At 44.9% G+C, this 144,179-nt stretch overlaps 1 protein-coding gene across 2 annotated transcripts; it reads left to right on the top strand.

Annotated features, from left to right (window-relative positions):
* Nucleotides 1-73,874: 73,874 nt before the first annotated feature.
* Nucleotides 73,875-129,932, top strand: LOC148506202 (regulator of G protein signaling 8-like). 2 transcript variants are annotated; one of them, XM_088447141.1, is made up of 5 exons: nucleotides 73,875-74,002; nucleotides 104,902-105,009; nucleotides 111,642-111,706; nucleotides 118,635-118,801; nucleotides 129,466-129,932. In XM_088447141.1, the coding sequence occupies exons 1-5, from the start codon at nucleotides 73,875-73,877 to the stop codon at nucleotides 129,646-129,648; spliced, it is 651 nt and encodes a 216-aa protein (XP_088303267.1). In that variant the 3' UTR covers nucleotides 129,649-129,932. The 2 variants fall into 2 exon arrangements, with proteins under 2 accessions (XP_088303267.1, XP_088303266.1); XM_088447140.1 differs by having other exon boundaries at nucleotides 111,600-111,706.
* Nucleotides 129,933-144,179: the final 14,247 nt, after the last annotated feature.

Below are 144,179 nucleotides of genomic sequence, written 5' to 3'. Positions count from 1 at the left end.
GCCCGCCCCCAGGTCAAAATACCCAAATTTTAAAAAGGCCAAGGTAGCTTCGACGGTTTTTCCACTGTCCGATCAATTGACGGATCATATGGCAGGGGATTGACGGATCATATGGCAGGGGCCTGGCAGTTGCCCAGCAAGAGGTTCCAACCGCAGAAGCGGTTGGCTTCGAACTATCCGTTTCCGGAGGCTCATTGCAGGAAGTGGGAAACTCCTCCAGCGGTGGATTCCCACGTTACCCGCTTAATTAAAAGCGCTACGCTGCCTTTGCCGTCGATCTCCTCCCTGAAGGATCCCACGGACAGGAAGGTGGAGACTTGTTTGAAGTCTATCTACTCTCTCTCGGGGGCGGTGGCCCGTCCGTCCATGGCCATCTCTTGGGTGGCTAAGGCCATCGAGAGCTGGGCCAATGCTTTGGAGGATACCTTTCCGGATGATGCTCCGGAGATCCAGAGAGTGTTGATAGGTCAAATGAGGGATGCGGCTTCCTACATTGGGGAAGCATCGTTAGACGCAAGCCTGCTAACCTCTCGGGTGTCGGCTGCAGCTGTGCCGGTGCGTCGGTCCTTGTGGCTGAGGTCTTGGAGAGCTGACGCTGACTCTAAAAAGGGACTGGAGGCCTTACCTTTTAATGGGGAGTTGCTTTTTGGTCCAGACTTGGACAAAATTGTGGACACTCTGGCTAAGTCTAAATCAGCCTTCCTCCCTTCGGCTTCTGCTCCTACCAAGGTACGGAGCTCTGCTTTTCGGTCCTTTCGGGTTCAGGGCAAGGCAAAAGGTCAGTTCTTCCCGAGGCAGTCGACGACCAAGGCCGCTTCTAAGCCCAAGAAGCAGCCCTGGAGTGCCAGGCGCCCTTCTTCCAAGCAGGAAGATAAACTTTCTGCCTGATGGGACGGGCCTCCCTCTGGGGGACCCCAGAGTGGGAGGCCGACTTCTTCTGTTTGCCCAGCTGGCACAATACCACCACGAATGCCTGGGTTCGAGAAGTGGTCTCCCAGGGGTATGCCCTGTCTTTTCGGCACAGACCGCCCCACCAGTTTTTCTGCACGAGTCCTTCTCAGGATACGACCAAGTCTTTACAGATTCAGGAAGCTATAGAGTCCTTGCTGACAGCAGGGGTCATTGTTCCCGTTCCTCAATTACAATGAGGGACGGGGTTCTATTCTCTGTTTCTGGTGCGGAAACCCAATGGTTCTCATCGCCCTATCCTCAACTTGAAGTCTCTGAACAAATTCCTCAGAGTTCCCAAGTTCAGGATGGAAACGTTACGTTCCATCATTCTGGCGATGGAACCGGGGGATTACATGGTGTCCCTGGATATCCAGGACGCCTAACTCCATATTCCGATAGCACCTTTGCACCAGCGGTATCTGAGGTTCGCTATCCTTCAACACCATTACCAGTTCCGGGCGCTACCCTTTGGTCTCTCCACGGCACCGAGGGTGTTCACGAAGATTATGGCGGTCATGGCCGCACATCTTCGGAACCAGAATGTACGGCTACTACCGTATCTGGACGACCTCCTGTTGCTGGCGAGTTCCCCGGAGGTACTGCTTCATCATCTCCACTTGACGGTCGCTTGCCTGCAAGCGCAAGGGTGGCTGATAAATTGGAAAAAGTCCTCCCTGTTTCCATCTCAGCGGATGGTTCATTTGGGAGCCCTGCTGGATTCTCGTCAGCAAAGGATCTTCCTGACCCCGGAGAAGGTCTCCTCCCTGCAGCTGAGGATACACAGTTGCCTGAGCAGTTGCCGCCTGTCGGTCCATTCGGCTATGAGGGTTTTGGGCTCCATGGTGTCAACATTCGACATGGTGGAATTTGCCCAGTTCCATTCCCGGCCTCTGCAGGGGCTAATTCTATCGGAATGGAACGGGTTACCTCACCGGATCCGCTCTCAGTTGCTGGTGTTGTCCCCGGAGGTTCGGCAGTCTTTGGCTTGGTGGCTTCAGACAGCTCATCTGGTCGAGGGGCGCCCCTTTTGGATCCCGGACTCGGTCCTGCTCACGACGGATGCCAGTCTTCGGGGTTGGGGGGCAGTGACCGGCTCGTTGTCACTTCAGGGTCGTTGGTCTGCGGAAGAAGCTCTTCCCATCAACATTCTGGAACTGCGGGCGGTTTATCGGGCCCTGCAGTCGTCCGGTCCCGCTCTTTACGGACGGGCGGTTCAGGTGCAGTCCGACAACGCCACCACGGTGGCGTATATCAACCACCAAGGAGGAACTCGAAGTTGGGCAGCAATGTCGGAGGTGTCTCGCATCCTTGCTTGGGCGGAGTGTCACATTCCAGCGATCTCGGCAGTCTTCATTCCCGGAGTCCTCAATTGGGAGGCGGACTTCCTCAGCCGTCACGACGTGCATCCTGGGGAATGGTCGCTTCACCCAGAGGTGTTTCAGCTACTCGTGGACAGGTGGGGGCTGCCGGAGCTGGACTTGATGGCCTCCCGTCACAATCACAAGTTGCCCGTTTACGGGTCAAGGACAAGAGACGCAGGTGCCAGTCTGGTAGACGCGCTGTCGGTGAAATGGACGTTTCACCTGGCGTATCTGTTTCCTCCGATATCCTTACTTCCTCGGGTTCTGCGGAAATTCAAGCAGGACGGCGGCACGCTCGTGCTGGTTGCTCCGGCGTGGCCCAGACGTCCTTGGTACTCCGATCTGAGGTGTCTCTCTCATCGACGCTCCGTACCTTCTTCCTCAGCGTTGGGACCTGTTGTCTCAAGGGCCCTGCCTTTACCCGGATCTGGGTCGGCTGTCTTTGACGGCGTGGCTCTTAAGACAGCCGTCTTGAGGTCTAGGGGTTTCTCCAGTTCGGTCATTGGTACCATGCTTAGGGCACGCAAGCCTGCCTCCGAACGGATTTACCACAGGGTGTGGCGCACTTACTTTCAGTGGTGTGAATCCAGAAACTATGATCCTCAGGTGTTCCGGGTTTCCAGAATCTTGGAGTTCCTTCAATCAGGTTTGGACCTCGGCTTACGCCTGGCCTCTCTGAAGGTTCATGTGTCTGCTTTGTCCGTGTGGTTTCAGCAACGGATTGCTACACTACCGGATGTTCACACCTTTTTTCAGGGTGTTCTCAGGATACAGCCTCCCTTCGTGCCTCCTGTGGCTCCTTGGGACTTGGCGGTGGTGCTACGGGTCTTGCAGGGTCCTCCTTTTGAGCCTCTTGAGGTGGTGGACCTCAAGTGGCTGACGTTCAAGACCGTTTTTCTCCTAGCAATTGCTTCTGCCAGGAGGCTGTCAGAGTTGGGGGCGCTTTCCTGTCGCCCCCCTTTTCTGATTTTTCATCTGGACAGAGCGGTGCTCCGCACTCGTCCTGAGTTTTTGCCCAAAATGGTCTCAAAGTTCCACATTAATCAGGAACTTGTTGTGCCAGCTTTTCAGTCACCTGATCTTTCAGCTGGTGAGGCTTCCTTAGATGTAGTCCGGGCACTTAGAATCTATGTGGACCGGACTGCTCCGGTTAGGAAGTCGGATTCATTGTTTGTCCTCTTCGGTTTTCACAAGAGGGGTTGGCCTGCCAACAAGCAAACGTTAGCCCGTTGGCTTCGTTCTGTTATTTGTGAGGCTTATGCACAGGAGGGTTTACCTGTGCCAGCCTCTGTTAAGGCTCATTCCACTCGTTCTGTGGGTCCCTCTTGGGCTGCTAGACGTGGCGTCTCCGCTGTTCAGCTGTGTAAGGCGGCCACTTGGTCTTCAATTCAAACGTTTTTGAGGTTCTATGCGTTTGACACCTTCGCCTCTCAGGATGCATCCTTTGGGCGCCGGGTACTCCTTTCAGCACAGGAGCGTCCCCGCCCTTAGTTGAACTGCTTTGGGACATCCCCAAGGTCAACCCTGTGGACCCCCTATGGACCCTGAAGTAGAAAACAAGAGATATGGTAAGAACTTACCTTTGTTATCTCTGTTTCTACGAAGTCCATAGGGTCCACAGGGCGCCCGCCCTGACGCACCTGGCTTCAAATGGGCTGTGTGGCTGGTCACCGGTTTTCCGTCTCCCATTTCTGTGAGTATGGTTTCTTGTGTGTTCCCGTCTTCCTTATCTCTGTTTAGTCTCCTCCTCCGGCCTTAGCTGCTTACCAACTGAGGTGCCGGGGGCGGGGTATAGAGGAGGACGGACCCAAGTGCATCCTGGGAGCAGCAAAGCTTTAACTGCGTGGTGCCCATGGATCCAGATCCAGCTATACCCCCAAGGTCAACCCTGTGGACCCTATGGACTTCATAGAAACAGAGATAACAAAGGTAAGTTCTTACCATATCTCTTGTTTTACTTGGCAAAAGAGCTGAGCATAGTGGGACTATTAGTCATAACTCATTGTCTGCTCACTTAGGGCACTATTTTCACCTAATGGAGCATACACACAGTCAGATTTTTCTTCAGATCTGAACGATAATGATTAAAAAAATTGTTCAATCGTTCATATCTGAAGGAAAATCTGACATATCTGTCAGATGAACGATTTGAACGATGCACGTTCCCAATGGTCTGATAACGATATCTGACATCTGATGTGTTTGCAGTCAGACTTGAACAATTCCATTCATTTGAATGCAGTCAAAAATCGTTCAATCGTTCAAATCTTTGGTAAAATCGTTCAAATCATTCAACTGACAAATCTGACCGTGTGTATGCTCCATTACTCTGATCTGGGTTACACCTGGTAACTTTAAAAGTTAATGTAGATCACTCAATTGGGCACCCACTCACATAACTCAGCTTGTGTAAAGGGTAGGGATGTGCGCCAGACCATTTTTGCTGGATTTGGATTTGGCTCTGATTCGTCGTCCGGCTTTGGATTTGAATTTGGATTTTTTACAAAAATTGGCCAAAAAAGCTAAATTCACATAATTTGGGCTTTTTTGTTCCTAGAGTATTATTAACCTCAATAACATTCATTTCCAGTCATTTACAGTCAATTTAGACCACCTCACAGCTTAGAAAATAGTTTTCACCATTATTGGCCAAAGGCTGCAGTGAGCTTGCTGGTTACTAAGCGACAGAGCAGTGGCACAAACACCACAGTTTAAAGCATGTTTATGAAACATTGCCACACAGCAGTGGCAGAAATAAAAGGTAGTGCAAGATGGAATTGTCCTTGGGCCCTCCCACCCACTCAGTGGGGTATGGCCAGTAGAGTCACAGTACTTGTATAAAGTAAACAGAGGGCTAAGGTCCAAGGAGTTATGGTGCTTGTATACACAGAGGGATAAGCCCCAAGGGGTCACGGTGCTTTTAATTTATACACAGAGGGCTACTGCCCAAGGAGTCACAGTGCTTGTATACAGAGGGCTAAGGCCCAAGGAGTCACAGTGCTTTTATACACAGAGGGCTAAGGCCCAAAGAGTCATGGTGCTTTTATACACAGAGGGCTACTGCCCAAAAAGTCATGGTGTTTGTATACACAGAGTGCTAAGGCCCAATGAGTCACGATGCTTTTATACACAGAGGGCTAAGGCCCAAGGAGTCACGCAGTTGCGGAACTAGAGAATGGTGGACCCAGGTGCAAGAATATGCTTTGGGCCCCCCTATGCAGTGCCCCCAGTAGTGGTCCCCCTATGCAGTGCCCACAGTAGTAGTCCCCCCTATGCAGTGCCCCCAGTAGTAGTCCCCCCTATGTAGTGCACCCAGTAGTAGTCCCCCCTATGCATTGCCTCCAGTAGTAGTTTCCCTATGCATTGCCCCCAGTAGGAAGAGACCACACAGGATTGTAGTATGCTAATGCATGGGCAGATGATATGCTAATCGTACCGGGCAGCCAATTGCATGTTAGGACATCATGATATCCATGGCGGCTGGTCGGCTTTTTCTTCCCACCAGCCATAGGCCGACCCAGCTCAAGGGCCATAGGGAGTACACTGATGAGCTGACCAATTCCGATCGGGACCGCCCGATTCAAGGACCAGTCATGAGAGGAGGAGAGACTCACTGCAGTGCAACTACTCCAGTCGGCAGGAAGCATTCTTTTGCAGGCTGATGTCTATCAATTTGATTTTATATTTTTATAAGGGCACTGTCTGTGGGGGTAATGTGAGGTATTTCTGTGGAAGCATGTGGGGAGCTATTGTGGGGGCATAACTATGTGCACTACAGTATGGGGCCCATACAGGGTTTTCCTATGGGAACATGTGGGGCACTATTGGAGTGCCATAGCTACAGTATTTGGCACTACACATTGGGGCCCTTATGGTGTATTTCTGTGGGGAGCATTTGTGGGGGCATATATATGTGGCACTACAGTATGGGGTGCATACGGGGGCATGTAAGGCACTATTGGTGGGATATATCTATGAAGCACTAGACAATGGGGCCCTTATTATTGTTATTAACAGTTTCATATATAGCGCAGCAAATTCCGTTGTGCTTTACAATTGGAGACAACAGTAACTGAACAAAACTGGGTAATAACAGACAGACATAGAGGTAGCAAGGCCCTGCTCGCAATCTTACAATCCATGGGGAAATAGGCATTGATACATGCTACCTTAAGGTGCTACCTTTTGCATAATGGTCCAGCCAGATTGCAAAGGTTCTTAATGGACTGTATAATAAAGTCACACAGGTATGTTGGCTAAGGGACAGGAGGAAATAAAATTGAAGTAAGAAAATATGTGAGGTTATGTAAAATATGAAAAAAGTAAGAAAATATGTGAGATAGACTGTAAGAGGGAATGTAATTAGATAGGGAAGCTTATAAAAGTTGTTTGTGCTTGGATTTGTTTACTGGAACCGGATTTGATTCTTGGGCTGGAATGGAGTCTGAGGCTAATTATGCAACCTGGATGGTCTAAAGTAGTTCCTGCTTAAGAACGGTGGAATGTATTAAGAGTGCACTGTGTGTAACTGAGATCTGACTGTTGGCGACTGGAGGCACTGGTGGAACAGCCAGAGTCTTGGTTAGAACCAGAGTGGAGATACTTGATGCACTCAGGTGCAGGTAAACAAGATGAAGGAGAGCTTCAATAACTTTACCCAGGCTAGAACCAGATGGAAACTGGATCAAGGGGAACCCAGAGAAGCTTCAAACTGGACTGGGACCGGAATACACTGGACCAGACTGGAACCGGAAATCTGAGAACTGGAATGGAACCGGAATGCTGTAAAACCAGAAAGGAACTGTATTGCTGGAACACCGGAATGGGGCTGGATTGCCGGATCACTGGACTGGGTCCGGATTAGAACAGATGGAGGGCCTGATTCAGTAAAGGAACGCAGTTGCTTATACGCACGCAATGCATGTGCGCAATCTAACCCCTGTGAACGGGAAAGCAGAGAATATGCAGACCCATGGCAGAGTGATTGACAGGAAGTGCCGTTTGTGGGTGGTGTTGGAGGGTGGTCAGCCCAATACAGGCGTGCCAGTACATTTCAACGGCATTGCAGAGGCGTGCATAAATTAGCCACTGTGATACCATACATAGCCTGAGGCCTCATAGTATGCTCTGAAGTAAGCAATTTCTGAGTGTGCTCTGAAGTAAGCAATTTCTGAGTGAGGTCTGACCTGCCTTAACTGTGAATATGGGTCCGATGTTACTGATTGTTTCGCTATGTTGCCCAAGTATATGGATGTGAGTAAGGGGAAGTGGGCATCCTAATGTTAGGCTGCAAATGCAAACATGTACATATCCACGCTGATATTAGCAAATGCGTTGTGTGCATATAAGCGATCCGTAGTGAATCAGGCCCGGAGTCAAGTATCGGACTGGAACCGATGGAATTAGATAACGGACTGGAATCGATGGTGCTGGTTATCATATTGGAACCAGTGATACAGAATATTGGACTGGAACTGGTGGAATCAGGTATCAGCCTGGAACCAATGGTGCTGGTTTTTGGACTGGAACTGATGATATAGAATATTGGACTGGAATTGATGGAACCAGGTTTTGGACTGGAACTGATGCTACTTTTTATCGGATTGGAACCAATGATACAGGATATTGAGCTGGAACCAATGGTGCAGGATCACTGGGATGGAACCAGAGTGCAGGATCACCAGAGTGCAAGATCACCAGGATGGAATCAGAATGGAAGATCACCAGGATGGAATCGGATAACAGGTACCATTGGTGCAGCGAGGTGGAACTCTGCACAGGGGATCAATAGGATTAATCCGCTGTATCTCACCAATGGAGCATGCAGCTAGGCTGAGGACAACATTGCACTGGCAAATGCTTTGTGCAGGGAGAATCCTTATATACCCCTGAGAGTGCAGGGATTGGCTGCAGGCATCAGGTTACAGCAAACTGGTCTCCTGTTGGTTATTGGACAGTCACCTGATACAGACTGTCATGGCTACACCCAGCAGCTAGCACTGAATGGAATGCTGCAGGTGGAAGCTGAGGAGACTGCAGGAGGTGAGAAGAAGCTGCAGCTGGAGGGAAACTGTCACAGCATTGGATCATGGAGTGGGGAACCAAGTAAGTGACCTGGCAGCTGCAGTGTATAGCGAGATTTGTGACAGTACCCTCCCCCCTTTTAGAAGTGGCCTCAGGACGCTGCCTGGCCTTGTGACTGTACTTGGAATGGAAAATCTTCAACGAAGATAACTGGAAGGCGAACTCAAGATCTTCTACGAATTCTCTTCTCTCTAAAAGAGCATCTAGAACCAACCAAAGGAAGTGGAAACTCCTGTAAGGAGAAAAATTGGTCAGGAAACATGGGACCTCCAAGGAAGGGAGTAGCATGATCAGGATCATAATCAAAGTCCATGTCTAGCTGTCAAATTTAATCCTTCTTCTTTGGATTGGAACAATCCAGACAATTAATCCAATTCCATAATAGTGAGGTATCGATCCATCAGCGCACAAAATTGAGGTAGATGTCCATCAAAGTAAAGGAAAGGCTGGGTGTTGGTCAAAAATAGAATCGGATTGAGTTCAGAGATGCTTGAATTGGCTGGAACCAAAGGAGACAACTCTGAATTAGAATCAGAGGGCCTGATTCAAGTCAACATTGCACACATGTGCAATGCTGAATGCAGATTCCCGATTATCGGGAATCTGCACATGCGCAGGACCCATTCTGCGAGTGTGCAGAACGAGTCCTGCGTGATCACACACAGACCCTTGAATGCCTCTATGTAAAAAGCAGAAGTGCAGCGCTAAGGATGAAAAACACATTTAATACTAAAATAAAACATAAAATAATTCCAACAATTACACTGGATAATATATTAAACCATAAAATGAATGATTGAGCATAGGCACAAAAAGTATCAAAGATCGACATGCATGTCTCATAAGAGCTATGTTAAATGAATAAAACTAATTAGGCACAAGCTGTGGTGTACCAAATCAAGTGGAGGTGGTGTGGGGGCGAGGACAGCCGGTGTTCCCGGAAACCGGGGTTGTTGGCCCCATTTTCCTGGAGTGGCAAGGCCAGAAACAGTTTCCTGGCCTCGCAAACCAGCCAGCCTGAGTAAGCCTATAATCACTATGGTGATTCCAGTCTGTGACCTCGGTTGCAGTGCTGGGATCTCAAATGCAGCAGGGGGTGTCATACATGTCCTGCTGCATTTGCATATTAGCAAGAAGGGAATTGCAAACTGTGCAGCTTTGCAATTCTGACTGAAGCTGAATCACCTCCACAGTCACTTGAACTTACTGGAACCGGAGTAGACAACCGGATTGGAATCAGATTTACTTGAACCGGCTGGAACCGAAGAAGTTTTCAGATAGATGGATAGAACCGGATTGGGTCCAGAGGTACTTAAACCAGCTGGAACCAGAGGAGACAGAACTGGATTGGAATCAGAATTACTTGAACCAACTGGAACCCGGAAGGCTATATTCCCTGAGTGAGACTAAGCCATTGGGGTTGAGGCACTGGAGACTCCTTCTGGGGTTCAGGTACTAGAGACCCTTCCTGGTGCTGAGGCATTGGAGACCTGTTCTAGGGCTAAGGCACTGAAGACTCCTCCTGGGACTGAGAGAATGGAGACCGCTCCTGGGACTGACTCAAAGGAGACCCCCTCCTGTGGCTGAGGCAATGGAGATCTCTCCTGGGGCTGAGGCAATGGAGACCCCTCTTGGGGTTGGCAACCCAGACACCCCTCCTGGGGTTGGCAACCCAGACCAACCCCTCCTGGGGTTGGCAACTCAGACACCCCTCCTGGGGATACAGAATCAGACACCTATCTGAGAGATTTGAATATTCTTGCTTGGTTACCCAAATTAGAATAGGGTCTTCTTGTCACAGGACCTCAATAATGAAAATTAGTCTTTATCTGGGAAACCATCTTGGCACCCTTATCAAGAGAGAATGGAGACTGAAGAAGGCACCCAGGATGGCTTGGATGCATGAATGCTATGACACTGAGACTTACCACCATCTCTTGACATTCGAATGGTACAATATTTAATTAAGTCATCAGAATTTCCACAGTAAAGGCAGAGCTAGAACTCCTTGCACTGCAAGTGTTCAGCTTTGGACAGCTTGGATTGAGGGTAGCTCCGATCGATATCTTTCCTCTGCATGCAGGAAGAGACTATGGCTCAAAGGAGCCTAAATCAGAAAGCTCTTTAGACACTGGATATGTAGTGGCAGTCTTTACCCTGACTGAAGTTTTCCCCAAGGTATTATTGAGATTATACTGGTCAGAAGGCTTTGTTGCTGTACTAACATTTGATGAATCCTCAGTCGATCAAGATTCAATGTATTGGATGACTGAGGAGTCCGAGAACAGTTGAAAGAGGAGGTTGCCGTCTGAAATCTTCCAGAAGGAAGCTGACATAGATATGGGTTTGAAAAAATTTGTGGAGTCTGAGAAGCCAGAGGACTGTTACTAGGTTCAGGATGGGATGGCAGAAACTTCTTGTAAGCACTGGTTCAGCTGAGTTTGTGGTGTCCTCATACCCTCCAGACAACTTGCAAATTCCTGCAGGAAGTCTGTTGCCATTCCTGTTCCATTGGCCGGATCCATGGGCCAGTGCAAACTGTCAATCTTGTGCCTGGATTTGTTGTGGAACCGGATTTAGGTCTTAGGCTGGAATGGAGTCTGAGGCTATTGACACAAGCTGGATGAATCCGTTAATGTTTTCAGAAGAGGTGAGTGTTCAAGGGACACTTTTAGTTTTGGAGACTAGAGGAGGGTATTATTGTGCGTGGGAGGGCATTCCACAGAGTGGTTGCAGCCCATAAAAAGTTCTGTGATGTAATGTGTGTGGATGAAAGACGCAAATCTTGTGCAAAGCGGAGAGGTCAGGTAGGGAGATATTTTGAGATAAGAGTAGAGATGTATGTTGGTATAGTTTGCTTAATAGCCTTATGTGTTAGTAAAAGTATTTTATATTGAATATGGTAACCAATGAAACAGATCAGCAGACGATGAACATTTGGCGGGGAAGATCAGCCTTGCAGCTGAATTAAAAACTCTTATGGGGTATTTCTATGGGGCACTATTGTGGGGGCATTTTCATATGGTACTACAGTACTGGGCCCACATGGGGTAGTTCTGTGGAGAGGAGGGTGCATCCAGGGGTGATGTGCTCTCCATCCAGGGTTGTGCTGTGCTGTCTATCCAGGGGTGTGCTGTGCTGTCCATCCAGTGTGCTGTGTATCCAGGGATGTGCTGTCCATCCAGGGGTGTGCAGTCAATCCAGGAGTGTGTAGTGCTGTCTATCCAGGGGTGTGATGTCCATCCAGTGTGCTGTCCATCCAGGGGTGTGCTGTGCTGTCCATTCAGTGTGCTGTGTATCCAGGGATGTGCTGTCCATCCTGGGGTGTGCAGTCAATCCAGGGCTGTGCTGTCCATCCAGGGCTGTGCTGTCCATCCAGGAATGTGCAGTGCTGTCCATCCAGGGGTGTGATGTCTATCCAGGAGTGTGCTGTCCATCCAGTGGTGTGCTGTCCGTCAAGTGTGTTTTCCATCCAGAGGATGTAAAAAAACATTTAAAAAGTAATTTATTTTTGTGCTGTACCCCAGTGTATCCATATAAGCTCTGTGACGCTGCAGGCCGTACCCCAGTGTATCCATATAAGCACTGTGTGTTTGTGCTGTTGCTCTGACGATTACTTTTTTTGTTTCATATTGTATTTATTTAACTAACATCACAAATAGGTATACTTGCAAGAAACGCTTATGCTATTTTTCAACTTTGATTTGTAGATACCAACCTGGTGGACTTGGCTTTTTTTTTCAAGGGAACGTGGCCACGCCTCGCACGATTAGGCAATGCCCCCCTCTTTACCAGGGCCCAGCGGCACTCTCTACACCGCTGGTCAGATGCAGCTCAAGCACCAAATGGAGAGGCTATTTTGTGATGGTATCTGGAGGTGTTTTCCCTCCTCCCCTCCCAGCCTTCCCATACAAAATCCCAGAAGCACAATGATAAGAAATGTTTAGTACCAGACTTTTAAATCCCTCTGCCTGTTCCTGTTCAGAGCTTCTGTTTTCTGTGCTGCCACATTAATAGTTCATCCACCCATTCAAGAATCGAAATGGGCAGGTGCGACATCAGCATTACTCCCGTCGGTGGGAGGGGAAGGACAATTCTATCTTGCACCTCTTTTCTTTGCATTATGCGCTGTTTGGGGCATTGTGGACTGTCTTTTTGTATAGATGACAAACATTATTGTTATAGTTTATTAAACTGCCAACCTGTCTGCCACTGCAGTGCCATTCTCTTTCCTAGATGTGTCATGTTGGTAATTGAACTGCCACAGCCGCTGAAGTCTCCGACATGCGGTTGCTGAATGCCAAAAATGTCCAGAAAATTTAGTGGCCAGACAGCATCTCCTGCATGTCCCTTTCTTTTAAAAAGAAATGTGAAACAACCAAAGAACTCAACTGGGGCAAGGACTGATGTGAATGATTCAAATATTTTTTGTAAATGCTTCCCCTCCTCCCTCATAAATTTGCTTTGGAATCCAAAACTTAAATTTAACATTTGCAGGATATCCCCAGTAAACACACGGTTTCTGGAAGTACCTGCAAATATTAAATATCCCTCGAATCCATGTACAGGGGACTGCAGCAGATATCGTAGATTTTTGCTCGCAAAAGCAGACTTCATAGGCTTTGCATGAAATTCTGAAGTACGTAGAGCCCACGGTTATGTAGAATACAGAATCTTCATCACTGTAGAATAGGAACTTTGGGCTCCATTCAGACCCGCTCGCTAGATGCGTTCGCATGCACCCAGCATATGCAAATCTGGCAAAGGCAAGAGATCGCATGGCAAGGCATTGGCATGCCCACTATGTCTTAGCGTGTGATTGCTCTGTGTATGCAGACGCCCATCAGCCTGTCTTAAGACGCCCACTAATGCACGTCATCTCCAGGAAGTGTATGCAACCATCGGTAACATCAAGTACCATCAGATGCGATCGATCGCAGCACTTGTGGTTGACCATACCCTGTCGCAAGCACTGCGAGTGCTTCAGTGTGAAATACAACCAAGTGACGTGTACAATGACACTGCGTCTTAATTATGCATGCCTCTTAAATGGCGTTAAGACGCTCAGGCACACCTGCGATCACACCTCCACTCCCCTCGTTTCTATCGGCCAGCCCTTGTCACCACCCACAAGCGGCTTCTCCTGTCACTCAATCAGCCAGGCTGTCTATGCGCAGCAAGCGAACGCTTCCTGGAATGCTGGCTAGGGATTTATGACAGGCGTCAAGATGCCGACACCGGAATGCAGAAAGACCCGGGTCCCAACGAGGTAAGTACGGGCGCCCATCCTCTTAGCCGTTGGGGGGAGGGTTACGTTTAGGGCACTCCATGGGGACTTAGTGTTAGGTACCCCTTGGGGAGGGTTAGGCTAGGGGTGAGGGGGTTAGGCACCCACGGGGGGAGGTTAGGCTTAGGCACCCCCCCTGAGGTTAGGTTTAGGGTGCAGGGAGGGGGGATTAGGTTTAGGCACTAACGGGGGGGAGGTTAGGGTTAGGCACCCTTACAGGAGGGTTAGAGTTAGGGGAGAGAGGGGAAGGTTAGCTATACTTACCTCCACTGTCGGGATTTCCTCCCTTCAGCCAGCCTCTGTTGGGATCTGAACTGGCGGCTATACAGCCTCCGGCAATACAATCCCGTTCCCTTTATCCAATGTAGTGCAGTAGTGGCTAATAAATTATAGGGATGTGTGCCAACCCCCGTGTTTTGGATCTGTATCTCCTTCAAGGTTTTAGATCTGGATTTGGTTTTACCAAACACCCCTGGTGTGTTTTGGTTCTGGATCTGTATTTTTTCTAAAAAGTAAAAAAAACCTCAATAACATTTATTTCTAGTCCAGTAAATTTTTACCACCTCACAGCTCATAATATTGATTTCATCCAGTTTAGGCTAAAAGGTTGCATTGAGCTAGCTAGCTAGCTGACTAAGCAGTGGGCGGCACTAATATGTGGCAGTTCAGCTTCCAACATGGCACTGCAGTGGCACACAGGATGGCAGTTTAATAAACTATAAACTTAAAAATTTCAGGCAGCAATGCCCCAAACAGCACATAATGCAAAGAAAAGAGGTACAAGATGGAATTGTACAGGCTGAGAATTGCTTTTCTAGTGAAGTGGAATCTAGATAGGATTTAGCAGCAATGACACAGGACCTCAATTAGCAATCGAAAACCCACTGCGCTAATGACGGATATCAGACGCACATCTAATACCAGCATACATGTTATGGTGTCAGTGATCCGCTGTGCAACTGTGTGACTGCTGTCATACTTGCTTCCCCTTGCAAAGGATTGTTTAACAGTCAATTGTTTTTTAGAACTACTACTAGTAGTCTTCCTAGTCCCCTTCTGGGATGAAGATCCACTCCCAGCAGCAGCAGCAGCAGGCTTCGCACTCAAGGATTCTTCTGAGAAATCCAGGATAGGGGAGGACTGAGTTTGCCTTATCAAATTGGATGCCGGACTAGTTCTGATTGTGATTGATGATATTGTCGATGAAGGTGTTGGTGGTAAAGATTATTATTATTATTACATTTTATTTATAGGGTGCCACAAGTGGTCCGCAGTGCCGTACATACAGTAAAGGGTACACAGAACATTACATTACAATACAGTAACCAAAATTTAAACAGAACACAAGTAACAATTAGCAACACAATTCTCCATACACAGTACAGCTCTGAAGATGAAGGCTGTCATAGAAGTGCTAGAGAAGAAGGCTGTGAGACAATGGGGAGGAGGACCCTGCTCCTAGGAGCTTACAATCTAGGGGATAAAGATGCCAGATGCTTGGATCTAGCAGAGAGAAGGGAGCTAGCTGATGCTGAACTGTTAGTTGTTACTTTTTTAGCCAATGTTTCTGCATTGTGCAAACACTTTGGATGGATGCACTGTAGATGACGTAATAGGGAGGAGGTTCCGAGATGGTTAAGGTCCCTCCTCTACTTACTCTGGCATGACAATGGGTACAGATGGCTTGACAATTGTTGTCTGGATTTGGGGAGAAATGATTCCACACATAAGAAGTGGATTTTTTTTTTATGACAATGGGAATTTGCTTATCATGGGCAACAACTGTTTCCACTGGGGCCTGATTTACACAAACAGCATCCTCATCAACAACATCCTCATCATTAGCATCCTCATCATCAGCATCCTTATTAGCGTCAGCTACACAAATATCCTCCTCATCCTGGTACACTTCCACAGAAGCTTCCTAGATGTCAGCATGTTGACTTGTGCTGCTCATCCCCACATTTGCAGAGGATGCACAAGTGGTGGAAGGAGGCTCCAGTTTTGGAAAGGTCAGGCTCACACATGGCACCCGCCAACACACTTAGGGGTAAATTTACTAAGAATCGAGTTTGGTTGTGTTTGCAAACTCATGCGAGTTTAGCCTTTTTTTCAAACTCGCAAATTTACTAAGACCAAACAGGTGCAAGTTTGGAAGTGAGTTTTCTCTTCTCACTGTTCAAACTCATGCGAGTTTGCAAACTCATCTAAACTCACCATCAGCCAAACTAGGAAGTACTTTACATGGATGAAACTCGCAAATTTACTAAGATTCGAGTTTACAATCTCGGGTGAGTTTGTAGCAATCTCACTGTTAAATTGAAGTTTTAAACACTCACCTCCTGAGCTGAGAGTTTTGCAGAAACATACACAGATCAGTGTGATTTGTGTATGTTTCTGGCTGAATACCTAAGAAGGTGAGTATGTGTGTGTATGTATGTATGTAATAAAACTTTATTTTCACGGTGTGTGTCTTCTGTTTTTTTGCACATTTCATTACAGGTGAACTACAGGTCCCAGTGGCCCCTTAATGCCCCACATGCTGGTACTTGTGGTTCTCCAAGTACCAGCATGTGGGGGAGGCTTGCTGGGACCTGCAGTTCTACTGTAAAGACAATGTTGTTTTTTACATTTTTCACACTACACTATCAACCCACCACCCACCGCCCAGGGGTGGCGGGGATAGCCCTGGGCTATCAGCCTAGGCCAGGGGTGCCCTGGAGAGGGGGACACCTTTATTGGAGGGGTCCCCAACTCCCCAGGGATCCCTGGCCTGGGCTGACTAGCGGTCAGGGCTGATGCTGCGGCTGGGAGGCCCGGTGAAAGGGCTCCCCTGGCTGTGGCATCAGCCCCCCCGCTAGAAAGGGTCCAGTGCTGGTTTTAATTATAGGGGTACCCCTACGCAATTTTTTTCCCCCTATAATTAAAACCAGGACTGGCCCTGCAGCCTGGTGCTGGTACCTAATTTACGGTGGAACCCTACTCATTTTGTTCCCTGTAATTTTAGGTACCAGGACAGGCTGGCAAGTCGGGGGTTGGTTAGTGTTTTCGGAGGGGACCTCACACATTTTTTTTTTTTTAATTACTTAACCCCTTTTATACAGGTCTTAACACACAAGCAGCTTACACATATCTCACTGATATGTGCAGGCTGCATGGAAGAGAGAAAACACTGCAATCTCGGGTGAGTAATATCACCTAAACTCTCCTTCAACTCTCCTTAAACTCACATGAAAACTCACATCTAAACTCACAATTTTGAGGGAAGAAACTCACTTTGCTTCACCATCGGAAAACTCACTTTCAGTTAAAATCACTTCTTAGTAAATTTGTGTTTTAAAAGGGAAAACTCTCCCGAGTTTTGGTGAAGCAAAGTGAGTTTAAACACAACAAAACTCACCCAAACTCGATTCTTAGTAAATTTACCCCTTAGACTCTCCTCAGGGATTTGTGACATTTCTCAGCATAGAGTTGGTTACTGTGCCTTAACGATTTTCATTTTTTTGCAATGTCTACAGGGAGAAGGGCTTACATCATCATAAGAGGCAGAACCACCAGTCATCAACAAAGGCCAAGGCCTTAGCCTTTCCTCGCCACTTTGTGTGGTGAAAGGCATATTGCCAATTTTGTCTTTCTGCAGATAACTTTGCCTTTGATGTTTTTGTCTTTACCACTGTAAAATATTCATTCTTTTATTTTAGAAGCCTTGACTTAAGCCCTTTATGCCCTTGGGCATCGCCTTTAGTAGATGTAGACGGACTAGTATCATCATGACTGGTGGCACTGGCAACAACTCCAGCACTAGTATGTGGTTCCTGCTCTACTCTCAACTGATCATTCTCCATATCAACAAGCACAAATGAAGTGGGGTACAGCACACACGTCAATTGTACCAATTTTAAATATTACACTGTGGTATCAATGACCTACAGTGTCACAATATTTTTTATGAATAATACACTGCGCTACTACTTAGTTTCACAATATTTTTATGAATAACACACTATGCTACCACTTACAGTGTCACAATATTTTTTATGAATAAAGTGCTTTACCATTTACAGTGTCACCATTTTTTTTATCAATACACTGCGCTACCACTTAGTGTCAAATTGTTGAATATTACATAGCATTTGCTGTACACTTATAGTGTCACAATACGTGTATATTACACTGCGGTTTCACTTAGTGTCACAATTTGTTTATGAATATTACACTGCGTTTCCACGTACAGTGTCACAATATTTTTTATGATTAAGCTGCGCTACCACTTAGTGTCACAATATTTTTTTTATGAATAATACACTGTGCTACCACTTAGTGTCACAATATTTTTTATGAATACACTGCACTACCACTTAGCACAGTGTATTCATAAAAAATATTGTGACACTAAGTGTTAGTGCAGTGTATTCATAAAAAATATTGTGACACTAACACTTACAGTGTGACTGTCAGGACCTGGACTGTCAGGCCGCAACAGAAGTACCGGTCAGCTGATCTCCACCTATCAAGATTCTGGTGCACTTTCCTGCATGCCTGCTCTCCCTGCTGCTGTGAGCGGTGTCTGCCACGTGGAACAGTTTAACACTGCCACGGAGCCTAGCCAGTCCAGTCCCACTACCCAGTGGTTCTCACTCACCTGCTATAGCGCAGCTCCGCTGTATCCACGAGGGCTTCTCCTGTCCATGGGTGCAGCCATCTTGGTTTGATCATGTGATCTTGCAAGTACCAATCCTATTCACTTTTCGTGTCACAATTCGTGTATGAATATTACACCGCGTTTCCACGTACAGTGTCACAATATTTTTTATGATTACACTGCGCTACCACTTAATGTCACAATATTTTTTATGAATACACTGCGCTACGACTTATAGTGTCACAATACGTGTATGAATATTACTCTGCATTTCCACTTACTGTGTCAATACTTTTTATGAATACACTGCACTACCATTTACAGTATCACAATATATGTTGAATATTACACTGCGCTATGACTTATAGTGACACAATATGTGTATGAATATTACACTGTGGTTTGACTGGCAGCATAACTGTAAAAACAAATAATAATAATATAGTACTCTGGGGTACAGCACAAAAAATATATATATATCATTTTTTTATATTATATTAGCATTTTATTTTTTTACACTGGGCACCCGTGGATTGACAAAGCACCCCTGGATAGACACAGCAGCCCCTGCCCTGGATGGACACAGCAGTCCCTGGATGGACACTGCAGTCCCTACCCCTGGACAGACAGAGCACCCATGCATGGACAGAGCAGCCCCTGTCCTTGGATGGACACAGAAATCCCTGAATGGACACAGCAGCCCCTGCCCTGGATGGACAGAGCACTCCTGGATGGACACAACAGCCCCTGCACCTGGATGGACACAAACCCCTGAATAGACACAGCAGCCCCTGCCCTGGATGGACACAGCAGCCAATGTCCCTGGATGGACACAGTAGCCCCTGTCCCTGGATGGACACAGCAGCCCCTGTCCCTGGATGGACACAGCAGCCTCTGCCCTGGATGTACACAGCAGCCCCTGTCCCTGGATAAACACAGCAGCCCCTGGATGGACAAAGCAGCCCCTGGATGGACACAGCAGCCCCTGCCCCTGGATGGACACAGCAGCCCCTGCCCCTGGATGGACACATAAGCCCTTGCCCTGGTTGGACAGAGCAGCCCCTGGATGGACACAGCAACCCCAGGATGGACACAGCAGCTATTGCCCCTGGATGGACACAGCAGCCCCTGGATGGACACAGCAACCCCTGGATGGACACAGCAGCCATTGCCCCTGGATGGACACAGCAGCCGCTGCCCCTGGATGGATACAGCAACCCCAGGATGGATACAGCAGCCCCTGCCCTGGATGGACACAGCAACCCCTGGATGGACACAGCAGCCCTTGGATGGACACAGCAGCCATTGCCCCTTGATGGACACAGCAACCCCTGGATGGACACAGAAGCCATTGCCCCTGGGTGGACACAGCAACCCCTGGATGGACACAGCAGTCCCTGGATAGACACAGCACCCGTCTGCTTACTACACTCTCCACAGCTGGAGTGAAATGGCGCCGATGACCGCGTACCTTTATAGTATCCAAAACCTGCGAGAATCTGACAGTGGAAGGATGACGTTTTGCCTCGTTTTGGGAGCCGAGTCAGGTGGGAAAATGCGAGCTGGACTCGCATCCCAGCCCGGATCGCAAAGCTCCGGCAGGTTTGGTTCTCTGAGAACCAGACTCGTTCATCTCTAATAAATTATTTAATAAGTTACAACTGACACTCATTGATTTCATTTCGAGATCACCAGATGGCCTTGGGATATAAAAAAAAGAAACTCATTAAGGGTAAACCTAGATTGGCATGTTTTTTTTCTTTACCTTTTTTTGGAGGGGAGGGGGGGGTTATTTTTATATTAAAAAGATCATGAATAGGGCTATGTATTCCCATATTACATTTTTGGGGAAAATCAGTTCCCTGCAACTACAAAATAGTCACAAATTACACTTAATGCAATATTATATTATATTATATTATATTGGAAATCCCCTCCCCTCCCCCACCTTCATTAAAGGTGCCATCATTAAGTGCTGTGTGACCGGATCTGGACCTATTTGAAGTATGCAGCACTTATGCCGGGTACATACTAAACAATATGTTGTCCGGTCCGGCGTATCAGACGATATATTGTCCACATTGGTCAGTGTGTACCAGCTATGTCGCTGACAATGCGTGATCCCGCGTGTCATCAGTGACATCGCCCGGTTAAATATCATCAGCGGGAGCCATGCTGCTGAATGCTTTGTCGCTGCCGGCATTGGCAAGTGTGTATGCATTTGACGATGCCGGCACCCCGGTCAGGTCCCGCTGCATGAGACATTGCGCTGGGTACACATTGTTTAGTGTGTACCTAGCTTTACTGTATTCTCGTATCAAATTCCTATTTTCCGATAGATTGCAAGCTTGCTAGCATGGTCCTCCTAAATTTTTCTCTGGTCGGGATTCTGCTTTTTGGACTTGACATTGGTCACTTGTCTAATATGAAGTCCCTGGGTTGTGTCTAATTTGCTCAAACTAGCTTAGTCCCTGATCCTGTTTGGTATCCTGTTCCTCGCTGTTACCTAACCTCAGCCTATTGTGTAACCCAGCTACCTGCAGTGCTTGTGATTGTCTCTATTACTTCCTTGCTCTGTGTTAAATGTATTCAATATTGTTTTAACACTTGCAATTGTATACTAAGGGAGAGGGAAATAAGAGGAAAGAGTATGCAGACAAGGGAAACTGTACTGAGTACTGACAAGGGAAAATAAAAAAAAACAGATGTGTTAGAGGAAGAGGTGAGTCAGAATACCTGGTGCAGTCAACTCACTTGAGCCCTATTGTATAGATTAGAAAAGTGTGTGGACCCCAGTGTTTTGGTTCTAATTCATCATCAGGTTCTAATTCGGATTAGGTTTTCGATTCCTTAAAAATCGTTAAAAAACTAATTAATTTTGTAAAATAATTAATGTAATTTGGACCTGTTTACATGCAATCCAAAACTTGAGCTGGGTTTTTAAATGTGAGTGACTGCAGACCCGAGCAAGGACTGGTACGACTCGGAACCTAAAGTGATTCTGAACTGGGACTCAATTTGACTCGGAATCCCTAAATTCGGGTGTGTTCGTATTTCAGGAAAACTGAACCGCACATCTCTAGTATTATCTATTAGTAAAATAATATAATCATTTTATGGACGGTGGATAATTCTTAATACTAGTTGGAATTGCACTGTTTACCTGTTGCCAAGAAAGTAATATTTCACAGGTGTCTGTTATCATATTAGATAACGTCTAGACAACTTGTAGCTCTCCATGTGTTGTGTAACAACAAAATCCAGCCTGCTCTGCCCCCTGATAACTGGCACAGTATGATGGGACATAGTTCCACAACATCTAGAGAGACACAGTTTTGCCATACATCTTTCACCCAAAGTAAAGCTGGGTAAACACTGACAGATACAGTATATCCAGAGGCGGTATCGGGGTCAGTGACACCCGGTGCGGTAAATAGCCCCCCTGAAAATGAAGCAAGGCCTTTGCACAAGGGGGCATGGCCTCACAGAAAGGCGGTGTCTCTTTCAATCCAGGGGCGTGGCTTTGTGGGAAGCCCCTGTTTACACCACTCCGAGGGTGTGCCCAGCATTCCCAGAGATACTGGGCAGTCCTCTGAGATTGTGTCTGCCCTGCCGGTTCCTCCCCAGTGACAGGAGCAGACCCTCCAACAATACCGATTTGGCCGGTACAGTACCGTTTTTTTATGGTCTGTACCGGCAAACAGGGTCTGTACCGAATGTACCGGATGAGTAGTACAATCTCCTGACTTCTATAGCAGCGCTGCGGGGACATAGACTCCCGCAGCGCTGCTGAGTAACAGGCGGCTCCGTCGTCTGTATGCCGAATCAGCGCTCAGTCTCAGTGGTTTTTTGGGAGCTTCTCCAGTCAAAGTCTCGCGAGATGATGACGTCCCGCGAGACAAGGACAGAGAGCAGTGAGGTTGAGCTAGGGCTTCTGCATGCTCACATACCCGCCCCCTTTAGAATTTACCACGCCCCCTTTATTTATGGTCACGCCCCCTGTACCGTTTTCTATATTTGAAATGTTGGAGGGTATGCAGGAGTCGGGTGTTGCACAATAATGTCGCAGTGCAGCACCCTGCTCCCTGTCACTGTGGAGGAGATGGCATTATGGTGCCACCCTCTGGAAGGGTGACACACGGGAGCAGTCCGCAGTATTTCACCGTCTAAAGGCACACAGAGTGGGCGTCTCAGTACTTGCACATTCAGACGCACACTTGTACACCAAAAGTAGGACTACAATTAGCATAAAGTCGCAGACGAGACAACGGCAAAAGTGGTTAAAGCGGTCACAGCAGCATGTGATTAAGAACCCGCCACATTATGTTGGTCATTACATTTATTTGAAACTTTTGTTGTTTACATTTGAAATTTGAAAAATTATTTATTTTATATTAAACATTATAAAACATGGACATTTGTTTATGTTTCATACTAAACTGTTAACAAATGTTGTATAGTATAGTATAGTATACTATAGTATAGTATAGTATAGTATACAGGGCCAGTTCTAGACATTGTGGAGCTCAGGGCGAAAGTTCACAGTTGTGCCCCCCCCCCCAAAAAAAAAAACTTTTTGTAGATGAAGTTCCCCTGCACGCGCTTCCGGAAAGGGGGCGTGTCCTTGCGGAACACCCCCAATTCATCAAACTGTGGGCCGTGCCCAGCACTTATGAAGGTGCTGGGCTTCCCCCAAGCTCTTCCCTCGTGGCGAATAATTGCCATGTGCAGTAATGCGCCTTACACAGTAATGCCCTTTATAAATACATTATGCCACATGCAGTAATGCCCTTTATAAACAAATTATGCCACACGCAGTAATGCCCTGTATAACACATTATGCCACACGCAGTAATGCCCTGTATAACACATTATGCCACATGCAGTAATGCCCTGTATAGCACATTATGCCACACACAGTAATGACCTTTATAACACATTATGCCACACGCAGTAATGCCCTGTATAACACATTATGCCACATGCAGTAATGGCCTTTATAACACATTATGCCACACGCAGTAATGCCCTGTATAACACATGCCACATGCAGTAATGGCTTTTATAACATATTATGCCACATGCAGTAATGTCCTGTATAACACATTATGCCACATGCAGTAATGCCCTGTATAGCACATTATGCCACATGCAGTAATTCCCTTTATAATACAGTATCCCCAATTCAAATTACGCCACACATTAGTCCCTTATTCATGTTATGACACACAGTGGTGCCCCTTTTACACAATGCCCAAATTAGTGCCCCTTATACACAAGGCCCACAGTACTGAGTAGTAGTGCCCCTAATACAATGCCCACAGTAGTAGTGTCCCAGTAATAATGCCCCTATAGTAGTGCCCACAGTAGGAATGCCCCCTATAGTAGTGCCCAAAGTTGGAATGCCCCCATTAGTGCCCCCTTTAGTAGTGCCCCCAGTAGGAATGCCCCTTATAGACATGCCCCAGTAGTAATGTCCCCTTAAAGACATGCCCCCAGTAGTAATGCCCCCTTATAGAAATGCCCCCTTATATACATGCTCCCAGTAGTAATGCCCCCCTATAGACATGCCCCCAGTAGTAATGCCCCTTATAGACATGCCCCCAGTAGTAATGCCCCCTTATAGACATGCCCCCAGTAGTAATGCCCCTGTATAGAAATGCTCCCAGTAGTAATGCCCCCAGTAGTAATGCCCCTTATAGACATGCCCCCAGTAGTAATGCCCCCTGTAGTAATGCCCCTTATAGACATGCCACCAGTAGTAATGCCCCCAGTAGTAATGCCCCTTATAGCAATGCTCCCAGTAGTAATACCCCCTTATAGACATGCCCCCAGTAGTAATGCCCCCTTATAGACATGCCCCTAGTAGTAAATGCCCCAGTGCCTCCCTTCTGAAAAAAAAAAAATACAAACACAATACTTACCTTAGGCCCCGCTCCTGTGTCCGCTGCCGTCCGGTCCGACCACGGCTCCACCACGGATCTATGGGAGAGACGTCATGACATCCCTCCCATAGTGCTCTCTGCTGGAGCCGAAGCTCTGGAGTGAGCTTCGGCTGCCTTTGCAGGGAGGGAGCCGGGTGCCCAGGGGGGACTGGCGCTTTTTTTTTTTCATTATGGGATTTATTTATTTTTTTACCTTCTGGGGACTCAGTGGCGCCCTCTAGGGGCCAGCGCCCCGGGCGACTGCCCTGTTAGCCCACCCCCTAGAACCGCCACTGATAGTATACAGTTCCCATAACCATATTTCTTATTTAGGATTTTCTGCAATGACAAACTTTGTTCTAATTATTATTAGAGATGTGCGCTGACCCCCTTGTTTTGGATTTAGATCTGGATTCATCTTTGTGTTTTGGCTCGGTTTTCCAAAACCACTCTCTAGTTTTTTGGTTTTGTATCTGGCTTTTTTTTTTTTAAATTGATAAAAAGTTTTTAAAACCAGCTAAAATCACATAATTTTTCCATTCCAGGACCCGAACTCGGATCTGTCCGGATCTACTCAGGAGATCAGAACTCTGACTCGGATCTCCGGATACACGAAATTCAGGTGGATTTGGATTTCTGGAGAACCGAACCACATGTCTCTAATTATTATTCATCCAACACTTTGACTTAATTAGTAGCTTCTGCACATATGCAAACACTATATTTTAATATAATAAAATTTTATTTCTCCATCTATTTACGATATTTGCTATGCATTGCAGTGCATTATTTTGAATGTATCCCATTCAATTACAGTATATAATATCTTAATGTTTTAATATATCCAGAATTATCGTAGCTTCTAATGGAGACGCTGGGTCTATCACAGTATCATAGATACAGTGTTATAGTATAACTTGACATGGCTGGTAATAACATTTCTCGGGATTGCTTGTTTGTCTCTATAACTGGATAACTCCATGGCGTCATCTCACAGCTCATAGTCGTTTGTGTTGTTTGTAAAAGTCAAAAGTCTAACATCAAGCTCTATAAATAGACGGCAAGCTTACATTTGTTGATATCAAGACAAGTAGCCCTGGGCTCTGTGGTTAGATCTAGATTTATTTGGTTTTCCTATTTAGACTGTCCAAGCATTAGGATGTCACATGGTTTGTGGGTCAGGTCTTTCTGCAAAGTCAGTAAGATCCTCTTGTGTTATTTCAGAAACACAACCCTGTTTTTGTATATTAGTTTAAGCTCCCCCCACTTCAGTATCTACACAATGGCATCTTTTATTGTCACTTACAAAGCTGACAGCAATTAATTGTCCCATGACTTTCAGTAAGGCATATATTTATTTGTAGGTGTTATGATTTTTTTGACGGTGTTAAATTATTAGAATGAGATTCATCCGTAGCCAAATTTTTGCTTTTCACATCTCACTTTGATAAAATGATAGTGGGGAAAGTGTATACGCTTACTTTATATTGCAGTGGTTCCCAAACTGGGTGACGGAGCGAAGGGTGCATAGTTGTATATTATGATGTCACAATCACTTACTGTATCTAATAGCCGGAGAGGACAATAAGAGACCAAGGAGTCTAGTTACTAAGCAGTGTTAGGAGACAGAGTGAAAAGTGATAAGGTGCCAGCCAATCAGCTCTTAACTGCCATTTTTCAAACACAGCCTGTGAGATGGCAGTTAGGAGCTGATTGGCTGGCACCTTATCACTTTTCACTCTGTCTCCTAACACTGCTTAGTAATAGACCCCCAAGCTCTTTAGGTTGCTAGTACTTGTTGATATGATTTGGGACAATGCTGCAATTTTCTCTGAAATTATGGGGGGGGGGAATGTAGAGAAGAAATGGATAAATTGCCCATAGCAGCCAGCAATCATCTTCTACCTATCATTTGATAGAATGTACTTAATAAATACTAGCTAGAAGCTGATTGGTCGCTATGGGCAGATTTCTCTAGCAAAAATACAGTATGCTTACCAAAGCTGGGTACACACTTACCCAACATTGCGCCAACCGGCTGCCGCACTGACCGAGCGGCCGATTTGGTAAGCCATACACACTTACAAACTGGCCACTCTATGGACCTCATTCAGAGTCGGTCGTTGCGGCCGCACGGTCGTACGCCACCGATGTTCACTAAACTGCGCATACGTAAAGTTCGCAATGCGCGTGCGCAAACTAGCGGCTACGATCAGAAATTTCTCTCTCCATGAACACAGCCAGGTCAGTAGTTTGAGTGACAGAATGAGGCGTTTGTGGGTGGTAACAGGGGAAGGTGCTTGAAAACGGGGGAGTGGAGATCCGAACGCAGGCGTGCCTAATTATGCGAACGGCGTTTTATGGGAGTGCATAATTAACAAAGTAGTGTTATGGCACACGTGACATGGGTGGTTTGTACACTGAACTGATCGTAGTGCTTAAGAGAGGGTATGGTCAACCTTAAGCTCTACGACCAGTTCCGATGGTTACCGATGGTCTCGAGTAATCCTTATATGGCCGGAGATGACGTGTAATGCGTATGAGAAGGGGGCGTATTTTTTGTCTTACGGCCGCATCCTCCCCTTGGTCGGCCGCTAACGATCCGATCTTAAGGACGCAACTTGCGAGTGCATCATTTGCATATCCGGCCCCTTTTCCCTTACGACCGTGCGGCTGCAACGACCGACTCTGAACGAGGTCCTATATGTCTGGCCAGACATCACAACGGGACGGGCATTTAAATTTTTCTGCCCAGATTTGATGCCAGTGTTGGTGGTCCCTGCAGCCAGTGTACGGGCAGATGGCGGGTCACCCGTGCACACATGCAGATGCACCGATGTATCTGCATGATATATCTGCATCGGCTGTGCTGCAGGGCCGATCTAATACAGTATGTCTGTGAATGTCGTCATTTGCAGATATATCTGGTGTACACACCCACTGATCCGCTACCATTATATCGTTTCTCGTTTAGTGTGTACTAGGGGTGAGCGGGTTCGGATTTCTGAAATCCGAACCCCCCCGAGCCCCCCCAATCCGAGTCCGATCCGAGTCAGGCTCGACTTTTCCCGCCTGACTCGGATCTGAAATCGAGGCAAAACGTCATCATCCCGCCTTCCGAGTCTCGCGGGTTTTGGATCCTATATAAGGTACCCGCGTCGGCGCCATTTTCTCACTCGGCTGTGGACAGTGAAGAGGGAGGGTGGGAGTTAGGGCTGGCTGGGCTGTGTAGTGTAGTGTAGTGCTACTGTTGTCCACTACTTCAAAGTCCATAGGGGCTGGCTGTGTTGTGCTGTGCTGCTGTTGTTAATAGGGGCTGTGTCCACTACTTCAAAGTCCATAGGGGCTGGCTGGACTGTGTTGTGCAGTCAGTTCTCCATAGGGGCTGTGTCCACTCCAAAGTCCTGTGCAGTGTCCCAGTCCTAAAGGGGTGCTGTAGTGTTGTCCAGGGGGTGCTCTGTCCATCAGTGGTGCTCCCCCCAAGTGCTAAAAAAATAATATATTTTCTGTGTTTGTGAATTGTGTGCGCAGTAGCCGCACGTGCATCATCAAAGTAGTGCCAAGCGTGCGCCTGTGTCATAAGTAAAGGGCCGGCTGGCTTGACCGTTAAAGGGTGCTGTAACCCCCAAAGTACACTCCAGTCCAAACCAAAAAAAAAATTAATTTCTGTGTTTGTGAATTGTGTGCGCAGTAGCCGCACGTGCATCAACAAAGTAGTGCCAAGCGTGCACCTGTGTCATAAGTAAAGGGCCGGCTGGCTTGACCGTTAAAGGGTGCTGTAACCCCCAAAGTACACTCCAGTCCAAACCAAAAAAATATATATTTTCTGTGTTTGTGAATTGTGTGCGCAGTAGCCGCACGTGCATCAACAAAGTAAAGCCAAGCGTGCGCCTGTGTCATAAGTAAAGGGCCGGCTGGCTTGACCGTTAAAGGGTGCTGTAACCCCCAAAGTACACTCCAGTCCAAACCAAAAAAAAATGTATTTTCTGTGTCTGTGAATTGTGTGCGCAGTAGCCGCACGTGCATCAACAAAGTAGTGCCAAGCGTGCGCCTGTGTCATAAGTAAAGGGCCGGCTGGCTTAACCGTTAAAGGGTGCTGTAACCCCCAAAGTACACTCCAGTCCAAACCAAAAAAAAAATTATTTTCTGTGTTTGTGAATTGTGTGCGCAGTAGCCGCACGTGCATCAACAAAGTAGTGCCAAGCGTGCGCCTGTGTCATAAGTAAAGGGCCAGCTGGCTTGACCGTTAAAGGGTGCTGTAACCCCCAAAGTACACTCCAGTCCAAACCAAAAAAAAAATTATTTTCTGTGTTTGTGAATTGTGTGCGCAGTAGCCGCACGTGCATCAACAAAGTAGTGCCAAGCGTGCACCTGTGTCATAAGTAAAGGGCCGGCTGGCTTGACCGTTAAAGGGTGCTGTAACCCCAAAGTACACTCCAGTCCAAACCAAAAAAATATATATTTTCTGTGTTTGTGAATTGTGTGCGCAGTAGCCGCACGTGCATCAACAAAGTAGTGCCAAGCGTGCGTCTGTGTCATAAGTAAAGGGCCGGCTGGCTTGACCGTTAAAGGGTGCTGTAACCCCCAAAGTACACTCCAGTCCAAACCAAAAAAAAAATTATTTTCTGTGTTTGTGAATTGTGTGCGCAGTAGCCGCACGTGCATCAACAAAGTAGTGCCAAGCGTGCACCTGTGTCATAAGTAAAGGGCCGGCTGGCTTGACCGTTAAAGGGTGCTGTAACCCCCAAAGTACACTCCAGTCCAAACCAAAAAAATATATATTTTCTGTGTTTGTGAATTGTGTGCGCAGTAGCCGCACGTGCATCAACAAAGTAGTGCCAAGCGTGCGCCTGTGTCATAAGTAAAGGGCCGGCTGGCTTGACCGTTAAAGGGTGCTGTAACCCCCAAAGTACACTCCAGTCCAAACCAAAAAAATATATATTTTCTGTGTTTGTGAATTGTGTGCGCAGTAGCCGCACGTGCATCAACAAAGTAGTGCCAAGCGTGCGCCTGTGTCATAAGTAAAGGGCCGGCTGGCTTGACCGTTAAAGGGTGCTGTAACCCCCAAAGTACACTCCAGTCCAAACCAAAAAAATATATATTTTCTGTGTTTGTGAATTGTGTGCGCAGTAGCCGCACGTGCATCAACAATGTAGTGCCAAGCGTGCGCCTGTGTCATAAGTAAAGGGCCGGCTGGCTTGACCGTTAAAGGGTGCTGTAACCCCCAAAGTACACTCCAGTCCAAACCAAAAAAAAAATTAATTTCTGTGTTTGTGAATTGTGTGCGCAGTAGCCGCACGTGCATCAACAATGGAGCAGCGCCAAGCGTGCGCCTGTGTCCCATAAGTAAAGAGCCGGCTGGCTCATTTCTTAAAGGCTGGTGTAACCCACAAAGTGCACTACTCTCCAGCAAAAATAAAAAAATATTTTCTGTGTTTAGCCGCACGTATATATCAAATCGATATAACATAAATGGAGGACCAAACTTTCTCCGATAAAAATAAATTAGAGAAAGATCAAGAACCACTTCCTCCTAGTGCTGAAGCTGCTGCCACTAGTCATGACATAGACGATAACATGCCATCAACGTCGTCTGCCAAGGCCGATGCCCAATGTCATAATAGAGGGCACATATAATCCCAAATGACAAAGTTCAGGAAAATGACCTTGAAAAAAACATTTAAATCAGCTGAAGAGAAACGTAAACTTGCCAATATGCCATTTACGACACGGAGTGGCAAGGAACGGCTAAGGTCGATCCCTAGTATGTTCATGACTAGTGGTTCAGCTTCACATGACGATGGAAGCCCTCCTCCCACTAAAAAAATCAAAAGAGTTAAGCTGGCAAAAGCACAGCGAAGAACTGTGCTTTCTAAGAAGATATCACAAATCCCCAAGGAGAGTCCAAGTGTGGTGGTGGTTGCGATGCCTGACCTTCCGAGCACTGGACGGGAAGAGGTGGCTCTTTCCACCATTTGCACGCCCCCTGCAAGTGCTGAAAGGAGCACCCACAGTCCACTTGCTGATATGCAAATTGAAGATGTCACTGTTGAAGTACAACAGGATGAGGATACTGGTGTAGCTGGCGCTGAGGAGGAAGTTGGCGAGGAGGATTCTGATGGTGATGTGGTTTGTTTAAATCAGGCTCCGGGGGAGACAGTTGTTGTCCGTGGGATGAAAAAGCCCATCACGGTCATGCCTGGGCAGAAGACCAAACATTCCACCTCTTTGGTCTGGCAATATTTCTATCCAAATCCGGACAACAACTGTCTTGCCATATGTACCATATGTAAAGGTGAAATAAGTAGGGGTAGGGACGTCAACCACCTAGGAACATCCTCCCTTATACGGCACCTGCAGCGCGTTCATAAAAAGTTACTGTCAAGTTCAGAAACTTTGGCTAAGACCGTAAGCAGTCCAGGGACACCTAAATCCCGATGTCCTGTTGTATCCAAGCGCCTGCAAACCACACCGTCAACTCCCTCCTCGTCAATTTCCTCCTTAGTCAGGATCGGAAGTGGTCCTGCGGGCCATGTCACTGGCATGACTGACTCTCCTATCCGGGATTCCTCCGGATGATCCTGCATTGCTACGCCTACTGCTGCTGCTGCTGCTGTTGCTGCTGCTGGGAGTCGTTCATCATCCCAGAGAGGAAGTAGGAACACCACTACTTTTACTAAACAATTGACCCTCCAACAGTCCTTAGCGAGGAGGATGAAGTACGACAGCAGTCATCCTGAAGCAAAACGTATAACTGAGGCCTTGACTGCTATGTTGGTGTTAGATGTGCGTCCGGTATCCGCCATTAGTGCAGTGGGATTTAGACAATTGATGGAGGTAGTGTGTCCCCGGTTCCAAATCCTGTCTAGATTCCACTTCACTAGGCAGGCTATACCGAGACTGTACAGAAACGTCAGAAAAAGTGTCCTCAGTGTCCTGAAAAATGCCGTTGTACACAATGTCCACTTAACCACGGACATGTGGATAAGTGGAACAGGGCAGACTAAGGACTATATGACTGTGACAGCCCACTGGGTAGATGTATCACCTTACACAGCAACAGCAGCAGCGTCACCAGTAGCAGCATCTCAGAAACGCCAGCTCATTCCAAGGCAGGCTACACTGTGTATCACCGGTTTCAGTAAGAGGCACATCGCCGACAACCTCTTAGAGAAACTGAGGGAAATCATCGCCCAGTGGCTTACCCCACTTAGACTCTCCTGGGGATTTGTGATATCTGACAACGCCACCAATATTGTGCGGGCATTACATCTGGGCAAATTCCAGCACGTCCCATGTTTTGCTCACACAATAAACTTGGTGGTGCAGAATTTTCTGAAAAGCGACAGGGGCGTGCAGGAGACGCTTTGGGTGGCCCGAAAAATTTCTGGCCACTTTCGCCATTCAGCGACTGCGTGCCGAAGACTGGAGCGCCAGCAAACACTCTTGAACCTGCCCGCCATCACCTGAAGCAAGAGGTTGTGACGCGGTGGAACTCAACCCTCTATATGCTTCAGAGGATGGAGGAGCAGCAAAAGGCCATACAAGCCTATACATCCACCTATGACATAGGCAAAGGAGGGGGTATGCACCTGACTCAAGCGCAGTTTAGAATGATTTCCGTGTTGTGCAAGGTTCTCCAGCCCTTCGAACTTGTCACACGTGAAGTCAGTTCAGACACTGCCAGCTTGAGTCAGGTCATTCCCCTCATCAGGCTTTTGCAGAAGCAGCTGGAGAAAGTGAAGGAGGAGCTAAGATGGAGCGATTCCGCTCGGCATGTGGGACTTGTGGATGAAGCCCTTCATTCACTTTGCCAGGATTCCAGGGTGGTCAATCTGTTGAAATCAGACCACTAAATTTTGGCCACCGTGCTAGATCCTAGGTTTAAAGCCTATGTGGTGTCTCTCTTTCCGGCCGACACAAGCCTGCAGAGGTGCAAAGACCTGCTGGTGAACACACTGTCAGCTGAAGCGGAACGTGACACGTCAACAGCTCCTTCTTCATTTTCTCCCGCAACTGGGGCTGCCAGGAAAAAACTTAGGTATCCTAAGCAACCCGCTGGCGGTGATGCAGGGCAGGCAGGACCAAGTTTGGACATCTGGTCCGGACTGAAGGACCTGGCAACAATTTCTGACATGTCTACTGTCACTGCATATGATACTGTCACCATTGACAGAATGGTGGAGGATTACATCGGTGACAGCATCCAAGTAGGCATGTCAGACAGTCCATACCTGTACTGGCAGGAAAAAGAGGCAATTTGGAGGCCCCTGTACAAACTGGCTCTATTTTACCTGAGTTGCCCCCCCTCCAGTGTGTACTCCGAAAGAGTGTTTAGTGCAGCCGGGAACCTTGTCAGCGAAAGGCGTAGGAGGTTGCTTCCACAGAATGAGGAGAAGATGATGTTCATCAAAATGAATTATCAGCTCTTCCAGGGAGACCAGCCTCCAGAACGTACAGAGGGACCTGTGGTGGTGGATTCAAGTGGGGACGAGTTAATACTTTGTGAGGATGAGGATGTACACACTGAAGAGGGTGAGGAATCGGTGGATGAGGAGGATGAGGATGACATCTTGCCTCCGTAGAGCCAGTTTGTGCAGGGACACATTAATTGCCAGCTTGTTTTGTGGGGGCCCAAACGAACCAATCATTTCAGCCACAGTTGTGTGGCAAACCCTGGCGCTGAAATGATTGGTTTGTTAAAGTGTGCATGTCCTGTTTATACAACATAAGGGTGGGTGGGAGAGCCCAAGGACAATTCCATCTTGCACCTCTTTTTTTTCTTTGCATTATGTACAGTTTGGGGCCTAGTTTTTCAAACTGCCATCCTGTCTGCCACTGCAGTATCACGCCTAGATGGGTCACGTGTTTGTGCCAGCCACTCGTGTCGCTTAGCATAGTCATCCAGCTACCTCGGTGCAACCTTTTGGACATAAAAACACTATTGTGAGGTGTGAGGTGTTCAGAATAGACTGGAAATGAGTGGAAATTAAGGTTATTGAGGTTAATAATAGCATAGGAGCAGAAAAACCTACAAATTCTGTGATTTTAGCTGTTTTTATGCTTTTTTTCAAAAAAATACAGATCCAAAACACAAAACCCAGAACCCAAAACACAGAAGGGTGGTTTTGGCAAAACCAATCCAGATCCAAAACACGAAGAAAGATCCAGATCCAAAACCAAAACACAAAACACGAAAAGTGGCCGGTGCACACCCCTAGTGTGTACCCAGCATTACATTCATCCTTAAGGAAACACTGATCCTGTGCTAGGCTACAATAATAAAGAGTCAATAAAATGATGCTTATCATTAATTTTGTTTTCTAGCTGAAAAAAGTTTTGACCAGATGCTGACTGGACACAAAAATAAATAAAATTATATAGCATGGGGAATTATTGATTCCAAACAAGCACTTTAGCTGAGTGATCTGACCTCAGGAAAATACAATAATACAGCACCAGTCACTAAAATTAACTGTAGCCATGAAGTGTTATGTAACTTAATAGTTGAGAATGAATTATTTGCGTATTGAGTTATATAAATTGCACAGATGACACAACACTTGCCCGGGGGAATAGGAAGTACATATTACAAAAGCAGTGACAAGGGGTTGGGTCGTACTTCATTGTAGAACCTATTGATGAGCTAAAGTTATTTTGCATTTTGCACATAAGAGAGAATACAGCATGTTTCCTGTGTGTGTAAAGGTGTAGCCAAATAATGTTTCTTCCTGTCAGCCAGGAAAAAGTGAGTGTGTACAGTATGTGTGTGTGTTTCTCCAGGAAATTAAGATGAACAAATTTCCCGGCACCATTTGAATGATATGGGAGCTGTTTCATTTTGTGCTCACTACAAGGATTTTTAATTACAAGTGAAAAAATATGTGTACTGTATAAATGTTGCATAGATGGGTCTTCTGGGTTGAGGAAGATGATACTCAGGTGTAGGAGTAGGAATAAAGAACAGGGCTGTTGAGACATCTCTAAAAAATAGTGGTTGCTTAGATCAACCTAATGGTCTTTCAAAGGTGCATGAAAGAGAGGGGTTTAATCTAGGCTAGCAAAAAAAGAATAAAATGTCCCCCAGCACACCGCAATACACCAGCAATACGATTTGAATGCTCCATGATAATAGAAATTCAGAGATCTTTGTTGCATACATTTGCAAAGATATGTTTTTAAATACCAGCCTGCAACAAGGCGTCTCTGTACCGATGTTCCTAATGCTATATGATAATAGCACCCGCTTTGGGTCATCTACTGGGCCTGGGTGACACTGAAGCCTAGAGATGTGGTCATGTCCCCTTGAGAAAAAACCCTGCACCCCTCAGAAGCCTGCCCAGATTCTCACCGGGCCCGTCCAACAGGCCAAGATAGGCAGGTATTTGGTACCTGAACACCCCAGTTTTGGCGTCTTTCGTTTTACAGGGAGCCCTTGGATATTTTACAGCTTTTTAAAAAAAAAAAAAACATTATGGAGCCTATAGATAAAGCCCTAGCTCCAGCGAGAATGTCACATCAGGTTACACATGTGAAAGGGTCATTTAAACATGGAAGCTATTTATTAAAATCATAACATATGAGAATTTGCTGATTCCGCCAACATTAACATAGTTAGCACCGGGTACTGCCATCCCCATAGATCTCTATACGGACAGTGATCTACGCAATTACTTAAGCTTGTTCCCAGAGAAATAACATGAAGTGAGCTTTACCATCTGTGCATGCGCGGACATTTGGTCGCACAAGTTCATTAGTTTACTCTAGGAGATAAAGGAGGAAATGTACTAAGCCTTGGAGAGTGAAAGCTCTTTTCTTACACACTATAGGCTGCACTTGAAAAAATGACAATTAGGAGCTAATTGGTTGGTACTTTTTCTCCCTCCACTTTATTACTCTCCTAGACATACTTATAGACTTTTTCTAGATGCTTTCCGGGAGCAGCCTGGAGAGCTGCTGCTGCAGGCCGGGGAAGGATTTTGGTGTAATTAGGCCCCACCCCTTTCCTGCCATTTGTTGGTCCATGAGGAGGGGCGTGGCTAAATTACACAAATTGCGCATATTAGCTCTGCCCTCTCAGCGCGGACCTGCAAATTCCCCATTAAATCTCCTCATCCTGCCCGCTTCACTAGGAAGTATGCAGGATATCTGCCTATTGTGACTTCCAGAAGTTTAGGCAAGTATGCTCCAAGTACATTTGCCCCAAAGTATTTTGCTGTATTAAGATAGAGATGAAAGACTTTGCATTGGCAAAGTGCTTTGCTGGGACAGGCTCTTTTTGGATGCACTGTCTTGGCAAGCTAAATTACAATTAAAATACTAAATACTGTAGCTCTGAGACAACGGAGCTAATCATGCAATAAGTACAGATGTGCGCCGACCCCCGTATTTTGGTTTTAGTTTTGGATCTGTATCTCCCCTGGTTTTGGATCTGGATCTTTTTCCTTGGTGTTTTGTTTTTAGGTTTTGGCTTTGGTTTTGGATCTGTAATTTTTCCAAAACATTATATAAACAGCTAAAACCACATAATTTGGGCCTATTTTTGTTCCTACAGTATTATTAACCTTGTCCTTAATAACAATCATTTTCAGGCATTTCCATGCATTTTTAACTACCTCACAGCTCACAATATTGATTTCACTATTTTTCACCAATATAGGCCAAAGGCTGCAGCGAGCTGGCTGGCTAAAGTAAGCAACAGAGCAGCAGCACAAACGCATGGCATCTATAGGACATCTATGAAAAAGTACCGCACAGCAGTGGCAGACAGGATGGCAGTTTAATAAACTATAATAATGTCAGTCGGCAATGCCCCAAATTGTGCAAAATGTAAAGAAAAGAGGTGCAAGATGGAATTGTCCCTCCCACCCACTCTTATGTGGGATATTAAAAAGGACATACACAGTTTAACAAACCAAGCACTTTAGCAACTAGGACTGACACTTTCGTGGCTGAACACCATGGTTTGTTTGGGCCCCCACAAAACATTTTTTGGAAGGACTACCTTCAATTAGTGGTGGAAGATTGCATGTGCTGGTCCAAACTGCTGGTAGCTAATACTGGACTGTTTGTTATTAATTTACAAACAGATGGTTAACGTCCCTTCCTCTGCTAACTTTGGCTTTACAAATGGAACAGATGCCTTAACAACTGTTGTCAGGATTTAGATTAAAATAATTCCACATCCAAGACGTGGCTTTTCTGGCTTTCTTTTTATCATGAACAAGAACTGCTGCCACTGGTGGCTGATTTACGCAAACCACATCCTCATCATTAACATTCTCATAAGCGTCAGATAGGACACAAATTTCCCCCTCACCCTCCTTTTGCACTTCCTCCACACTATCATCCTCCTTTTTTATTATTTCACCATCTAATACTAGCACAGCCATCATGGCGTCAGTGATCCACTGTGAAACTGGGTGACAGTTGTTATACTTACTTCCTCTATCAAAGGACTGTTTAATAGTTAATTGTTTTTTTAAATTACTACTAGTAGTAGTCTTCTTGGTCCCTTTCTGGGATGAAGATCCACCCCCAGCAGCAGTAACAGGCGTAGCACTCAAGGATCCTTCTGAGGAATCACGGATAGGAGAGGAGTCAGTCATGCTTATGAAAATTGGATGCAGCAGGACTACTTGCAATCACGAATGAGGATGTTGAAGATGGAGATTGCAGATAGAAGGGAGCAGCTAGGTGATACTGGACTGAAGTTCTTGATTTTTTGTCCCAAAAGTTTTAGAATTTGAAATACCCTTTCCAATGTGGTGAATGCGCTGCAAGTGACGTAACAGGGAGGAGGTTCCAAGATGGTTAAGGTCCTTACTTCAACTCACTGTTACTTGGCAATGGTTACAAATGGCTTGGCAAAGGTTGCCCAGAGTAGGGAGGAAATAATTCCACACAATGGAAGTGGATTTTTTGGTCCTTTGCCCAGGCATGGCAACAATGGGATTTTTCCCACCATGGGCAACAACTGTTGCCTGATTTACAGTTTTTACACAAACATCTTCGGCATCAACATCCTCATCATTATCAACATCCTCATCATCCTTGTTGTTATCACCAACTACATAACTATCCTCCTCATCCTCCTTGTGCAATTCCACAGAAGCATTCTCGATTTCTACGTCAGCATATATGACTTGTGCTGCTCATCCCCACATTTGCAGAGGGCACACAAATGGTGGAAGGAGGATCCTCTTCAAGTACAGTATTAGAAAGGTCATGCTCACACATGGCAACCGCGGACACACTTGGACACTCCTGGGGGTTGGTGATTTTTCCGAGCACACAGTTGGTTCCAGTTTCCTAACAATATTTTTTTTTGTACCTCTCCTACAAGCAGAGGGGCTTAAATCATCACTAGAACCACCAGTCATAAATAATAAAGACCAAGGCCTTATCCTTTCCGTGCTTTGTGTAGTGAATGGCATATTGCCAATTTTTTGTTTCTGTAAAACTGACTTAGCTTTAGATTTTTCTTTTCTTTAACCGAGTAAAAGTAGATTTTTTAGCCTGGCTTTTTGGCCTGACTTAAGCTCTGGTACATCGGCCTTCATAGATGACTTTGACTGCCTTGCATCGTCATCATGACTGCGGCCGGCAGCTACAAGACTGGTATGTGGCTAATACGCAATTACGCACACACAAAAAAATAGTTTTTATTTTCTTACTGGTGGTGTGGCTAACATGCACACAAAAAATTGTTTTTATTTTCACACTGGTGGTGTGGCAGGCTAACACGCACACACCCCCTGGACAACACAGCAGAACAGCCAGCCAGCCTCTATGGACAGGACAACAGCCAGCCAGGCCCTATGGACTACAGCTAGTCAGCACCTATGGACAGGACAACAGCCAGCAACAGCCGACCAGCCATCCCCTATGTATAACAGCCAGCCAACCCCTATGGACAGGACAACCTCAAAACAGCCAGCCCCTATGGACTACAGCCAGCCCCTGTGGACAACAGTCAGTCAACCCCTATGGACTACAACCAGCCAGCCCCTATGGACAGGACAACAGCCAGCATTAGCCAGCCAGCCATCCCCTATGGATAACAGCCAGCATGCCCCTATGGACAGGACAACCTCAATTATGCAGCACAGCTCCCAGCATAGCCTAGTAGTAGTTACAACAAGTCACAATGCACAACAGCAGCCACACAGCTCCCAGCTCCCGCCCTCTTCACTCTCCACAGCCAGAAAGAAAAATGGTGGCGATCGCGGGACCTTTGAAGAATCCAAAACCCGCGAGAATCCGACAGCGGGATGATGACGTTTTGCCTCATTTTCGGATCCGAATCAGGAAAACCCGTGCCAACGCAGATCTGACTCGGATCCCCTAAGTTCGGGTGGGTTCGGATCTCTGAGATCCGAACCCGCTCATCTCTAGCAATAAGTATCATTATTTATCAGATTAAAACCAAAAGTAAATAATAAACAGGCCCCTATTTCTTACCATAGCTTTTTGCCTAATATAGAAATTAAGACATAAGAGTAGCATAATCTAAGTATTACCAGAACAATGAGGAATATAACTTCCTATTCAGTGGTTACTGGCAAGTATTTAAAAATGTGTTTTATTAATGCACAAGGAGTATTATTGTCATAATGAACCCCCCCGGGAAGGACAGAGCAGCCAAGCGGATAGGAATCTGCACTTGTCACTATGAATTCATTTATCTTACATTAGAAAAAGACCCACAGAATGAATTTTGGCTTTATCTATGTTAATAGAGAGTATGGCTAACCCTTTAGGTGATAAAGGCTCAGTCGGAACAGGATTTCAAGTTTTTAATTATACGGCATTTAAAGTGGGTCTGTCATCCCAACACAAAACAGTGGGGTCATTATAATATGTAATAGGATTTTGTTTGTAGATTAATGTGAAAGCCGTAGAAAGGGATAGTAGAAGTGTCCTTTTCTGACCTCACTCCAGAGCACAGTGCCAGGGCTTATAGTTCTGTCTCCACTAATAGAATGCTCTTTTTTCCATCTTATATGCATACTAGAGCTACATGCACATGTTATCACTCAAGGCAGGAGACAAATTCAAATAACAAGAAAACAGACACACATGGTGAATAGCTAGCAGATTCGGTATCCAGTCACATGATCGTAATTTACCATGTCGACATTGATAATGTCGACATTATAAAGTCGACATGGTTCAACTTGTTGACAGGAACCAAGTCAACTTCTTTGGGATGTCGACATTTTCACAATGTCGACATCTGAAATGTCACCATGTGAAATGTCGACATTCTCAGAATGCCGATGGTTAGGGTTAGACACTGCCGGGAGGGTTAGGTTTAGGCTGTGGGAAAATATTAGGGATAGGCTGCAGGATAGGTTAAGGTTATTCACTGGGGGAGGGAGAGGGATTAGGTTTAGGAAGGAATAGGACAGTTATACTTACCGGAACACCAACACATCAGATCACTGACCGCCAGGACTCAGAAGAAGACACTGGGCCACTAGGGATATTAAGTTGACATTCTATCATGTCAATATGTAATCCATGTAGACATGATGAATGCTGGCATGGTCACTGTCAACATGCTAAGCATGTTAACAAGATGAATGTCGACATTTCAAACATGTCGACTATCTCATGTCGACCTAATGCAGGTCAACATGAGGATTGTCGGCCTAACATACCACACCCATGAGATTAAAGTATATCCGGAACAGATTTTGCTGACTGGCACAGATTAAAGAATTTGTCACTTTAGAAATTTTCTTCTTTATTTTATGTACATTAAACAGGGGAAAACAGACAAAAATAAAAAATACACTTTTCATTCCTATTCCCAAAGTTACTTTTACTTATTGCTTAGATTTGCTCTAAGTACATAGACAATGAGCCTGTTATGTAACTGTCTAGTTCTGTCAAATAAAGTTTTACTGTGTTTAAGGTCTAAAACTATCATATGTATAAAAAGTAGGGGTGAGCGGGTTCGGATTTCTGAAATCCGAACCCCCCCGAGCCCCCCCGATCCGAGGCAGTTCCGAGTCAGGCTCGACTTTTCCCGCCTGACTCGGATCTGAAATCGAGGCAAAACGTCATCATCCCGCCTTCCGAGTCTCGCGGGTTTTGGATCCTATATAAGGTACCCGCGTCGGCGCCATTTTCTCACTCGGCTGTGGACAGTGAAGAGGGAGGGTGGGAGTTAGGGCTGGCTGGGCTGTGTAGTGTAGTGCAGAGTAGTGTTGTGCTGTGCTGCGCTGTGCTGCTGTTGTCCACTACTTCAAAGTCCATAGGGGCTGGCTGTGTTGTGCTCTGCTGCTGTTGTTAATAGGGGCTGTGTCCACTACTTCAAAGTCCATAGGGGCTGGCTGGACTGTGTTGTGCAGTCAGTTCTCCATAGGGGCTGTGTCCACTCCAAAGTCCTGTGCAGTGTCCCAGTCCTAAAGGGGTGCTGTAGTGTTGTCCAGGGGGTGCTCTGTCCATCTGGGGTGCTCCCCCCAAGTGCTAAAAAAATTATATTTTTTGTGTGTTTGTGAATTGTGTGCGCAGTAGCCGCACGTGCATCAACAAAGTAGTGCCAAGCGTGCGCCTGTGTCATAAGTAAAGGGCCGGCTGGCTTGACCGTTAAAGGGTGCTGTAACCCCCAAAGTACACTCCAGTCCAAACCAAAAAAAAAATTATTTTCTGTGTTTGTGAATTGTGTGCGCAGTAGCCGCACGTGCATCAACAAAGTAGTGCCAAGCGTGCGCCTGTGTCATAAGTAAAGGGCCGGCTGGCTTGACCGTTAAAGGGTGCTGTAACCCCCAAAGTACACTCCAATCCAAACCAAAAAAAAAAATATTTTCTGTGTTTGTGAATTGTGTGCGCAGTAGCCGCACATGCATCAACAAAGTAGTGCCAAGCGTGCGCCTGTGTCATAAGTAAAGGGCCGGCTGGCTTGACCGTTAAAGGGTGCTGTAACCCCCAAAGTACACTCCAGTCCAAACCAAAAAAAATAATATTTTCTGTGTTTGTGAATTGTGTGCGCAGTAGCCGCACGTGCATCAACAAAGTAGTGCCAAGCGTGCGCCTGTGTCATAAGTAAAGGGCCGGATGGCTTGACCGTTAAAGGGTGCTGTAACCCCCAAAGTACACTCCAGTCCAAACCAAAAAAAAAATTATTTTCTGTGTTTGTGAATTGTGTGCGCAGTAGCCGCACGTGCATCAACAAAGTAGTGCCAATCGTGCGCCTGTGTCATAAGTAAAGGGCCGGCTGGCTTGACCGTTAAAGGGTGCTGTAACCCACAAAGTACACTCCAAACCAAAAAAATTATTTTCTGTGTTTGTGAATTGTGTGCGCAGTAGCCGCACGTGCATCAACAAAGTAGTGCCAAGCGTGCACCTGTGTCATAAGTAAAGGGCCGGCTGGCTTGACCGTTAAAGGGTGCTGTAACCCCAAAAGTACACTCCAGTCCAAACCAAAAAAAAAATTATTTTCTGTGTTTGTGAATTGTGTGCGCAGTAGCCGCACGTGCATCAACAAAGTAGTGCCAAGCGTGCGCCTGTGTCATAAGTAAAGGGCCGGCTGGCTTGACCATTAGAGGGTGCTGTAACCCCCAAAGTACACTCCAGTCCAAACCAAAAAAAAAATTATTTTCTGTGTTTGTGAATTGTGTGCGCAGTAGCCGCACGTGCATCAACAAAGTAGTGCCAAGCGTGCGCCTGTGTCATAAGTAAAGGGCCGGCTGGCTTGACCGTTAAAGGGTGCTGTAACCCCCAAAGTACACTCCAGTCCAAACCAAAAAAAAAATTATTTTCTGTGTTTGTGAATTGTGTGCGCAGTAGCCGCACGTGCATCAACAAAGTAGTGCCAAGCGTGCGCCTGTGTCATAAGTAAAGGGCCGGCTGGCTTGACCGTTAAAGGGTGCTGTAACCCCCAAAGTACACTCCAATCCAAACCAAAAAAAAAAATATTTTCTGTGTTTGTGAATTGTGTGCGCAGTAGCCGCACATGCATCAACAAAGTAGTGCCAAGCGTGCGCCTGTGTCATAAGTAAAGGGCCGGCTGGCTTGACCGTTAAAGGGTGCTGTAACCCCCAAAGTACACTCCAGTCCAAACCAAAAAAAATAATATTTTCTGTGTTTGTGAATTGTGTGCGCAGTAGCCGCACGTGCATCAACAAAGTAGTGCCAAGCGTGCGCCTGTGTCATAAGTAAAGGGCCGGATGGCTTGACCGTTAAAGGGTGCTGTAACCCCCAAAGTACACTCCAGTCCAAACCAAAAAAAAAATTATTTTCTGTGTTTGTGAATTGTGTGCGCAGTAGCCGCACGTGCATCAACAAAGTAGTGCCAATCGTGCGCCTGTGTCATAAGTAAAGGGCCGGCTGGCTTGACCGTTAAAGGGTGCTGTAACCCACAAAGTACACTCCAAACCAAAAAAATTATTTTCTGTGTTTGTGAATTGTGTGCGCAGTAGCCGCACGTGCATCAACAAAGTAGTGCCAAGCGTGCACCTGTGTCATAAGTAAAGGGCCGGCTGGCTTGACCGTTAAAGGGTGCTGTAACCTCAAAAGTACACTCCAGTCCAAACCAAAAAAAAAATTATTTTCTGTGTTTGTGAATTGTGTGCGCAGTAGCCGCACGTGCATCAACAAAGTAGTGCCAAGCGTGCGCCTGTGTCATAAGTAAAGGGCCGGCTGGCTTGACCATTAAAGGGTGCTGTAACCCCCAAAGTACACTCCAGTCCAAACCAAAAAAAAAATTATTTTCTGTGTTTGTGAATTGTGTGCGCAGTAGCCGCACGTGCATCAACAAAGTAGTGCCAAGCGTGCGCCTGTGTCATAAGTAAAGGGCCGGCTGGCTTGACCGTTAAAGGGTGCTGTAACCCCCAAAGTACACTCCAGTCCAAACCAAAAAAAAAATTATTTTCTGTGTTTGTGAATTGTGTGCGCAGTAGCCGCACGTGCATCAACAAAGTAGTGCCAAGCGTGCGCCTGTGTCATAAGTAAAGGGCCGGCTGGCTTGACCGTTAAAGGGTGCTGTAACCCCCAAAGTACACTCCAGTCCAAACCAAAAAAAAAATTATTTTCTGTGTTTGTGAATTGTGTGCGCAGTAGCCGCACGTGCATCAACAAAGGAGCAGCGCCAAGCGTGCGCCTGTGTTCCATAAGTAAAGAGCCGGCTGGCTCATTTCTTAAAGGCTGGTGTAACTCACAAAGTGCACTACTCTCCAGCAAAAATAATAAAATATTTTCTGTGTTTAGCCGCACGTATATATCAAATCGATATAACATAAATGGAGGACCAAACTTTCTCCGATAAAAATAAAATAGAGAAAGATCAAGAACCACTTCCTCCTAGTGCTGAAACTGCTGCCACTAGTCATGACATAGACGATAACATGCCAGCAACGTCGTCTGCCAAGGCCGATGCCCAATGTCATAATAGAGGGCACATACAATCCCAAATGACAAAGTTCAGGAAAATGACCTTGAAAAAAACATTTAAATCAGCTGAAGAGAAACGTAAACTTGCCAATATGCCATTTACGACACGGAGTGGCAAGGAACGGCTAAGGTCGATCGCTAGTATGTTCATGACTAGTGGTTCAGCTTCACATGACGATGGAAGCCCTCCTCCCACTAAAAAAATCAAAAGAGTTAAGCTGGCAAATGCACAGCGAAGAACTGTGCTTTCTAAGAAGATATCACAAATCCCCAAGGAGAGTCCAAGTGTGGTGGTGGTTGCGATGCCTGACCTTCCCAGCACTGGACTGGAAGAGGTGGCTCTTTCCACCATTTGCACACCCCCTGCAAGTGCTGAAAGGAGCACCCACAGTCCACTTGCTGATATGCAAATTGAAGATGTCACTGTTGAAGTACAACAGGATGAGGATACTGGTGTAGCTGGCGCTGAGGAGGAAGTTGGCGAGGAGGATTCTGATGGTGATGTGGTTTGTTTAAATCAGGCTCCGGGGGAGACAGTTGTTGTCCGTGGGATGAAAAAGCCCATCACGATCATGCCTGGGCAGAAGACCAAACATTCCACCTCTTTGGTCTGGCAATATTTCTATCCAAATCCGGACAACAACTGTCTTGCCATATGTACCATATGTAAAGGTGGAATAAGTAGGGGTAGGGACGTTAACCACCTAGGAACATCCTCCCTTATACGGCACCTGCAGCGCGTTCATAATAAGTTACTGTCAAGTTCAGAAACTTTGGCTAAGACCGTAAGCAGTCCAGGGACACCTAAATCCCGTTGTCCTGTTGTATCCAAGCGCCTGCAAACCACACCGTCATCTCCCTCCTCGTCAATTTCCTCCTTAGTCAGGATCGGAAGTAGTCCTGCAGGCCATGTCAATGGCATGACTGACTCTCCTATCGGGGATTCCTCCAGAGGATCCTGCATTGCTACGCTTCCTGCTGCCGCTGCTGCTGTTGCTGCTGCTGGGAGTTGTTCATCATCCCAGAGAGGAAGTAGGAACACCACTACTTTTACTAAACAATTGACCCTCCAACAGTCCTTAGCGAGGAGGATGAAGTACGACAGCAGTCATCCTGAAGCAAAACGTATAACTGAGGCCTTGACTGCTATGTTGGTGTTAGACGTGCGTCCGGTATCCGCCATTAGTGCAGTGGGATTTAGACAATTGATGGAGGTAGTGTGTCCCCGGTTCCAAATCCCATCTAGATTCCACTTCACTAGGCAGGCGATACCGAAACTGTTCAGAAACGTCAGAAAAAGTGTCCTCAGTGTCCTGAAAAATGCTATTGTACCCAATGTCCACTTAACCACGGACATGTGGACAAGTGGAACAGGGCAGACTAAGGACTATATGACTGTGACAGCCCACTGGGTAGATGTATCACCTTACGCAGCAACAGCAGCAGCGTCACCAGTCGCAGCATCTCAGAAACGCCAGCTTGTTCCAAGGCAGGCTACGCTGTGTATCACCGGTTTCAGTAAGAGGCACAACGCCGACAACCTCTTAGAGAACCTGAGGGAAATCATCGCCCAGTGGCTTACCCCACTTAGACTCTCCTGGGGATTTGTGATATCTGACAACGCCACCAATATTGTGCGGGCATTACATCTGGGCAAATTCCAGCACGTCCCATGTTTTGCTCACACAATAAACTTGGTGGTGCAGAATTTTCTGAAAAGCGACAGGGGCGTGCAGGAGACGCTTTGGGTGGCCCGAAAAATTTCTGGCCACTTTCGCCATTCAGCGACTGCGTGCCAAAGACTGGAGCACCAGCAAACACTCTTGAACCTGCCCCGCCATCACCTGAAGCAAGAGGTTGTGACGCGGTGGAACTCAACCCTCTATATGCTTCAGAGGATGGAGGAGCAGCAAAAGGCCATTCAAGCCTATACATCCACCTATGACATAGGCAAAGGAGGGGGTATGCACCTGACTCAAGCGCAGTGGAGAATGATTTCCGTGTTGTGCAAGGTTCTCCAGCCCTTCGAACTTGCCACACGTGAAGTCAGTTCAGACACTGCCAGCTTGAGTCAGGTCATTCCCCTCATCAGGCTTTTGCAGAAGCAGCTGGAGAAAGTGAAGGAGGAGCTAAGACGGAGCGATTCCGCTTGGCATGTGGGACTTGTGGATGAAGCCCTTCATTCGCTTTGCCAGGATTCCAGGGTGGTCAATCTGTTGAAATCAGACCTCTATATTTTGGCCACCGTGCTCAATCCTAGGTTTAAAGCCTATATGGTGTCTCTCTTTCCGGCCGACACAAGACTGCAGAGGTGCAAAGACCTGCTGGTGAACACACTGTCAGCTGAAGCGGAACGTGACACGTCAACAGCTCCTTCTTCATTTTCTCCCGCAACTGGGGCTGCCAGGAAAAAACTTAGGTATCCTAAGCAACCCGCTGGCGGTGATGCAGGGCAGGCAGGACCAAGTTTGGACATCTGGTCCGGACTGAAGGACCTGGCAACAATTTCTGACATGTCTACTGTCACTGCATATGATACTGTCACCATTGACAGAATGGTGGAGGATTACATCGGTGACAGCATCCAAGTAGGCATGTCAGACAGTCCATACCTGTACTGGCAGGAAAAAGAGGCAATTTGGAGGCCCCTGTACAAACTGGCTCTATTTTACCTGAGTTGCCTCCCCTCCAGTGTGTACTCCGAAAGAGTGTTTAGTGCAGCCGGGAACCTTGTCAGCGAAAGGCGTAGGAGGTTGCTTCCACAGAATGTGGAGAAGATGATGTTCATCAAAATGAATTATCAGCTCTTCCAGGGAGACCAGCCTCCAGAACGTACAGAGGGACCTGTGGTGGTGGATTCAAGTGGGGACGAGTTAATACTTTGTGAGGATGAGGATGTACACACTGAAGAGGGTGAGGAATCGGTGGATGAGGAGGATGAGGATGACATCTTGCCTCCGTAGAGCCAGTTTGTGCAGGGACACATTAATTGCCAGCTTGTTTTGTGGGGGCCCAAACGAACCAATCATTTCAGCCACAGTTGTGTGGCAGACCCTGGCGCTGAAATGATTGGTTTGTTAAAGTGTGCATGTCCTGTTTATACAACATAAGGGTGGGTGGGAGGGCCCAAGGACAATTCCATCTTGCACCTCTTTTTTTTCTTTGCATTATGTACAGTTTGGGGCCTAGTTTTTCAAACTGCCATCCTGCAGTATCACGCCTAGATTGGTCACGTGTTTGTGCCGGCCACTCGTGTCGCTTAGCATAGTCATCCAGCTACCTCGGTGCAACCTTTTTGACATAAAAACACTATTGTGAGGTGTGAGGTGTTCAGAATAGACTGGAAATGAGTGGAAATTAAGGTTATTGAAGTTAATAATAGCATAGGAGCAGAAAAACCTACAAATTCTGTGATTTTAGCTGTTTTTACGCTTTTTTAAAAAAAAATACAGATCCAAAACACAAAACCCAGAACCCAAAACACGGAAGGGTGGTTTTGGCAAAACCAATCCAGATCCAAAACACGAAGAAAGATCCAGATCAAAAACCAAAACACAAAACACGAAAAGTGGCCGGTGCACACCCCTAATAAAAAGTAGAATACATATATTCTATCCATTATCATTTGTTTTCTACCGAATATGAAGTTTATAGATGTCATATTGAGAATGAGGCACCTCTAACACATTTATAGTCACTTTTAGTTATAGGGTCAACAAGTTGATCTTTTTGAAAAATGTGCATGTGTTTTTTGTTTTGTTTTATTTTTTCTAGCGGCATATTTATCAATATTATTTGTACTAAAATAATGGGAAAACGGCAGTTTTCATAATAAACTACTCCAAGGCCTTAAATCATACTTGACAACCTTTTGGCTGCCAGGTCGGCACAGTAGGGGGTGGGGCTCAGCGGAGGTGGGCTGGACTAGGGACAAAGGATGTTGGGGCTTGGCTGAGGAGAAGAGGTCTGTGGGCTTGATGACGCGATCACGTCATTGTAGCCACACCCCCTGCATTGTGGAGGAAGGGGGTAGAGCCACGATGATGCGATTCAATGAGAATTGCTGCCTGTCCCACCCACTTCACTGAGGGAGTGGGGGACCGCAGTCGGGTGGCCCTAGTCCCAGGAGATTTGTCCACCTTTCCGGGTGGCTGGGAGCACCACACGATTTTCGGAAGCCTCACAGCCATTCCAGGAGGGTACGCAAGCATGCCTTAAATTTGCATTCTTTTAGTAGGCAGATTGCATTCCACGGTATATGTTGAAGGGGAACCTGCGCTTACTCCTTTTTGGTGTGCTTTGCTAGCTGCGGACACGAAGAGATGATCCAGATGTCTTAATAGAATAATCGATAAATGGAAAGATTGTGTCTGCGCTTAGTTAGGTAGTGTTTCCAATGGTAAGGAAGTATGGCAATTGGTAGGGCTAATATTTAGGCTGTGTTTGATTGATTTGAAAGTGTACAACAAGTGATTTGTTGTACATAAGATATCCAGTACATATCTGATTTATATTCAACCAACTAATCTGTATTGTTCACAGTACTAAAGACATTTTGGCACTTCCTATATCTTTCCATATTTTTAGTTTTCATATTTTTTCCAGTTTTTTTGTCATTTTTATTACTGTGTAATAAACATCACTTTTGATTCTCACATATATGACCTATGTATATTTATCCTACTACTAATTAAGAGATTCTTGTAACCTCCTAACACCTGTAGATAGTGACTTTCAAATCAATCAAACACAGCCTAAATATTAGCCCTACTAAATGCGATACTTCCTTATGCTGGGCATACACTATGCAATTATCTGTCAGATATCTGTTCAATCTGGCTGGTTGGAATTAAAACCTGGTATGTATGGGAGCAAATAACAATAGAAATTTGCTCCCAAACACTAGAAAACGGACAAGATTTTCCTTCCTACCAGACAGATTGGACAGATATCTGACAGATAATTGTAGAGTGTATGCCCAGCATTACCATTAGAAACACTACCTAGCTTAGTGCAGACACAATCTTTCCATTTATAGATTGCATTCCATACTTGTAATGGGAAATGCCATCTGCTTCAGATTTACTTAAAACAATTGTGAAAATAGATGGCTTTATGCGGCACTCGACGCATGCGCAGAAAGACATCTGGGCCATACTATTGCAAAGTACAGCTCTTACGGTGAGAACTGTCATTTTATTCATGCACACCGGCGTTACCTGCACTGTTATCTGCACTGGCATGCATCCGATGATTGGCGGAATGCAGTGCATGCAAAATGTGATGCGTCATGCACCCCGCCTTTTGTGTGATGTTTCCATCCGCATCTCCCCTTCCACTTTGGCGACACATATCTGGTGGCAGCCTTGAAACAATAGATTTACTGACTCCAACAGAGTCATCCATGTAGCAGTCACTTATGCATTCATTCCGTCTACAGCCTGCATTTAAAACCACATAAAATGACTTTGCCCCAATACACTTGCTCACCGCTATACTGTATGTTTCTGCATTTTTATCAGTTTCTTTTGCTCACTAGTTGGTATTATTCAGCCCAGCAGAACATGTCACTGCCTTGACAATGCAGCACAGAAAGACCCTTGTGTGTATACTACATCATTTTAGGAAATATATTATTTTTCCAATGTTACAAAATCTGTCTCTCATGACACAAATAGGAGGTGTATAGGTTTCCTAACACTTTTGATTTAAGGAAGAAAATGAATTGTAGAAACTGTAATCACTTGACATTTCCTTCTTTGTTCTCAGACACAGTTTGTGTGGAAACACAGCACTTTAGAGCTGATGCCTGTCTATTTTGGCACAGCTTACGTTGGCTGCTGGTGTTAGTCTATTGTTATTTGATGACGCAGAACCAGCAATCGAATGTTAGAAGCTGGAAGTAGAAGAGTGAATGAAAGGACAGGGGGAGAGGAATGCTGAGGCACACGGCCAGTTGAGGAAGTAAATGGAGACAGAGGACAAGGGAAAATATACAGTAGTCTTCATTTAATATCATTGCAAACTAATTTGTGGTTGCTAGGGAATATGTGTATGCTAGTCATTAAATGGAGATTTTTTTAGGTTGCGTAAGAGAACATCTCTATATAGTGAATAAGAGAAATCAAGAGCCATAGGGCTCTATTTACTACAATCCGCATATTGAATGCAGATTGTAGTGTGATATTACCGAGTGAATTCGCATTGCGAATTCAGGCAATATCACAGGGATTTACTACAAATCCCTTGCAGGGACAGAGCTTGCGATAAAGCTCTGTCCCTGCGAATCCCCTTCGGAGCCTTATCACGGTATTTTCGCAAAAAATACCGTGATTAAGTGCCCGTGCATGTGCAGACCGATCGCCGCTGCTACCCCCTCTGGCGCTAAGCCCCGCCCCCATTGCTAAGCCCCGCCCCTGCAATCACGGCCCCCCCGCGACCCCCCCTCCCTTAATAGCACTTACCTGCATGCTCCGGGCCTCCGGTGATGTTCTCCATTCCTCCGGTCAGGTGATCTCCCATACTGCACTGGGGCCCGATCACCTGATGACCGGGCAGCAGTGCACTATGGGAGACCAGCTAACCAGAGGGGAGTCATCACCAGTCCCTGGAGTCAGGTAAGTCAATTTTTTTTTTTACTATTTTTTTTTTCTTTTTTTTACAGTAATCAGCTTGCGGTCTGTTTAGACCACACAGCTGAATACAGGGACCGACTCCCGGCTCTGCTCTCCCCGTTAGAGCAGGCCAGGAGTCCGGTAACTGGGGGAGACCCTGGATAACGCCACCTCCAGGTGGCGTTATTATCACAGGGCTTCTGCCGATATTTTTTCACATTTTATTTTTAGTAACTTTGGTCAGATCACATTTCCCATTACAGTTATGGGAAATGCGATTTGCTTTACTAAAAATAAGTGATACTTAGGAGTTGGAGTAGAATTTTACGAATTCTACTCCAATTGCCCTGTAATAACTATAGGTGATACTAAAATAATGTGAAAAGGGTGTGAAAACACCCTTTTTCACTTTATTTTAGTAAAAATAATGTTGATAAATAGAGCCCATAGACCCTCTAATAACAGACTCTTCATAAACACCCTTCCACTATTTCTGAAAGGTCTATGATTCTTATATTGGCTATCAGGTGTACAGGTGCATTAATATGTGTATACTGTACCTCCCAACATTGGATGGTAAGCTGAAAGGAACTGGGGGAGTGGCCACATCACAGAGTCCCCTTTCTGTCACCCCTTCTATGGCGCTCACACCAAGGGCTGCCACCAGAAATCGTGGGGCTCAGGACTGACAAAATAGGCAGCCACCCCCCCCCCGGTTTTTGCAACTCAGGCCCTGCAGCATCTCCCCCGCCAACACCCCTTCCATTCCCTACAGACATTTACCATCTACTGTGTCTTCTGGCTGCTCCTCTTCACGCTGCTGCCAGATCCTCTGTCAGTGGTGTGGCGCACATGAAGTAATAACGTCACGCGTGCCTTGCCTCAATAAAATTAATGAGAACTTTATTGTACTAGGCAGCTGTAATCCTTCCACATTTCTCTCTCTCAGTGATCCCCATCATTTCCCTCTCTCTCAGCGATCCACCCACATTCCCCCCTGTCTCAGTGACACCCCCATACATTCCCACCTCTCTCTCAGTGATCCCCTTCCTCCCTGTCTCAGTGACACCCCCATACATTCCCCCCTCTCTCTCTTAGCGATCCTCCCACATTTCATTCTGTCCGTCAGTGCCCCCCCACACAGACACACATTTACTTCTGTATCTCAGTAATACCCCCCATTCTGTACGCCAGTGGTGTCCCCTGCCTCCCCTACCCATTTACCTCTTTTAGTGCGCTGCTGTGGGGCCCTCACTGCCGCCTGTCCGCCTGGGGAGGAGTCCGACTGTTCGAGTTGCGGAGCGCGATGCTGGAGACAAGAGTGTCCTGCTCAGGCATATGCTGGGCTGATCTGGCTGCTCTGAGCGCTCTGCCAGGTGGCTGATCATATACTCAATGCAATTTACAGTAGGCACGATATTAGCAGGCGGTGTAAGCACAGTCTTTTTACAAAAAATACCCTGAGAAGTGCTGGGGGGAGAATCGTAGGAACAGAGCTTTCTCGCAAGTTATGTTTCTGCATATAGTATATTTCATACATCCTTGCGATGTATTCAAATATCACATTGCGATGTAGGGCGAATATATCACATCCCATCCACATCTGAGATGCAGATTGTAATAAACCTTAGAGGTCTACTGATTAAGATAAAAATATCCTGTGTTAAAATTAAGGATTGAACTCGCTGTGAGTTCAATCCAAGTATTGGAGGCATTCATCATGTCTCTGGGGCCTATTCATCATCACTTAGGGGCCTATTCATTAAACCTAAAAATTCTCTAGAGATAATTAGGTTTAGAACTCGCATGGAGTTCTACCTAATTATAGGTGGAATTCATCATTCCACCTCTCCATAAGTATCTATTCCGAAAAGCTGTCATTTTTGCGATGACAGCTTTTCGGGAAATAGATACTTTTCCCTGCCTACACTACCTTATCGCATCTGGAAACAGTGCTACGCATGCGCTGTTACATCTGTAAAACCAGCGCATGCGCAGCACTGCCTACAGATGCGTTAAGTTTGTGTACTCCCCCTGACCCACCCACCCCCCTCCGCTCATCTCCCCCCCCCCCGACTTACCTGTCCGCGCAGCAGCCTCCGGCTCCGTCCTGCTGGTCTGTCATGTGGTTTCCCAGCAGACCACATGACAGATTAGAAAAAAAAAAAACTTTTTTTTTTTTTCTAAACTTTTTTGTGCTCTGCTGGGGAGTACACATGTCCGACCACCCTCCAGAGCCTGAGGACGGAGCAGAGCGCCGGAGGGACTCGTCGAGGGACCTCCACATGCGGATACAGGTAAGTCGATTCTGCTATTCGCCGCCTCACAGTGGCGAATAGTTACTGCATCAAATTCCGAAAATTCATAGTTTTCGGAATTTGATGAATACCACAATTTCCACATCCCCATACTAATGTATGGGGAGTGTGGAAATTAACGCAGGGGAACTTAGCAAGGAGATATCCGTGATATCTCCTGTGCTAAGTCTGTTCATGAATACCAAAATAACGTTATTTAAGGAAAATGTCCTTAAAAACTTTATTTTAGTGTTGATGAATAGGCCCCTTCATTTTAACAAAAGCAGCTGAAATGCACATTTTCGAAACGATACTAATGATTCTATTTGGATGTATTTATGTCTGTTTTGTTTTTTAAATATAAAAGCTTCATAATGGGAGTTAGGTGCTATGAGGGAGATTATTAGGGGTACATTTACTAAAGGTCGATTTTAATTTAAAACCGATCAAATTTGATTAAAATCAATGTTGGGTTTCTGGGGCTTAATCACACATTTACTAACAAACAATTTTTGATTTAGTTTTTTAAGTATTAGAAAATGTGTGAATTAGCTTCAGAAACGCAACATCGATGTTAATTGATTTTGATTGATTTTAAATAGATGAAAATCGATTAAAATCGACCTTTCGTAAATAAACCCTCTAGACCAGGAATGGCCAACCTGTGGCTCTCCAGCTGTTGTGAAAGTCCCAGCATGCCATGCCACAGTTTATTCAATCCCTAATGGCAAAACAGGCAGGGCATGCTGGGACTTGTAGTTTCACAACAGCTGGAGAGCCACAGGTTGGCCAGGCCTGCTCTAGACTCTTCAGGGAGTCAGGGAGATTGCTACTAGTTCAGGGAGTCACCCTGATAATGAGGGAGAGTTGGCAAGTATGCTAGTATAGACTGAAAAGATCCTGCTGTGTCCTCTTACCTTAACGCAGCTCCCTCGCGGCTCCCCAAGCTGACCTCCTTTGAGCCAAGAGCAAGGGAGAGGGCCCAGCAGCAGCGGCAGGGGACTGACCCTGCAGGGCTGCATTGTCTGAGCGGGGGCCACAGACTCCCGCGCCGGCTGCAGCTCTGCGACAGCGGGGGGCGGGCAGTTGGATTCAGGGGACAGAATATAGAAACATGAAGCCAAACTGTGAGACGTTGCTTTTATAGCTTCAAGAGCAAAGAGCCCAGGCAGCAGGAGAAAAGTCCCCTTATTCTTAAAAGCTGTGGGCCTGATTCAGAGCCAGACGCTCTGACAAGAGCGTTCGCTCTGAATCAGGGCCGTCCTACCTATTATTGGAGCGGCCTCCTGGCCGCTCACATAGCTGTGGGTGACCACCCACAGCTTACGCGAGCGGCCAAGAAGATGGTCGCGATGGTCAAGACCATCGCGACCATCGGGCTTGCGATGAGACCCTGCGGTAGGGGCTTGCGGCAGAGCCAAATGGGGCCGGCCCCAGATGGTAGGTGTTCCCATGGGAACGCCTCCGTCTGGGCAGCAACGCCCCCGGCACGCCCACCAAAGGGGGCGTGCTGTCACTAAACATCGGCAGCACGCCCCCTTTGGTGCGACACCCATAGCGACGGCTTGGCCATCACTATTCGGGTCTCGCGCATGCGCACGACGGAGCTCTCTCTGTCGTGCGCATGCGCACTGGGGCACCATCGACCCGCTTGCGAGCGCTCAGCGCCCGCGAGCGGGTCTGAATCAGGCCCTGTGTCCACAAAAAGAGCAGCTTTTCAGAAGTGATAATTAAGTATAAGAGCGAGTTCAAACCATAATTATCACATGTTATAATTATATTTGATGAATAGGCCTCTGCGACTCTTCTATTTATATTGGTGACCCCTATAAATAAAGGCAAACTTGTATTTTAGGTTTAATGTTTGAATGGCTTATTTTTAAAATAAGGTTTGTCTGTATTAGCACTGATAAAGAACTTTAGACCGGATCGCAATTGCTAAAATATGCTAATGCTTTTCAAAGCACAGCCGAGCATGGGGACGCCCACTGCTGCCTTCTCATATGCGTTTGATGACCTACAACAGCATAAACATCGGTAACATCAACACACAACAGGCAGTCACGCAGCATGTAAGTCAGCTCTGACCAGCCGCAAACACTGCAGCTCTCCTGACATGCAGAAAGCTCCCATACTCCAAAGGTGATGGCAATGGCTAATTTATGCAAACCCATGAAACGGCGTTCAAACGGTCAGACACGCCTGGGTTTTTCTAACCACCCCCCCAATACCAATCCCAAGCGCTGACTATCTGTCACTCAATTTGAGAGTGGTTCCTGTGTACGAGAATTAGCGCAATTCAATCGCTGCACGTGCGCAGTGTGGTACACAAACAATCACTCGTTTACAAAAATCTCTGATTCGGGCCTTTGTCAATAATGTCAGCAGAAGAACAGTGCATCAACCGGCACCAAAGCAAAGTTTGGGTAGTGACCTATTGATGATGCAGTAGTCTCCTGGGACCTCCACACAGTTTTGAAAGCCAAATGCGTGAAATGGACATACATGTCATAATGCATCTAAATAAATCATCACTAAAATGAATCTAAAGCACACAATAGTTTTCATGCATTTTTATCTATTTTCCAGAACATTTGTTTACGCGCCCTTAAAAGAGTATATAGCATTACTTTAGTTTCTATGGTTACATTCTTGAACTCTATCAAGTTTAATACATATGCATCTTAATTATATTTTTTTTCTCTGGGCAAAATATCAATCTGGAATGCAAAATAGATGTTATTAATAGATAATGCTGATATGCTTTTATACATATTCTTTTAATGATGTAGATGTATCAAACCTTGGAGAGAGATAATGTGGAGAGTGATAAAGTGGCAACCAATTGGCTCCTAACTGTCATTTTACAAGCTGTGTTTGAAAAATGACGGGAGTTGATTGGTTGGTACTTTATCTCTCTCTACTTTATCTCTCTAGTACAGTATACTTGATAAGTAATGGAACGGAATGATCTTGAAAAGTTACAGGAATAAAATAGGCATGATATATTGTAGAACCGAGCCTGCACATCCCTTTATTCCATTTCTAATGTGTTGGAATATAATAATTACCATACCACTAATCCATTATATTCAGAAATATTGTTTTATTAACAATTCTAAAAATGATTTTTAACCTCTATGTGCCTGACCCCCACTGCCTCCCTGTAACCCACTACCTCATTGTCACTCACTGCCTCTCCCTTTCACCTCCTGCCTCACCCTGTCACCCTCTGCTCTCCCTGTCACTCACTGCCTCTCCCTGTCACCTCCTGCCTCTCCCTGTCACTCACTGCCTCTCCCTATCACCTCCTGCCTCTCCCTGTCACTCACTGCCTCTCCCTATCACCTCCTGCCTCTCCCTGTCACCTCCTGCCTCTCCCTGTCACTCACTGCCTCTCCCTATCACCTCCTGCCTCTCCCTGTCACCCTCTGCTCTCCCTGTCACTCACTGCTTGCCTGCTCTCACAAACTTTGGGGACTTTATTTAGCTCTCAGTAAAAGAATCATCTAGTATCTCATCATGTTCTGTAGCGAGGTGGGTGGAGCCTTATTGAAGCGATTTGCTGTGAATTAGGTCAACATGGCCCCACCTCACGCTGCAACAGGGGCAGAACTATGGGAGACAATGGAGGCGCCTGCCGCCGGGCTCCAGCTCTGAAGGGGGCACCTCCTCCATTGTCCACAACATTCACCCCACTTAGGGCTGTAACTATGTACTCGGAGTGTATCCTCACAGCTGCCCAATACATGGCACCCCTTCCCGGCACCTGAGAAGCCACCATACACTAGTGGAGAGGTCCATGTCAGACCATCTGCTGCTGCCTTCGTCTATCTATAGCCTGTCTGCATGCAAATTGCTACAGTAGTGTCAGCGGCTGTGACAGGGGGGGCACCAAATTATAACTTGCCCCCGGGCGTCTGGGATGAACTTACGCCACTGCGCTGCAAACTGCTACAAGTTGTGTCATTTTGCCCCTAGGACCACCTGCTGTAGTATCTCTTAGAGGGGAGCCCCATATAGTCATCGGCTATGTCCCACCCTTTGATTCACGCTTAAAATCTCTTCCTGCAAAACAATATTTTTCTGCATGGGAAAGCACAAAAATGTGCTTATACAGAGTAAATAAGGAATACCTATCCACCCAGCTTCTCGCATGAGAAATCTAATCATTTTACTCCCCATTGGCACATCCATATTGGCCCAAAAATACGGTTGCTTCTCTTTATGAAGCACCACATGGCAGCACAAAGTCATTGGTGCTGCAGGTCTGTAAAATGTAACTATTGTAAATGTAGTCCCAGAACTCCAGCTGCACATATAGCATGCCTTCAACATCACAAAGGCTCTGCCAGAAAAATAGTTTAAGGTGACTTCCTGCTAGAACGCCTAAGGTGTATTGGATACCTTAACTAAAACTTTATTACCTGGCATCAATGTTGCATAGGTGTTCTGAAGTGAACAAACATGTAGCCTAGCCATTATTACAAACGTAGTTACTGTGGGGTGGCACCAGAGCCGTAATTAGACTTTTTAGTGCCCTGTGCCAGAAAGAGCATTGGCGCCCCCCTCATTTTTCAAAGGGACATAATGCACCCAAAAATGGGCCATGGCTTCATGGGGATGGGCCAGGGAAGAGATAGGAGAGGCCAGGAGATGCTGGGGATGAAATAAGAGGAAGCTACAAGCAAGAATGATAATAAACAGAAATTTGACAGGCCCAAACAGTGCCCTCTGACCTGTGGTGCCCTGCGCGATGGCACCAGCCACACCACTACCCTATCTACGGCCCTGGGTGGCTCTGCCCAATATCACATTTGCTTGTATAGTAATATACATATTTAAAGGTTCAAAACAAACACAAACTCCAATAACACAGAAATCCTTCACCTCTATAGCAATGCATTACTGCTATAGTAAGACATTTAAAGGAAATTTATCCTGCGCTCCCAATAGGTTTTAAGCGGCTTTCTATTAACTAGGTCAGTAAAAACTGCCTAATTTTAGAATGAAATATATTATATATATATATATATATATATATATATATAAACGCTTGTAGTTAAAAAGCTAGGGCGTGTAATCATGCGTTGAATCTAAATAGTGTCAGTGTGCGAACCAGCAATGTTTAAAAGACAGACAATACACTCAATACATAAAACACATACAAAAAATGTTTATAGCGCTTTTTGTGAATAAGTTGAATGGTTTAAAATGTTCCCTGTGACTGGAATTGCGATAGGTATAAGGTATGGAAAACCTTTCCCGGTTTGCGGTTTTCCTCCGTATGCAGTTAAATGCTTTTAAGCCGCTGGTGTTGGATCAGTCAGCTGTGTACAGTCTCCGTCTCCCGCTGAATTTCTATCTGAATCAAACCCTCTGTCAATTGACTGAAGGCTGGGGTACAGCGAGGCATAGAACTTTACTAGCACTACTTTGGTGATGATTTGAAGGGTTACTCTAAGAACCTTCTGGAATGAAGCATCTGTGCAGCAGTGGATTGTCTGTTCAGTGGATTATCAGTGGTGGAATGGTTAGTGTCCAATGTTTCCATACAAATTTAGGACCTCCAATAATGTTTTCTCAACATCATGCATTTTTATCTTATGGAACTCATGACACCCCAGAACTTTGGGGCTCAGTGGAAAATCAGTTTGAGCAATACTTCTATACAGTAGTTAGTCATTTTGTTTTCCTTTGTCTCCCATATGTTTTATTTCACATGTTTTTAAGTTGCTTTGATTTGTGTTTGAGTTGGGAATATGTGTGTACAGGCATGATAATGTAGCAAAGTTTCTGTACACAGTAGCAGATGCCCTGAGACTACAAACAGCCCAGGTACTTAGCCTGTGGAGTGGTTTATTGAAGGTAAAGCAGTCACAGCCGCATTCACTGTTATACACACTGGTAGATGGAGCGGAGCTTCTCTGTAGCAGGGTGTCATACAGCTCACCAGCCATTGAGTGTATACAGCTAGTGGATAGTGGTGCAGGCTCACTGGTAAGCGTTTTGGTGGCAGGTATTATAAGGTCTCTCTGGAACAACTGTCTCCCACTCTGGCACTCTAATACACTGACAAGATAGCGCTGCACATGCACAGTACTGGTTGGTGGCCATCTTGGAACAGGGAATGAAGTCTCCCAGTAACAATAAGTCTGCGCAAGAGCGAACTCCACCTTCAACAGCTTGAGGTCCTTAATTTATTCAGTCTTCATCTCTTGTTCTTCCAGGATGATATAGATTTGAAGTGCAGAGGGATAGGAAAACGTGTAGCCAATCAGATCATTAGATCGTTCACAGCAGCAGAAAGTATTTCAGGAGGTGACTATGTTGATTTTGTCTGAGGCAGTGACCTGTGTGATTATATTAGTGATGAGAGGGGCACTATCAATAATTAGGTATTCAATGGAGGCAAGCTCCAAGCCACAGGCTGTTAAGGGCATTGTTACCCAATGGAACAGCGATGTGAGTCTCTTATTAGGCAGGTGCAATAAAATTATGGTGTCAAACACAAGTCACCACTGTATCCACCTAAAGGATTGTTACAAACCAACAAAATGGCCGCCACCATGTTAGTATAGGTCTATTCCAACCAACAAGATGGCCGTCACCATATTCAAATGGCAGCTACTGTACCATCCCCCGCTTATGTTGCCAAGTTCCACATACACGCGGCTAGGTTAAAAAACTAGCCGCCGATGCATGTGAGACATCCCCTTCAACTAAACACTCTTGGAGCTAGCGCTAATAACGAGCTAGCGCCGACGTCACATGGGACGTCATAAAAAAAAAGGCCACCATACACTGCACATGCGCAGAGGCCGTTTTTTTGGTGCAATTTGTGCTAATCACCTCCCCCTATCTAGAGAATAAATAGAAGGCACTCCTTAGACCCAATACCACTCCTGAAGAAATCCTTACCGGACGAAACACGTTGAGGCCACCTGACCCAGGCTCTCTAGACATTGGACACTTATACCTAAGAGGACTGGGTACCTTTTTAAAAGATAAGCATTTTTCATTCCTTTTTATTGTTTGTATGTTTTCCTACAATTGTCTCCCTTTGTTAATGTATCCAAATAAAACCCGTGTTAATATATACTGACGGGGAATAATTTCTGTATCTATTCCAAAGCCTGTGCGCACTGCATACTGCTCCAAGGTAAACGGAGGAGTAAGGGATATTATGAGATATTTTGGATATACATACTACACGCTTGATATAAAACAATAAATGGTACGCAGCTAATTGTAGTCCTGTCTTGCTACTCCTATAAAAACAAACTACACTATATCATCTTTTCTTTCCCGGGAACGAGCCCCCCCTAAGGTATTCCAGTAGATGACATCTTATACATCCCATCCTGTACGAACCCCATACCATTGGAAATCAGATAAGCTTTAAAGATCTTTTTTTTTGGTACACACACTAAGTTTTGAGCACCAATCATCACTATAACTTACTTAGGCCCTCATTCAGAGCCACTCGCAAACAGCAGTACGCTCGTTGCGTTCCGATGTTGAATAACCGCGCATGCATCGGTGTAACACTGCGCATGTGCGTACGGCAGATTGCAAGCTTTTTTGGTCTCGTTCGTCAAATAGCGTACAGGAAGTGACATGTCAAATGTGATTGACAGAACAGGGCGTTTTTGGGTGTTGACGGGGGTGGAGATGGAAAAACGCAGGCGTGGCGAGGCATTTTTGGGGCGTACATACATTAGCAGATGCGAGCGTAAAATGTGTTCGGACCGACTCATACGTCACTGGATGATCCTCTTTCCCTTCAAAATGCTCGCACAGCTTAGGGTCTGGATTACTCGACCACATTGGCGATGGCCTTCTCCTCCGTCCCGGGACTCCACGATGTTGTTGCGATTAATCGCGGGAGGTCTGAAAAGCAATTAGTGTTGTATTGAAAACCGGCTTGGTATGTGTTTTGAAATCAGTTTTTTGGGATAGCACAAAACCGTACGCAGGTGGAAATCAGAGCTGCTAATGTCAGGATGACACAATCAATTTGCGTACATTTGTGGGGGTTTATTTTGGCCTCAATTTGGTGGTTAGGGCCTATTGTAACAATAATGTCATCATGTTTTAATTTTCTCACCATTTTATTTTTGCCTCTTGAATTTGCCTCATTATATGAATTTTTAAACGTTCCTTAAAGAGCCCTTTTTTTAAAAAAAAAATTTATATTTTTTTTGGCAAGTTTTTGCCTTTTGGGCCAGGATTAAATGTAACCCATTTGTACAATAATTTCACAATACAATGTCAGATTTTTGGTGTCAATTTATTGGTCAAACCAAAAATAAATTAATAAAAAATTTGGGGACATCTTTTTTTGGCAAAGATCAGTCCCAAAATCAAAATTGGCGATGCGGATGTTGGCCCTGGTATTTTCCGCCAGGGCCTGACCAATGGTCACGTTGGCCGCAGCATTTTGCTCCAGGGCCTCAGCCACCTGTAGCAGACTGGCGTCCATCCTCTGCAGAATCTCCGTATGGAAATCCGATTTGAAATTGAGTTCTGTGAGGAGGGACACTGCCTGCGAGGGGGATTGCCCTGGACTGGCTTCTGCAGGGTCCTCAGCCGGATGTACTGGTTCCTCCCCTGCCGAGCCAGCAGAAATTCGGCGGCCAAGGCTCCCCTCTGGAGCAGACTCATCCGCCTGTGTCTCTGTTAGGAAAAAAGAGAAAAGACTCACATTAGAATCTACATATTGGCACAATAACATTTCAGAGTTGGTGACATCAAAAGATTTACCTGGGACAACATGAGGAGCCGCAAAGTCTGGCATGTCCGTATCCATGTTGGACACGCCAAACACCTCCACAGGCTGCACACACCCCTGTGCCAGCTCTTCTAAATCCATCAACTCCAATGACACAGGGGTGGGACCCCCACCTGTCCCCCTTGCATGCCTAGCCCTGTCCGCGAGTTTTTGCTTTAGGCGATATTTGAAGTCGCCCCATCTGTGGGAAAAAATGGAAGCCATTATCCTTTTGTTTAAAATGGTGTTTGTTTTTAGGGGGGGCAAGTGTTTACTTACCGCCGTTTGACATCCCGGGCTAGACGGACATAATCACCCACCCTATTGACAGCAACGGCTACCTCTTCCCACATTCTCCCCTTCTGGCTTAGACTCATATTCCTGTCTGCCTGTGGCAGGATGTCCACACACTTCTGTATCAAAACCTCCATCTCCTTTCTTGTGAAATGTGGCTGCCTTTTTTTTTGGCAGCTTTGGCCGGAATACTGGGCCCAGCAGCCTCTTCCATGTCATCCTCCTCACCTATTTGTGTAAATATTCAGATTTCACAAATTCACAACTTGCCCAATCTTATGTTTCAAATTAATCATTGATACAAAATGCATGAAAGACTTACCGCCTGACTCTTGGGCATTGTTTCCCTGGTCTGTCGCCATGTCTGAGGTCCAAACAAGAAATACACCAGAATTTTAATGTGTTTTCGTGACGTATTTATACATGCGTCCTTATTTTGCGGCCGCATCATTGATTGTGCGTTCCTATGATCCCTCCTTAATTTGTGCGGGAAACGAAACACTATTTATGGCTTGGTGTGTCTCGAGTCGAGGTGGCGTTTTTGGATTGTTGGAGGTTACCTTGGTTGGAGTTTCTTGTTTGCGGATAAAGGAGTTGGCGTTTGGAGTTTATTTTGTTTGCTAGATTTGCGTTTTTATTTTCCGTTCTCTTTTTTATTTTTTGTTTTTTTGGCCTCGTTTCTTGATTTGGTAAGTTTTGTGAAGTCTAACTTTTGTTCAATTGTTGTCTCATTGTGTTTCTTCTTGTTTTTAATTTTTGGATCCATAATTTCATATATTTTAGCTTTTTATTAATTTCGGACCCAAAGACCTTTTGATTTGGACTCTTATATATTTGCTCTTGGTAAGTCCATTTTTTATCTTGTATTTGTGAACTAATTAGCGCATTTTTCTCAGTTTGTATAGTGACTTGTATTTGTGAACTAATTAGCGCATTTTTACTACTTACTATTGTGACTTGTATTTGCGAACTAATTAGCGAATTTTTACTACTTACTATTGTGACTTGTATTTGCGAACTAATTAGCGCATTTTTACTACTTACTATTGTGACTTGTATTTGCGAACTAATTAGCGCATTTTTCTCAGTTTGTTTATTAACTTGTATTTGCGAACTAATTTGCGCATTTTTAAATTCTTATTAATCCTGTAAAATTTTTTGTGGTTGCCCTTTCGCTTTTTTGGCAAACATTTCAACCCATTTTGATGTACTGTGTGCAATGTCGTTTTGCTCTTTTGCCAAATGTGTGTTTCGCATATTTTAAGTTTTGTCTAGCACAAAATTTAGAAACATAAATGCACAGAGTGAAATTTGTCAAATTATTTTTGTGATTAATTTCAGTTTGGACGTATCATGACAATACCCCGGCATGTAAGCAGCAATGGATGGTATCATCAAGCTAAGTTGTTTTTAATTTTCTTTTGGGGTGGGTCCAAAGCCTTACATTCCAATCTTGCCATTTCAGGTTGATCTTGGGCGGATTGTTCTGGCCATGCTCTCGGAAGCCGACCAACCTCAATCTCGTCCCAGGCGTAGGCATCGTAGGCGTGCAAGGCCCCAGATATTTCGAACACGTGTCACCCTTTTTGGAATGCCCGATGATGAGGTTTTAAGACGCTACCATCTTCCTCCCAAAATCATCATAGACACTCTCTCATTAATAGAGAGTGATCTTGAGCGGCAAATTGACAGTCCAACAGCAATACCACCACTGACGCAAATTATGGTGGTGTTACATTTCTGTGCCTCAGGATCGTTTCAAACAATGGTGGGAATAGTGGCGGGCATCTCACAATCCTCCTTTTCCCGGATCCAGAGGGCAGTGATGGAGGCACTTTTCAAGCACCTCCATCATTTTATTCAAATGCCTTTGGATATGGGTGCCCTTAGTGTGGCCAAGGCCAATTTTTACCAAATAGCTGGTTTCCCACACATCATAGGGGTTGTGGATGGTACTCACATACCACTTCAGCCTCCAGCACGGCTGGAGGCCATATTTCGAAACAGGAAACACTATCACTCCCTGAATGTAATGGTGGTATGTGATGCCTCCCTCCAGATCCTGTCCCTGAATGCAAAATTACCAGGAAGTGCACATGACTCCTTCGTCATCCGGCAATCAGGGATATGGCACAAATTAACCAACCTACAAGCTGGTGATGCGTGGCTTCTGGGTAAGTGTAGACCTTTAGTACATAACAATGTTAAGCTTGATACACAGTGATCCTGATGTTGTCTATTCTTTTTCACAGGAGACAGTGGATACCCTTGCATGCCCTGGCTGCTCACTCCTTATTTGGCTCCCACACCAGGTCCACAAAGTGAGTTTAATACCGCACTTACAGCCACCAGGCAAGTGGTGGAGCGCTGTATCGGCCTTTTAAAAGGCAGATTCAGATGCCTCCACCGCTCTGGTGGCGAGCTCATGTATTTGCCGGATATGGTTTCGAAAATTGTGGTCCTGTGTGGGATCTTTCACAACATCGCCATAAGGAGTGGTGTTCCAATGCAGCCAGAGGATGCCTTACCTGAGGATGGCCCCCCCGAGGTTGGTCGGAGGTCAGTATGTGGGGGGGCCATACGCGATGATGTGGTGGCCCGATATTTTAGGTAATTATTGACCAAACAACAGTGTGTATACCCAATGTGTTACGGTTTTTTAACGTTCATCTTTTTTTATATTAATTCTTGCACCATCTTCTGTTTGTTTGCATAATCTTTGGCACTCCCACGATGACTACTTCCTGCTACCCTTCAAAAACCTTTATGTTGAAACTTCGGGAATATATTCTGACACCAATATTGCAACGCCATATTTTTGAAATCATGTGGGCATGGACCTTCGTCAACCAGTTCTTGATTTGATGTGTGTTTGTTTAGTGTTTTTGGTATGTGGTGTTTTTCTGATTATCACTGTGTGTTTTGTTTGTGAGTGACCACTTTGTATTTTGATTTCTGTTGTGAATAAATATTTGGAGAGTGTAATTTGTTTCCTTTTTGGGCACGTTATAAGCAAGTGTAAACAAACTCCCAAACGTTAATTTTACCTAAGGGGTAACCCAGTAATGAAGCAAGTGGAGCTAAAATGTAATATGTTTTCGTGGTACTAACCAACACAACAAGGAATCGTGTACAATCAGTTGCCTTCGTAAGATTGTCCGAAGCAGTTTGGCCACCAAATAGGAACCTGAAAAATGGTGTAAACTATCATGTTGACCACCACAAAAAAGGAAAATGACATTGGTACTGGGAGGTGTTTCTTGTGCCTGTTTGCATTCAAAATACAACACACAATCTGTAGTGAGATTCTGTGGCAAACCTTGCTTCAAGAGTCTACTTATATCAGTGTAAAGAATCTTGAATTTACTCCAAACGCATGAGACAGAGCTTGATTTAAAACTGATTTATTAAGAAACAATTTGAAAAAAAATAAAAAAAAAAACTAATTCCTAAGGAGGACCAACAGATGGTCAAGGCCCTGCATAAGCCCGGTGACCTGCTCCCGCATACGGCCCACACAATTCACTAGCTCTTCCCGACGCCTCTGTTCCTCTGTGGGTGACAAAAGTTTGGGGATTAATAAATCGATAATGAAGCAACATTCTAAAAAAACACAAAACAAGCAAACCAAAACTTACAAGCTTGTGGGCCAAAAAAACATTACACGGATAAAACCCAGCACCCCAAAATGTCTAAGGGCAAAAATACAAGGGCCCTAAAAAAAGGCACACAGGTGTGATATGTGTATGGTGACATCAGCAGGAACAGGTAAAGACAACCCCCAAAAATACCCTAAGGCGACAAAAAGTAAAAAAAAATGGGGACGACACATGATTACATACAAACAGTTTGTGGTGTCCAAAATAAACTTTAAAAACATACCGTTCTCCAAAACCACAGAGCCAGAAGCCACTCCCTGGACCACCTCGGAGGTGGCTACATTCCCCAACCCTAGGGGCAAGGTGTTTTCGGAATCCTGGGAGGGGGTATTTGGAGGAGGGACAGATGGAGGAGAGGGGGAATTGGGCTGGAGGGGAAGTAGGCCTGAAATTTTGGCCACAGGGTCTGGGGAGGAGGGGGTAATAGAGGAATTGGGGGTTGGAGAGAGGGGCCGGGACCGGCGTCTTGTGTGGCGATGCCGCCGTAGTGTTTGCTGTGCCCCTAAAAAATGACAAAAAAATTGTGGTTAGTTTCAACAGGAATCCAAAAAAAAAAAAAAAAATGACTCAATAGGACAGACATGAAAACATGCACATGCAGATATGACTACAATGACTCAATAGGACAGACATGAAAACATGCACATGCAGATATGACTACAATGACTCAATAGGACAGACATGAAAACATGCACATGCAGATATGACTACAATGACTCAATAGGACAGGCATGAAAACATGCACATGCAGATATGACTTCAATGACTCAATAGGACAGACATGAAAACATGCACATGCAGATATGACTACAATGACTCAATAGGACAGACATGAAAACATGCACACGCAGTTAGGGCCCACAAGATAAACTTGAAAACCACAGTCCAGAACACTTACTTTCCGCAATCTGCATGCGAAAGCATGCCAGCAAGCGGGGCGTCCGCCGGTGCAGGTCCGACCACCTGCGCTCCAGCTGGCCAATATGTCGGCGTGAGCCGAAGGAGCGCAGGCGTCGACGTACCTCCGCATATGCGGAACGCTTGCGCCTATTGGAGATGGGTGGAGGCTGACTGGTGATCCTCCTGTCCATCACCTCCGTCAGCACCAGCAGTTCGCGCCTGGTGAATGCGGCGGATCTCATGATGGCAATGGTGTTTTTTTGACAAAATATTTTTAATAAAGCACCACAAAAAATTTTGATTGGCTAATGTATTTGGGAAATTAACAGGACAAATTCTATTGGTTAGTGTATGAGTCATGTGTTCGACATGGCCACAAATCTCTTGAGAGTTATGATAGGCTTGATGCAGTGACATGCGTAAGCAAATTTAAATAAAGAAATGAACCACAGAAAAATTGTGGGGAGACAAACAAATAGAACAATTGTTTAATTGGGGCTAACATGTCTTTTGAACAATAAAAGCAAAGGTTTCAGCCGTACGTATTCTGCGAGCAAATACAAACACGGACAAGATTAAAGTTTATTGCATTGTGTTGAAAAAAAAAAAAAAATTAAGCTAATTGATACATTGATTGCCATGATACGATTGAGGGAGGTAGGCCGAAAAAACGAGCAGGTAATCGGAATCTGACAGTCCCACTTCCGGTTTGTACTTGTGCGTGCGTTCCCTTCAAGCCATTTCGGGGATGTACGCTCGCTATTTGGCACGCTCGTTAGTTAGAGGTGGGGTCGCCTGAGTTTGGGGCGGATTTTTAGCTGCGTACGAAAATACGAGCGAGTGCTTGAATTTAAATATTTTTTTTTTACGTACGCCGAACGTGCGTACGCCCACTTGCGAGTGGGTCTGAATCGGGCCTTACTACACTATCAGGCGCAACTGCTGGCCAAACAGAACATTAAGAAGACTGCTGCCGCCTTATAACCAAGGATCAGTGATTTCAAAGAATCTTGACTTTATCACATTTGTATTAGACTCCTTCATACTTAATCCTATCTGAGGGAATTATTGTATCTGTGCGCTGTCCCTACACACACTTTCACACAAGTCTATATAAACTTTCAGCATCCGTATACACGGTAATACCGATTGGTGCGTCTTTAGACGCCAACATCTGTCGCACCATCGACACTTGCACCAGCCCTATGGCAACTGCAGTTTCTCCGTCCATGTATGGCCTCCTATGTGAGTGGTCAGGCATCTGTGTACGCAACCATTTTCACCGACGCGCCGTTACACTCCCATCGTATCTCAGTGCATGCGCTAAGGCTTCTTCCCGTCACTGCCCAGGGACTCCCACTATTTTTTCAATACACTTCTTCCATATACTTGCCTACTCTCCTGGAAGGGGTGGAGGCTCCCGATTTTCTGGGTAGTCCCCCTCTCCCCTGGGAGAGTGGTCTGAGCTCCCAAATCCTGCCCACTTCCTAATGAAATGAGCAGGATGAGGAGATGATACCAGGAATCACCGGTCTGTAAGAAGGGGAAGGGACTATATGAAGAGATTGCATCATTTTTGCTCAGCCTCCTCCCCACACACCTGCAATCCGCTTAATTTTGCGTGGTCAGCCACGTCCCCTCTCCTGGCTTCTCCCAGAGAGGAGACTTTCAAAGTAGGCAAGTATCCTTCTTCCTGCCTGCGTCTGAAATGTCAACTGCGACTCTGCATGGACACAATCAGGAAGCTTGCGCAGTCCAACATCGGCAGTGTGTACACCTCTTAATCAGGCCCCAGATGAGAACTGTGTATGTCTGACACTTTTTTGTGTCTCCTTAACAAAGAAAATTTTGTCTGCCCTCCCTTGGCATTCCCCTTTCACTTTACTATGTCAATATGGCATTTATTATGAATGCTGGGTTTTTCCAGCTATAAAAAAATAGCACTTAAAGCATCTATTTAACATAACCCTAGATATGATTCAGTGTACAGGTGTTCTTTAGCTAAGACTCTATGGCAGGGATGGGGAACCTCAGGCCCGGGGGCCGTATAAGGCCCGCTGAATCATTTGGTCTGGCCCTCTGAGCTTTTTTTCTGCTAGCCTCATCTGCCTAGCGGGGTGCTTACAATGGCACCCTGCAGCCAGAATCTATGCAGCAGTGCTGCCTGGAACACTCTTAGGACGCTTCAGACGGTCACACCTCTGCCCTTACAGCTCCCCGGAGCATCCTCAGGATGCTCCAGGCATTGCTAAAATCACCGGCGATTGTGACCCCGCCCTATGTGACGTTACACAGAGGGGGAGTGGCCTGCTCTGGGCCCGTGAATGTTATATATATCAAAATGGCCCTTGGCAGAAAAAAAGTTCCCCGGCCCTGCTGGGATGCAGTTTATAGACCGGCGGACTAAATGCCGCTGGTCTAGATGCCGTCAGGAGAAGCCCGACGGGGGACTTAAGATAGGCGGCAAAATACTGATGCTTAAATTAATCCCGATGCCAGAATGCAGAAGGATGCCAGTCCGAACTAGGTAATTCCGGGGAGTCCTTAGCGTTAGCCATGGGGGGGGTTTGGTTTAGGAAGAATAGCAGGGTTAGGGTTAGGTTTTGGGGTGGAGATTAGGCTTAGGCACCCCTAGTGGGGAGGGTTAGGCACCCCCCCGGGGTAGTTTAGGCTCAGGCACCCCCCCCGGGAGGGTTATGTTTAGGGTGCGGTAAGGGGGGGTTAGGTTTAGGCACCCCCGGGGGGACTTACGGTTAGGCACCACCCTGGGAGTTTTAGGGTTAAGCACCCCTAAGGGAGGGTTAGGTGGGGAGAGGGGAGGGTTAGGGCACTTACCAGCTGGCGTTGGGATCTCCTCCTATTGGGCTTCTCCTGTCGGGATTTGAACCGGTGGCTGTGTTCATACCGATCCCCTCTCTACAACAGGGTCAAAGGAATGAACTCCTGGCCTAAATTGACATATAGTACAAGTGCCACCATGTTGAATAATGTGAATCACAGTTGATCACAGTAAATATATTAAACAACATTTAGATTATTAATGAGCCTTGTCCTTTTACGTTCCTGTGCTGGGAGATGTGTGCAGTGACGTCGTTTTTATTTCCATTTCACCTAGTTATACACATACAAATTATTTTATTAGCACAACATAAGGACGCCCACCTTACCTTACGCACATCCATAATACTTAGCAAGACTGCGAAACCATCAGTAACATAAAGTACAATCGGAGCCTCACACACACTTGCACAAGCTGTGACCTTACTCAGGAATTGCTAACCTCATAACACGCACTGAGTACTCGAGCTGCGTATGGCAACGCAGTGGATAATTTATGAACGCCCCTGCAACAGCATTCAAACCATACTTACCGACATTTTGGCAGCCTCCTCTGAGAGGGGGCTGCCAGTTCAATGCAACAGGGAGGGTGGGGGTGGTTTCAGTAGGCGGAGCCCTGCCCCCCACTTTATAATGCCATACGCTCCAACTATACCGTTTTAGCCAGTAGAGCACCATTTTTCAATGGTCTGTACTGGTAAACAGGGGCTGTACCATTTTGTACCAGGTGGGTACAATCTCCCATTTTCTTTAGCAGCGCTGCTGGGACATAGGACTCCCGAAGCGCTGCTGAGTGACAGGTGGCTCCGTCCTCCGTGGTTCTCTGCAGTCTACACTGATGCTGACATAATGACATCATCACGCCAGCGCCAGTGTACAGAAGGGCAAGGCAGTGTACCAAACAGTACCCATGGACATGCCCCTTTTACCTATGACCATGCCCCATTTATCTATTGCCACGTCCCCGTGCCAGGTTTTAACTGAGAAATGTCGGAAGGTATGTAATGCTGATATTACCGGCATTATAAAGCAGGGGCTGTGGCTATGATGATGTGATTCAGCGCAAATCACGTCATTGCACCCCTGGCCCTCCCACTATCGCAGGGGAGTGGCAGGGGCCAGCTGCCATTCCAGGGGGCTTGCCTACACTTGCGGGGTGCCGGAGCTGCACCCGATTTTTGGGAGGCTCCCGGCAGTCCCGGTAGAGTAGGCAATTTCGTTAATTCGGACAGATCTAATCGCAGTTCTAATCTATTGAGGAGATCCAGATAAATCTGAGTTGCGGTTCTGATATTCCAGCGGTTCAGAATTTGGATTTTAAATCTGAATTTCGGGGTTTGGTTTGCAAAAAATACATGATTTTTGCTGTTTTTAAACTTTTAATCATTTGGCTTTAAAAAAAATCTAGATCCAAAATCAAAACACACTGATTCATTCTGATCCAAAACCAAAACACGGGGGTCAACGCACATCTCTACAGGATTTTATATACAGATGTGTCCACATACACTTATACTCAAATTGCGCCAAAAAATCCTGCTCGGCACGTCATGGACTTCATGACATAGCCACCACAAAGCATCCCACCGGAGTCTTTGTCACAAAATATGCCTCTTACTTGCATCACTGATGCGACAAAAGTGCAATGCAGGTACACCATAAATACCGATGCTGAAATTTCATGTAGCTTCTATGTGTGACTCAGGGGTCTAAGTTCTGAGCCTTGGAAAGAGATAAAGTGGACGGAGCTAAAGTGCTAACCAATCAGCTCCTAACTGCCACTTTACAGGCTGTGTGTGAAAAATGACTGGTTGGTACTTTGGGCGGGATGTACTAAGCATCGCACACGCGATGCAGTACATCCCGCCTCTTATCGGGTACATACCGCGGTTGATTACCGTGGTATGTACCTAGAATATCGCAAAAAAAGACAGCTCTCCCGATAAGAAATGTCCTTTGTGATGCCCCTGGATAGAGGGACTTCCAGGTTTATTACCCATGCTCAGAAGGCCGCAGGCCGTGGGGGGAGATGGGAGGGATCCGATTGGATCCCTATCAGTGAGAGGGTCCCTGAAAGAAGGCTTCTATTGGGTAATGCCACCTGAAGATGGCATTACCTACAGGGACGAAGCTTTGTACATATGGGAGTTTTACCGCACTTTCCCCTTTAGTACATCCCACCCTTTATCGCCATCCACTTTATCTCTCTCCAAGGCTTAGTACCAGGGGCCTCTTTACAGAGGAGGGGGCCCATGTGCATTCCTCATCCAGGGCCCCCTCCTCTCTTCCCAACGACCAGCAGTTGACTAACGCGGCTGGCCAGCCACCGGAGCATTAGTAGACTCTGGCCACTAGAGTGTGCCCGGAGTCTCCTGCGCATGCGCAAAACGCCAGAAAATTGGCCCTGTCTCTAATTTTAGTAAAAAGGCAAAGCAGAGTTCAGAAATGTGTGACACATGCCATGCCTTTCACCACGTATTGTTATGCCTAATCTGCAACTTTATACCAATTTCTTTGTGATTAAAGTATTAATCTAGTGTGCCTGATACACTGTAAGTCAGGGCGGTCTTAACAGCCCTGGGCAAAGCAATGCACTGGGGCCCCTACCCACCCATTGTGCCCCCAGTAGTAAGCCCCTTATATAATGCCCCCAGTAGTAGTCCCCCCAATGCAGTTTCCCCAGTAGTGGTACCCCCTATGCAGTTCCCCTTATATAGTGCCCCCAGTAGTAGACCCCCATGCAGTGTCCCCAATAATGGTACCCCTTATGCAGTGCCCTTTAAATAGTGGCCCCAGTTGTAGTCCCCCCTATGCAGTACCCCCAGTATTGCCCTTTATATAGAGCCCCCAGTAGTGGTCCCCCTTGTAGTGCCCCCAGTAGTCCCCCCTTGTATTGCCACCAGTAGTAGCCCCCCTTGTATTGCCCCCAGTAGTAGTCCCCCCTTGTAGTGCCCCCAGTAGTAGTCCCCCCTTGTATTGCCCCCAGTAGTAGTCCTCCCAGTAATAGTCCCCCAGTAATAGTCCCTCCCTTGTAGTGCCCCCAGTAGTAGTCCCCCCCTTGTATTTCCCCCAGTAGTAGTCCTCCCAGTAATAGTCCCCCCAGTAATAGTCCATCCCTTGTAGTGCCCCCAGTAGTAGTCCCCTCCCCTTGTATTGCCCCCAGTAGTAGTCCCCCCCTTGTAGTGCCCCCAGTAGTGGTCCACCCCCCCAGTAGACACACACATAATAAAAATAAAAAATAATCACTTACCTGAATCCTGATTGCCGCCATCCGCTCCTCTGTCCGTCCTCTGGGGCCGGCCCACTCTGCATTATGGGAGAGATGTCATGGCGTCTCTCCCATTACCCACTGCGGGAGCCAGAAGCTCGGCTAAGGCAGTGGGCGCAGCAGCCGATGAGAGTCTGTCTGACTCTCATTGGCTGCTAAAACAAACACACTGCTGCCGGCGCCGGCGGCTGTGTGCTTGTCACTGTGTAGTGCTGACCGAACTCCGTCCGGTCAGCGCTACACACGCGGTGCAGCTGTGTCACAGAGACACAGACTGCCAGCGGCTGCGTACCAGGGGAAGGCGGGAGTCGCTCGTCACCTGGGGCTGGGTGATCGCAGACTAGTGCTTTAAAAAAAAAACATTTACTAACTGGCAGCAGGGGCCTGGAGGGCCCCTTAAAGCTTTGGGCCCTTGGGCAACTACCCTTAAAGCCCAATGGAAGAGATGGCCCTGCTGTAAGTGACTTTGTATGTGGCTATGATGTGACTAAGACACAAAAATCAGGAAAAAGTACAGGGATTGCTACCAGTAGCAGAACGGCTAAATCACGCCAAGCATCTTGCGCCATATGGTGAATGAGGACATATCTGTATGACTGCAAAGATCTTGTGCCACAGATTGGTGATCCAGGACTAAATCAAATTATTTATGATCAGTGTGATAGGCAAAACTAGTGCTGGTGGCTGCCAAACATACAATATGTGGACAAACAGAACCACTACCCTGTCCACCACCACATAACTGAGCCTAAGGGTGACAGGTAAGGACCATTTACTTCATTTAATAATCTTTTCCAAGTTTCTCAATAAGAAACTTTTGGCCTAGGTGATATATTCCTATATTCCTATAAAACCACCAAGCTGCACATTTTCAGATTATCAAATCTTTATTCATGCGTTATGCAGTCAAAATATCGACATTTAACATGACGACATTCTGTATACATCGATATTCAGAACATGCTTACATTCTGGTGTCGACATTCTGAATGTTAGACATAATATGCCACACCCATTCGTGCAGCCCATGCACCAATTCAGTAGCCCTTTTCTGTTTGCTCTTTTTTGTTATCAGCCATTTTTGGAGATAGGAATTCCAGAACTGCACATAGCACTTAAGGTGAAGTCTAATCAGTGACCTACAAAGCGGCAACTAACCCCCATCTTCCTGCTATCTCTGCATCTATACTGATATGCTTCCAGGAAGAGGCATGAAATAGTTAATAATAACTGATCCGTGGATCTGATCCCTGAGCTCCATCATTCACTGCAGAGGTTGGGACTGGGAGAACACGGTTAATAAGGGTATGGAAGGCGGAGAGGTTATGCCTGGAACAGACATCATGTGACTATTAATGTTTTGGTACCCATGCAGGCAGAACAGTTCCCAGCATCAGTCAATACAAGGGATGGCAGGGGTATGTTAGTATATCCAGGCAGCTATCAACAAATGTGTTACATTGCCTGACCAGACACCCTGCAGGGGGATTAGAAGGGCTGGGATTGAGCTGTCACACAAACAAGGGCAGGAGGCTTGGTGGGGGGATTATTTGTTATGCAGGGGTTTATCCCCTCTGGATAATGCATCAAAGCACCAAGCTCCGTTCTCTCAGCATGAGCTGTCCAGCACGTTCAAGCGATGAAATGGATGCTGCGTTGGGGGGTCATGGAACAGAAAAGCCGCCACGGCCATGTGGGTCTAATATGGGGTAAGGAACACGATTTTCAAGTGCCCCCGCTCACTTCTTTTGTCTTGTGTCGTTCCAACCCTCATGTTGTTACTGTTGTTCACATTGCAATATATCTCCCCCTCACATCCTTCATAAAATCCCTAACCCCCCTAATCTGTGTAAAATAAATGAAGAGGCAGCAATGAACGGAAATTATAGTGTATGCATGATTGCAAATGATGGGGACATTGATGATACATCAGTGCTAGTTAATGATATGCGGGGAGAGCGCGTTAATGAAGGGACCGAGCTTAATGGGCTCCAATGTTTCGTTATTTTAAATATCCTGCAGAGAAGGAGAAATTCCTCAGCTCACAATCTGCATAAGATGTAAATAATTTCCTTACTGCATTAAAATGAAGCCATCCATTATTTTGTTCTTTTTTCTTCCCGAGAACTGAAAGTCAGACCCCATGTAATATAAATTGCTCTCCCTTTGGAAGAAGTGAAGGATGAGCTATGTACACAATAACATCCATGAGACCTGTCTCATGCAGACAGAAGCAGACAGCGAATGCAGAACAATGCTGGGAAGATCCTCTTCTCAAACAATGCTTATATCAAAGGATGCTCCGCAGTATTCACACCATGAGTCATGATGACATTATAATAGACTGCAGTTGTCTACATCAGAGAGGAACAGAAAGTGAGACTTTGAGGAAAGCAGCCATTTGTGTTAGTAAGCATGATAACAGCTAGTCATCGGAGACTGGAATTATTTTACAAAGTCATCAACGTGATCTTTGATCCAGACACTGATTATGCAAAATAGGCAAAGCCTGTCTCTTGTGTATAGTTACAGCAGAATCCGTAAAGCTGAAGGAATTGATTAGTGCAGCATGGATTGTTTTACACAGTATAGATCATTTACAATTCTCCCACCAGGATTACGTTAATAGTTTAACGTTTGTGTTGAGAAACTAATGCAGTTTGTTCAGTGCATTGCTGCCTAGACGAGATGTTAATAATATAAAGTGTTGATCGGATTATTATTCCATCTGCAGGATACTCATAAGAAATGTATTGTGAATCCAGTCATGTTTCACGTTCATCCCTGCACCATGAATTCTTTATAATTGACCTGTATCAAACAGGTAATCTGGTTATCTACTGCTATACATTGTTCTCTATCTTTCCATGGGATCTATCAATCCTTCGAAACAATGTAGAAGTTTATGAAGATGACGAACCCAATATACAATTTACAGCCATTTTGTGCTATTTATTGCATGAATTACAATGCAATATTATCAGGATACAATGAGGTTTAATTGGAAAGTTTAACACTGATGATAATTTGCCAATTTTATGATTTAGTTTGGACGTGTCCAAATAGATCTGAACCCAGGACAGTTATGCTTTCAGGGATAAGCACAAATCCAAGGAGAGTGCACCAAGGCATCTATTTTAATTGATATGTTTGACGCAAAAGGTGCAACAACGATCCCGATCATTGAAAGAGTTAATAGTAAGAGATTATTAGATTTGAGGAAATAAGCTGTGAAATCACAAATCTCCTTCTGGCACCAGAACCCTTATCTGTGGCCATCTGTGCAGAGAGCAAGCAAGGATAGGGGGAGCCAGCAGCGTTAGCTGGGATATTTAGCTTAATGAAAGCCTAGTATGGCCTACAGAACTCTCCTAATGTCATTCCTACATTACGGCGGTATAAAGAGGTTCTCAACAATACTTTCATATTGATTTTTTTGGAAAAAAAAAATGAAGTGTACTTGGATTGGTTATAGGAGATAAACCGGATACAGATCAGTTCTTTCATGTCAATCATTTGTTAAAGTACAACCCCCTCAAGACAAATGTACAGTATGTATACTAAAGTGTGCATTAGGGAACGAAAAAACAAATGGAGCAAGCATAGTTTATACAGTAAATTGTTTGCTTAGTTATATGAATCATGACTGGTTCATTTTATATTAGAAATGTCATATTTTGTTTTCTAATCACATCTTTTATTACTTATAATGCATCACTCTGCTGAAAATGCAATTTCATAAAAACAATAGCCTTTTTCTCAGGAGCTTTGCTGTGAAGAATTCCTTATATAACTACTGAACATAAAAAAACGAAGAATGTAAAGTGTGATGTTGGTTTGCGCATACAGTATGTATATAGGGGGCCGCTGTAATGAAACTATACCGGAGTTTAGTGTTGTACTGCATGAAGTCTGTTGGTGCATTGCAACAAAAAGCTGTCACTTAGGATGCTCAAGATTGGATCATATACTGAATGGGGCTCTAAGAAATAAGCTTTTTTCCGGAATGATACACTCAATGGGGGAAATTAATATCAGTGCGATGTTGAATAGCCGCAGGAGGGAGCTCCTGAAGCTATTCAATACACCGCGCTGTTTGGATGGGCAAAAGGTTTCTTCTTGCACACCCCTGGGGATGCGAGGAGGAAGCCAACAAAAGTGCTGGGCGCGCAGCTGTTTTACTGCTTAGCGCGACGCTAACAGCCACGGGCCCGGCACTTTAGTCAGAGAATGCCTTAACACCCTTGTTAAGTCGCAAGAACCAGCATTCTCCGAGATAACAGAGCACTGAAGTGAATAGCTCCAGGAGCTCCCTCCCGGCACTATTCGAATTGCATTGATTGCATTCCCCCCAATGTATGTAAATAAAGTATAATATATTTATTCTATAATCCTGTGTCTTCTGGGGGAAATCATATTATTTTTGGTAATAGCATTTTGACCTCCAAATCAATGATAAGGGGCATTAGATCAAGGAAGTAGGATAGTTTCCTAGTCCAGTAAAGCTCCCAGTTGGCTGGAACTGAGAGGTAGCCAGCTGGTACTGTAGGTCTCCAGCTGTGTAGTTACTACAACTTCTCCACCAACATTCAATAAGTAAGGAAGACTGGAGTTAAAGGTCTTTCATAACATCTCCGTAGTTGTTAAAAATGCACAAATGACAAGGTGGCTCCTGGTTAAAGAATGAAAGCACGATAAAGAGCCGTTCCAGTGCCGGCTATATATAAAGAGGAGTTTTCAGCATCCTCAATGTGGCTCAATATTTTGAGTATGAGTATACACATATGCCGATCATTTGTATTCGTACATTGCAGTTTCTAAGGTAGTCCCATAAAATTTGCCAACTTACAGTATTTAGCCACACCTCTCATTAATATTTATTTACATTTTATTCTAACATAGAATATGCTGCTTGGTTGACATTCCATAGTGTTTTATATAACTTCTTACAGTTAGGGAATATCAGGGACATCTTTATTGTAGATCATAAAAATAAAACATAATTGCTCACCGTGTGAATATGTTTGTGGACTGTGCATCCATTGCAACTACAGATAGTGGTTACTTTGGTGGAAGCACAATATAAAGTTATTTGATGGCAGACTGGGTGCTGCCCATGTGCTGCCAGTATGAACCGTATGCTCCACAGAATGAAGGCCACCAATGCCTGGAACTGTACAGGAGGGTTGCAGCCCATTCTTCCACGAGATCATTTAACTCATGACTGGTTGGTAGTGAGGGATATCACTGTCTCAGATATCATTCCAATATATCCCATAAACATATGCACACCCTCCAACATGACCCATTCCATTAGGTACAAAATGCTCTGCTCCTGGACTTCCCTCTTAATTTATGATTGCAAACACCTGTGTTGAAACACCTGTCTCATCAATTACCTAGTTCAACACAGGTGTCTGCAATCATATATTAGGTGGGAAGTCCAGGAGCAGAGTGTTTTGTACCTAATGGAACAGGTCATGTTGGAGGGTAGGCATATGTTCCAACAGTGTCACTGTCCAAAGGTTGTGTGACGTCTGCATTACTATTGTGCTATGGCCTGACTAGCTCATTTGAAGCATGAGGCCATCCTCAACCTCCCTTTCCTAAAAGTTCCCTTGCATTACCAATGTATCAGTGGGAGTAGTGTACACCACCACGACTGGGACACACCTCTCAGCAGTCATGACAAAAGTCATAACTGTCAAGACGAAGGGGCAGGACACTAAAATCACCCCTAAATATTGACAGTTGGTAGCGTAAATACAGATCTGGTGACTGAATAGGCCATGACTTATGAATATAACATCAGTGCCATGCTCATCAAACTATTAGGTAACATCACAACCTCTGTTGCTCGGTCAAGAAAGAAATGCTGCAGCACCAGGAGAATATAATGACTCAGTACCATTAAGCAGCAATTAGCATTGCCCTGGTGTGCCTTGCCTGTCTTACCTCCTCTGACACTGTCTGCAGCAGTTATCTCTTTCAGGGGACTCTCCATCATCTACACTCCCAAACCCAGAGATAGAAAGGCTGGTGCAGGAGGCATCTAAATTTCACCACTCAGCACCTTGCAAGTCATACCCATGTTACTCTCCCTCTGCTTCACTTCCTTTAAAGTTCCACCAGAAACGTGCTGGCAATTGCTGCTGACAGTGATTTAGATCAGAGAACACAGTGCTACAGGAGTATGGAGCTCTGCTGAAAACAATGGTATCTGACAGTTACTGGTTACAAAGGGTACATTCTCTGATGTTACACAGTGATGTGTAGCTACTGTTTTTCTCTTGTAAAAACTCACAATGCCAGGAGGAAATGTTAATATTACTATCATATGTACAAAAAAAAGTGGCATCACCCCAGTTTTTATTTGCTCACTACTAGCCCTATACTCGTGTATTCCCACCATAAGGAATCTATCCATGGTCCCTGAGATATAACTTTAAATGAAAAAAAAACCCAAAGCTAAGACTAAAATGTTTATCTTTGTCAATGGGGTCAGAACTTCCAAAGTACTAATATCTGATATCCCAATACCTGGGATAAATCAGCGGTCAATAAACAGCTAAAATAACATATATACACACACACATATATATATATATATATATATATATTATATATATATATATATAATATATATATATATATATATATATATATACGATATGCTGCCAAAACAAAGCCCTATCTGTTCTAAAAGTAATAATAAACAAATTCCATAGTGAGGTAGATACACACAAACTTATATGAATAAAGTGGGGGCTGATATCACTTTGTTACGGAACCCGCAGAGGCTTTTCGTGCACTTATAATAATAGAAGGATCCCTTCTTGCACCACATTTTTTGCATATTCTGCACTTGCTATTTATTTATGTTTAATAAATTATAAGACTTCAAAGTGATTGGTAGAGATGTACAGGAAACTGGGGAAAGATTTCCTATCACATTAAATAGAAATGTGCACAGCTGGACGTAGTGGTAATATCCGGCGACACCTTGCAAGTGGGTCCCTTCTCCTCTGCTGCGCCATCTCCCCAGTGACAGCTTTGGGAAGATGGCGCTTGTGCACTAGAGAGCAAAGACTCTGTCACAGTGGCAGAGTCTTTGCCTTCACTGTGCGGTGCCATCTTTCCGATAATTACAGTGGGATGATGGCACAGCACGCTGGAAGTGGGACTCCCTTGCCAAAGCCAGGTAAGTATACTCTCGGGAGGGGGGGCATCCCCCCCTCTCAGCGCCCCTGGTAGTCATTCATTAGATTTCCATTGGATTTATAAAGCAGATGTGGGGGTGGTTGTATTCTATGACATTTTATTCTAAAAAAATTGACTTTTGCATTTATTAAGGACACTATGAAGACACTATTCTCTCTAGTGTATATGACACTTCATTACACTACATTGGGTAAGAGTAGGTTAATGTGACTTTCCCATTTATAACTAACACTATTAAGCTGCAGTAGTATACTATAGCTGGGAGTTAGTAAACACATTTGTAAGCCTGTCCTGTGTAGAAACAGCGCTCTCTTTTGAGTTGGATGTATCTTGAGACACACATAAAGCCATCAGGCATCAATGAATACAGTATCGTTCCTGGAAATGATATTGTGGAATGTGGGATTTGCCTCCCATGGATACACGGCACTGAATCATTGCAAATCCACTGGTGAGGCATAATCTATAATTGCTTCTCTTTCCTGTAGTACAATCTTGGTGTTTGAGCAGTTTGTGCTATTCATCTCTAGTACAGTGGTTGCTTCAATAAATGCTCTAATGAATAAATTAATTAGAACCAGTTTGATTGGTTGAATACTGCTTCACTTCATTCAATGTGGCAGGAGTGTTTTCACGTTACTTTTTGTTTGTTTGTTTCCTTATATCTAGAGATGAGCTCCGGGAACCGGACCCACCCTAATGGAGGCAAAACCTTGCGATCCCACTGTCGGATCTCAAGGTTTTGCCTCGAGCAGCCATTTTAGAAAGTCCCATTAAATGCAATGGGCTTAACGCTTATTGGCTGAGCCAATTATTATTATTATTATTATTATCTCTTATTTACATGGCGCCACAAGTGTTCCAATCAGCATTAAGCCCAGCTGCCGGCACCCCGTGCTGCCAACACCCCCGCTCAGTGGCGTAACTAGGGTATTTGGAGCCCAGGGCAAATCTGAAAAGGGAGCCGCCCCCCCCAACATCCCGAGATGTGCGCGCGCGGAAAAAATGGGCGTGGTCACTTAAAAATGGGGCGTGGCAACATGACACACCCCTTTATTTTCACGCTGAACATTCCTATCCATATGCACCTTAACCCCAGTAGTACCCCTTATACAGTACCCCCAGTATGCAGTTGTGGTCCCTCTTATGCAGGCCCATAGTAGTACCCCTTATACAGTATCCCCAGTAGTTGTCCCCCTTATACAGCCCCCAATTAGTTCCCCTTACTCAGTACCCCCAGTAGTGGCCCCCCCAAATGCAGTGCCCCACGTAGTGTCCCCCCTTATGCAGTGCCCCCAGTAGCAGTCCCCACAATGCAGTGTGCCCAGTAGCGGTATCCCCTTATGCAGTGCCCTTTATATGGTGCCCCCAGTAGTAGTCCCCCCCCTATGAAGTACCCTTTATTTAGTGCCCCCAGCAGTAGTCCCCCCCATGCAGTTTTCCCAGTAGTTGCCCCCTTATGCAGGCACCCTGTAGTGATCCCCCCTATCCAGTGCCCCCTGTAGTGGCCCTTCCTATTATTGCCCCCAGTAGTGGTCCCCCGAGTGCAGTGCCTCTAGTAGTAGGCCCCTTTTATAATGCAACCAGTGATAGTTCCCCCCCAAGTAGTAGTCCCCAGTAGAGTAGGTCCTCCCAATGGCGCCCCCAGTAGTAGCCACCCCTCCCCCAGTAGAGGTCCCCCCAGTAGTAGCCACCCCTCCCCCAGTAGAGGTCCCCCCAGTAGTAGCCACCCCTCCCCCAGTAGAGGTCCCCCCAGTAGTAGCCACCCCCCTCCCCCGTTGTGCAGATAGGTTAAAAAAAAAAAAAAATATATATATATATATATATATATAAAAATATACTTACCTGAATCTCTGCTCCTGGTCCTACTCGCGACGCCACTCCCGCCCGGGCTGGCGCGCTCAGCATTATGGGACAGACGTCATGACGTCAGTCCCATTACCCACTGCAGGAGCTGGACGGTAGTCCGGCTCTTGCAGTGGGTGCTGCAGCAGTCAATGAGGGTCTATCTGACTCTCATTGGCTGCTGTTTAGCACACGCATCGCCGCCAGCGCTGGCGGCGATGCGTGTGTTATGCACAGCCTGAGCCCGCCTCCTGGCGCTATTGGGCAAGTGCTCAGGGGGAGGGAACGGGCTCAGCCATGCAGCACAGGACCGGCGCTGGAAGCCTAGCGCCGGTCCTGTGTAAATGTGTAGCGCTGACCGCACTCATTGCGGTCGGCGCCACACTGGCTAACTAGGGCGGGCGGGCCAGCACCGTGGCCGGCGGCACCCCCCTGCGCCGCCAGCCCAACGGCGTCCAGGGCACGCACCCCGCTCGCCCTGCCCTAGTTACGCCACTGCCCCCACTACCGACACTGCTGGCACCCCACACTGAGGACACTGTCAGCACCCCTGCACTGTTGTCCAACATACTGAGGACCCCGTCAGCAACACCACACTGCCGACACTCCCACACCACCGGCACCCCCGCACTCTTGACACATGTGCACTGAGGACACTGCTGGCACCCCCGCTCTGCCGAAACCGCCAGCACCCTGCACTGAGGACACTGACAGCACCCCTGCACTGCTGCCCCACATACTGAGGACGCCGTCAGCAACCCCACACTGCAGACACTGCCACACCGAGAACACCCCCGCATTGCCGACACTGTCAGCACCTCTGCACTGAGAACACCATTGGCACCCCTGCACTGCCGACACTGCCGGCACTCCCACACTGAGGACACTACTGGCACCCCGGCACTACCGACACTGCCGGCACATGTGCACTGAGGACACTGACAGCATCAACACACTGCTGCCCCACGTACTGAGGATGCCGTCAGCAACCTCACACTGCCGACACTGCCACCATTCCCACACCGAGGGCACCCCTGCATTGCCAACACTGTCAGCACCCCTGCACTGAGGACACCGTTGGCACCCCTGCTCTGCCGACACCGCCACACTACCAACACCGCCGGCACCCCCGCATTGAGGACACCACTGGCACTCTCGCATTGAGGACACCGCCAGCACCCCGGACTGCCAACACTGCTGTCACAGTAAGTGCACTGTTGGTGTATCCAACCCACACTGTATAACACGCTGTATCCGACACGCACTGTATTCAACCCACACTGTATCCAACCTGCACTATATGAGACCCGCACTGTATCCGACCTGCACTATAAGCTGCACTGTATCTGAACCGCACTGTAACCGACGCACACTGTATCCTGCACTGTATTCAACCAACACTGTATCCTGCACTATATCAGACCTGCACTGTATCCCACACTGTATCCAACCTGCACTGTAACCGACTCACACTGTATCCAATGCACATTGTATCCAACACTATATCTGACCTGCACTGCATCCAACACACTATCTATCCTGCACTATATTGGACCCACACTGTATTCAACCCACACTGTATCCGACCTGCACTGTAAACTGCACTGTATCCGACCCGCACTGTAACCGACTCACTCTGTACCGACTCATTCAGAGTCGGTCTTTGCGGCCGCACGGTCGTACGCCACCAATGTTCGCTAAACTGTGCATGCGTAAAATTCGCAATGCGCATGCACAAACTAGCTATTAGGATCAGAAATTGCTCTCTCCTTCAACTTGGCCAGGTCATTAGTTTGAGTGACAGGATGAGGCGTTTGTGGGTGGTAACACGGGACGGTGTTTGTGAACGGGGGAGTGGAGATCCGAACGCAGGCGTGCCTGACTATGCAAACGGCGTTTTATGGGAGTGCATAATTAACTAAGTAGTGTCATGGCACATGTGACAAGGGTGGTTTTTACACTGACTTGATTGTAGTGCTTAAGAGAGGGTATGGTCAACCTTAAGGTCTACGAGCAGCTCCGATGGTTCCCGATGGTCTCGATTAATCCTTATATGCCTGGAGATGACGTGTAATGTGAACGAGAAGGGGGCATTTTTTTAGTCTTACGGCCGCATCCTCCCCTCGCTCGTCCCGCTAACGATCCCATCTTAACGACGCAACTTGCGAGCGATTCATTTGCATATCCGGCCCCTTTTACCTTTTACCGACTCTGAGTGTGGTCCTGTATCCGGCCTACACAGTATCCAACCCGCACTGTATCATGCACTATATCAGACCCATACTATATCCCACACTGTATCTGACCTGCACTATATCCAATCCACACTGTGGCCCGCACTGTGGGCCTGATTCAGAGCCACCCACAGCTATTGCAAGCGGCCAGGATGATGGTCGCGATGGTCAAGACCATCGCGGCTTGCAACGAGACCCTTGTGGTAGGGTCTAGTGGCCGCAAGCCCCAGAGAGCTTCCGGCTCTAATAGAGCCGGAAGCTCTCCCACTGACATCACTGGTGGGGTCACCCACAAATGGCAGGCGTTCGCTTGGGAACGCCTCCGTTTGTGAAGCCACCCCCCCGCCACACCTACAAAACGGGGCAAGCTGTCGATCAACATCCACAGCCGCCCCTTTTGTAGTGAGCCATGGAGCGAGAGAATTTGGTTACTGTATTGCACTGTAACCAACTCACACTGTATCCGACCCGCACTGTATCCGACCCACACTGTACCCTGCACTGTATCCGACCTGCACTGTTTCTGACTAGCAGGTACGGAGCACTGTTTTTAATGGTTGGGGAGATTTTGGGGAACTGATCATAAAAAGGCTGTTTAATCGGGGCTTTACGTGGGCCGGTCATCAGTGGCTCAGCACCCCCAGGAGGAAAATACAGATTGGGCACTGAGAATAGTCATGTGCTGGGGGCATGTGCACTTGTGTAGGGGGCATTAATTTCTGCTGTTGCTATTTACACATTGTTTAGGGGTTTTTTGTTTGCTGCTTGTTAACTACGACTAATTGTTTTGAGCAAGGATATTCTACGTACGATTTTTAGTAAATTTCTGTGTTGTATTGTTTTATATTGAACGTACTTGTGAGTTGGTTTGGCCTATGTTGGTGAACAATATTGTGTGAGGTAGTCAAAATTGACTGGAAATTAGTGGAAATTAATGTTATTGAGGTTAATAATACTGTAGGAACAAATAAAGCCCAAATTATGTGATTTTAGCATTTTTTATCAAATTTTTAAAAGAAATACAGGTCCAAATCCAATACACGCAAGGGCAGTTTTGACAAAACCAAATCCAGATCAAAATCACGAAGGAGATACAGATCCAAAACCAAAACACGGGGGTCAGCGCACATCCTTACTTATATCTGATCCCATTCTATATTCATTACCTCACATTTGCATCCCATTTTGACATATATGGACCTGATGAAGAGTTGGAATGAATCAGATGCACATTGCTTATAAAAAGCCTGCACTGAATGTATATATTCACCAATGTCCAGGGTTGTACATACCTGGCAACGCAGCTTCCCCTATGTGTATGTATACATATGGTAGGCTCAGCTATTGAGCAGGCCCTATATTTTATTATTATACAGTGTTCTACGAAAAACACCAGTTCACTGACCCTCATATTTGTGTAACTGAGAAATTGTGTCTTTATTGTGTTCTTCTATTCCAAGTGGACTACTGGAAGGTTTGCAATATACAGTATATTTACTGTGTATAATATAAAAATCTAAATTAAACAGATTGTTTAGAAATATGATCACCCCATTATTATTATTATTATTATAATATTATTATTATTATTATTACAGTATTATTATTATTATAGTATTATTATTTTTATTATTATTATATTAATATTAATGTTTATATGGCGGCACTAGGATTTTGCAGAACCTTACAAAGTACATAAGCAGAAAGAACAAACAAAGCAATAAAACAAATGTAAAAAACTCTGGGCCTGATTCAGAAGTGGACGCAGACGCAGCGCCAGCAGTGTCTTTTACCATTGTCATGTCTGCGTCTTTATGCTAATGCCGCCTCCGATTTGTAAAAATCTGAGACACCCACTTTTCCGTGTTTAGACACCCCATCAGTCGCACCATAGAAAACTTTGCCAGCCCTATGGCAAGTAAAGTTTCTCCGTCTGAGTATGGCCTCTTACTGTGCGTTGTTGAACACATCCGTGACATGACCGCATCGGCTTTGCCACCCTCTGTTACCTCCCAGGAATGCCCACTAAATCTTACAGACACTGCTTCTAATTCTATGCTGCATCTCTGTGCGCAGACAATGGGGACACAGGCTCTGCACGACTAAGGCGCATGCGCTGACTTAAAATATTAGCCATTTGCATATACCATCGACACTGCACTCACCTCTGAATCAGGCCCTTAAGATGCCTACACACTAGGCGATGTGGTCACGATGCGATATCGTGTCCGATTTCCCCTTGAACTCTCCCCAGCAGCTCCCCGGCAGTCGTGGGCATGATTTGGTGTTAAAAACTGTCCGAATTAACCCACGATCTATCGTGCATTCTAACTATTTCCAGTGCATCGTGACTGAGATTGCCAGATCTTGCCTGCAACAGGCAAGATCTGAAGATGCGATGTACGACCAGTGGGTACGCACATCGGCAGCGTGATCATGAGTGAACACTCACGATTAGGACATATTTTACACGATCTCTCCTTCCGATGTTTCGGAATCGGGCGGATCATGTAAAATATTGCCTAGTGTGCAGGCACCTTTAGAGTAAAAAACATTGCAGAACATGTGTTGCATCTTGTATACACATTGCTGCATATATATATTTACAGTCATAATACCCACAAAAGTACAGCTGGTTGGTGAACTCAAAGGTTTGGTGCCTTTGCTGGCAGTGGGGAGGAGATGATAGAATAAGTGAGGGCCCTGATCGTAAGAGCTTGCAATCTAAAGGGGAGATGCAGACAGACGATAATAATATTCTGGGCCTCACTAGTTCATGTCTATGATAAGATCATTTCTACAAAGGTGTTTTGAGTATAATTCATAGAACCGTGCATAGCGTGTGTACTAACCTAATGGAAGTGTCAGACTAGCTATTTCTCCATAACGATCACAGCTGAAAATATTTGCAAATATGTTGCGATAGACATACATGAGTATGTCACACCAGTGATTTTACTCTAGCCAGCTGCTGGCAGTCATTGCTAACAGTAATTGGAAGCAGAGATTAAAATAACATTGGAAACTGCAACTCTATTGGAATCAATGGTATATGGGAAATGCCTGGCAAAATAGTCCTCATTTCAGAGTTTTACGGTATTGCACAGCCTCAGGGAAATGCAGGGGCTAATTCTCCTGCTTCCCTCCTCTGGCTCCCGCGAACTCGTTGCCCAAAAAAACTTTGAAACCACCTAATTATTTCCCATTCACTGTCACTATGGGATACAGCGGTTCGAAAATTCAACCTTTCTTCATCTCCCACCCCGATCATCCCACTGTTTAACTCTTCAGAGTTCCCCCCTGGCATGATACCTTCAGCTTTTCTCCCTTGGTTAACAGGCTATATGTAAACGATTTGACCCATGACACCTCCTTTCCCTCATTTGCTGATATCCAGTCTAAATTATGTATCCCCTCCAAAAAATGTTTCCAATATCTACAACTTCGGAATTTTCATAGTATAGTTAAACATCGCCTGGTTTAGTCGTTGTGTCTGCGTCAGTCTTCCACTGCTGGTCTGATATCGACTCTATATTCAGAGCTTTCTTCAGCTTAATGTCTACACGCGACACACATGAGTTGGCCTGGGAAATGGACCTGGGTGAATCCCTTGACCCTTATGATTGGGAGGAGATTAGAGAGAGGGCCGCATTTAACTCAATCTGCGTTAGAGTAAAGGAGAATGTTTACAAAATCCTTTATAGATGGTATCTGGTCCCCTCTCGATTGAAAAAGATGTTCCCCCGATACATCTGATGCTGGCATGGCTGTTTGTTAGAAGGCACTTTCTTCCACTTTTGGTGGAGTTGTCCGAAACTTACTGGTTTCTGGTCAGACATTAGGAATTTGATCACTTCGATTATTCAACTCCCGATCCCCCTGGATCCTAAATTTTTCTATTTAACCTTATCAATCCTGGTTGCCACTTATCACCAAAACAAATTAATTAGACATATTCTCTCAGCGGCCTCCTGTCAACTGGCAGCTTACTGGAAGCAGTTATCGCCCCCTTCCCTTCAATCAATAGGGTCTGGACGGTCCAGCGTATGGAATTTACGACCAGTGGGCCTGATTCAGACCCGCTCGCGAGTGCACAGCGCTCGCAAGCGGGTCGATGGTCCCCCACTGCGCATGCGCACGCTGGAGCCGACTCCAGCGTGTGCATGCATGAGACCCGGCCAGCGACGGGCGCTCCGTCGCTACGGGTCTCGCACCAAAGTGGGGCAGCTGTTGATTGTGATTGACAGCTTACCCCATTTTGGAGGCGGGCAGGGGGTATGGCTGGCCAAAAGGAGGCGTTCCCGAAGGAACGCCTGCCGTTTGGGTTGGCCCCACTGACATCACGAGTGATGTCAGTGGGTGAGCTTCCGGCTCAATTAGAGCCAAAAGCTCACTGGGGCTTGCGGGAACGAGAACATACCACAAGGGTCTCGTCGCAAGCCCCAATGGTCGCGATGGTCGTGACCATTGCGACCATCACCTGGCCACTCGCTAAAGCTGTGGGTGGTCACCCACAGCTTAGCGAGTGGCCAGGAGGCCGTCTTTAAAAAAAAAACAGGGACGCCCTGATTCAGAGCGAGCCCTCTCAAAGAGCGTCCGGCTCTTAATCAGGCCCAGTATCCTTAATCATTCTTCGAAGTCTTTTGACAAGGTTTGGGGCACTTGGATGTCCTTTTTCAATGCCTATTCCCCATTCGCCTAATTTCCCTCATTCTTTCCCCCGCTCTATTATTTCTCTTTGACAGTACTAGCCACGCTGTCCCTTTTCCTTTTTTCACTTATAAACTGTTCTCTAAATTTTGTACTGTTTTCTTTCTCCTTAAAATTGTATCCCAGTTTAATTTATACTATCCAATACTTTTATTGTGTATTTTTTCTATTGCTATTTTCAGAGATTCTGTATGCCTTTCTGTATGAATATTTTGCTGTGTTTTGTGTGGATCTATAATAAACATACCTTAAAAAAAAAAAAAAAAAAACAACAACATGAAAATAGAAAAATATACTTAAAAATGGCTCAGTCCTCCCCCAGGACCCTCCAAAATTAGATAAACCATTGATACTAACACTTGGGGAGATGTATTATAGCTCTTCCTGCTTTGCCTCTTTAACAAGACAAAGCAAGAAGCAGCAGTGGCGGAACTCCCGGAGACAATGGAGTCATTTGCCGCCAGGCGCCAGCCCTGAAGGGGGCACCTGGCTCCATTGTCACCCGGAGCTGCATGGAAAAGAAGTGCCGCTCCACCTCCAGTGGCGTATCTACGGAGGGTGCAGTCGCACCCCCTGCACCCTCCATTTGCCGGGAACCCGCTGAGTGTGTTACCAGCGGGCGCCCCATAGTTCTGAGGAGCGGGCGTCGGGGACGGATGGCAGCAGGCACTGGAGCGGAGTTTAAGGTAAGTATTTTTTTTTTGTATGTGTGTGTGCGTGCACGCGGGGGGCACTACAAGGGGCTTACTACTGGGGGCTTATTACAGGGTGCTTACTACTGGGGGCATTACAGGGGGCTTACTACTGGGGGCATTACAGGGGCTTATTACAGGTGGCTTACTACTGGGGGCATTACAGGGTGCTTATTACTGGGGAACTACAGTGGGCTTATTACAGGGTGCATTATAGTGGGCTTACTACTGGGGGCATTACAATGGGCTTACTACTGGGGGCACTACAGGGAGCTTATTACAGGGGGCTTATTACAGGGGGCACTACAGGGGGCTTACTACTGGAGGCACCACAGGAGGCTTACTACAGGGGCCTTACTACTGCGGGCACTACAGGGGGCCTTACTACTGGGGGCATCATATGGGGGCACTACAGCAGCATTACTACTGGGGGCATCATATGGGGGCACTACAGGGGGCATTACAGGCAGAGCCGACCCTAGGCATAGGCATTCTAACCAAATGCCTAGGGCATCTGGAATGCCATGGGGCATTCCATGGTTCTGCGTCCACCCCCATGCGCTGCTGCCGCGATCAATCCAGCACCATAGAGGTCAGCCTGGCTGGTCAGGTAACTGTGATATCACTGACAGCCAGGTCGGAGGAGACAAGGAAGATGCGACGGGATCTACAGGACGCGATGTGAGGTCTCCCCAACCAATCACCAGCGGGCAGAGTCTCCTTGTCCAATCTCTGCTCGAGCCCTCCCAACCCCTCTCCTCCCGTCTCCTATCCCTCGGCGGCCGCTGCTTGAATATTACCGCGGGGCAGTCTATCTCTGGTGATTGAGTGAGAGCAGCCATTGCTTCTGCGCTGCTTCTCTCCATTGAGCCAGCTCTGTGAGGGGATCTCAGCTCAGCCTGTGTGACCCGTGGCTGCCTTTCTTTATGATGATCGCCACTCCGGCACCACACTCCCCATGGATGGCTGTTCCTCAGTATGTACACACTTTTTTATTGTTTACAGGGAATATGACTTCCTGCGTTCTAAGAAAATTCTATACTGTATAAACTTGTTTCCAAATGAACTAAGAAAAAGACTAGGACTCTCCAAACAAGTCTGACATAAAATCTGTTTAATATGACAGTTCAGCAGTGATCACAGAATAAGACAGCTCTGTGAGGGGATCTCTGTCTGTGTGACCTGCAGCTGCTTGTAATGAGCCATGCAGTGTCTGGCGACGCTTATCCCAGCCTCCTCTATGCTTTGGGGGCGACCACAGGCTATTAGTGTAGCAGGTAAGGGCAGTGACTCTAAATGGATATATGTCTGCCCTCTGCAGATCCTCATACTGCTATTTCTGGTTGTGTAGCTGGTCGTATCACTGGCGGAGGCACCTCACACTACAGCACTGCTGTAACCCAGAGGGATATGGACTCGTTACGTGCTTTACATCCCTCAGCCAGGGGCTTCCCTCATCACTAGCCCCGTACTGTGTCATCCCAAGACCCGCCTCCAGCTCCTGTCCCTACACCGACTGCGCATTACATGCCCCTCCTCTGCTATCTACCCTTACCCCCTCCATACCCCCAGTTCTGCCTGCCCCTAACCCCCTTCCTACCCCTAGCACTGCTTGCCCTTACCGCCTCTGCCCCCAACTCGACCCCAACTTATCCCTGCCTCTACCTCCAACTGTTCCTCAACTGCTGCTTGCCCTAAGCCATCTTTACCCCAAATACTACCTACCCCAAGCACTGCCCAAGCTGCCACCTGCTACCTGCCCTTATCCCTCATAATTTGTAGTGGGACCCAGAAAACAAGTGAGGGGTGCTTGGGACCCACAATTGTTTTTGCTCAGCGTGATCACTGTGTGTGTGTGTATGTATTATATATATATATATATATACATCTGCATTTATCTCTGCTTGCTAAGGGGCACCTGCCAAAATCTTGCCTAGGGCACCACATTGGCTAGGGCCGGCTCTGATTACAGAGGCCTTACTACTGGGGGCACTACAGGGGGCATTACAGGAGCCTTACTACTGGGGGCATCATATGGGGGCACTACAGCAGCATTACTACTGGGGGCATCATATGGGGGCATTACAGGGGTCTTACTATTGGGGGTACTACAGGGGCCTTACTACTGGGGGCACTACAGTGGGCTTACTACAGGGGGCATCATATGAGGGCACTACAGCAGCATTACTACTAGGGTTAGGCACTAGGGGGCAGATTAGGGTTAGGCACCCCTAAGGGAGGGTTAAGGTTGGGGGGGGAAGAGGGTTATTTATACATACCATAATTACCTGTCAGAACATTCACTGCTGCCGGTCTTCTGGCGTCGGGATTTGAACCACTGGACTTCATTCATACCATCCCGGTAGCTGCGATTACATTTATTTTTATTATTATTATGCTGCTCATTATGGCTGTCTCATCTCCGTAGCCGAGGCCATTAAATCTGAATCGGAAGATGCAGAAACTGGACTCGGCACTTGCACAAAATCGGGACGACATGCCTCTATTTTGGGAAATGGTCCCCCGTTATCACTCCCTCCCTATCCCCAAATGCATACTTGCCTACCCTCCCGATTCGTCCGGGATCCTCCTGAAAATTGGGTGCTGCTCCCCCCCCCTTCCCAGAAAGGCAGGCAATCCTCCCGGCCCCTGGCGACCCGTTTGTATAAAGCCTGGCAGCAGGAGGGGGCGGGTGACGCGATTTGCACTGAATTGCGTCATCGGTACTCCGCCCCCTACTTCACAATGCCATTAATCTCGGCATTGTGAATAGGGGGCGGGGCCATGATGAAGCGATCATGCTGTCACGTCCATGCCCCTGCCCCAATGACACATCATTTGCCAGCGCCCCCTTATTGCCACGACACGCCCCCTGTGTGGAAGCCCAAGAGCTCCCTCCCAGAAGGAGGGAGCTAAATGTCGGCAACCTTGCCCAAATGTAAATTATGTTGTAACTTGGGGGACACAGCGAGCGATCTCGGAGTACAAGATCTGCACATGCACATTACAGATTCTGCACGTGCTCTGATAAAAACCCATCAGAGATGTACGCAAAATATTGGGCTTGTGTACATCTCTGAATCAGCCCCTATAGCCACAGCCATCATCATAAGTATCGGCACATGCACCAGTCCCATACTAGGTGCAAGAGATCTGTCAGTAACGGACTTCCCTTCTCCGTACGCACAAATTGGTTGGCGACAATGCGATTGCATGGAACTGTAGCTAAACAATTCCAACCCCGAAAAGCCCGTTTCACGCAAAGAGAGTTCCGGCAAAGATCCATCCAACTAGGATCGCACGGAGATACTCAAAGATGCGTAAATTTGCTTCTGCGTATGCTCTGTGTACTAAATCTCGCTATCTGCGTGTGAGAAATGAGATGGGTCAGAAACAGCCCAAGTATGTCTATAGTCTGTTCAGTTCTAGCACTCCAGTTCCCTTTTTGCATTAACCATCTTGAAGCAATGAGTATCCTTCCTGGAAATGCTATAGTGGAATGTGCGATTTGCCTCCCATGGATACACAGCACTGAATCATTGCAAATCCACTGGTGAGGCATAATCTATAATTGCTTATCTTTCCTGTAGTACAATATTGGTGTTTGTGCTATTCATCAGCAGTAAATAGTGATTGCTTCAGTCTGTGATCTCTGGGTGTTTGTACTTTCCGTGATTTGGTTTTATACCCGTATGACCTGCCATGGAGCCGTCCGTGAGCTCAGGCAATATTAAGAAGAATGCTGACTACCAATTCCTTGAACCATCTGCATCACTTAGGCATGAACTGATAGGCCAAGAAAATGGCTACATCCAATTTCTACAGATGACAGCCTTCCAATTAACCTTTTTTTATATCTTATGTCCACTATATTTATTTACTCTTTTGACACATATTTGTCCTTTGGATATACAGTATAGTATAGTGGGGTAAGGAAAACTGCACAGGGCTAGATTAATAATGGGACGGATGGAGCTACAACTCCAGGCCTTCACATAAGAATAGGCCCATCATCACAGCATGATGATGGTCAGCCACCAGCTGGAAACACAGTGAGTAATAAATAATGCATTTTTTATACTTTTACATGTTAGGGAGACATCTCTCTGGATCCACCTACTCTCCACTTGTTCTGTCAGTCGAAAAAGTAATACGTTTCTTTGGATACGTTACTTTGGATACTTTGGATTTCAGTATCAGCTCAATGTGATTTTTACATACATTTATCTATCCTCTCGTGGTCGCTTACCATCGGAGTTGTACAGCCTTACTGAATGTCTTTTTGTAGTTTTATCCCGGATATCCTCTTGCCATCTAATGGTGCGTACACACTGGGCGATTAAAGTGGATGACTGAACGATAACGATATCGTTATCGTTCAGTCGTCCACTTTATCGTCCATTTTTAACACAAAAATGATGAACGATAACGACGACGCGCATTCCCGCGGGTCGTTCGTCATCATCGTTCATCGGGTTAACATGCAGGCCAACCTGACGATGTCGTCAGGTTGCTGCATTTTGGGGAATGGGGGAGAGAGCCCGGCGCTGAACGATATCGTTAATGATATCGTTCATGAAACGACATTGAGCACACCCTGCCGGGGACACACTAGACGATATCGCTCAGGGAGCATATCGTCTAGTGTGTACGCACCATTAGAGTTTGAGTTGGATGTGAATTTTCTTATTACAAAACAAGCATTTGCAGATTGAACACATGTCAAAAAAGTTTGCGTATATGCCCGAATGCAGATATCTTACACTTGTGGATCCATACGATTGTAGAGGCGGCATGTTGAAGGGAAGGGGAGAGCCATAGGATAAGTAGGGATGCAGTCACAATGTTGACATTCTCATAGATTCATGTCATATTGAACCTGCCTCCTCCGCATAGACCTGTGAACTGTGGCATTAAGCCACGAGGGAGTGGGGCTCCAATCGCTGGTTGTCACGACCAGGGTTTTGCGGCATGGAGGTTGCGGTCCTTGCCTGTGGGGGTGCTGTGGCGTGGTCCTTCCAGTGAGGGAGTTGGCGCGTGGAGACCGGCATTGGGTGTGTGGGGGTCTGCCAGCGTTGGACCATCCTCGCAAGGGTAAGTCTAGCAGTGTTTCAACATCACAGGTACATGGGAGCGGTCATCTTGCCTCAGGTCATGTGACATAGTGGGCCTATCCTGATGCATCAGGTGATCTCTCCAGCCACTCACGCTCTGCTGCTGGGTACTTAAGGGCAGGGCCGGATTATAGGGAGGGCAAAGGGGGCGATCGTCCCGGGGCCCCCACACATAAGGGGCCCCCACACACTGCCCAGAGTCGCCGCTGCTATTAACAGCATTTAGCGGTCTCCGGCGCCGGCGCCACTATTGTCCTTGTCGGCAGCTGTTCCCTAACAGCAGCCGCCGAGGAGCTTCCTACAGTTAGTCTCGCAAGATTTGACGTCATCATCTCGCGAGACTCTGACTGTAGGAAGCTCCTCGGCGGCCGCAGTCAGTGACAGTCAGAGGGAGCCGAGGTGCCGCTCCAACATAAAGAAGAGTTGAGTCATGGTTTCCTCTTGGTGCACCTCAGCGGTGCAGAGCGCTGACAGGCAGGTACTGTAGCCCTTAGTGTGTATATATACACACACATGTATATGTATATAGCTATATATGCTGTGTGTATATATACACCACCCCCCAGCCCGCCTTCCAAACGGGGCGAGCTGTCAATCAACATCGACAGCTCGCCCCCTTTGGATTGAGACCCGCTACGACCGGCGCTGTCGGTCGTAGCGGGTCTCACGCATGCGCACGACGGCGCCGTCGCCGTCGTGCGCATGCTCTGTGGGGGGCCATCGACCCGGTCCGAGCGCATCGGCGCTAACGACCGGGTCTGAATGACCCCCTATGTGTGTGTGTACATACACAGTATATATAGCCATATATACTGTATGTGTGCGTGCTTTTATATACATATATATATATATAATGTATATAGTGTGCTTACACACACACACACAGTATATGTATATATGTGTGTATATACACACTAACACCTATATAATGAGTATATATGAGTGTGTGTGTGCATAGTTATATATACAGATATACTGTGTGTGTGTGTGTGTATATATATATAAATATATATATATATATATAGCGGTTACATCGAGGCCTCCACAAGTTTGTTGCCCAGGGGCCCCCACCGACCTTAATCCGGCCCTGCTTAAGGGGGTTTAGAGCTCCCTGCAACATCTTTCACAGCGTCTGCTATGAGAGAGTTCTTGCGCCTGTGCTTGCCGTAGCTCCTTGTTGGTTCCTGGCTCCCTGCAGACCTGCACCACTCTACCCTGCCTTGCTCCCTGCTATGGATCAAGTCCTGCTCCTTCTACCTACCCACTCCTCCCTGAACCTGAAGTTCCCAAACTTACCCATTCCTTCCTGAACCTGTAGTTCCCAATTACCTACTCCAGCCTGCACCTGAGTTTTCAGCTGAAACCCTCATCAGCCATCATCTCAGCATTACCTGATTTCCCTTTCAGCTATTATCACAGTGTTCCCGGGTTTCCCTACCCTGCTATTACCACTGACATACTGGACTTTTTCTTCAGCTCCACATTTACCTCAGTTAATCAAGACTTTATTTTAGTTCTGTCACTGACCTGGATATTTGTTTACGTACATACACCTCAGTCTCCTTCAGTTATACATATTAACTGTCATTATTGGTCTTAGTTATATTATTGTTCATGTCTACCAACAGTCACATTAAACAAACAAACAGTCACATTAAACCTTTCAGTTTAAATCTGTTCCAGTGTCTGCTCCTGTTTCCACCCCGGGTTCACAACAAACACAGGGCCTGATTCAGAGCCGAACACTCTGACCAGAGCGCTCGCTCTGAATCAGTGCCCTCCTCCCTGAAAATGGAGCGGCCTCCTGGCCGCTCGCATAGCTGTGGGTGACCACCCACAGCATATGCGAGCGGCCAAAAAGATGGTCGCGATGGTCAAGACGATCGCGACCATCGGGCTTGCGACGAGACCCTGCGGTAGGGTCTCGCTGCCGCAAGCCCAGGAGTGATTTTGGCTCTATCAGAGCCAAAATCACTCCCACTGACATCATTACTGATGTCAGTGGGGCCGGCTTCAGACGGTAGGCGTTCCCATGGGAACGCCTCCGTCTGGCAGCCACGCCCCCGGCACGCCCACCAAAGGGGGCATGCTGTCACTCACCATAGACAGCACGCCCCCTTTGGTGCGAGACCCCGAGCGACGTATTCCTTGTCGCTCGCTGGGTCTCGCGCATGCACACGACGGAGCACAACATCGACCCGCTTGCGAGCGTCCTTTGCTCGCGAGCGGGTCTGAATGACCCCCACAGACCCTAACGCTGGTCATAGGCCCATTGCTTGTGCAGACACATAGACAAAGCTGTCTATGTCTCAGAAAACAATTGGTCAGTTAGGAGGGGTTTCTGGGTACTCAGAAACCCCCCTTGTATGCACCACTGAGAACTGTTCTTTGTTCCCCACATGAAAACTGTATGGAAAATTGAATTTTTTAAATGTACTAATCATAAAATCTTTTCCATGTCATCCGTCTGGGGGACAATGCGTTGTTGGGTTAGAGGGCAAAGTATAGGGATAGGGCATTAAACTGTTAACTAGAACTAACTCCAATACCCTATAACCCCTCCTGCTTACCGTATATCTCAATTTTTTGTAATCCATGTGGAGTTAGGCACTTTTTAGATTTGAGCTCCTTTTTTATTTTCTATATCCTATGTGTACTTTCTGCAGTCCCTGTCACAGGGCCCAGACTGCCTTGGAGCTGGATTTTTACCTTGTTATAGGCCTTTCCCCCTGCTCCCCTCCAGCCTAGGGCCATGTGTCAGTAATCACTGCACCACTGGAGGGCGCTGGACATCTCCAGGAATGGGGATGGGGGCAGCTTCAGGTAAAGCTATCACAGCCTGCCAGCACAATAGTCATAACAGCGCCACCTCTGCACAGACCCTGTACCTGGGTTATTAGATTCCCTTCAGCAACGCATGGCAGCGGGTCATGTGATTGGACATTCTTTAATATTTTGGCATTGCTACACTAATTTAGGAGAGCAGCCACTGCGGCACCTCTACTCCCAAGGCTGCCTTGCAGCTGGCTCCTCCCCCATTTCTCCTAGGTGGGCTTCATGCAGAGGCACAGATGCCGGGGGGCCATTAAAAGGAGGGCTACACAGTTTATTCAGCAGCAGTGTACAGCTGGGATGGACTGGTGAAGCGAATCTGTCACTGTACACTGTACAGCCAGGTAGCATTGTACCCATTATTGTAGCTCTAACCTTTCATCAAATCACGCCCATTTGGCGCACCACACATAAGTGACTGCCGTGTCATACATCTGACCACACAGCTTTGTACTAAATGTTCATGTTATTCACATCATCAAAAGGCAAAAGACCAAAGTATGATACTAAGTCACCTCATGCATCTCGCCACACAGCACTGTACTCATTGTGTGACTTTATACCAACTCGATTGTAACAAAAATACAAACACTGAGCATCCAGTAAGTACTGTATACTTATAGTTATAAGTGACTTTGGAAGCAGCTGTCATCTGACACTGACACTAAGGGCCTGATTCAGACCCACTCGCGAGCGGCTGTCCGCTCGCAAGTGGGTCGATGTTATGGACTGAGCATGCGCACGACGGAGGGAGCTCCGTCGTGCGCATGCCCCAGACGCGACGAGCGAAGGAAAGTCCTTCGCTCGTTGTGTCCGATCAAAGGGGGCGTGCTGTCAATGTTGATTGACAGCACGCCCCCTTTGGTGGGCGTGCCGGGGGCGTGCCTCCCTGACGGGGGCGTTCCCACGGGAACGCCTCCCGTCAGAAGCCGGCCCACTGACATCACTAGTGATGTCAGTGGGAGTGATTTTGGCTCTGATAGAGCCAAAATCACTCCGGAGCTTGCGGTTGAAAACCTCAACCGCAGGCTCCGGCTCGCAATTTCGATGGTCGCGATGGTCTCGACCATCGCGGCCATCACAATGCACGCTCGTATGGCCTGTGGGTGGTGACCCACAGCTATACGAGCGTCCAGGGGGACGCTCCATGAAAATGGAGCCCGGCCCTCATTCAGAGCGTGCGCTCTGCTCAGAGCGTACGGCTCTGAATGAGGGCCTAAGTTAAGATAAAAGTATGAAAGTCTGAGAGTCTCTACCCGTGGTGATTAGTCCATGTGGGAGAATAAGGACTCATCTGTATTTACCTACTATACTGACCCCCTAATCAACATTGCTCTTCATATACAATAGTCCAGCTAAGCACTTATTCCCATTACAATCTGATTGAACCAATATGCAATGTTGCTCTTATCCTTGTGTATAAAACTTCTGTTTTAGTTTAGATTGTAAGTTTGTGATCAGGCTCTCTTACCTCTTTATCAATCTTTTAAGCTGGGTACACACTAAGATGTTGGATCGGTCAGCAGACTGATACATCGTCTGAACAGTCACTTGGTAAGCTACAAACACTTACCAATCGGCCGCTCGATGTGTCTGGTCTGACATCACAACTGGGTGGGCATTTAAATTTGCCCACCCGTTGTGCCGGTATCATCGGTCCTTGCAACAAGTATACGGGCAGTCGTCAGTTTGCCATTACACACATGCAGATGTATCGGCATCGGTTGTGTTGCAGGGCCAACCTGATGTGTCTGTGAACTACATAATTCACAGACAAATCAGGTGTACACACCCGCTGATGCAATTGTGATACATTGTTTGTCGATCGAACAAACAATATATCGCTAAGTCTGTTCCCCGCATAAGTGTCCAGTCTTGTTTCGTTATAGTGATCATTCCCAATAGATCAATAATGTGCAAAAAATGGAACTAGTAATGGTGCACGTTAGAAAAGCAGCCTAAGTGATTCCAAATGGTACCCTAAACCAATAATCAAAAATACAAGTCTGGAGCATTCAAGGCACTACTAATACCCAAAATGTAGAACAGTCACACAAACTTCCCTTCGACAAATCAATGCAAAGTTCCAGCTTTATCGAGGAGTCTGTGATAACCACATTAGGGGAAGGAATATACAGAATCTTATAACTCAAAATTCTCTTCAGTGAGGTTGATGAGGTGAAAGTTACCTCCACCATGGTACCAAGAAAAGAGAATAAAAATGTATAGTGCAGAGACTCCAAGGTAACAATGGTTTATTACAACAAATACACACATGAATAATAAAATGGTAGCGACATTAACCGTACCATGGCTGCTCCTGAAAAGGAGCAAGAAAGTAATTGGGATGCTCCGTATCCTCCCTTCCACACTCAGGAGACAATCACAGGTGCAGTCACAGGCAAGGATTGCCCAAAAGGTGCTCGTCCAGTTTACAAGTAAAGCGCATAAAAGCCACTAACGCATTTCTAGTCACAAATGACTCTTCCTCAGGGGTGTGTTCCCAATAGAAGACTGCATCATAAATAAAATAAATGATTATGATTGCACTACAAGAATAATAAATACTCTAACTGAACTGTCAAAAAGTGAATTTGGGGCAGATGTGCTCAGCTCTGGAAAGTGATAATTTGGAGAGTGATAAACTACCAGCCAATCAGCTCCGAACTGTCATTTTTCAAACATAGCCCGTAACATGACATCACATGAAATTCACCACTGTCTTTAGTCTCAGACTACTAAGACTACATGCACTTTGCTGCTTGTTAGCTTAATGTAGGGCCTGATTCGGATTTGTATGCAAACCCGATGATTTACTACAAATCCGATGGTGGGGCCCCAGCAGATGTGAGGAGGGGGCGTGTTGCCTCCATTTTGTGGGAGTGCTGAGGCCAGGGTCTGCGTCTTCCTTCATCAACGAGGCAGCAGCAATGCAAAATCTGTCCACATCAGAATAGGGCCCACAGTTCGCTGTACCCATAAAGATCTGTGGGGATGGCGTGGTAAGCCAGGCTTACTGCAGTTTTCACACAAATTTTTGGATTATCACCGCTTGATAAATAGACCCCCTAACTTTCTGTGGAGATGTTGATACAAACTCTGAACAAGCACCAGCAATATCAGCATTTGTTGGAAAAGAAATGTCCATGTTTGCTTGCTGGTATCATTATCCCCAAGGCTGACCACCTCCCTCATTGCAGCAGTATAGTGTGCAGTGATTCTGCATCCCACTCAATACTGTTTAGCTTGGTGTAATAATGATATTATTACGGCTAATGCATTGCCTGAAACCTGTGATGATGACAGTGGTGAATCAGCCTTAACATTGGTTGTTCGCGCGATGACTAGTCACAGCTGAGTTAATTAATAACTATAGCAGAGGTTCCCCTACATGGCCCTCAAGGCTCCCCAACAGCTTAGGTTTAAAGGTGCATACACACACAACGATTTTTTGAACGATTATCGATAACGATATAGTTTATCTTTTAATCGTTGAAAAAATCATTCACTTTCTGAGTTAAAACGATGAACAATTATCGTTCATGCGTGTTCACGTTTGTAGTTCAGTCAGACTGACCAACTGAACGATTTTCATTAAGGGAATATGCAAAAATCGTATGTAGTTAAAAAAAAATCGTTCATTACACTTTAAAAAATCTGACAGATAATTTGACAGAAAATCGTTCAGAAAATCGTTGGTAACAAAATCGTTGTGTGTGTGTATGCAGCTTTAAAGAGCGTACACACGGTCAGATTTGTCAGACTTGTCAGATTTGTCAGATGAACGACTGAACAATTAAACGATTTGAAAGATTTGAACGATTTTACCAAAGTTTTGAACGATTTGAACGATTGAACGATTTTTGACTGCATTAAAATGAATGGAATCGTCCAAGTCTGACTGCAAACCCATCAGATGTCAGATATCGTTATCTGACAAACGGGAACGCGCATCGTTGATCGTCCGTCGTTCAGGCATGTCAGATATGAACGATTTTCCTTCAGATATGAACGACTGAACGATTTTTAAATCGTTATCGTTCATATCTGAAGGAAAAATCTGATCGTGTGTATGCACCATTAGAGATATCCATGGTTGAGCACAGGTGGTTAAATCAAATTGAGTTATTAATTACGTCAAGCATGGAAATCTTTAATACATGGATTGTTAGGGTGCCTTGAGGACCGCGTTTGGGAACCTCCGAACTATAGGAGTTATTAGGGATAGGGAGAATGTGAACACCAGAGAAAGAGTTACAGCTTTAAGTAAATGCTTTGAAGCAATATTTGCAAAAAAGAAAACAAAAATGATCATTTGGAACAAACGGAGGCTGGCACTTTCAAAAAAAAGAAAGGGAAGAGGGGAGGAGGGTTATAGAGGAACCCTTTTCCAGTAAATTTTACGAAGTGTAGCCCATAAGCTACAGCAGCACAGTGTCATCTTCATATAACATAAGCTGTGGGGACCAAACTCTGAGGGTTGTAACTGCTGTCTGAAATGGTCGTCGGATGAAAGTCACCAGTGCAACCCGTAATTTAGGATCACTAGTATATAGCAGTGGAAGTTACCTGCTAATTGGGTGGAAATATCCCGTCTTTAGCTGAAGGGGAGTCCAGAACAAGCTGTGGTAAGTGATGGTATACACGGGTGGCTGGCTTCTGCGCTCAACCCGACCTGCGGGGAGCCAGGTGTAAAGTTGTAGATCCTGTGTAATCTGAAAATGGGGGATAGAGGGCCTGATTCAGAGCCGCTCGTAAGCGGCCGCTCGATCGCTCCGAGCGATGTGTGCCCAACTGCGCATGCGTACGGATCGTTATGCGCATGCGCGAATCAGTCAGTGCGGTCGAAATTCATGTGCTCACAAAATAGCGAATGCCTGATAATTTGAGTGACAGAAAGAGGCGTATGTGGGTGGTAACGGGGGAAGGTGCTTGAAAACGGGGAGTGGAGATCCGATCGCAGGCGTGCTTAAACAGGCGTTTTATGGGTGTGCATAATTAAAACAGCAGCGTCATTGACCACGTCACTGGGTTATTTTATAGCCAGAACTGCTCGCAAAATTGTGGTAGCAAAAACCAACCACAAGAATAGCGAGCAGCTCATACCCTGGTCGATGTAGTCGATTAATCTAATAAATAGCGGACATGACGTAGGATGCGAGCGGCCAGGGGGCGTAGTTTCCCAAAAAACGACCGCAAGTTTTGTTCGCTCGTTCAGACCTAGAGGCGTGAACAGACCGCAAAGAGCGAACGGTTCATTTGAATAGCCACCCCTGTTTTCTGGACGAGCGAGCGCTAATTGCGTCCGGCTCTGAATCAGGCCCAGATTCCCCAACAGTGTGCTCTCGTGGAAGCTAAGTGGCTGAATGAATGCCGAAGATAGCCGCGGTTGGTGGAGAGAAAGCCGGCCCGATCCCTGTATAGTAAGTGCAGCTGCTTTCAAGTTTCAAGTGATTCCCAAGGAGAGAATAAATAAGAACTTGCACCTACGTGTTTCTACGTCTTTTTCAAGCAGACTTTTAAATATTACTTTTTATTATCCTTCGGACTACAACTTATCTGGTGTATTTCATGTACAATACAGCTGTTAGTAAATATTGCTATATAGTAAATATTGCTACATTGTAATACTTTTGCTTTATAATAAACATTTTACATTATGTCACTGATTTGAGCACTTTTACTTGTCTCCTTCAGACTCTGTAGTTGCCACTTTGCATCCAAGTGCAGATACTAGCACGCACACAATCCCCCACATTAGTTGATTGCAGAGCCATAACTAGACTTTTTGGTGCCCTCTGCCAGAGTGAGTATTAGTGCCCCCCAACCCCATTTTTTAAATAGGGACAAAAGATAGCGCACCTGAAAAAGGGGCATGGCCTCATGAGGAAGGGCCAGGGAAGAGATAGGGGAGGCCAGGAGACAGTGGCGTAACTAGGGTATTTGGAGCCCAGGGCAAATTTGAAAATGGAGCCCCCCCTATGTGCGCGCGCCAAAGACGCGCACGGTGAAAAATGGTCGTGGACACTGAAAAATGGGGTGTGTCAACATGACACAAACCCCTTTCTTGTCACTGGGAACATTTCTTTCCATTTGCACCTTAATGCAGTGCCCCTTATACAGTCCCCCCCCCCTATGCAGTGCCCCTAGTAGTGGTCCCCCTTATGCAGGCCCCGATTAGTTCCCCTTATACAGGCCCCCAGTAGTGTTCCCCCATATGCAATGCCCCTTACACAGTGCCCCCTGTAGTGGTCCCCCTTATGCAGCCCCCCATTAGTTCCCCTTATACAGTGCCCCCAGTAGTGATCCCCCATGTACAGTGCCCCTTATACAGTGCCCCCAGTAGTTGTCCCCCTTATGCAGTGCCCCCTGTAGTGGTTCTCCCTTTTCAGTGCCCCCTGTAGGGGACCCCCCTGTGCTGTGCCCCAGTAGTGAGCCCCTTATATAGTGCCCCCAGTAGTGCCCCAGTAGTAGTCCCTCCTATACAGTGCCCTTTATATAGTTCCCCCAGTAGGAGTCCCCCTTGATGCAGTGCCCCTTGTAGTAGTCCCCAGTTGTGGTCCCCCACAATGCAGTTTCCAACATAGTATACCCCCCCCAGTGGTAGTCCCCAGTAGTGGTCCCCCATGATGCAGTGCCCACAGTAGTATCCCCCCCCCCCAGTGGTAGTCCCCAGTAGTGGTCCCCCATGATGCAGTGCCCACAGTAGTATCCCCCCCAGTGGTAGTCCCCAGTAGTGGTCCCCCACGATGCAGTGCCCACAGTAGTATCCCCCCCAGTAGTGGTCCCCTTCCTGAGGCAGTGCCCCAGTAGTATCCCCCCCTCCCAGTAGTTGTCCCCAGTAGTGGTCCCCCCCCCGAAGCAGTGCCCCCTGTAGTATCCCCCACCCAGTAGTAGTCCCCAGTATTGGTCCCCCCCCACCTGAAGCAGTGCCCACAGTAGTATCCCCCCCAGTAGTGCCCCCAGTAGTAGTCCCCTTCTTTGTAATTGAGCGGGCCCCCCTCGAAATACACACTAAAATGAAACAATAGAAAAATACTTACCTGTATCCACGCTCCTGCTCCCGCCGCCGTCCGCACGTCCATCCTCCCGGGTCTGGCCGCTCTGCATTATGGGAGAGGCGTCATGACATCATGACATTTCTCCCATTACCACTGCAGGAGCCGGACGGAAGCCCAGCTCTTGCAGTGGGCGCGCAGCAGCCAATGAGAGTCTATCTGACACTCATTGGCTGCTGATTCACACACACATCGCTGCCGCTCGGCAGTGATGTGTGTGCAGCAGCAGCAGCCAATGAGAGTCTGTCTGACTCTCATTGGCTGTTGATTAACACACACATCACTGCCAGTGCTGGCGGTGATGTGTGTGTTATGCACAGTCTGAGCCCGCCTGCCACCCTCCTCCTGGCGCTATTGGGCAAGCGCTCAGGGGGAGGGAAGGGGCTCAGCTGTGCAACACAGGACCGGGGCTGGGAAGCCTAGCGCCGGTTCTGTGTAAATGTGTAGCGCTGACCACACTCACTGCAGTCGGCGCTACACTGGCTAACTAGGGCAGGCCGGTACCGTGGCCAGCGGCGCCCCCCGCGCTGCCGGTCCCACGGCGCCCAGGGCACGCACCCCGCTCACCCTGCCCTAGTTACGCCACTGCCAGGAGATGCTGGGGATGAGAGAAGAGAAGCTACCAGTGAGAATTATAATAAACAGGAAAATTGACAGGCCCCCTGCCCTGTGGTGCCCTGTGCCATGGCACTGGTCGCACTACACTAGTTACGGCTCTGGTTGATTGGACACTTGCATTAGCAAAAAGTCATAAAGTGCCTCCCACAGCTGCTCGCAACTACAGACACTTTGCGTGTGACTCACAATCAGTCCCACTGTATGTAATAGAGGTACTGTCAATCAGTGACTTATAATTGTATGACTGTGTGTCCTCACTTTTTTATTGTCTATGCAATTTTCAGCAGAAGCCGAGGAATACGGAATCACCTGAGCTGCCTCTCGCAGAAATCAGACTCCCTGAGCGATTTCTCAACTTTACAATATGATGCCAAGCACAGCCAGGCACTGAAGTGAGTAGCCTCTGGTTTTACTTTGTCTGCTAAGATCTAGGATACATTGCAGCTGCTTGTTGAGTTTGTATTTATATTAGAGTCCTGTGAATAGGACAATTGCTTGCACCACAAATACAGTTGCTCTAGTGATGTTAACTTTAAGGAGGCGTGGCCACGTCTGCTGCCATTAGGCCACTCCCCAAAATAACCGAGCCCGGCAAGCCTCACAACGGGCCTGGTTAGTGCAATAGTCAGTTTGCATGATGGGCTGATGTGTGCATGTAGGGTTAGGATTATATACATAATATTATATGCTATTGTCCTTTTACTGGTGCTGTGTACAATGTTTTGAAAAAGGCAAATATCCATATTTATTGTCTTTGTTACGTCTTATCATTGGACTACCCCAGGAAAGATAGTTTTTTTTTCCACTCATGCCTGTTCAAAGAGTGTAGTACTGATGATGATTTCTAAACTGCGTGCAGGAGTAACTATAGCCATAGCAATTCATGCAACTGTTATGGTCCTAGGTGCATAGGAGGCCCCTAGACTCAAACATATGATACTTACTACACAAGGCTGAGGGGGCAGCACATTGCTACCCACCCAGTTGATACCTTTATTTGGCTTGTAAGGTGCCTGGAACAGTCAGTGTGCCATTGTCCTAGTAGTCTAGTATTCAGTGTTCATTGTTCCATGAACCCAAGTGTCAGTGTATCATTGGTCTGGGATGCCAAGTGTCAGCATTGTTCTAGGATCCCAAATGTTAGTGTGCCATTGTTCTGGCATCGCAAGTTTCAGTATGCCATTGTTCAGGGAGCCCAAGTGTAAGTGTGCTAATGGGAATTCAAGTGTCTCTGTGCATTGTTCTATGAACCCAAGTGTCAGTGTATCTTTGGTCTGGGGTGCCAAGTGTCAGCATTGTTCTGGGATCCCAAATGTTAGCGTGCCATTGTTCTGGCATCGCAAGTTTCAGTATGCCATTGTTCAGGGAGCCCAAGTGTAGGTGTGCTAATGGGAATTCAAGTGTCTGTATGCATTGTTCTATGAACCCAAGTTTCAGTGTATCTTTGGTCTGGGGTGCCAAGTATCAGCATTGTTCGGCATACTATTGTGTTGAGGGCCAAAAAGGTAATTCCCAATAAAATGTATTCAATGAGGTATATTTACTAGAGGATTTTGGTCAATTTTGGATTTTTGGTGTAATTGTAGGTCATTTTCAGTCGATTTTGCAAATCGGGGATTTACTAAAGGCAAAATCGACTCCAAAACCGAATCACATCTAAAATCAACCATCAACCAAACATCCAGCCATAGATCCCTACAAATCTCCTCATTTACTAACAGTCGGATTGGAAAGTGAACAAAAATCGACTACTAACCGACTGAAAATAAATAGACTATTAAAAAACAAGCGATCTTAGGTTCTAAACACCATTCTATTGGTACTGTAGGAACTTAATTATGATGCCTATAAAATACAAAGTATACTTAAGTTAAATTAAACACACACACTCAACAGGCAAACACACAGAAACACTGACAAAGACCAAAAAACAAAAAATAGACTAAACATAAAATAAGACAAACTTTAAAATGACAATAACAATACAGAAATTGACAGGACAAAATTCTCAGCAATCACTTTTCAAGCATCTATATCAAATCCCCACTCTCCTGCTAAAAACTCCTCTCTTCTCTCTCTCCACAAAACTCCCTTTCAATTTGCTTGGATGTGTGCTATCCTTTTTATAATGAGTTTCTGTGACTTACAGTTCATATTGTATGTTTTGCCCAATAGGAGTACATAAGGAAATGTTTGTCGATTTTGTAGGTGATTTTGAAGTGCACATTACAAATCGACCATTTTATACTCTTGAAAATCGACCCACATTGCACTTGATTTTGAAATTGATTTAAAAACTGAATTTTAGTATATGAGAAATTTGGCCATTGATTCATTCAGGCGATGTTGAGTCAAAATTGACTCAAAAAAGACCATTAGTAAATATACCCCATACTGTTAATCAAGATACCACAAAAACAGATTCTATGGCCCCACTTGGGATCTCGATCTTGTTGTGCAGCTCTGATCTAGGTCAAGTGGCATTGAGGATTGACTAGGTCTAGTAGCATCTCATTTAAAATTTTGCTATGGAGCCTAGAACTTTGTAGCTATGCCTTTGACTAAATCTGAAATATTCTGATATCTAGTATTGGATAGGAAACTGTATTGTCTTTGGACAGACCATTTTCACATGGTTTTCAGCATGTGGGAGCAAATTTAAGATTATCATTTGCTTTCACACATTACCCGATTATCGTTCTAACCAGCCTACCAGTTGGCTGGATGAAAGAAAATCATCCTAGTGTATGGTTAGCTTTACGTTATATGTAAGGACAGCTATGCACCAATTTGTCCAGCAAAGAAAAAAGATGCTCACCCACATTCCATCCCTGAGAGAGGGAAGCAATCGGGAAGCCGACTGCCTAAATACCAGCAGCCGGCTTCCCGACTGTCTTATCCCGGCATGGGTGAAATGCCGGGCGTCTAGATGTAGACGCCTGCATTTCCCCGACGCCGGAAGACCGGCGCCCGGCATCACGATCGTAGTGATGCCGGGCACCGCGAGCGGACAGCCGCGGAGGAGGGAGGGTTAGGTTTAGGGCTCCCGGGGGGGACTTAGGGTTAGGCATCCCCCCGGGAGGGTTAGGGTTAGGCTAGGGGGAGGGAGGGTTAGGGTGAGGCACCCCCGAGAGAGTTAGGGTTAGGCTAGGGGGAGGGAGGGTTAGGGTTAGGCACCCCCGGGGGGGACTTAGTGTTAGGCACCCCCCCGGGGGACTTAGGTTTAGGTAGCGGGGAAGGGGGTGGTTAGGGTTAGGCACTTGGGGGGGAAGTTAGTGTTAGGCACCCCTAAGGAGGGTTAGGGTTAGGGGGGTTAGGTTAGGTTAGTTTATACTTACCTATCCACGATCGGGATTTCCAGCGATGTCAGGCTTCCGTTGCTTCGAACTCTGCTCCTGTCGGGCTGCCGCTGACGGGAATCATACCCATTCCCTGAGAGATGCCCTGTAAAGAATTTTCTGCAAAATTACAGGTCCATCTGGTCCAGAAATGCACATGGTGAAAAGAGTAAAAAAAAGGCACTTCAAAGCCCTGTCAGCTAACATGGTAGGCGGGTAGGGCCACACCCTTCATTAAATACAACTCTAAATTTCTGTTGAAAGTGACTGGAAATCCACTTCTTTACAAAAGGAAACGGGGAGTCAAAATATATATGAATGTAGTTGATTTTCTAGTCCCTCTGAATTCAGGTCTATTTGCAGGCAGTAAAATGCTGTATGCCAGGGCAGGACAGGGATTTAAGAGTGTCCTTGGAAAATACTGAGAAAATGGCCTCATGATGTAGTTGAATAAAATTTTCAAACAATATGAATGGTCGACAGTCTGATAGTCGACATTAAGAAGGTCAACAGGTTCTGTATGTTTACAGTCAGAAGGTCGACATACAGTAGTCATTAGGTTGGACATTAATATGTAGCTGTGCACTTCATGGCTAAATGGTCGACACATTGAAAAAGGTCAGCATTATTTAACATGTCAGCATAAAAATGTTGACTTTTTTGTTATTTTATCCTAACCCTAACCCCTTATACCAGGGGTCAGGGAACTTTTTTACCTTTAACCCCAAAATATATTTAGATACGCTGACATTACCCCCTTGATTTGAAAGGAAGGAAATCCTATAGTAGTGCCCCCATATAATGACCCTGTAGTAGTGCCCCCATAGTTATGCCCCTGTAGTAGTGCCCCCATATATTGCCCCTGCAGTAGTGCCCCCATATAATGCCCCTGTAGTAGTGCCCCCATATAATGCCCCTGTAGTGCTTGTACAAAATAAACACTTACCTTAATCCCTGCTCCTGCATCCACCGCTGTCCTGTCCGCCTGGCGCTGCTCCTCGGAACTATGGGAGAGACGTCATGACGTCTCTCCCATAGTGCGCATGGGGAGAGCTGGAAGCTGGAGTTCAGAAGAAAACTCCAGCCTCCGGCTAACACGGCGCTGGTAATAACATCTCAGCGGGCGTCCGGCTTAGAGCCTTCCTGTGGCACAGCTGGGCATGCATATGAATAATTCTATATTAGAATGATTCATATGCATGCCCGGCTGTCTGTCCATTACCCCCAGGAATTTCATTTTTACCCCATGTGGGGTAATTTACCCCTGTTCCCTGACCACTGCCTTACACTAAACCTAAACCTAACCCTAACCCAAAACCTAACCCTTATCCTATATCTAACCCTAAACCTAACCCTAAAAATAACCAAAAAAACATGTTGACATTTTACAGTCGGCATGTTAAATTTCAACCTTTTGGATGTGTTGCCTATTTAACTATACCAACCTAAATACATGTCTACATATTGTTGCTCAACCAAACGACCATGTTGACCTTTTGACTGTCAACATTCAGAAAGTGTCGACCTTTTCTTAATGTCGACCATTTTAATGACGACCCGTCGATTGGATACCTAATATAATAGGAGGTCTTAATTTGCAGAATCCAATATGACTGTATCAGAGTTTTTATTGAGTGTTCCTGGGCAGATATACTCCGTAGGGATTAGTTTCTCCCAGATTTGTATGTGTAAATGATGGGCGGTATGCAGAGTTATATGCTCCTGGTATGTACAATGTAGCTTAGAGCTCTTCCTGTACATTAACCTAGAGTTTCCCAAACTCTGCCATTACAGAACAGGTTTTAAGGATACCCATGCTTGAGCACAGGTGACTTAATTAGTACCTTAGTTAACTTGGTTTAACCATCTGGACTGAAGTATGGATATCTTCAAAACCTTTTGGGAAACTCTGCATTAACCTCAACAAGTTAATATTGCAGTTGCACAGATTCATAAGTCAGTATTAAAGGTGGACACTATATCTTGAGGCAGGATCATTGTTCAATTTAGCACAAATGTGTGTGGCCAAACTGGACGAGCTCTAGCCATTCAGTGCTTGGGCCGAGTGACTAAATAACTTCTGGATTCCTGGCAGTCTATCAGTGTTTTTGGAAGATGACTACCAATCAGGCCGATAGAGATCATCTTTAAATCGCTTTTTTTCTGAGATGCCCAATAATAAACTGTTGATTCTAGTATTGCCGTCATTTTTTATGATATTGCAGAATGGGGCCTGTTTTATTTTGAAGATGGCGCAATTTAGTAAGGGTTTGTTCAGATGAGCATACTGTCCAAGATGTATACACACTGAGATGCGGATACACCTGCCAGCAGCCTTATCACCTGCGGGTGCCTGCGACCTGGGCTGGTATTGTTGATGGTTGTCAGCACTAGCTTACAGCTGCTGATTGGCCTCTGAAGCTGATAGTTTCTTCATTGCTCCTGTCTATAATGTATTATATTGTGGGTGTATTTTAGAATGGATTTTAAAATAATTTTTAATAGCTCACAAAAGGGAAAATTATGCCTGCTGCATTAGAGAGGGTTTTTTTATTTTTATTTTACTTAAATCAAACAGAATAGCAAATGTGTTTTTTGCTGTCAAAACAAATGTTCTTGTGCTTATGGCCTGGTCGGTGTAAATTTATCTGACATTAACCTGACAGATCTAGATGCTTCTTGAGCTGCGAATGACTCAGCATATGTGTGTAACTCTGATATATTTATGTGTGACCTTTTAGAGCTTTTTTTTGGACACATATGCATTCAAATCAGCATCAGACCCCTATGCTTAAATGAAGCTGTCTTCAAATCTTTATGCATATTGTTGTTGTACATTAGCTACAGGACAAGTCATCATTTCATATAGAAAGTACCATAAAACCGTTCTTTAGCCCGAACTAAGATCATGTCTATAAATCAGTACAGTTTATAGTAGCTACTCGTACAGAATGCAAAATACGGTAAAAATGAGTTGAGACCTACAGGATACGAACCACTGGTGTTGATACACTAAAATTAATTTAATTTGTTATCAAAAATGTAATAAGCAGAAAGTATACTGTATATTAGAGATGTGTGCGGACCCCCGGGTTTTGGATCTGGATTCATCTTCATGTTTTGGTTTTGCAAAACCACCCTCATGTGTTTTGGTTTTAGATCTGTATTTAAAAAAAAAAAAACAGCTAAAATCATGAAATTTGGCCCTGTTTACCAGCAATCCAAAACCTAAGTTCTGTTTTTAAAGCCGAGTTCCTAGCTACCACGAAACAGAGCCAGATATTGGTTCAACTCGAAAACCCAAACTGACTTCAAACTCAGGTTCAGTTCAACTCAGAACCCCTAAATTTGGTTGTCTCTGAGAACCGGTTCCGCACATCTCTAGTGTATATGGGCCAAATGCAATAGCCTGCAGGCTACCGTACAAGCCAAATGGTTATACAATTTATCTGCAAGTTTTAAAACAGTAATTTTCCAAGAAGTGTTGCATCTTAACAAAAAATTGCTATATTTAATCTCTTGGCTAAATTGCAGAAATACCCGCACAACCCCCAGGCTATTATATTTGGCCAGTCAACATTGTTTAACTTAATTAGATCTTTATGGTAGCCAATTCGAATTTACTATTGCCCCCTGTGTTCTAGAACCAGCCAATCAAGGATTATGTATATCTTTCGCTCCCACAGACGACTGACCGCAGATGAAACCAGACGGTGGGCTCGGTCATTTGATCTACTATTGTCTCATAAATGTAAGTATAGAGAAGACCGTGATTGAACCTACTGTAGAATTTACATGGAAAATTAATTCTACAAAATACCGTAGTCATATTCTGGAATGTAAGGAACATGCAGGATGTAAGTTAAATGGTTAAATAGTGATATAGGATGTATGATGTTTTTAAAAACAGTGTGATAAAATAAAGTATTACTAAAAATACTAAATCGCACATTTTCTGAATACTTTTGACCAATCCAAAGGAAAGTGTTTCTGTGCATTGTAATGGATATGAGTAATGATCTTCTCCGGGTTACTTAATTTCTGGGCAGTGCAATGAATGTGTGTACAGTATTATGCATACTTACCGACATTCTGGCAGCCCCCTCTGGGGGGGCTGCCAGGTCGGTGCAGCAGGGAGGGTTGGGCGGCTTAAGTGGGCGGATCGGGGGCATGTTGGCACAAACCTGCATTGTAAAGCAGGGGACGGTGCTACAATGATGCAATTCAGCGCGAATCGCGTCATCGCCTTCCCGAACTACCCACTTTCATGTGCGGTCAAGGGGGTGGGGCTGGCTGCCATGCAGGGGGACTTGCCTACTCTTGTGGGGTGCCGGGATTGGCACCCGATTTTTGGGAGGCTCCTGCTTGTTCCGGGAGAGGAGGCAAGTATGGTATTATATTTGTCTGGCTGGAGTGACATTTTTGCTTTGTTATAATGCACCTAGGGTGGTGTTATTGCCTTGAACTAAAAACGTGCCCTGACAAGACCACCCTCAAATTTTATGGTTTTGGTTTTGGCAAAATCACCCTGAAATGTTTTGGTTCGGATATGGTTTTGGATTGCTTTCAAATTGATAAAAACAGCTAAATCATGTAATTTGGACCAGTTTACATGCAATCCAAGACTGAGATTCAGTTTTTAAAACTGAGGGCCGTATTCAATTAGCGTCAAAAAGTCAGAATCCGTTAAAAAGTATCGCGGATGATGTCATTTCACCAGGCGGAAACTTTACACCGTATTCAATTGCAAAAACTTTTCTCGAACGTGGAAAGTCAATGCAATGTAATAGGCGAAAAAGTTTTGCCTATGAATAGCAGGCGGAAAAAATGCAGAATTGCAGTTTTAGGGTGCCAAGGTAAATTTTTTTAAACTTCTACAAGGAGAAGGGCTTGCATCATCATAAGAGGCAGAACCACCAATCATAAATGAAGGCCAAGGCCTTAGCCTTTCCTTGCCACTTCGTGTGGTGAAAGGCATATTGCCAATTTTTTGTCTTTCTGCAGATACCTTTGCCTTTGATGTTTTTTCTTTACCAATTTAAGAGATTGGCTCTTTGATTTTAGATGCTTTGACTTAAGCCATGTATGCCCTTGGTGGCCCTGGCAGCAGCTCCAGCACTAGTATGTGGTTCCTGCTCTCCTCTCAACTGATCGTTCTCCATATCAACAAACACGAACAAAGTGGGGTACAGCACACATGTCAATTTGTACCAATTTTAAATATTAAACTGAGGTATCAATGACCTACAGTGTCACAATAATTTTTATGAATTAAACACTGCCCTATCACTTACAGTGTCACAATTTTTTTTATGAATACACTGAGCTACCACAGTGTCATAATACGTGTTGAATATTACACTGTGTTTGCACTTACAGTGTCTCAGTATTTTTTATGAATACAATGCGCTACTACTTACAGTGTCACAGTATGCGTTGAATATTATACTGCGTTTCTACTTACAGTGCCACAATATTTTTCATGAATACACTGCGCTACCACTTACAGTGTCACAAAAATTAAGAGAAAAATAACTGTTGTGTGAGCACTCTTTTTAAAAATGAAAAAGGAATAGAATTTAAAACATAACTTTTAATAGGTCATAAATAATAAATATTCACTATTGTACTTAACAAATTGCTATACATAAAACTACTGTTCCTTAATGCACACAACTTTCTAAACGTTAGTCCCTGTTGGGATTTTACAGCGTAAATACACAAAGCATATATAAAAGAGGCCTAATATGCTATCTCCTATGTATGTATTCAAAATTTGAACATAATCCAATTAATATTGCAGGATAGGAGGTGCAAAAACCATCCTTATCCTGTGTCCAAGGGCGAAATATACAGGTAATGTGTCTGGAGGGGCAGGCCCCCAGTGTGATGACTGCGTGTCATATCCCGAAATGGGGCAAACCAGGGGGCATGAGGGTCTGGAGGTCCCACCCTGGGGATGGAAGGTGTCGAACAAAAAAGATAAAAAACCTTCCAATAGATGAAATGTATTTAAAAATAAGCTGGAAGAGACATAAAATTGTACACATAATAATATAGGTAATCATTACAAATTCAGCATTTAAAATCAGGCCACTCACCACCATATCAAACATAGGGCCCCATTTAACGGAATCAGTATGAAATTCCCAGCAGCGCCTGGCTGACCAAAGCAGAGTCCCCGGCAGCCGAAGCCCAACAGCGCTGGAAATCCCGATCGTCGATAGGTAAGTATTGACCAACCAAACCCCCTAACCATAACCCTCCTTAGGGGTGCCTAACCCTAACCTCCCCCCCGAAGTGCCTAACCCTAATCCCCCCTCTAAGTGCCTAACCGTAACCCTCCCTCCCCCTAGCCTAACCCTAACCCTCCCGGGGGGGTGCCTAACCCTAAGTCCCCCCCGGGTGCCCTAAACCTACCCCCCCCCCGCGGCTATCTGCTCGCGGCGCCCGGCATCCCTGCGATCGGAATGCCGGGCGCCGGTCTCCCGGCGTCGGGGAAATGTCAGGTGTCTACATCTAGACACCCGGCATTTCACCCTCGCTGGGATATGACAGTCGGGAAGCCGGCTTCCTGATTGTATACCCATTTAACAACGATACATAACCCCTTTAGCACTCACTGGGGGGTTATTCATCATTTCAATAAGTTACAAAAAGTGCTAATCTAAGATGACTGCTGTTTGTCACTGCATAGTTCTCACCATCTAATGCGGTCCCTATTGCCAGGAGAAACAGTCATGCATGTGCGCAGACTGACCATCGCGCATGTGCATGACATATAAGCCCGTCGCTGTTAGTGATAGGCTGGCAGCAGCTGAGGAGAAGACCCCACTGATGAAGGCACATTTGTTTGTATCACTGCGATGCTAAACAATATCCCGCTGGTATTTTGGTTTGTTACTAAATGGAGCTCAGAGTATCAGCAAAACAAGTGTTACCTATTCTATAGGATTTAGGGCCACAAGTTATAGCTAGGGGACGCTGAGAGGGGGGGTACTAATTACCTGGGCCAGCATTTGTTGGAGGGCCCTGGTGGGACTAGGGTACACCACTGCCCCACCTCCCTCTTACTTATCAGCAGCCCAACTCCCCAGTCCAGCACACGCTGTCTTTGTGTGGGTTTGGTGCAAAAAGTCGACATTCAGAAACAGAATGCCTACATTTAGAATTTTTGCATTTTGACATTTAGAATTTCGACATGTCAAATTTAGACATTCACAAGGTCGACACTGACTTAATGTTGACAGTGTCAGAATGTCAACATTTTGAATTTTGACAGTTGGCATGTCGACAATGCACTTTGCTGTTCATTCTGCCTCTAGCCCTTACCTTAACCGTAGCTTAACCCTAAAATCGTCTGTCGACATTCAGTCTTTGTTGATATGGTGAATGTTGACATGTTGAATATCAACGTCCTGTCCATGACGATATTTAGAATGTCGATGTTCAGGCCATATCGGCATCCTGGTGTCGACATTCTGAATATCGACTTTATGAATGTAAACCCTTCGTGTTCATGTTAGAAACTTTTGTGTATTATAAAAAAACCTGGGGTTAGGAACTTGTTCTGTATGGTACTGTAACAACAAGCATGGTGTGATGCTATTGCTAAGGTTCCATCGTGGAATACTAATAAATTAGGATAGTCGCAGTGAGTGACTGCAATTTAAAACTGGGTTAACTTAAAACAAGCATATATGGTGCGAGCAGAAATAAGTATAGGCCGCTCTAACATAGTTGCCATTTAGAGTGCAGCCCATATTGTGAGAGTCTCAGGCAGAGGAATTGTGAGTACAGGTCTGTTCATGGTATCTCTAGCATGATCAGCTTTATCTGGCTTTAAGAAAGCAACTACTGTATGGCCATGGTTTTATCGTGTACTGTAAGAAACCTAATGGTGGGTACACAACTAAGCGATATATCTGCAGATCGAGTGATCTGCAGATGTATCTGCAGATGATGGTCGATCATACACACTGAACAACTATCATCTGCAAGCTGCAGCGGGTCCCGGCGGCCGGAGGGCGGATTGGGGGGGTGTCCCGGCCCCCTCCCCGCTGCTGCCGCTGTGTGTGTACGAGCGGTCTGCAGACCGCCCCTACACACCTGACTATGGACTGATATGTCTGCAGACATATCTGTCCATCAGCTGTGCAGCGCAGCCCATGCGATATGTCTGTGAACAACGCCGTTCACAGACATGTCGATGGTACACACTGGCTGACGTTCAGCAATTGACCGGCCAATATATCTGTCAGTGTGTACCCAGCATAAGGTAATGTATACCTTCATGATCTGTACAGCAGAGCAATAGACATGAGAGTGATAGATTGTGCCTGTTACAAACGTCTACCCCAACCTTGAGGTAGCACAGGAGCAGGCTAGTAACTTGTAACTACTACTGTATAAATAAGCAGGCCTCGTTGAACAGAACAAAGTGGAAGGTTACACTACAACTGCACTCTCTCCCCTCCAACTAGGATTTTGACAGTCATAGAACATAGACACAAAAACATAGAACAATATATACAGTCAATTGGATATGACTTTTCCCAGTTTGCTTAAACAACATCAGAAGTGGAAGAGAGCCTAATAATAATCAATATACTGTGACAGACACACAAACAACAGCACAGGTGCCACTGATTTTTTTTCCAAATTGCAAATTCACCAAGACGACTTTAAAAACTGGGCACTCTCATGGTGGGTGACAATATGAATATCTCCATAGCACACATAAAATGCAGGCTGTAAAATTGCCTTCTGTGTATTTTGATTCCTATACTGTATATCTTTAAGATACTTGTAGCTCAGAAAACTGTGTAACAATGCGCTTAAAACGCAGATATACGCTGTAATTGTGTCTCCACACGACCTCATACTAGATGCATTAGTTATCATCATCAACTTGATGATGATTTTCAAGTTACATCATTTCAATAAATAAATAACAAAGAAGAAATAATCCGATCACAGTCATGTTTTGATGCTAACTGCTTATCATTGGCAAGTGAGTGAGGGAAATCCTTGGCAGTTCGGGTAACAGTCATGTAATGACGGGCATTCAGGCATCCCTTCAGGCATCCCGGGGTATCCAACCCCGATTGGGATGCGGTCAATATCCGGACTGCAGTCAATATCTCAACCGCGGGGATTCTGAAGGTAAGTACCGGGGTTAGGAGGAGGGTTAGGGGTTATGGTTAGGCACTAGGGGAAGGGTTAGGGTTAGGCACTAAGGAGGAGGTTTAGGGTGTGGGAAATGGGAGGTTAGGTTTAGGAACTAGGGGGGAGGTTAGAGTTAGGCACCAGTGAGGGAGGGAGGGTTAGGGTAGGGGTAGGGTTAGCATACCAACCGACAAAGTGTCAGTATTCTAACCCTATTAGGATGCCGGCGCTGGGGTCCTGACCACCGGGATCCCGTACGCCGGCATCCCTTACCCTACCTATATCAATCACATGACTCTGCTTTTATGTGGGGGTTTCTGACATTGGATTGCAAAGACAAATACTGATGAAGAGCAAAAATAGATTTTTATTATAATGATATTATTATTATTATTATTATTAATAAAAAAAAAAACCTTTAGGTTTTTTTTTACTATTGTGGAACACATGTTCTAGAATGCACTGGCAACTGCTGAAAGCCATGTGTTTACATGGCACTTTGAGATATATTGCAGCTGTAGGTTTACACCTGCAGTACAGTACCTTTAGGCCACAAAATTGCTACTTTGGTTTCTTACTTTAGCCCGATCCTCCCATCTAGCAGAAGATTAAGTCTTGCACCCTAGGACTCTAGGACTTCCACCAACCCTAGTATTCTCCCACATTTCAAGCTACTGTATACATGCAATTGCCTCAAGGAGTCACATTTAAAAAAAAATTACAACAGACCTCCCAACTGTTCGAATTTTGTCGGGACAGTCCTGCTTTTCGGGCCCTGTTCCTCCATCCCGTCCACTGGTCGTATTGTCTCATGGTGGAAGGGGGAGTTAGGAGGACACTCTCTTCTGCTACTCTCCACAGAGGGGATTCTACACACCAGGGAGAGAGTTTGGGGGCAGCCCAGAAGCTTGGCCAATCATGCCCCTAGCGTGACAAGTGGGGCACAATAACATTCCCTACGTGGCGCACAATGGCCTTCTACAAGCAAGTATCTTTGCCACATGCACAAATTCCCAATCGCCCTCCAATGTTGGGAGGTATGATCACAACACACTAGTGATGATAATATAGATAGCAAATCCCACCTACATAAAGAGAGGATTTTGATGTCACCACTTCAATAAACATTAACATTATTATGAGTAATAAGTTACCCTCTGCTTTAAGACCGTATGGATTACAAATAAAATAAGTCACCTTGGACTTCCGCATCCTATTTAAAAACTCTAGGCATCAGGCAGGGTACTTCTTGGTGCCATCTCATATCCTCATTATTTACAGTAGGGGGTAATTATTTCCACTTTTCCCCTTGAATATACGCAGTTTCTTGTACATTCGAATAAAGTAATCTCAAGTCGGATGTAGCTGGTCAGGGGAAAAAAGTCACTTTCCATTTTAAAGACTAATATTTATGAAGACTTAAGTGTACTGCATTTTGAGCATGCTTAATTAAAATAAAATATAATGTATGATTTGCTATTTGATGACTGATTAGTGGTTATATACAACAGATGGCCGCTCCGCTTTCCGTGCCTTCCTGCAGACTGAATTCAGTGAGGAGAATCTTGAATTTTGGGTGGCCTGTGAAGACTACAGGAAAACTCGCTCCATGAACAAACTGCCTGCTAAAGCTTGTCGTATTTTCCAGGAATTCATTGACGTTCAAGCTCCCAGAGAGGTAAGCTGACATAATTGTCTTTTCCAGTAATGACAATCAAAATCTGTAATTTCAGGAATGTATTTTACCAGCAAATGGAAGCACCTTGTCCACCACAATATACAATATGTACGGAAAACACATTACAATGTCGTTTATTCGTTCAAACACATAAATGTGGATTCTTCCTGCTGATGAAGAACATATATTGCTAAATTACTGAGAACACATTAGAGGTTTTAGCTGGACATTAGGTTATGAAGTGACATTTGCACATAGTACCAGGTAAAAATACAGAATGATAAATGTGTAACCCCAGCCATTAGTATAAAGCAGTAAAATGACTGGAATTGATAAAAGAAAAACTTCCAAGAATGATTTTCTTATCAAAAGATTCCTTTAAGCAAATTTCCGCTGTAAAACTGGTGATTCAGAAATAAAACGGGTCATTTAAATTAACTTACATGAATCACATAGAAAATCAGGCGCTTGCTATCAGGACATTTAAAAGAGTACTTTGCTCTTTTATGTACTGAATACGTAATTTTATTCATCAGCAGGGACGTATTTATAATTGGTGCAGGGTGTGCAGTGTACACGGGCCCCTGGGTCTGGGGGGCCCATACCGCACACCCTGCACCCTTATGTTTTAATTACTCACCCCTCCGAAGTCCCGCGCCGGGGTGTCTCGTCGGAGAAAACACCTGAAAAAAATGGGCGCCGCGGCCATTTTCCAGTGTTCTGCGCATGCGCACTAGGGAAATAACCCTAGTGCGACCTGTGCATGCGCTGTAGATGCTGGGCACACTCTAGTGCCCAGAGTTTACAAGTGCTGCGGCGCTGAGTGCGTCCGCCGCCGCAGAGAGAAGAGGGGGCCCAGACAGATAGTGCACATGGGCCCCCTCCTCTGTAGAGAATGCCCCTGTTCATAAGAATATTAGCCAGAAAGCTGATCTGGATTTTTTTTTAAAGAAAATGTTACAAAATAAATATGGATTTCTGGATTTATAGGGCTAGTTTAGTATTACTAAAATTTTAATATTCGGAATATATGGTATAAAATATGAATAAATAATGCATAGCATTTGTCTAAGTGTGCCCCCATGATGCATTGCATCTGTTCAACTGTATATTGTACATGAGGTTGTCATATGGATTAGGACCTGACTCAGAGAAGTACGCTTATGCCATAGCTGCTGCAAATTTGTTCGCAGTTTCTTTGCGAAATTATGCAAATGTCACATAATTGAGACATTCAAGGTATAAAGACACAGCCATGGTCGCAGATTCTTCGATAATTACATTTCTGAGTAACCCTATAGTTGCGCACAATGGGCACGAGAACTGAATAGGAACAGGATTGCAGATTCAGACTATGACACGCCACGTAAATGGTTGCGAGTGCGACACGCCTGCGATTTTATATAATTAAAAACAAGACAGATATTTTTCCAAAGCAGATTCTGCTGCCATCAACATGGGTCCAATAAACAGGGTTACGTGTTACATAAAATTATATATAGCATTGTATATTAGAATCTAATTGCATAAGTATTAGCCTGATTTCATGGCTACTATATATAGAAAGCACACTTGGGGGCTTTGCTCTTGTCCATTCCCTATCATATATCCCCGTGAAGTCGCATCGACAGTCACATATATGGAGACTATTTTTCCCTGCAACAATAACTGAATGAGTATCTGCTCACAGCCCTCAAATACAGCATGGGAGGTGAGGAGCTGGAGGCGACAACTCTGTGCTATCTTTATGTGAGTTAATTGCACCTGCTTAATTAGCAATATTACAACAGTTAAGCTTGGAGCAAGCTGCAAGCTTATGCGGGCCATACACGGTGCGATAAAGCAGCCGATCCAACGGATTGGTACTATTCAGCTGCTATATCGCACCGTGTGTGGCCATGATATCAGACAAAGGAGCTCATTCAGAGCCACTCACAAGCGCTATGTGGTCGCAAGCGGCCCAATGTGATGCGACCGTGCATGCGCACGCCTCGTTCTGCCCGTGCGTGAACTACTCTGTGTGATCGCAACACGCTCGCTCGCCCAGCAAAGACAGCCCAGTGAATTGAGTGACAGGCGAGTCCGTTTATGGGTGGTAACAGGGGCAGGACACTAGTAACGGGGGAGTGGAAGTGCGAACGCAGGCGTGCCTGAGTGTTTCAACGCCGGTTTTAAGGTGTGCATAATTAACAGGCAGCGTCATAGTTCACGTCACTTGCCTGTTTTTTACACTGAAGTCCTCGCAGTGCTTGCGGTAGGGTAAGGCAACCACAAGCGCTGCGTTAGCTTCCGATGGTGCTCGATATACCAATGTTTTAATACACTTTCTGGAGATGACGTGCGCTAGTGGGCGTCTCAACATACGCTAATGGGTGTCTGCATACACAGAGCGATCGCTTGCACAGCCAAAGTGGGCGTGCTTATGCCTTTCCGAGCGAGCACCTGCCATGTCGTCACTATGGCGAATTTGCATTCGCTGGATGCGTGCGATCGCATCTAGCGAGTGGCTCTGAATCAGGTCCAAAGTGCGATCCCGTGGGGTTGTACATCGCACCCCCTGATCTTACTGCAGGATCAGTAGATCAGGGGATGCGATGTGCGATCCCATGCAGCGCTATGCGGGAGGAGGAGGGGGGAGGAGGCATATCGGGCGGTTGGCCATCGTGTGTGGGGACTGCCCGATATGTCAGACATCGGATCCCCCGTCGCCTTGCACGGTGCCATCGCACCGTGTATGGCCCGCATAAGACAATGTGAGTCTGTTTATTTGTGGAACTTAGCTGTCTGCCTCTGAAGTGTGTTTAAAACAACAAAAAACTATGGTATTTACTCATGGTATTTTTAGTGCCTATACATTAGGGATGTGCGCCGACCCCTGTGTTTTGGTTTTGGATCTTTATCTCCTTCAGGGTTTTGGATCTGGATTTGGTTTTGCAAACCACCCTCAAGTGCTTTGGTTTTGGATCTGGATTTTTTAAATAAAAAATAGATAAAAAGTTTTAAAAACAGCTAAAATCATGTAATTTATGCAATCCAAAACCCGAAATTCGTATTTAAAATCCGAATTCCGAACCGCAAAAAGATCAGAACCGCGACCCGGATTTACCCGGATCTCCTCAGGAGATTAGAACCGCAACTTGGTTTTATCCGGATTCACGAAATTCGTGTGGATTCGGATTTCTGGAGAACCGAACCGCACATCTGTACTATACATCCACTTCCCTACTTTCCCTCAGCTTGCAGAATCACATTCAGTTACCAATAACCTTGCACTGTGGTTGTTGTCAGGAACATCCTCTTCATCAGTCAGGAGTTTTGAAATCCCCAGCGCAAACAGCTTCTTGCACCATGGTGGCCAACTGTCAGTAAACGAAGATTCGAGTCACAGTTCTGATCTTCCCGTGGTTCGGAATTCGGATTTAGAAAAAAAAAAAAAACAGATCCAAAACAAAACACTTGAGGGTGGTGTTGCAAAACCAAGACCAAAACACGAAAATGAATCCAGATCCCAAAAAAAAGGTTGCTCATCTCTAATAACAACCAGTGGCGTCACTGGGGTCAGTGACACTAGGTGCGCCAAATAGCCCCCCTGAGTGCACCATGTCCATGTGGGGAAGGGGCGTGTCATCAAGGTGCACCCTCAGTCCCAGCACTCCTGTAGATGCCTGGCTGCCCCGAGAGACTCTCCCTGCACTGCTGGCTCTTCCTTAGGGACCGGGTGCTGCACAAGAACATTACAGTGCAGCATCCGGCTTCAGAACAGTGAGGAGGAGCCAGCATTTTGGTATCACCCCCTCGTCAGGTGACATCCGGTGCGATCCACTCCTCTAGAGTGACGCCACTGATAACAACAGCTAACAAGATCTCCAGCAATGTAGATTTGCCTACATTCAGAAGGTCCACATTCAGAATGTCAACACCAAAATGTTGACAGGTTCTGAATGTCGACAGAATGTCACCATGGTCATCAGATCGACAATCTATATGTAGAAGTGCATTTAAGTCGACTTGGTTAAAATGTCGACACATTCAAAATGTGGACAGTTAACATATCAACTCCAAAATGTTGTCATTTTTTTTGTTGAATTTTGGGGTTAATCAGCCACATGAGATTTCACCAGTGCCCCCTATTTTCAGAGCTAAGAGATTCAATGCAAAATGGATCTTACAGTAAGTTACTATTAGCACCATTTTGCCTGATCTATTAGCATTGGCTTATATGGGTGCTTTGATTCATCATTGCGAACTTGAAATGTTGGACTATTTTGAAATTCAATCTAATTTTCACCATTTAAAAGGCCAAAATTCCAAACTGTGAGGTTCAGTTTTGTGACTCGCAGTTGAGGTGGTTATTGGGTGGCAGTAACTATCACTCTGTATCACGGCATATTGCAGCGATAGGGAATGTATTACTGCACTACTAACATACTGGGCCTGCTTGGCAAGACCCAGTGAAAACTTTCCTCTTATGTGCTTCTTGCCTTTCATCAATAGCCTAAAGCTGAATCACTTTCTTGTTTACGCTAACATCAGCACATGTGCGAGGGATATGAGGAAGCCTCCCTGGTAGTGCTGGACCCTTTGTACTTGCCGCAAAGATCTTTCATTTTCCCTTTTTGATGAATTGACACAATTTTCCAACCCCTTAGACAGGCGGCAAGCACCAGTAACTTAGTTAATATTGGAGAAATCTCTGCTTTCTCTACAGCGTTATCACTTTAATAAATTGGATGAAGTGCTGCAATAGCTGATTGCAGTTTAATAAGTGCAATCCATAGTGCATACGTGCCTACCCTCCCCGAAGGCAGGGAGGCTCCCGAAAATTGTGGCACTCCCAGCCCCCCAGAAAGGTGGTCAAGTCTCCCGGAAGCCCGGGCCACCCAGCCGCAGCCGCCCACTTCCCCAGTGAAGTGGAAGGCACAGGAGGCCGATGAGACACTTCGTGTTGTATCGGGTCATTGTGGCTCCGCCCCCTGCTCCACAATGCCCGTAATCTCAGCATTGCATACTGGGGCCGGGGCTACAGTGACGCAATTGCATCATCATGGCCCCAGACCCACACACCTCTGCTGAGCCGCACCCATCGCCACCTCCACCAAGCCACGCCTCCCACAGTGCCAACCTTGCTGCCTCTACCCGGAGCAGGCAGTTAAATGGTTGGCAAGTGCCATATGTCATCAGCCCATCATACTGTCATAGAATAATGCTGGTAGTGCCTTTGGCAGGGCAACGTAATTGCTACTACCGACTGTCAATGCTAGTGCTAGGGATCCTTTGGAGGGAGAAGTATACACAGGAGATACCTCCAGACAGACATATCTGTGTTGTCACTAACTCTAACTAGAGCACAAGTACATAAACACACCATTACTGTTCAGATCTATAGAGTTGCAATAGAGGGATTCATATGAAGTGTATTCTGTAAGTTAGTCACGGCCATAGCAGGACAGAGAGGTATCTTGTGCCAGTACACCATGCTACCCATCCCTGGACATGTTATTATGATGTCATACAACAGATGCCGGGGAGCACGACAGGGGTGCTGTCCTAAGAAAGGGCTTTGCACCTACCAACTAGGCATCAGGGTATTGGCCATGTAGCCCCCTCGGCTTTGCACCTTGGGCAACAGGGGGGGAGCACAGGGTGTAAGTACCCCCAGTGCCCCCTCTCTCAGGGCCCCCCTAGTCAGAGCTGCTCCGATCAGGCCCAGTGACAGGTGAATACAAGGGCTCCGAGATTCCAAGGGACCCCAGTCACTCTGTCACTCGTGCCAGTCTGTGGTGATTGTGGGGCCTGCGCCATGTAATAGAAGGAAAGAGGCTCTTTACTTGCAGCATCTCCTGTACCAAGTGTGGAGGGATGGGGTGGGGGCAAGAAAAATTAGTGTGGTGGGCCCCAAGGTTTTTGTTGCTGGCCCTCACTCCAACCCAGCTCTGGCGCTGCTGTCCGGGGACAATTCTGCTTTTCTCCAGCCTATGCCGCCAGCAGCAGCACTTCCAACTGCAGCACGATAACAGTTGCTGTGCTGCTCCTGGGATAGCTACTGCTGGAGGATGGAGATCAGCAGAATCAGTCCCCGCACTGCCCTAGAGGAGGCTCATGATTCTGCCCCCCACTACAGGAGTGCAGGTTGGGAGCTGTGCTGCTGTTGCTGCCTCATGAAGGTGCAGGAAGAGGAGGCACACGCACAGTGGGCACAGCCAGGGGGGCATCGCTGACAAGAGGGACCCCTTGTCTTAAGTGCCCCGGACCCCCTGAAGACTTAATCTGGCCCTGTCTGTTAAACACCCCTTGCTATGGTCCTGACATAAGAAATACTCATTTTTTATGCACATGTACAAAAACGTGTATTTACATTTAAATTCAAGCCTGGCCCCATAATGTAGTCCTTACATATACAGTTGTTTTACTTAATATATTTCACGTGCACTCTCCATGTGATGTCATGCTATAGCTGGGCTGTTTATATGCAGAAAGATAGATACTGTAAGGCAATTGAGGCTTCTTAGCAAAATACATATGAAATCTACCTACAAGAAATCTAAGTGGTTTACATAACAATCAATCCTCTAGTACCACTATTTCCTCACCAGTACGCCATCACACATACAGCAGATTTTCTAGGTAACAACTGCTCAAAATAACATTCTAGGGAACCAATTAAGGCAGACTATAAATAGAGACAGCAAAGAATTGGGAGGTAATTATTTAAATAACAATGAGTATTGGATAATCAACTGCCCAGAGGCAGGAACTAACGTTGTACCTGTAATTATCAACTGCCTGGAAGGCAGGAACTATCACATTGCCTGCATCAATAAGCACCCTTCCCTACCAACAGCTACAATTGGCATTCTGCAAACTTATGTATCAAATGTTACCCACACCTCTTATATTATAATTATTAGTACTTAGAAAACAGCACTGTGAAATTAGAAAATTTACCCACAGTTTAATAAAAATATATTTTAATAAAACATATATCAATCAACACTCTAATGATGAATGTTCAATGCATAAAAGACATCACAATGAATTAGAATCATGTCATTACAATACAAATATATAGCAATAATTTAACATATTTAAACTGTAACAACGGTACCAATACATGTATCTAAATCCCCAGACAAATATATCAATCAAATCCTCGCAGCTGCGTCCAGCTGAAGAGAAATGTCTCTCTATGGAAATGGTTGCTGGATCCACACAATGACTGTGTGTATTCGGTTAAGAATATGTATATATTATATCAGAAAGTATTTGTGACAAATCTCCACTGTGAGAATATCTGTTGTATCTATTGTTGAAATATCTGATCAGCAGAAGTGTAAGTTTAGTCACTTGTTAGTATTTATAAAAAGTCAATGAACAACCTTCTCAATGTGTCAGCAGATGCTGTATGTTGTTTTACCTTTGTACAGCCCTCACCATAGGGAACAGCTGTCAGGGAGTGAATAATGGGGCATCTGCCGCAAGATGGTCACAGTGTAGCGACTTAACGGGTTCCCCATTCTCTATACCTCCATCCAAACAGCCGGCGGGTGGTGAATAAAGCGGCGTATGCCGCAAGATGGTCACAATATAGTGACTTAACGGGTCCCCCGTTCTTTATACCTCGCCCCAAACAGAATAGGACTCCTGTGCAGTTACTGCCATGAGATTAGACGGCATGACTCTAATGGAGTGGTGTCTGCCGCAGGTTGCACCTAGTGTAGCGGCTTGATGATTCCCTGCTCTCTGCCTCTCAATCCGGGCAGTGACACACTGCCTCATTAGCATGTCCACTCATGGCGGTATTTAGTCTGCAACCTGTCCCGAGTAAGCTCCGTAGACCAATGCAAATATCCAGCATCCACAGTCCCTTGTGGAAAGTGGAGTCAACACAGTTTCATGGCGATACTGCTGTGGAGATAAAGTCCAGTAGCTCTAACGTGTTTCGTTCCGTATGGTATTTCTTCAGAGGGATATGTCAAGAGCCCCCTTATATACCAGATCTGGAAAGCTTTAAATGATGCATCTGTGCATCTTAATTCATTAGTTTATAATTAAATTGTATAGATGCCATAAATAAAACAGATATTAAAGAATATGCATATATATATATATATATATATATATATATATATATATACAGGGTACATTAATATAAAATAAATGCAGTATAATCCAAAAATAAAAAACATATGAAACATATATAATTTTCTTCAAAAAGTCATCAATAGAAATCAATTAATACAGGAGGATGGCTTATCCTTGATTAAACCCATCACACATAGTATAGCAATGTGGATAACTACAGACAATATTGTGATGCCAATAAAATGCTATTTTTTTATTTTATTATGTACACGTATGCAATAAATCTAAATACTATCATAATCTTATTAGTAGTCGTTATATTCTAATAATAACAATAACTAAAATAGTACTAATTTTGTCCTTGTTCTTATTAACTTAAATTAAAACCAAATATACTTCCAAGATTGTTTCAAGTCAGTTCAGTGTATCCACTCAATTTTTGTATACAGATAAATCATTTGATGTATACAGATAAATCATATAACATATATATGGATAAATCATTAAATTCATGTAGATAAATCATTCAAACCCTACCCATAGTTCCTGTTGTAATATTGTCACTAAATGAACGTATAAATCACTATAGTCATCCCAGAATATTAAGTTCAATTTTAGTGTATGTGAATATTCATATCTTCACAACCATGCAATCAAACTCCCATATAAAGTGAATGCGTACTTAGACCCAAATAGAAACATACATATATATATTCATGTGTATATATATATCTATATATATATATATATATATATATATATATATAAATATATAAACATGAATATCACTAGAAATCATGACACCAGAAATACATATATATCAACTCAAAATGGATTGCTGTAGGAAGCAACCATCTCCACCAGCCCATTTCAACGAGATTAACGTCTGCCAAGGGAAAGGAAAAAATTGTGTGGTTATCGGTAACTTAATTGGCTGGGAAATCCTATGCCAAGCCAGTATACTGAATGTGGAGAAAAGAAGGAATTGAAGTTTGAGATGTACAAACCTCAAAACAAATAGAGACCACAATGTTATGAATATGTGAATAGAAATACCCAGAATTAAGTGAATTCACCAAATGTGAGGAGAAGAATGGATTGAGAACCCTGCTGTGTCTACTTTCCACAAGGGACTGTGGACGCTGGATATTTGCACCGGTCTACGGAGCTTACTCGGGACAGGTTGCAGACTAAATACCGCCATGAGTGGACATGCTAATGAGGCAGTGTGTCACTACCCGGATTGAGAGGCAGAGAGCAGGGAATCATCAAGCCGCTACACTATGTGCAACATGCGGCAGACACAGCTCTTTTAGAGTCATGCCGTCTAATCTCATGGCAGTAACTGCACAGGAGTCCTATTCTGTTTGGGTCGAGGTATAAAGAACGGGGGACCCATTAAGTCACTATATTGTGACCATCTTGCGGCATGCGCCGCTTTATTCACCACCCGCTGGCTGTTTGGATGGAGGTATAGAGAACGGGGAACCCGTTAAGTCGCTACATTGTGACCATCTTGCGGCAGATGCCACATTATTCACCATCCGCCAGCTGTTCCCTATGGTGAGGGCTGTACAAAGGTAAAACAACATACAGCGTCTGCTGACACATTGAGAAGGTTGTTCATTGACTTTTTATAAATACTAACAAGTGACTAAACTTACACTTCTGCTGATCAGATATTTCAACAATAGATACAACAGATATTCTCACAGTGGAGATTTGTCATGAATACTTTCTGATATAATATATACATATTCTTTACCAAATACATACAGTCATTGTGTGGATCCAGCAACCATTTCCATATAGAGACATTTCTCTTCAGCTGTACGCAGCTGCGAGGATTTGATTGATATATTTGTCTGGGGATTTAGATACATGTATTGGTGCTGTTGTTACAGTTTAAATATATTAAATTATTGCTACAATTCTATTTATCCGGCACTCAGTTAGATGGGTAACTTGATCCGGTGCCTCCACAAAAATGTTACTCACAGAAACCCCAAGCTTGCAGCACTCAGACTCCACAATAATGACCAGAACCACCGTGAGATATCAATGTTTCAGTTTACTGCTTCCACACTGTCCTCAGGATATCCTGAAGACAGTTTGGAAGCAGTAAACTGAAACGTTGATATTTTACCGTGGTTCTGGTCATTATTGTGGAGTCTGAGTGCCGTTAAATTATTGCTACATATTTGTATTGTATTGACATGATTCTAATTCATTGTGATGTCTTTTATGCATTGAACATTCATCATTAGAGTGTTGATATATGTTTTATTAAAATATATTTTTATTAAACTGTGAGTACAGTTTCTCATTTCACAGCGCTGTTTTCTAAGTACTAATTTTTCCTTGTTTTTGGTTTGCCACCATTTAAACAGCTGCGTGAATTGAAAATTGGAATTAGAGGTTTTTCTTTTTAGCACCAAAGCTAGTATATATCTTGGATTTTTAGTTTGTAATTATTGTATGTTTTGCTAGTACCTGCAAATGAACTTATGTAACAGTATAATTGATAGATGTATACACTTTACTCAAATCATACATGTGTATTTTTTATTTTTTTTCAAAAGGTGAATATCGATTACCCCACAAGAGAGATGACAAAACGAAATCTACAGCATCCTACTTTGTCCTGTTTCGACCTTGCCCAACTGAGAGTACGTAGCCTAATGGAGAGGGATTCCTACCCAAGGTTTCTACGCTCCGAAATCTACAATGAGCTAGTTACCCACACTCAGAAGAGCCCATGCTAGTCCTACAAGTGGCCACAGAGACATAGGGGGTCACCTGTCCACCCCAAGGAGTACTGTCTGGCACTTTGGCCAAGAGGACAGAAATGATTAGGTAATGAGACAATATAGCATCTTCACTGCCAGAGCAATACATCTCATTGTCATCGGCTATCCTTAAATTACCAATGGATAGTTAAAACAAAGGGGCCCAGGTCCTACAAAAGAGAAGAAAGAGGAAATTTTGGAATTTTAAAGAAGAACCAGACAAATGAGTAGAGATGGAAAGTCCTGATACCAACCGATTAGCTATGTCCTCAAGATTCTTCTTTCTGAATTTGTTTCTTTCACTATGCCATTAACTTAATCAACATGTCTATACGCACATCTTTAATTAGTGCATACAGTACTTCCACATTTGATGATAATTTTACTTAGGGGTAGATTTCAATAAACATGCCAAAAAGTGTTGTGACAGACATTAAACTTGAACAGTCAGTATAAACAATGGAACCTCAGATTCTAGTAATAATTGTATAAAAGTGTCAGTGAGACGTGTTGGAGATTAATTTAATGTTTTCTAGGAATGTCATGTTACTGTAAGTGAGATTAAGTTTACAAACTGTCATATGAAGGCTCGATAGATGAAGCTTTGCCTCCAGGTCATCTGCTAATTCATGTCATTATGAGGGCGTTGTCCTTAGCGCAATAGCTCGGTAGATGAATGCGTCCTTTAGGGTGAATCCTGCTGCACTCTTAATATATAGAAAGTTTGATAAATTGCCCGAATCCCAAGGAAGAAGGTGATACCGATGGAATTTAGATCATTTGGCAACTTTTTCAAAGGTTGCCTACAACAGCTTAAGCACAATATGGAACACAGGGGTGATACAGATGTCGTCGCAGTTGCTACTGCGTCTTTATGCTATTGAGATGCCCACTGGCTGTGCCACGATTGCCCAGATGTGCGTGCAAAGATACACTATCGGCACACCTAGGGCAGGTGCAGAATATCCCACTGACCATGGTTGCCTGTGTCAGTACAATTGCAACTTTAGACACAGTCACTGACAGTGACACACCCGCGTCTGTTAGTCACCCCCACCTCCCAGTTACCACCCAGAAATGCACATCGAAACTGTATGGATTTCCATGCAATTTTGATCTGCGTCCCTGTGCAGTAACCATCGGGGCACATGCAAGGCTAGTCTCGGACGCGGGTGCAGAGAGAAAATATCGGCCACTTGCCCCGATGCTTGCCCTACATTCACTACTGAATCACCCTCACAGTGCTCTAATTAAGTGCTGTGTTGTTATCTTGTGTGTGCACTATTCCTGTGCATTATATGAGTGTGCAGCACTGTCTATTCAGAACCATGTTGTATTGTGTGAAGAAGGGATAATAAGGGACACGATGCTCTGGTTTACCATATCTACCACATTAAAGCTATGCACTGTATTGCTTTTCTAGGAAAATGTTCTTAATTCAAGATTTATAACAAGGTTGCAGTGTTTCTGTGAAATCGGCTTAAGGGAATTACCGACAAGAAAACAGTTATCTCATCGTTGCGTCTTCAGATGCAGAGATGTGTTAATTGATGACTCCATAATAAGACGCGTTGTGTAACATTAACGGATAACTAAAATGTAATTATGTGTTTACTGGATGTCAAAAATCACTTTGTTTTGTAGAGAAATTAGGACTTTAAATGTTTTCATGCCAAAAAATGTCCTCAAATGGTCCTTCACCTGCCACTGTTACCACGCCAGATCAGTTTCAGGGGTCAGCAGCCATCTGTGGCTCCATGGGCAGGAGTGAGGTGTAAAGGAAAATATTTGTATGTCTCTATTATATGCAATGACAACCTTATATTTGATTTTGACTATATACTTTGCTATTTCTTTCGTGTTTCTGCAGCAAGCAACAGCACAAACATCTTACCCACAAATCATGTACAGGTTAAGTGGTAACCTCACTTTTTTTGTACGCTGTGTATATCCAGTGTGCACGATGCAAAGGTTGTCCGCTATAAGAAGAGATGTGTGCAGACCCCCATGTATAGGATTCGGTTCTAATTCATCATCGTGTTTTGGTATTGGCAAAACCACCCTAAAGTGTTTTGGTTCATATTCGTTCAAAATGTTTTTAAAAAAATTGCTAAAACAGCTAAAATCATGTCATTTGGACCTGTTTACATGCAATCTAAAACCGAGTTTGGTTTTTATGTTCAAGTTCCAAATTGACAGCAGAATCGAACTAGGACATGATTCGAATCGGAACCCCTAAGTGATTCTGAACTAGGACTCGATTCAGCTCGGAACCCCTAAGTTCAGGTGTGGTCATATTTAAGGTAAACTGAACTGCACATCTCTAGTTATGAGAAAGTTCTATTTTTAGTGCTATTTTCAAGCTTGTCATTAACATTTTAATTTTCTGTGTGTGTAATAAACGCAGTTGATTATCTCTCTACTGCCCTCAGCTCGTGGTAGATCCTACCCATCTACTGAAACCAAACTGCTTTGGGAAGAGTGAAATGATGAGGTTTCTGTGAGTGGGGGAAGGAGGAGGAGAAAGATGGACAATAGATGAGAAAGTGTAAAGGGGCTGTGCTAATGAATGCCTTGGCTAGTTCATACCAAGAGGTACAACAAACAATATTATAGACACACTCCTTCCATTTAAAAATCAGATAATCAGGAATTGAAAAATAAAATTGACTTTAAATTAACCATAGTATTAAGATGGAGAAACAGACCCTTACCATAATATTAGAAGGGGCAACTAGAGACCAAAAGTAAGCCTTCAGTGAATATTCCATTTAGATCTTGGAAATTATGTTTCGTAAGTTGCAAAATTGTTCATCATTAACAGCTGTTTCCATTCCAATCATAATCATTCATGGCTACATTTATAGTACATTTTATCAAATGTGACTAAAGTGGGGAAGGTTAGTAGTGAAAAATAAATGTGTTTACTGTACAGTATAAAGAAAATAAGACTAAATATATATATTACAATTTTATTATATATACACACTACAAGGTTTATCAAAGCCAGACCTCAGGGGCACCTAATGCATGTTTTCCAAAAAGTACAATAATTAAATCATCTGTAGATTGTTTTTAATCGTATCAAACAGTAATGAATACAAATGTGCCTCAGCAAGGAGATATGGAAAACATGTCCTGTTAGGGGTCCTTGGGGACTGGATTTGAGAAACGCTGGCGTAAAATGGTCACATTAAAAGTAACGTGCTAACATATGAAAGATTTGATATCAACAGTGTGTACAAAACATGTTGACCAGTCTGTTGTCTTCACTATCTTTAAACTGAATTATGTTATTAAGTAGAAAGGGACAATCATGCAATATATGCCAAAAATATAAAACTCAATCTGGCTTAAGTCACACATCGACTAGCCCACTAGCAATGCAGTAACAATTTCTTTTTTTTTTAAATCAAGTGAAATGCAAACACTGTCACTAACATTTAGGAGCTCACTAGAGATCCTTTTAGGCTTCCTCAATGCACCTACCTGTGGTAAATGCATAAAATAGAATGCAATACACTTTTAAAACAAGAACGCAAATGGAACACTAACAAATATCAGTAACATCAGTAACAGCACTTGAGGTTATGGTGATACTAGAAACAGCAATTCGTATCAGACTCCCACATGTTTTACCAGTGTTATAGTTGCTAGTAAAATTTATATATATCTACCCATACACATACACACACATACACATTTTTATATATATATATATATATATATAAACCCTTAGGAAAGTCTACTAGTTTCTGGAATGCAGTTCTAAAAATGAATAACATAAAGTTACTTTTAGAGGGGGCTCATGTAGAGTTGGATATACACCTTCTGTACTATGTGCACTGAAAATGCAAGCGCATACATCTGTATGGGTAATTCATTGAATCTTATACTTACTAATTCTCATGCTTGGAGATAGGAAATAGGGAGAGGGCAGGGGCGAGTGAGAGTAAGCCAAGTACGGTAATGTTGTATTTATGTAATTACTATTGAGGTAGACATATATGCAGACACATTTCAGAAGAGCTATCTTTGTGTATTGTATGGCTATTTGCTTTACTTAGTTGATATTTCCTTTTGGACAGCAACAGGAAAAGAAGATTTCAATATGAATATTAAAGGGAAAAATTTATTTTATTTTTAATTTAATTTATATTGTGCATTTATAGTTCATTGTATTTTTTATGGAACATGAAGTTCATTATGGATAACAGTTTGAAGACACTATTCTCTTTTATGTATATGACACTTCATGGGGCATGAGCATAAATTCCTTACTCCAGAAGTACTGTACACCTGGCTCAATCACAGGTGATGTACTGTACAGCTAGATGCTTCTTAAAAGGCGTCACACTGAACATATGCACTTAAATGTACTGTTTAATGCATGTGTCTCTTCCTGCTTACGTTTGGTGCAAAAATGTGTCCAGTTCTACATGAGCCCACTGTTTTCTTGAATTGGCATCTAAAATAGTGCATTAATAGTGCTTAATATTTGCATGTTTAAGGACTATATTTTTTTAATTTTATTAGACAATCGATCTTAAGGCAAATCACATGTGTGCTGCTTACAGGTCTATCTATGCTATTTTACGGGCCCCAGCTTAGGGAAACTTCCGTTATTGCCCTTTGCTGAGGTGATTTCAGCCAAGCAGCTTTCCAGCTCTGGTGGTAATAACTTGCTGTTGTTCTCCAGTTGTGTAAGCTTTGTACCGTTACATAATGGGTTCAATTGTTTTTTTGGGCGTGATAATTAATGAGCGCCCAGATTGCTATTCAATTGTTCTGCGCGCTCATTAATTATCGCCCTTTTCGCCGCCTAAAAGACGAGGTTTAGCCATCTAAAACGGCTAAACCCATCTTAACTCCTGGTTAGGGCGCGCTATCTGTGGTTAGCACGCCCTAACCAGGGTGTTTTAGATGCATTTCTGCTCGCGCACTCCTGAGTGCGTGCAGAAATGCTGGCGCCGGCGGCTATCGCGCCCCGACAGAGCAACAATTGAATTGCTCTGTCGGGGCGTCTAAAAAAACAAGCCATCGGCTAAACATTTGAATTCCCCCGTTTGTTGCTAGCAAAAATGCATCTCCCCATTTGATAGCAAACTGGTAAAATAGCTTAAAGTTGTATTACCAAGTGCAAAGATGACCTTCTTAACTGGTTTAAGTTGAACGAGATCCAGGTCTTCCAAATGCTATATGTCACGCATGCTAAATGTGGTTCTGTGACATGGAAACAAAGGTGTTAGTTGTTGTTATTTTTTTTAAAACACCTGTTGTATGTATAAGAATTACACTAAAGAGTTGAAATTTGTAATAATATGTAGCAGTCCAAGAGAGATTGCGAAAAATGCCACTTATATATAACGTTGTGTTGAATATTCCTTGTGTGAAATGTATCAATCTGTTCCTGCTGTGTTATATGTCCTGTTACTCTTTGTTTTGTTGCTGTGAACCCACGTACAGCTGTATAGTGTAGTTATCCACTGGTTGTTAAAATCCCATTCGGCCATTTTCTGCTCTCAAGACCCATTTCCTGCTTAGTTTACTGATGCAGTGTAACTGTTACCATGGCAACGAGTCTAGTGCCCAGTGATTGAGATTCAATGTCAGTAGTCTTGGTATGTTAGGATACCACAAGTTATCACTGCCTAATTTATTATTACTCCCCTTTGCAATCATACAGTATCATCAACATTTTGTATAGCTTTTTTTGTGTATGTATATTTATGTCATTGTTTGCATACTAGTATGTAATCATATTTGATGCATAATACCTACCAAGGTTATATCTCAAAACCAAAACATGACCATCCTCTGATACTCCTGCAGTGAATACTTGTGAATTTATTGTATACAAGTTCTCTTTGTCTAGTGATGAGTGAACCCCTTGTGAAACTTGCAAAGAAAGGCAACATTTGGAGGATCACCCTCATCTGCAGCATATTGTTTCTTTTCATTGTTTAATTTTTATTTAGATCCCAATTTTGAAAATAGTTTCCAGGGACACTGTGTCGCTGTGCCGCTGCATGTACGCACAACACGAGCGAAGGTGTCTAGGCATTACATGTACTAAATTGGATAACATCATATTTGCAGTTTAAATACTCCCCTTAACCCTGCGTCAGGTGCACCTCTGGGACTCCCAGGTTCGGAAGCAGTGCGCCTGACAGGCGCCTGTTATAAAATTGTCATTAGCACCTAATAAATTCAATTCTAATGCTCTTAAAGTGATCAGTGACCTTCATTAGGATGTACAAAGAGAGAATATATGGAAATCTGATTCACAAAACCACATTTATTAATCTTAAAGCAAGTAAAACAAAAATTTTTAAGAGGGGCAGTGTGCCTAAGAGGCCACACTGGACAAGCCTACATATTTCCGCAAAATACCCACAACCTTTGTAATTTTCATTCATAAAATGAGCAAAATATACAAAATTGTGAGAAAATAAAAAGAAATATGTACCTTCAAAAGTCGGATGAGTTCGGGCGCAATGAGACTGAGAGGCCAGGAAGTCACTACTGAACTCCACGCAGGCGGCGGGAAAACTGACTAGGGGGGTTTCAAACAGCACCTAGACATTGGAAGGTACTAGGAGGGGCAGGGCCCTGCGCCCCCTTGCGGCGGAGAGGTAAGCGAGAACAGCTTTGTGGAGCCTGTCAGGCCAGCTGCGCCCAACGCAGGGTTAATCATACATTTCAACTGATACTGTCAAAAAGTAAGCATAGAATTGCATCTATAGTGTGGACAAAAGGCATTCTATTGTGCAGTTGCTCAATAAAAGGGACATTTCCAGGGATGAATCTTTAAAACCTATCACGGTCCCTTGGTATTAGGGACAGTTGACAACTATGCTTTTCACAGCTTATTCCTTTCTTTAAGTATAAAACTACTATTATTGTAAAACACAAAATAAGCAATTCTAACAGCAGACAGTCAACAACTTTGAGAGAGTACAGATCCTAGTGACCCTGAGATATTGGTCACAAGTTCCACAAGATGGCCAAAGAACCGAAATAAGTAGCTATAAAACCCAGAGATCCTGGGAGTCACAGTTGTTTTTTATTAACTATATTACCTATAAACAGTGGGGAAGTAATTTTGTGGGATGAACATATTAATGAAATTTCAGATTTATACCTGTCCCAGTTACACAAGGTGCCTCGTGCATCAGTGATGTCACCAAGGTCACATTTTTATAATTACATAGTCAGCTCACAAAATGGCTGCCTTCCTCGTCTGCTTTTAGACAAAATGTCCACATGAAAGAAAGTGACTCTTATTCTAATGGGTTCAATCTAGTTCTGTGAAATTGTTTAACACATGTTTAATAATGTAACTATGTAATAGGTGTACAAATTCTATTATGGTAATCTGTATCTCTATCATTAACCCAGTCATTAACAATCATAACCCATATTCACTCAAGCCTGGTTGTTTGCACTGTATTGTAAGATATTCTGTACCATGGTTTTTTCACAGACTATTATGGCATTCTATGAGACAAGTCCTTTTTACTCATGCAATACTAGCACAGTATGTTTCCTAACCCATGTAATGCAATTACTGTATGCAGGTATGGAATGTTTTATACGGAATTACTTTACACATAGAGTTTATATAACCAGAATGGGGGAAAAAACATCAAATTATTGCTGCGGTGACATACATCCCAACATGATTACCAATTGTTCCTTATTATGAGTAGCCCTACTAGACTGATCAATGTGAAGGAATTCCTATGGTCAGCATTCAGCAGATTTCAGACATGGTGTTGCAAAGTTTGGGATAATAACATGGTAGTTGTTAATGATATGGTCATCAGTTTAAACACAAACTATGCACACTTGCCTGATTCAAGATCGCAAGAATGCTAAACACCCCATCCTGTGCAGAGCTTCCCCGCTATCCAACAACTTTACATAGACAGATATGTTATCAAATGGACTAACCCAGTCATAGTTAGCATATGGGGTAAAAGTCTTCTGGGGCAGTTACAACAATTTCCTGCCACCCTCATGAGAGCAACAATTCTGCAGAGGGCTATGGTGCCAGGACTCAGGAGTAGGAAGAAAACTGGCAGACAAGTGGGCAGAGTTTGCATTTCACAGTGTCCATATAATACACAAGTAGCAAGCCCTCACCAAAAGAACCCAAAGTCCCAATTATTCCCAGTAGTAGATCTCATACCTGCATTATATGGTGCAATGTTATGTGGGAAATGTTTTTGGCTGTGTTCAGTTTTAGGTCTGATCTACTTTATCCATTTGTATTATGCCCAGTCTGTATAAAATAGGTATTCAGCACTATATACTGTAAATATGTATATCTTTGTACTTTGTATAGTGGCCAAATGTACATGGCACTTTCCTGATTCCTGCTTTCCCGTCCTGGTTTCTGAATGTCTGACATATTTCTTATTTTCTGGTCTGCCATTTTTTTTGTACACAAATAATAAACAAAATTAGACACTGTATGTATTTTAAATTATTCTTTGAAGAGTACTTTTTTGAAAGCGGTATATTTCCTACTACAGGCACTTCAATGAGGAATTCTGAACACAATTCAAGTAATAAAACAACAAAACAATAAATATCACTAAATATGATAATATAGTATCAAAGTATTACTATGCTTGTAAAGACAACACATTGTCCATCTACTAAAGTAAATATAGGTACAGTAAGATCAGGTAGTACTGTCAATAAAAAATTATTAAATGCAATTAAAATATAAAAAACACTGCATAGTAAAACACTGACAGCTCCTAAGTGTAACCTGTGGCTGGCCTCAAAGTAATATATTGCCTATAGGGTGTCCTGCACATTAAAAGTCTTCTAATGATATTTTTATGTGCACCAAAGTTAATGTTTAATCACCTGGGTAATGCAGCCAACATATATTTTGAGGCAAGTAAACAACTCAACTGTCCTGATTTATTTGCCACAGGCCCAAATGTAGGAGACTACCAAGATAGTCAGGACTTTTATCCAGGATTGGTGTGAGGTTTGTCATGCTCACCGTGCACACCTGAAATATATGTCACATAAAAGTAGGCAGCGGTTGAAGCATTCGGTCAATAAGAAATATTTGAATATAAGTATGCAAATTTAGATACTCAACAGTGCAAATAACAATAAAAATATTATTTCACAAATAAAATGAGGAAAAAGATCCCCACATGAAAAAACATAAAATATATATATATAAGAAATCACAGCCTATACACATAAACGAATTGCTGGAGGGTGTGTATGTTAAGAACAAACTTGCTTTGATCTGAATTCAAGTACAACGTATCAAATGGATTCCACAAAACAATGAAAGCAATTATTGTTGAATATCAAGCCAATGCAATCATTTATAGTCAATTGACTTAAAGTAAAGTCCCAATCAAAAAGAGAGAACAAAAAGTCAAGTGTATAAATGGGGTACCAGTGCTTGGGCCACATATCCCCCCGGGTCGTGGATGTCGCACATAAGTCCACAATCACCTGCGGTTACAGTACCTGTTTTCCCTGATGTATTCACTGGGTGGGAGATAGGGAAGAGAGCCAAGAGAAGCTGTGAAGATGAATGAGTGGGTCTGCACACCTGCTACTGAAGTGTATGGCGATGCAGGAGTATTAGTATGTCCTCTTCTCCCTGTTGAGAGGTACTTCAATGAGAACATCACAGAATTGGTGCAGCAAGGGGTGTAACTGCTCCTAGGAGGACTCCTCTGATGGAGTCTTGCAGTATATAATGACAGTTCCATGCTAAACCCTCAGCATATAGGTGCTATTTCCAAGACTTGGATGCAAGGCTGCTTAAAGGTGGGTACACCTTAGACAACATTTTGAATGATTTGGTCAATTCCGACGGATCAGAACGACAAATCATTGAAATTATCAAGTGTGTACGCACTATGCGTGCTCCTGCATCATCGTCCGTCGCCTCTTCAAGACGACCCTAGGTGCTGGTCAATCTGAAGATGTGACTGATGACCCCATTCATATGGATGCGGCAGGGGAACAACATATCATGTGGTCGTTCACAAAATCGTGTGGTGCGTACGATCCGCACAATATGTCGTCCGTCGTATCTGCTGTCGGCTGGGTACACAGGTCGTCTAATGTGTACCCAGCTTAAGAAAAGTCCTGCAATGTAGTTATACACACACGCCGCAACTTTCCTTCTAGCATAAAAACTACAGGAGAGTAATTCCACCCTATACGTTCCCATCCCACAATATTAGTACCTGTTTCCCATAAAACCGACTTACAGCATATGGGGCTGATTCTGAGTTGACGGATCTTTGTGTGCAAGGACTCTAAGATGGTTAAATGGATAAAAACGTGGTTGCAGAATAGGAAACAGAGTGCAGTCTCAGGAAGGAATTGTGACAAGTGGTGTACCCCAAGGATCTGAACTTGGACCGGTGCTTTTTAATATATTTATTGGTGTCCTTGCAAATGGTATTAAAGGGAAAGTATGCCTTTTGCAGATGACACAAAAATATGCAACAGGGTAGACACACCTGGAGGGGTAAGACAAATGATGGAGGATCTAGCTAGACTAGAGGAATGGTCAAGAACATGGCAACTACAGTTTAATGCTAAAAAATGCTAAATTATGCACTTGGGTCTCAAGAACCCAAAAGCTAAATATAGTATTGAGGGTACTCCAATGGAATTTACAGAGGAGGAAAGGGATCTAGGAGTCACTATTTCAGGTGATTTAAAGGCAGGTAAGCATTGTAACAAAGCAATGAGAAAGGCACGTCCGATTCTTGGTTGCAAGAAGAAAGAAGTAATAATGCCACTGTATAGATCATTGGTACGGCCTCATCTAGAACACTGTGTTCAGTTCTGGAGGCCACATCTCCAGAAAGATATAATTACACTAGAGACTGTACAAAGAAGGGCAACTAAAATGGTGCATGGCCTACATCACAAAACTTATCAGGGAAGACTAAGAGATCTCAATATGTATAGTCTGGAACAGAGAAGGGAAAGGGGGGACATGATAGAAACTTTCAAATATATTTACCAAGGTGCAGGAGGGAGACAGTCTTCAAAAGAAGAGAAGTACTAAAACACAAGGACATGCACTGATACTGGAGGGAGGTAGATTCAAAGGAAATTTGAGGAAAAATTACTTCACAGAAAGGGTAGTAGATAAGTGGAATAGTCTCCCACAGTGTTCTCCCCAGAAAATGTTTCCAGCCAGTGGCATCAAGAAGTAGCCGGGTGGGGGTCTTAATAATAGCAATAATAAAATGTTTTAAACCCTGACCTTATAATGATTTAAACTTGAAATAACATTTTATACATTTATTTGCCTCTTATTATTAGAGGCCCAGTCATCTGATTATGAAAAAGCTGCACAGTCTGTAGGATCTGGTCCTTTTTATACAGCTCCCAGATACTGTCCCAACTTGCAGGCTCCCAGTGCTGGGTGGTAGGCTGTTTCTTGCTGGGTGGTGCACCCAAAGAAAACAGCCTGGGGAGAACACTGCTCCCATCAGAGGTGGTAGAGGCTAAGACAGTAGAACAATTTAAATATGCTTGTGATAGGCATAAGAATATCCTGGCAAAGAACTGAGGATCACATAGGATTGAGGTTACCAAAAGGTAAAAAAGGGCAGACTAGATGGGAAAAGAGGTTCTTATCTGCTGTCAATTTCTATGTTTCTGTGATGACTTTATGACCTTCAATATGACTTCTTGCTAAGCACTCTAATACACTTTTACACTTTTGTTCTGGTTTACGGTAATACAAATTGATTTCAGAAGCACATAGGTGTTAATAAACGCGCTTACTCTGATCAGAACTTGTGCAATTCTCAGTGGCGCTTGTTCGCTCTGATTAAATATATTATCCAATCAGATTGTAGAGAAACGCAAAGTTTTCTATGGTGCTCATTTCAGTCTCAGGTGCCATTTACTGATACGATTTACAGTTGTCACATAATGGACTACAGTGGCAAACGCAGGATTTCTAGAGGGGGGTTTCCAAATGCTTGATTTTAGAGTGAGTGTAGCCAGTCCATGAAGAGGGCAGAATTACCATTTAACCAGCTTTAATATGCATCATACAAAGTATATTGTGTGCCATAATTCCAACATATAGAGGACCAGCAATCACAGTAAGCCATTAAATGCGGCAGTAAGGCCATCCTGCCTGAGCTGAATGGTTTTATTTTAGATGTGGGCACCATTCCAGAGCATTAGAGCAAGTCCGGGAGTCTGGGAGCAGCAGAATAATCTAGCACTGCCCTGGACATATATGTACATATTGGGCTCTATAGCAGCACATCCCTAACAGTGAATGTTTTCCAGATCTCCTAGTTGGTGCACAGGTTATTTATTACTGACTGATACATGTTAAAAGATCCACAGGTGGTGCAAATTATTTAATTTGTGATACTGTGAAGAACATGCAGCACTAGTAAAATTACCTTACTATTTCTATTGTGGTCATGGTGTGAGCTGGGGAGGGGGGTTTCCAGGCATATGGAGACCCCCCCTCCTGCGTTTGCCTATGGACTATAATACAGAGGGCAGAGCAGTCTCTCACTAAGTACAGAACATTCTGTAACTCAGTTATTCTCACTCATGGTTATTAGCTCAAGTTTTTCTCATTAGAAATGTGTCACTATTGAACCTAAAATACATTACGGGAGGGCCATAATAAATATATTTTTAGACTTAATGTAAAATATAATCTAGCTGAAAGAACACTGAGGAATATTGCTTCAGAAAATAAATGAATAGACTGATATTCAGTGCTTTTCATGTTCCTCCTCTATAATACATTGCTATCTGTGTTGAGCACTTAGAGACCTATATATAAAGGATTTCTGACAGAAAAAGGCATAACGCCATTATCCAACTATTTTTTTTTAAACACCGATATGTACTGTACTTGGAAATATAGATGGCTCATATTTGTCCCCTTTGGTATACAGCATCAGAAACTGACTTTTCATTACACAGAGTTTTGAAAAGTTTGTTTCCACAGAACTTTGCAGAAAATGTTAACAATTTAATTTGAATTACAGGAAAATAATGTTAAAGAATTCTGTTTAGGCAAAATGAAGATGTAGTTTTAGCTACCGTCTTTGTTGAATGAGTAAACCCAAAAGCAAAAACAGTGTTTGAACCAGTGGCGTAGTATGGCACTTCTTTGCATTGCACCATCCCCTCTGCCCATGTGACAACATATCATTACAAAGAGGGTACTGGGACCAGGAAATTGAGCGCCAGGTGGCTTTCCAAACTGCAGCCCGCCAAATACAGGTGCCACTGCTTTGCAACGGTACAGCCTCCTAGCCTTTGTGTTCTGGCCAGCAGCACAGCTTGAACCTTCATAAATTAGTCCCTACAGTAGACATTAAAATCCAGCCATAGGATTGATCGCCAAATGGCTGTATTCCAATTTTATATTGCAGATATGACCATTGAGATAAACAGTAAGTAGAAAATTGATGCACATAGAGAATAGCAATATTGCAGCACGAAAAGTATAATAAATATTAAATATTGAGGTAATACGAGCTGAAAATGGCCAGTACTCCCCAATTTTATCCAATAAAATACAAGTTTATTGCAAAAAGGTAGAAAAACAAACTATCATACTATAGGTGTACAGCAATTCTTATCAGGTAAGCCGATTGTAAACCCAGTGGTAGCGATGCCCGATGGCCATTTCCGTTTTCACAAACACCTTTGTCAAGGGCTCACAAATTTGGAATGAAAACCTGCACCTAATAAGTATTTCACTGCCCAAATTTAGCATTTTTATAAAAAGTGAATATTTATGTAATTTATTACACATTTTTCCACTTCTTAATTATATATTCTTTGCTCATATCTTCTCAAAGTTCTTAGAAAAACATATGTTCATCATCTAAATCATCCAATAAAAGATCTGATTATCGTCATAAACTTTAATAAACAGGTTATTCTGCAAAGGCACAATATCCTTCATTTGTGTTGATCCTGAAGTTAAAGCAAAAATTATGTGGAACATTAACACACTGCGTACCCACCCTCCAACATGACCCCTTCCACCCGGTACAAAATACTCTGCTCCTGGATTTCTCTCTTAATCAATGACTGCATACACTTGTGTTGAGCTAGCTAAAAGATGAGGAAAGTGTTTCACCATAAGTCGCTGTAATCATCAATTTAGAGAGAAATTCAGGAGCAGAGCTTTTTGTACCGAATGGAAGGGGTCATGTTGGAAGGTCTGTGCTTATGTATTAACATGTGTCACAAAGACATGTAGGATAAGAAAAAAAATATAATAGGTCATTTATAAATTTTAGATCAGTCAATTAATGGCTGATATGTCCAATTTTTGTTTAGGCATGTTGGACATGGGTCAGACACGCTCGTCTCAGATTATCCGATCGGTAAGAATTCATGATCTATGTCGGCCACGATGTCACAATACCTTGTAGTGTGTAGACATTCACGATAATCTGACAATATTTTCTCCCATTTTTTATGTTTAA

This window comes from Taudactylus pleione, unplaced genomic scaffold, assembly GCF_031769625.1.
Source record: "Taudactylus pleione unplaced genomic scaffold, aTauple2 ptg000421l, whole genome shotgun sequence".
In the NCBI taxonomy this organism is placed as follows: Eukaryota; Metazoa; Chordata; class Amphibia; order Anura; family Myobatrachidae; genus Taudactylus; species Taudactylus pleione.
Note: the sequence above shows the minus strand (reverse complement) of the source record. Positions and strands in the feature narration are given on the sequence as shown.

Bases quoted from the DNA above. Each gene is read 5' to 3' on its own strand.
- LOC148506202 (XM_088447140.1), top strand. From the start codon at position 73,875: ATGCATCAAAGCACCAAGCTCCGTTCTCTCAGCATGAGCTGTCCAGCA. The intron at 111,707-118,634 runs GTAAGTATAGAG...TATATACAACAG, and splicing joins TCTACTATTGTCTCATAAAT to ATGGCCGCTCCGCTTTCCGT. The intron at 118,802-129,465 runs GTAAGCTGACAT...TTTTTTCAAAAG, and splicing joins ACGTTCAAGCTCCCAGAGAG to GTGAATATCGATTACCCCAC.